The 143214-nt window shown below is 47.5% G+C and overlaps 3 protein-coding genes and 4 long non-coding RNA genes across 9 annotated transcripts; 2 read left to right on the top strand and 5 right to left on the bottom strand.

Moving 5' to 3' along the window:
- Positions 1 to 33969: 33969 nt before the first annotated feature.
- On the bottom strand, positions 33970 to 36709 carry LOC135399583 (THAP domain-containing protein 1-like). Its single transcript, XM_064631308.1, has 6 exons — positions 36387 to 36709; positions 36115 to 36307; positions 35687 to 35890; positions 35589 to 35627; positions 34223 to 34297; positions 33970 to 34086 (listed from the first exon to the last, which is right to left on the bottom strand). The coding sequence occupies exons 1-6, from the start codon at positions 36461 to 36463 to the stop codon at positions 33985 to 33987; spliced, it is 690 nt and encodes a 229-aa protein (XP_064487378.1). The 5' UTR covers positions 36464 to 36709; the 3' UTR covers positions 33970 to 33984.
- Positions 36710 to 42367: 5658 nt separating this feature from the next.
- LOC135399582 (uncharacterized) lies at positions 42368 to 43283 on the bottom strand. Its single transcript, XR_010424352.1, has 2 exons — positions 43172 to 43283; positions 42368 to 42554 (listed from the first exon to the last, which is right to left on the bottom strand). It is a non-coding gene; the product is annotated as an uncharacterized LOC135399582 (long non-coding RNA).
- Positions 43284 to 56682: 13399 nt separating this feature from the next.
- Positions 56683 to 57597, top strand: LOC135399581 (uncharacterized). The gene is made up of 2 exons (XR_010424351.1): positions 56683 to 56794; positions 57411 to 57597. It is a non-coding gene; the product is annotated as an uncharacterized LOC135399581 (long non-coding RNA).
- Positions 57598 to 65077: 7480 nt separating this feature from the next.
- Positions 65078 to 65905, bottom strand: LOC135399580 (uncharacterized). The gene is made up of 2 exons (XR_010424350.1): positions 65703 to 65905; positions 65078 to 65238 (listed from the first exon to the last, which is right to left on the bottom strand). It is a non-coding gene; the product is annotated as an uncharacterized LOC135399580 (long non-coding RNA).
- Positions 65906 to 79203: 13298 nt separating this feature from the next.
- Positions 79204 to 79947, top strand: LOC135399579 (uncharacterized). Its single transcript, XR_010424349.1, has 2 exons — positions 79204 to 79320; positions 79787 to 79947. It is a non-coding gene; the product is annotated as an uncharacterized LOC135399579 (long non-coding RNA).
- A 17649-nt stretch (positions 79948 to 97596) lies between these two features.
- LOC135399578 (uncharacterized) lies at positions 97597 to 99776 on the bottom strand. 3 transcript variants are annotated; one of them, XM_064631307.1, is made up of 7 exons: positions 99451 to 99776; positions 99282 to 99395; positions 99193 to 99225; positions 98758 to 98790; positions 98681 to 98704; positions 98600 to 98626; positions 97597 to 98548 (listed from the first exon to the last, which is right to left on the bottom strand). In XM_064631307.1, the coding sequence occupies exons 1-6, from the start codon at positions 99553 to 99555 to the stop codon at positions 98603 to 98605; spliced, it is 333 nt and encodes a 110-aa protein (XP_064487377.1). In that variant the 5' UTR covers positions 99556 to 99776; the 3' UTR covers positions 97597 to 98548; positions 98600 to 98602. The 3 variants fall into 3 exon arrangements, 2 of the variants coding, with proteins under 2 accessions (XP_064487377.1, XP_064487376.1); XR_010424347.1 differs by having other exon boundaries at positions 97597 to 98704; positions 99451 to 99483; positions 99540 to 99776; XM_064631306.1 differs by having other exon boundaries at positions 97597 to 98626.
- Positions 99777 to 111386: 11610 nt separating this feature from the next.
- On the bottom strand, positions 111387 to 112472 carry LOC135400492 (uncharacterized). The gene has a single exon (XM_064632324.1). It carries the CDS (start codon positions 112470 to 112472, stop codon positions 111387 to 111389), a length of 1086 nt encoding a protein of 361 aa, XP_064488394.1.
- Positions 112473 to 143214: the final 30742 nt, after the last annotated feature.

The raw sequence follows: 143214 nt of genomic DNA, 5'->3' as shown, positions 1-143214 counted from the left end.
CACCCATATCAGCAAGCAATCAGTCAGCTCAGGAGGCTTTGTTGTGTTCGCAGCGCGACGTGGACGAAATTGCTAAAAACCGGCACACCAGCCCTTTAAAGTGCACCCTGCCGGTAGTTGGGTCACTGCACCCATATCAGCAAGCAATCAGTCAGCTCAGGAGGCTTTGTTGTGTTCGCAGCGCGACGTGGACGAAATTGCTAAAAACCGGCACACCAGCCCTTTAAAGTGCACCCTGCCGGTAGTTGGGTCACTGCACCCATATCAGCAAGCAATCAGTCAGCTCAGGAGGCTTTGTTGTGTTCGCAGCGCGACGTGGACGAAATTGCTAAAAACCGGCACACCAGCCCTTTAAAGTGCACCCTGCCGGTAGTTGGGTCACTGCAACCATATCAGCAAGCAATCAGTCAGCTCAGGAGGCTTTGTTGTGTTCGCAGCGCGACGTGGACGAAATTGCTAAAAACCGGCACACCAGCCCTTTAAAGTGCACCCTGCCGGTAGTTGGGTCACTGCAACCATATCAGCAAGCAATCAGTCAGCTCAGGAGGCTTTGTTGTGTTCGCAGCGCGACGTGGACGAAATTGCTAAAAACCGGCACACCAGCCCTTTAAAGTGCACCCTGCCGGTAGTTGGGTCACTGCACCCATATCAGCAAGCAATCAGTCAGCTCAGGAGGCTTTGTTGTGTTCGCAGCGCGACGTGGACGAAATTGCTAAAAACCGGCACACCAGCCCTTTAAAGTGCACCCTGCCGGTAGTTGGGTCACTGCACCCATATCAGCAAGCAATCAGTCAGCTCAGGAGGCTTTGTTGTGTTCGCAGCGCGACGTGGACGAAATTGCTAAAAACCGGCACACCAGCCCTTTAAAGTGCACCCTGCCGGTAGTTGGGTCACTGCACCCATATCAGCAAGCAATCAGTCAGCTCAGGAGGCTTTGTTGTGTTCGCAGCGCGACGTGGACGAAATTGCTAAAAACCGGCACACCAGCCCTTTAAAGTGCACCCTGCCGGTAGTTGGGTCACTGCACCCATATCAGCAAGCAATCAGTCAGCTCAGGAGGCTTTGTTGTGTTCGCAGCGCGACGTGGACGAAATTGCTAAAAACCGGCACACCAGCCCTTTAAAGTGCACCCTGCCGGTAGTTGGGTCACTGCACCCATATCAGCAAGCAATCAGTCAGCTCAGGAGGCTTTGTTGTGTTCGCAGCGCGACGTGGACGAAATTGCTAAAAACCGGCACACCAGCCCTTTAAAGTGCACCCTGCCGGTAGTTGGGTCACTGCACCCATATCAGCAAGCAATCAGTCAGCTCAGGAGGCTTTGTTGTGTTCGCAGCGCGACGTGGACGAAATTGCTAAAAACCGGCACACCAGCCCTTTAAAGTGCACCCTGCCGGTAGTTGGGTCACTGCACCCATATCAGCAAGCAATCAGTCAGCTCAGGAGGCTTTGTTGTGTTCGCAGCGCGACGTGGACGAAATTGCTAAAAACCGGCACACCAGCCCTTTAAAGTGCACCCTGCCGGTAGTTGGGTCACTGCACCCATATCAGCAAGCAATCAGTCAGCTCAGGAGGCTTTGTTGTGTTCGCAGCGCGACGTGGACGAAATTGCTAAAAACCGGCACACCAGCCCTTTAAAGTGCACCCTGCCGGTAGTTGGGTCACTGCAACCATATCAGCAAGCAATCAGTCAGCTCAGGAGGCTTTGTTGTGTTCGCAGCGCGACGTGGACGAAATTGCTAAAAACCGGCACACCAGCCCTTTAAAGTGCACCCTGCCGGTAGTTGGGTCACTGCAACCATATCAGCAAGCAATCAGTCAGCTCAGGAGGCTTTGTTGTGTTCGCAGCGCGACGTGGACGAAATTGCTAAAAACCGGCACACCAGCCCTTTAAAGTGCACCCTGCCGGTAGTTGGGTCACTGCACCCATATCAGCAAGCAATCAGTCAGCTCAGGAGGCTTTGTTGTGTTCGCAGCGCGACGTGGACGAAATTGCTAAAAACCGGCACACCAGCCCTTTAAAGTGCACCCTGCCGGTAGTTGGGTCACTGCACCCATATCAGCAAGCAATCAGTCAGCTCAGGAGGCTTTGTTGTGTTCGCAGCGCGACGTGGACGAAATTGCTAAAAACCGGCACACCAGCCCTTTAAAGTGCACCCTGCCGGTAGTTGGGTCACTGCACCCATATCAGCAAGCAATCAGTCAGCTCAGGAGGCTTTGTTGTGTTCGCAGCGCGACGTGGACGAAATTGCTAAAAACCGGCACACCAGCCCTTTAAAGTGCACCCTGCCGGTAGTTGGGTCACTGCACCCATATCAGCAAGCAATCAGTCAGCTCAGGAGGCTTTGTTGTGTTCGCAGCGCGACGTGGACGAAATTGCTAAAAACCGGCACACCAGCCCTTTAAAGTGCACCCTGCCGGTAGTTGGGTCACTGCAACCATATCAGCAAGCAATCAGTCAGCTCAGGAGGCTTTGTTGTGTTCGCAGCGCGACGTGGACGAAATTGCTAAAAACCGGCACACCAGCCCTTTAAAGTGCACCCTGCCGGTAGTTGGGTCACTGCAACCATATCAGCAAGCAATCAGTCAGCTCAGGAGGCTTTGTTGTGTTCGCAGCGCGACGTGGACGAAATTGCTAAAAACCGGCACACCAGCCCTTTAAAGTGCACCCTGCCGGTAGTTGGGTCACTGCAACCATATCAGCAAGCAATCAGTCAGCTCAGGAGGCTTTGTTGTGTTCGCAGCGCGACGTGGACGAAATTGCTAAAAACCGGCACACCAGCCCTTTAAAGTGCACCCTGCCGGTAGTTGGGTCACTGCAACCATATCAGCAAGCAATCAGTCAGCTCAGGAGGCTTTGTTGTGTTCGCAGCGCGACGTGGACGAAATTGCTAAAAACCGGCACACCAGCCCTTTAAAGTGCACCCTGCCGGTAGTTGGGTCACTGCAACCATATCAGCAAGCAATCAGTCAGCTCAGGAGGCTTTGTTGTGTTCGCAGCGCGACGTGGACGAAATTGCTAAAAACCGGCACACCAGCCCTTTAAAGTGCACCCTGCCGGTAGTTGGGTCACTGCAACCATATCAGCAAGCAATCAGTCAGCTCAGGAGGCTTTGTTGTGTTCGGAGCGCGACGTGGACGAAATTGCTAAAAACCGGCACACCAGCCCTTTAAAGTGCACCCTGCCGGTAGTTGGGTCACTGCACCCATATCAGCAAGCAATCAGTCAGCTCAGGAGGCTTTGTTGTGTTCGCAGCGCGACGTGGACGAAATTGCTAAAAACCGGCACACCAGCCCTTTAAAGTGCACCCTGCCGGTAGTTGGGTCACTGCAACCATATCAGCAAGCAATCAGTCAGCTCAGGAGGCTTTGTTGTGTTCGCAGCGCGACGTGGACGAAATTGCTAAAAACCGGCACACCAGCCCTTTAAAGTGCACCCTGCCGGTAGTTGGGTCACTGCAACCATATCAGCAAGCAATCAGTCAGCTCAGGAGGCTTTGTTGTGTTCGCAGCGCGACGTGGACGAAATTGCTAAAAACCGGCACACCAGCCCTTTAAAGTGCACCCTGCCGGTAGTTGGGTCACTGCAACCATATCAGCAAGCAATCAGTCAGCTCAGGAGGCTTTGTTGTGTTCGCAGCGCGACGTGGACGAAATTGCTAAAAACCGGCACACCAGCCCTTTAAAGTGCACCCTGCCGGTAGTTGGGTCACTGCAACCATATCAGCAAGCAATCAGTCAGCTCAGGAGGCTTTGTTGTGTTCGGAGCGCGACGTGGACGAAATTGCTAAAAACCGGCACACCAGCCCTTTAAAGTGCACCCTGCCGGTAGTTGGGTCACTGCACCCATATCAGCAAGCAATCAGTCAGCTCAGGAGGCTTTGTTGTGTTCGCAGCGCGACGTGGACGAAATTGCTAAAAACCGGCACACCAGCCCTTTAAAGTGCACCCTGCCGGTAGTTGGGTCACTGCACCCATATCAGCAAGCAATCAGTCAGCTCAGGAGGCTTTGTTGTGTTCGCAGCGCGACGTGGACGAAATTGCTAAAAACCGGCACACCAGCCCTTTAAAGTGCACCCTGCCGGTAGTTGGGTCACTGCAACCATATCAGCAAGCAATCAGTCAGCTCAGGAGGCTTTGTTGTGTTCGCAGCGCGACGTGGACGAAATTGCTAAAAACCGGCACACCAGCCCTTTAAAGTGCACCCTGCCGGTAGTTGGGTCACTGCAACCATATCAGCAAGCAATCAGTCAGCTCAGGAGGCTTTGTTGTGTTCGCAGCGCGACGTGGACGAAATTGCTAAAAACCGGCACACCAGCCCTTTAAAGTGCACCCTGCCGGTAGTTGGGTCACTGCACCCATATCAGCAAGCAATCAGTCAGCTCAGGAGGCTTTGTTGTGTTCGCAGCGCGACGTGGACGAAATTGCTAAAAACCGGCACACCAGCCCTTTAAAGTGCACCCTGCCGGTAGTTGGGTCACTGCACCCATATCAGCAAGCAATCAGTCAGCTCAGGAGGCTTTGTTGTGTTCGCAGCGCGACGTGGACGAAATTGCTAAAAACCGGCACACCAGCCCTTTAAAGTGCACCCTGCCGGTAGTTGGGTCACTGCACCCATATCAGCAAGCAATCAGTCAGCTCAGGAGGCTTTGTTGTGTTCGCAGCGCGACGTGGACGAAATTGCTAAAAACCGGCACACCAGCCCTTTAAAGTGCACCCTGCCGGTAGTTGGGTCACTGCACCCATATCAGCAAGCAATCAGTCAGCTCAGGAGGCTTTGTTGTGTTCGCAGCGCGACGTGGACGAAATTGCTAAAAACCGGCACACCAGCCCTTTAAAGTGCACCCTGCCGGTAGTTGGGTCACTGCACCCATATCAGCAAGCAATCAGTCAGCTCAGGAGGCTTTGTTGTGTTCGCAGCGCGACGTGGACGAAATTGCTAAAAACCGGCACACCAGCCCTTTAAAGTGCACCCTGCCGGTAGTTGGGTCACTGCACCCATATCAGCAAGCAATCAGTCAGCTCAGGAGGCTTTGTTGTGTTCGCAGCGCGACGTGGACGAAATTGCTAAAAACCGGCACACCAGCCCTTTAAAGTGCACCCTGCCGGTAGTTGGGTCACTGCACCCATATCAGCAAGCAATCAGTCAGCTCAGGAGGCTTTGTTGTGTTCGCAGCGCGACATGGACGAAATTGCTAAAAACCGGCACACCAGCCCTTTAAAGTGCACCCTGCCGGTAGTTGGGTCACTGCACCCATATCAGCAAGCAATCAGTCAGCTCAGGAGGCTTTGTTGTGTTCGCAGCGCGACGTGGACGAAATTGCTAAAAACCGGCACACCAGCCCTTTAAAGTGCACCCTGCCGGTAGTTGGGTCACTGCACCCATATCAGCAAGCAATCAGTCAGCTCAGGAGGCTTTGTTGTGTTCGCAGCGCGACGTGGACGAAATTGCTAAAAACCGGCACACCAGCCCTTTAAAGTGCACCCTGCCGGTAGTTGGGTCACTGCACCCATATCAGCAAGCAATCAGTCAGCTCAGGAGGCTTTGTTGTGTTCGCAGCGCGACGTGGACGAAATTGCTAAAAACCGGCACACCAGCCCTTTAAAGTGCACCCTGCCGGTAGTTGGGTCACTGCACCCATATCAGCAAGCAATCAGTCAGCTCAGGAGGCTTTGTTGTGTTCGCAGCGCGACGTGGACGAAATTGCTAAAAACCGGCACACCAGCCCTTTAAAGTGCACCCTGCCGGTAGTTGGGTCACTGCACCCATATCAGCAAGCAATCAGTCAGCTCAGGAGGCTTTGTTGTGTTCGCAGCGCGACGTGGACGAAATTGCTAAAAACCGGCACACCAGCCCTTTAAAGTGCACCCTGCCGGTAGTTGGGTCACTGCAACCATATCAGCAAGCAATCAGTCAGCTCAGGAGGCTTTGTTGTGTTCGCAGCGCGACGTGGACGAAATTGCTAAAAACCGGCACACCAGCCCTTTAAAGTGCACCCTGCCGGTAGTTGGGTCACTGCAACCATATCAGCAAGCAATCAGTCAGCTCAGGAGGCTTTGTTGTGTTCGCAGCGCGACGTGGACGAAATTGCTAAAAACCGGCACACCAGCCCTTTAAAGTGCACCCTGCCGGTAGTTGGGTCACTGCACCCATATCAGCAAGCAATCAGTCAGCTCAGGAGGCTTTGTTGTGTTCGCAGCGCGACGTGGACGAAATTGCTAAAAACCGGCACACCAGCCCTTTAAAGTGCACCCTGCCGGTAGTTGGGTCACTGCACCCATATCAGCAAGCAATCAGTCAGCTCAGGAGGCTTTGTTGTGTTCGCAGCGCGACGTGGACGAAATTGCTAAAAACCGGCACACCAGCCCTTTAAAGTGCACCCTGCCGGTAGTTGGGTCACTGCACCCATATCAGCAAGCAATCAGTCAGCTCAGGAGGCTTTGTTGTGTTCGCAGCGCGACGTAGACGAAATTGCTAAAAACCGGCACACCAGCCCTTTAAAGTGCACCCTGCCGGTAGTTGGGTCACTGCACCCATATCAGCAAGCAATCAGTCAGCTCAGGAGGCTTTGTTGTGTTCGCAGCGCGACGTGGACGAAATTGCTAAAAACCGGCACACCAGCCCTTTAAAGTGCACCCTGCCGGTAGTTGGGTCACTGCACCCATATCAGCAAGCAATCAGTCAGCTCAGGAGGCTTTGTTGTGTTCGCAGCGCGACGTGGACGAAATTGCTAAAAACCGGCACACCAGCCCTTTAAAGTGCACACAGCCTGTAGTTGTGTCGCTGGAACCATACCATCAATGCCTTCATAATTTGCGCACGTCTTTTATGCGTCATTTGACCTCATTTCTGAATGCCCTCATGCTGACCTCACACCACTCTGGCCTCACCAGTGACTTCACTCACACAGACCTGGCGCCCCTCAGACCTCATGAGTGCACTCACGGGAGACCTTATGAGGGTAAGACCCTCATGGGTGAGGGATTGCGTTTGTGAGTGCCGTGGGGGTGAGGGCGAGTGAGGGCATGTGCCTGTGAGGGCCGTGAGGGTGAGGGCGAGTGAGGGCATGTGCTCGTGAGGGCGAGTGAGGTTTCACCAAAATGCCCACCTATGCTTGTTGCATGCTGATACTGTAACGGGATGTCCTCATGCCCTAACAAAAAGCGTCCGGACATGATCTTGGGAGGCTCAGAAGTACGCACGTGCAGCGGCAAGAATTTACGACCAACGGCTTGCCTCCAGGCGTCACCTCAAACCACAAGACCATATCCTCAATATTTCCCCATCCGGCAAATTTCAGTACCTTCGACAAACTGTACAGCAGGGCCCCACCTGCGCGGACCGAGCAGGGGGCTTAATCGCTTCATAGTCGTTACGGTCGTGACAAGCTAACGAGTGGCGGGAAATTTCAAAAGGCGGGCGGGAAATTTCAAAAGGTGGGCACGTGATAAAACACGTGCACGCTCTTCGCGCGATACGTGAAGGCTGTGGTACATGTCACGCGCAATGTGTCACGTGCCCACCTTTTTGAATTTCCCGCCACTCGTTAGCTTGTAACGACCGTAACGACGATGAAGCGATTAAGCCCCCAGATCTCTTCTGCTGCACCAACTAGCATGCGAGTGTCCACTCCATGGCAGGAGCACTAGGTCTGCCGCCATCTACCACATGGCTCAGATTGGAAGAGGTCGGTCACCATCCGTACCTTCCGCACATGTATCAGGGACCATGAAAGAAGGGCAGAGTTCGCTAATTTTGCGATTGCAACAATGGAGACCGAGGAAGACTTTAAAAGGGATTAATTGGACTGACGATGCACGGTTCCAGCGTGATTGCACAGTGAATATACCGAACCGGCACTATACTAGTCTCTTCACAACCTTCCTAGCTGCAGCCTTTCAAGCACCAGTGGAAGTGGGCGTTTAACGTTATGATTAGGGTTTCTGGTCTTCGGCAATATTTTTTTTCGAAATTCGGCGAAAAAGATGCGTTTTTTCGGACACCTGGAAACGGTGGATTTCGGCGAAAATTTTCCCGGCAATGCTTTACACGGCGGAAACAGGCGACAAAGTGAATTTGGAATATTATCGTCCAACGAAAGAATACAACACCAAATGCAGACTAAAGCTTGAACTTATTATACGAAATCATCATGTACACGTTAACTGACTCACATGACATTGCACTGACATTGCATGCGCCGGTTTGTGTGAAAAATACTCAGACCTCAGAGTGCTCGCTCCATTTTTGCGCTGGAGACGGTCAGTGATAGGAGGTCTGGGGCGGCTGAAGCCAGGACATCTTATTCGTGAAAGTTTATGTGACTACGTTATGAACTGTATACATTATATAAGATGTTTGTTAACACCGCTCATTTTATCATTATTTTCTATTGTATGGCCACCAGTTCCATCTGTACGTGGATGGATAAATACAAGTTGCAATTCATAACCACACCAAGTTGCAAAAATATCACTTCCTTCGCCCTAAAAACGAAGACTCAGACTCAGATTGGGCCAGGTCCGGGCCGGGTAGAAATTTTTCGGGCACGGGCCAGGTACCGGCCATGTATTGACCGAAGGGCAGAACTGGGCTGAAAATATACGGCCTGCGTGCAGTGCTCTATAATCCCGAATAGTATTTGCCGGTTATAACATCCTCATCGAATCAATCGAGGCATTTATGAAAGTCACGGCACCAACGACATATCAGTAAACGTTGACAACAATACGCTTATAAGCGTTCACGACAGTAAAATGTTATCCACAACTTACTTGGGTACTCCTTCTTTTATTTTTGTTGATGCTACATTGGCGATGAATACGACAGCATAGCATATATAGACACACCTCATCTTGCTTCTATTAATCAACAAAATTCCTTGTGATAGGTAGACGCTGCGAATTGTGCTCCTTTTTAAAAGGCAGTTCTCTTTTTTATCAGGGTTACAGCCGACATGGCACGGAAGCCTTGATATTTTCACGTAACCCCAATTAAACCGAACTTCCCCGAAAACGTGGTGATTTTTATCGCCTTAAGTTGAGGAGCTACAGCCACACCTGAGGCATCATCCGCATCAATCATCCGCACGCCCGTGCGACCTTTTCACTCCTATTACACCGGATGGAAATACATCACGTGCTCCACGCAGTAGTTGTCAAAATGAATAGTTCACTAACGCCAGCTCAGTAACGGATGACATCCTGGGGTCTTCCCAACGTAAAATCTATCTCGATAACTAACTGTGTCTGAGAATGCTCGACTCCTGAACTTCTGCCTACGGCGTTTCCTTTCATTGTTAGAGCGTTCCTTCGTAGGTTACGGAGCAAAGGTGATGACTGTCAACTGTAGACTGTCATCTGACTGACTGTCATCTGTAGACTATGAACTGTCAAGTTCTTCCGCTAAGGTTGATCGACTTGATTATTTTAACACTACTCCAGAAATACCACTCAATTGTTATGCCAATAACCAACAAGCCAATAACGGCTTATTCCAAGAGTAGGGGACGTTGCCTTGTATCTGAAGTATATGCCATTTACCAAAGTGACTAATGTGTTAAACGATGATATTGAAATTCTGCTACTGCAATGACATACAGTTTTCGTGTCCATGTTGTCTATCGACTTCACTCCGGTAACAAATCTTACTTCTTTTAGCTTTTCAAAAACATGTTGAACCATTCTAGAGAGAAGAAAATACCCATTCTTATCGAGGGATTCTATAATGTCATTAACTTCCCAACACGTGAAACCCATCACTTTTGAAGAAGGGGCCAGCCAAACGGAGTGTCGGCTTCTTATACCACAAATCAAAAGGAAGAGGGAAAAGAGGGAAAAAAAGGAAGTGAGAGGCGAGAGAAGGACGAGAGAGAAAAAACGAATAAGAAAACACAGACACACACACACACACACACAAATGAGAGTAATACCCCTGTCAGACGGCATGCTCGAAGGACTTCGGGGAATTGTCATTTGCAAAACAAATGACCTCTGACAGCCGTACCAGACGGCAGCTCAAAGGACCTTTCTAAGAAATGACCATCAACGCGAAAGGAAGGCCCCAACGACATTTGAGGAGCAGAAAGGAGCAATCTGGACAACAGTGTTATGCCATTGTACCCTCGCTACCTTCGCAGCTGAATGCAGGAAAACCTATAAAATGCGGATAATGGAGTGAAACTGTGTAAACGTATTTAGATCCTATTTAGAGAAGTGCATATGGCTTCTGCATCTTGATTTGTGGCGCACAGACCAACTTCAAATTTCCACAGCAGACAGGGAAAACGAAACCGAAAAAGGGAGCCGGTGAGGGCAGTCAGTTGAGGAGCACTCCTTTCCTGCCTGTCGGGCAGGCGCCCCCGAACAAAGGTCATTTGAGAGGCCGAAGGTCATTTCTCGCAATTGACATTTGAAATGCTGTCTGACTAGGGCATAAGGCGCATACCAGCTTTAAGGATGCAAGAATCATTTGTCCACTATTCGCGGCAGGCGACGCGTCACCTTCCCCATCCTCTACTTCGAGCTTTATGACGACGCACCAGCTCTGCTCTGAGTAACGCTGTTCTGGCTCAGAGTTGTCTTATGCTATGTTCACACTACATCATCGAAAGTCGCGAACGCGGGGAATTCATTCACCGCTTTTACGGCATTCGCGACCCTCTCGTTCACACTGTGTTCCGAACGCCCGGAATGCCGGCACTACTGGCACCACCGTATACTCCGCTATAAAAACTGATCCGTTTCATTCTTCGAACTGTACTCAAGCTCCACACTGTCGTATACGTATAATGTCGTCGTGATACATCAGAATAACAATTGCCAAATACGTATTTATTGCGTTTTATACAGCAACCTGGAAAGCGATGCCCGCTTCGAGCAGCCGACGACGACGTGCATCTACACATGTCTCAACACAGTAGACAAACTTCCTTCGATGAACGATGACAGATGAAAGTCACTGAAAAGGTTAGCCGGCTGTAGGACTCGAACCCAGCCTCAGAACATCAGCTGTTCCAGCCTCAGAACATTAGTTATTTCATGTTGATGATGATGATGATGATGATTGGGAGTTTAACGGCGCATTGACAATAAAGATCATAATGCGCCAGAAACTGAGGTATGATTGAGACAGTGGTGATGTTATGGTTATTTAAGAGTAAACACGTTGACTAATAAAAGATGAGTGTATACGTGTAAAACATTACTCTGCGACTACAAAAGGCTAATAACGCCAACATCTCTCAGGACATCAAAGACGCTTGTAAAAGGGATGAGAACCTCTTCACCAAGCAATAGTTATTTCATACAGTACACTTCCTTCCTCGTCTTCTTTGGGCAGCTGCTATGATGCGGTCTTCATATCTATGTTTCCGCTCATCTTGCGTTTGCTATCGCACAACATTTAGCTGTACCTTAGAGTCTTTATTAGAATTTCGTAGACCAGGTTACCCATCCGCCGTGTTTGTTGTCCACGCCGCTGTTCTCCCGTCCCAGCATTCTCGCTCGCAGAGCACGCTCACTGGTCTTTCCCGGCACTCCCGTCAAAAGTAGAAGCAGTCTCTACTCTCGCGCTGCGGGTTTCGGCACCTTCGCGGCGGATTGCTAGGTGAACGTGACAAGTTCGCCGGCATCTCCGTCGTTCGCGACATTCGCGGCGCTCACTGACGCAAGCAAGACACGTAGCTAGGACAACAGCGTCTCTTCGTACGTCTTTTCTTTGTCTCGGGGTTCCCCATGTACAACCAGCTTGCCTACATCTCATCTCTCCTGGTTATTAAGGACATGATCCCTTAAAGGAGCTCTGAAAGCCATCTCAAAAATTTTCCGTTCCGAACGCGTTGTGGAAGCAGGTAACTTAACTTGATGATTAACACGAAAATTTTCTCTGTGCGCGATGTTTTTCGTAGAAAAAAAGACACTTGAACATCGCCGCGCGTGTTCCCACTCGACTCGCTCCTCCGGGTCAAACGAGGAGGAGAAAGAAAAAAACGTCATTGATGACGTAATAAAAGTTGAAAGCGGCGACCGCGCTTCTATCCGGGTCAGTGCTGACTGGTTTTCTTTTCTTTCTTTCCGTTTTCTTTCACCCTGCTTTCTCTTTGTCAAGGGATGAATAAGGGAGGACTTCGATATTCATGGTCGTGAAACCCCCGTTCTCGAAATTCATGTTCTGGAAACAAGGAAAAGCGGAAATGCTGCTTCGTAAGATGTTATGCCGCGATTAAGAACATAACATCACTATTTAACCACTCAAATTCAGGTATTTTCTATATGTGTTCAAGTCGCCTTAGCGAACGAAAGACATATTTAGAAGCCATTTGGCTTAGCAGGGCGGCATGTTGGTTGGTTAGTTGTGTGCTTGCAATATTATGGGTGGGTTAGTCACAGTTTGCCGTTGGCAGTTTTCCGCGCGCAACATGTGCATTTTGTAGTCAGCTAAAATTTACGCTTGTCACGTGTTGTTTCAGTGCACGCTGATATGTCGTCGGACGCAAACTTAACCGGCGTTGTCGGTCACTATATGGTGGATAAAACTGATGCACTATATGGTGACAAAACAAATGGCGCCGAGCGCGGATGAACTCAAACTTGCGTGTCTGCGTCGTCCATATTTGTAGTCTGCATCGGCCAATTCTCGTTTAGCTCGATGGTTGGTAAGTTGACCATAAATTGTGGTGGTCTTATGACACTGCTTGGCTATGTTGGTGTGTAACTCAGGCAATGAATGTTCAACTCCTGATGCCACGATGTGCCGGCGACGGCATATTGCGATAGATTTCACTGGATTGTATCTGACAACGTATGGGCAAGAACACTCCTCCAGCTGAATAAGGAATTAACTGAATGGCTAACAAAGTTGCTAGGCAAAGTGACGGGCACTAGTGATCATAGCGAATTAGTGATGTAGCGTATATTGATATAATGACATAGCGGACGGAATTAGTGGTCATAGCCATGCAGCGATCATTTCGAGGCGTGAAGTGAAGCAGCGCTTAGTGCCGCACTGTGTTTATACGTATTGCCACCAACAACACAACAAGAAACAGTCACCACGATAACGAACAGCATACAAAACACAGACACGGACAGAACAGCGTTCAACTGGCACCTGAAGTTTATTTTCATAATCCACCTACTCCGGAAGGTCGCTTTAGGGAAAGCAAGGTCAAGCGGGGAGAGGTTGACCGATTTTTGGTTGACTTCGCTCGGGGACTTCAATGAGGAAGCCTCCACAATCTCACGGTCTAACCTTGAACAGTGTCTGTAGACCAGTCTTCGTTTACTGTATCTGATACACCAAAGAAAAAGCAAAAGAAACCTCTTCCACCGTTGCAGCGGGGTTCCGAGTGAAAAATAGCAGACGACGTTCTTCGAAACCAATCAGGGGATCCACCTTTCTGACGTCAAAATGACGCAAGCGGCTCGACGGCTCGTTCCGGGTATTGCCACCGTTGCGCACGGTCGCGATTTTCAAAATCGAATTCTGCGATATTTATGCACCTGTTGATGGTATTACTTCGCATGGTGCATTTTAATATGCTTATTGACCACTTGGTTAAAAAAAATGCTAGTGATTAAAGTGCTTTCCTAGCTCCTTTAAGGCGGTGCATCACCACCGACGCTCTATGGGAATCCCCATACATTTTTCAACTCCCGTAGCGCCGCGAAAATTTGGTTGATCTCCGTTGATGATGATGATGATGATTAAGGTTTTTTTGGCGCATTAGCGACGAGGGCCATAGGGTTGATCTCCGTGCAACTGCTTTTAAATGGAAGAGGATGCTTAGATCTAGTGCCTGGTCGAAGCAGATTTTGCGTTTTAGACTCAGAAATTTTTATATCGTCGTCGAAAGGTTTGAAAAAGCTATATTTCGAGATTCCGCTCGCTTACAAAATGGAGCCGCCCAAAACCGAAAATCTGGCTCGATCACGCACTAGAAAAACATATCAAGAACCAATACCAACAAAAATATTTCATCTATGTTAAGCCGCCAACTCAACACACGAGTTTTTGTCAGGTATGGTCATCCGTGGAGTACGCCGCTTCAGAATGGGCAGCGCAGTGCTGCCATCTCTCATCGAGTGTGTTGTCACAAGCAACAACAATTTGACTGCTGGAAATGATATACCGCTGCACGTGGCCGGAAGACGACGAGGCCGACGTTGACCATGACGCGGGAGCACGGGCAGCGTAGCCCTGCCCCAAATTTTGTTTATTGTTTGTTCAACGATGCTCATTTTCTCGGGGGAACAGTAGATGAAACTTATTTGTCTTGGAATTCCCGGTCGCAGCCACAGAAATGTGGAAGGATCATGCTTGTAAAAAAAATAGTGGCGCTGGATAGGTTATACAGTGAAATCTTTTCTTTCACACTAGATGCCGGAAACCTGTCAGCGCTTTTAGCACTCATCCAGTAGGATGTCAACGGGAAGGGGGGTCTGTTGTTTCATGGAACAGCTTTACAATAGTTATTTAAACCGCACTGGGTACCCCCCCCCCCTTCCCATGACGTGGTTAGGAGCGCGGATCAAGTGCGGTCCCCTAGACTCTAAGCATTTGGAATTTCGGGCGGCGGATGGAGCTGGTTGGGGCAGATTTCAGACACGTCCATATCGTTTAGTGTACAATAAGGTACAGCGGACAATTTGATGGGCAAGTGTGCACATATGCTTCGGTTAAGAAAAGTTATTCAGGATCGAAGTTGAATCAGAATGGAAGTTGAAATGGAATCGGAGCACTTGGGACCCAGGTCGAAGTACAGTAAATAAATGGATAGAAATGTTGGCTCCCTCAGATTGGAAATGAATCTCAGCGTTACGACATCATGAGCGTCAGTATTGTGGGCTTTAGTTACATGTCAGTATTGTGAGCTTTAGTTACATGTCAACGTTTTGGCCTTCACTTACATGTCAATATTGTGGGCTTTAGTTACGTCTGTCTTCACTAATGCATCTGTTCAGTAGCTTCAATGAGCTCGGAATCTATCACCAATTCAGTTGTGCACTTGCGGACATGGAAGTCGTTTCTGAACGCAGAAAAGGACTGCGCAGTGAACTAACACTGCAGTGCAAAATGTGCACAGTAAAGGGTGTGGCTGACACTGAAGGTTCCACCAAGCATCAGACAAGGTCATATGGACGTGAACACCGCTGTAGTTTTGGGAGTCCTCTCTAGTGGAACGGCATATTGAGCCGATGCTCAGTTATGTGCCGCACTAAACATGCCGTGTATGGTGACCGGAACATTCGCGAAATATCAGGACCAACTGGCGGACGGTAGCAAGCGTACAAGACAGAGTCACGTACCGGAACTGAGGAAATGCGGTCTGTGGAAGTGCGCGCATGTCCCAGATCCACGGTCAACTCCACGTATAACCAACCGGCAGTACTGCCTCTTCGTTGTAGGTACTGGACGACGCCTTTCGGAACGAGAAAAGGGTGGTGTATCTTGCGCGAATTTATAACGACTACCTCCTGCCAGAGCCTGTTGACCCTCGCTATCCTCGAAGCATGCGAATTACAGTTCCCGATTACAGAAGGAAGTACGCTAAGCCAGAAGAATTGTAATCAGTGTGCCGTGTGCCTTTTGCTAATCGAGACAAGGTCATGCGATGTCGGCAGCCTCGATGAGGACGAGAAAGAAAGCTAGAGTGGATTTCTGGAACTTCCTGCGCGGACAGGCAAGATGACACTCACAATGACAGTTTGTTATGAAATGCTCTCACTCCGAGATCCACGAGGTGAAGGTCACTTCCAGACGAATGGGACATCAGAGACCCAGTTCACGGCATGCTGATCTGTACTTGGGCGAAGTCTGGGGCCGTGGTTAGTGACGACCAGGATGAGCACAACAGACCCGAATTATATACTCGACCAAACTGGAAACCTCCATTCGCACTTTACGTTCCAAGCAGCTGTATGATCCACGCACACACATTTTTCTCCTCTACCCAGGTTTTCTTCCCTTTGCTTCTTCTCTTTTGTCTTTCTCCTCCTCCTCCACTTGTGTCCGAGGATATGGGAAACGCTATGCAGCCTCTTTGCAGTTTTATTTCATTTCCGTTGACTGTGCAAGTAAATGAAGCGTTTTGCACCACCACAACGTGGTCTGAAATTTGTAAGCCCAGGGTGAGAGGAAAGAAAGAAAACTGGCTGCGGTTTCGTTTCGCAATTTCCGCGTAATGTCGGTAGGCTATAACATGTCGACACCAACTTGTTTCAACCGCGTCGTATCCAACCTAGGTTTTTTGTGTTACGAGAGATTTCGTTTACTATATGCGCAAGCATTGCAGAAATCACACGAAACGACTGGTGACTAACCCTTTGCCCGACAACAACACAGCAAGGAACAGCAACAGATCAACGAAGAAGTTCAGGAGACAGCTGGACAGCCTATGCGCATTCTAAAGCCGCGCCGTCTGGCAGAGCGCGATATGCGTGTTTACAGTATTGGACTTGGCACGGGTGAGCACGAGCGGTCATTTGTTTGCACAAGATTTCGCTTGACCCGTCGCGCGCCAAGAGAAAACAAAAGAAAAAAAAAACACAAAAAGAAGACGTTACATCAGCGGTACTGCATTTCCAAGCAAGCGCCAAAATGTTGTGAAGCGGTGACTGCGCGAACCATTTCGCTCGCTGTGCCATCCCTCGACTGTAGACGACGAAGTGCCGGTTATGATGCGCCGCCTTAAAGGGACAGTCCGAGAAAACCGGAAGTTGATTTTTTCCAACTGCCACGGAGGCTTACATGCTGGGTAGAAAGTTTCAGCTCACAAAGTGGCTCATCACTTTTTCGAGATATCGAATAAAAAATACTCCTCTGAAGCATCCGGTTTCGTTTTTCTCCCTCGCATACTCCTTGCCCCAAGGATCCTCTATGTACGTCAGCCGTCACGTGAGCATGACGTCCCCAATGGACAAAGTGGAGCGGAGGACTGCGCCGTTGCTGGGAATGCAGAGAGGTGTTTTTGTCTATGAGTGTACTGAACAGAAGGCTACGTGATACCTGTGTCTACATTGGCGCTACTCTGCATTTTAGTCTACATAACGCGTGATTGCTACTCAAAAACATCATAATGGACAAATGTTAGCACGCAACAATCAACTATCGCGCAAACAGGCATGCGCAAGTCACGTGCGGCATTGCTCTTATGCACGTCACGCGAGAGCTCGCTGCAGCCTTTACTCAGGACCAAGTGCGGCATAGAAAAAAGTCGATTATAAATCGTGCGATACGATTTCTTCTGAAATATTTTGCGCGGTTGTTGTGAGGAGTATTAGAAATCATAAGGCGGTGTTTCCCAGACCTATGTTTTCGACCGGACTGAGCCGTACTGGTCTCCACCACGCACGAGGGCATAATCGAGGCGCCCGGTTCACAGCTGACGTGGCGTCACACTGCACGCTCTCGTTCGTTTAATTATCGCGATGCCGGTTCAGAAGGGGAGGTTTAGAAGGATTACAAGGTTTAGCAGATTGGAAAGTCATAAAGATTTTCAGTCAAATAACAGTTCCGTTATTTGGATTGGATTATTCAGCAGATTGGAAAGTCGACCCAGCCCATCAGATCCAGCCCGTCAAACCCAATGGTCAAACCCGAGACCAGCCCAGGCCTGCAAAATGGAAGCTTTAACCGGCCCGGCCCGGCCCGTGGTCCGGGCTCGGGTTAGCCCGAGCAGTGCTCTACGTCAGACTTGCTGACGTGGAGCAGGTAAAAGGCAGACGTAGAGCAGGTAGAGCAGGTGCGAGGTAAAAACTAATTTTGTTTTGTTTTCGGGTTAGCCCGAGCAGTGCTCTACGTCAGACTTGCTGACGTAGAGCAGGTAAAAGGCAGACGTAGAGCAGGTAGAGCAGGTGCGAGGTAAAAACTAATTTTGTTTTGTTTTCGGGTTAGCCCGAGCAGTGCTCTACGTCAGACTTGCTGACGTAGAGCAGGTAAAAGGCAGACGTAGAGCAGGTAGAGCAGGTGCGAGGTAAAAACTAATTTTGTTTTGTTTTCGGGTTAGCCCGAGCAGTGCTCTACGTCAGACTTGCTGACGTAGAGCAGGTAAAAGGCAGACGTAGAGCAGGTAGAGCAGGTGCGAGGTAAAAACTAATTTTGTTTTGTTTTCGGGTTAGCCCGAGCAGTGCTCTACGTCAGACTTGCTGACGTAGGGCAGGTAAAAGGCAGACGTAGAGCAGGTAGAGCAGGTGCGAGGTAAAAACTAATTTTGTTTTGTTTTCGGGTTAGCCCGAGCAGTGCTCTACGTCAGACCCTCCTCCCTCTTTCTCCTCGCCCTCCCTCCTGAGGAGACATGGCGGATCGTCGTAAAACGTCTTAATCGTGTAGCAATAAAATGTAATTTTTATACGTTTCACGCGACATTCGACATTCGTTCTTGTTTCATTTGATCCATTATTTTCTGTCCTTCCTGGGAAAATCATTTATTTTTTTGGTGTTCATTCCTGTTTGTCAAATTGTTAAGAAGACCAAAGCCCGATTACGGACCAACATCCTTGGAATCAACAGAGTAGCCAGAAAAATATTTCGGGAGAGCTTCTATGGGGACTTCACACGGGAGAGGAGGATTTCCCCTCGTTTCCACCTCCCAAATACACTAGCAGAGGTACCATTTGGGGGGGGGGTTGAACCCCCTAGAAGACCCCTCTGGCTACGCCAGTACTTGGAATGCTTCGGTTCTTCAAAGAAAAAAACAAAAAACTCAGCAAGTCTTTATTCTCATCTCCAAAAACCACACAGTCTCTCTTCCCCGCAGCTTGACCAAGGGAGCTTCTTCCGCTCAGAAGATGACCATTAGCCTTTCACGTTCTTCTTCTTTGTCTCTATCGTATACTATATTCGCAAGCTTTTGTTTCTCGTGTTTGCGGATCTCAATGTTTGTATTTTCTTAAAGGGGCACTAAAATGTAAAAACAAGTTCACTTCAAATTACGTTACACGCTATGTTAATTTCGTACTTGTTCTAATTCAAAACTTTGATTCCGTTACGAAGCTACAATCAAAATTATACCGGACTCTTTTGTGCTTCGGCGCTAAGCAGTGAACGACGCTTCAGCTCGTGCATTGGTGTTTTTAGTCCGCGCGTGCCACGCTATGTAACAGTCCACTGATCTCTAAGCGCATTCTTTTCACTTGCACTGGACTGCACTACTTTGGACTCCACGCAAGACGGGTTTTCGGGAGCTGCACTTTCCAGCTGAAACAAACTTTATTAGTAATGCCTTTCTTTTCAACAGGAAAGTGCAGCACGCAAATAACCCAGTTCAGATCTGGTGCAGGAGGTACAAGCGAAAAGAATGCACCTTCTATGTATAAAGGCTGGATCGCGCATAGGAGAGGGGCTCGTGGGAGAGAGGTGCGGCAACCGGCCGCCACGTTGGAGGGCCCACTGGCGCCGGCTGCTCCCATAGGAAACAATGGGAAGCGATTTGATTTGGAGTATTTATTGCGCTTTAAACGCTCCTCATTGCTGATTAGCACGCATCTTTCTTAGGAATCAGTGTGCTGATGTATGCCAAACGTGCTTCAGTCGTGTTCCTCTAGTTTTTAATGGTAATTGCCTTCTTTTTCTTCTCCGCTGCATGTTGATGATGACTGGAAGTTTAATGGCGCATTGACAACAAAACTCCGCTGCATGTATTCCGAATAGGGGGTCGTAACTGTCGTGCACGGGGCGCGTACGCACGAAGGTGAATTTGGTGAATATCAACCTATAAAGTTAATTATTTTTACTCAGAAAGGTTTCACACTGTCTGTTATTGTAAGGTACCTCCGATTTCATATTTTTTATTTGTTTTCGTTTGTTGTTCGGTTTTCGTGTGATGTTCCGCGGTTCTCGTTCGTTATTATGTGATTTGGTATTGCACGGTTCTCGTTTGACTTTTTCCGTTGTCGTATTATGTTCTACGAGTGTCTGTGTGTGTGTGTGCTACAATAAGACCTCGATCCTTATTCTGAAGGGGCTCGTTATTTTATTCACCACATCGCCACCAGCAATGAGGTGGAGTATAGACCTTGGCAATGAAACTCCCCATTCCTCATCTTAAAATAACGTTATTGTCACGAGTGCTTTGCAGTTGTTCAACTGTCAGCGTATTTCCTTACAGAAACTCGAAGCGCTGTGCACGAAGAGTATGCACATGCATGACTTATCACACACGCTGTAGGAGAGACTGCACATACGAGGTTAACACAGCAGTTTATTTGCTTCCACCGTACCTCACAGATTAAAGGAACAGTGGAACAAATTGGCATATTGGCGTAGGTTCTGCATCCGGTTCTTCGGCACAGCTGAGTGACTGTGAAGGGAACCTTCAAGCACAAACGCATTGTTTATAGAAAATACATGGTCTTGAGATCTGTAGGAGCAGACACACATACTTTCTTAGTACGCAATGGCACCAGCGAAGTGCAAACAAGCACGCGATACGAATAAACAGATTTTTCTTCAATAAAGAGCTTACCTGTGAAAAATTATCCCTCTTTCTCTGTCCGCGTGAAGTGTACTCAAAGCTACAACAAACTGGCACGACATGCCCTTTAATTTAAAAGAAATTTTTAAAAATACGGGCAGCACCGCTTGAACTAAATGCAGACGACAGGATGCAATGGGCCCACCAATATGGCGGCCGGTGACCACGCTGTGGAGCACCCTATGCGCGATCCAGCCTATACTATAGAGATCAGTGAAACGGTCCCGGGCGGTGAAAAACGTAGTTCGCGCTGCGAAGCGGACTGGTATCGCAGTCCGAAGAACGTGAAGATCAATGTTGTCAGTGGAACATTCGCGAGAACTGTTGTGGGCTACAATTCAGTGAATCGCTATTTTAAAAATGCTGCAGTACGCATCATGCCGCGCATATACGGAACACTACGATCGTACCCATTCCAATCCACGTACTCATGAGTCATGATAGGTATGCGCTCGTTTCTCCTGTTCTCTCATTGGATGCCACCAACCTTTGCCTAATGGGGATCCCACTCGTCGCCGCCAGGGGCGGCTCTGTTTTCACTGCGTTTTTCTTCTAAACGGTAGCGTTGTGTGAACTAATTTTGTTTGAACTGTATTAATTGAAACACGGACTTTCATTTGAGAGCAAGTTGTTTCTGCCATTTTAGTGCCCCATTAACAGTTCTCACGACTCTTTTTACTGCTGGTGCGAGAAGGGACATTTTGGGGGAAAACGTATCGATGTGTGCAAGGGCTTATTTATTGGTTCGACTTCCTGTAAATAATCTTGTTTTTTGCCGGTCTTCACTGCTGTCCTTATTCGTCCGCAAATCAAATGCAATTTTTGCTAGCCCTTGAACATATTCCAGAATCACTTGCAGTGTGCATATCATTGCCTATCTTTGGGATGTTCAGAAGATATTCTCATCAGAGCAGCATGCAGGGTTTTCATATCTACAGCAACTCCTAAAAATGTTCAAAACATATGTCACCAATAATCGTCATCATTATGCATCAGCATTGTACTGTACGCAGTCATACCTCGACAAGCCAACAGTGCCCCCATCTATCTGCTGTCGTCATCACAGGGCACTCACCTCTTCAGTAATGCCCCACTATAAAGATCTAATGCAGTACGCAAAGATCTCGTCACGTCAGCACTTCGACGACAATCGCTAAGGAACAGGACAACAGCGCCTCCAAAATACGCGTATATACCTACATGTTCCTTCGATTCGATGTTCCTTCGCGGGCCACCACTTACCGAACGCCCGCATGTATAGTAACAAGCATGGAGGCTAGCGTCGTCAGCGCCACGCTGCCATACACACAGAAAAATGACCGTTCTTCGAGAGTTCTACGTATGCAAAAATCTTTATCTGAACCTTTCCTGGCTTCGAGAACGAAAGAATGGCTTAGGATTCCCTGTCGTCCAACTTTGGAAAAACATTTTAAAAACGAAAAAAGAAGGAAGAGTCGAAGAACTTTATAAAGTTCATTCTCGAAAGGTTCTTTTTCTGTGTGTAGCAGGGGGCGTTCTGGCGTCGCGTTGCTATGGAAATCCACACGGCTGCTGACAAATAAGCAGCCTCGGTCAAATTTCGCGGGCAAAATATCGTCCGGTAACAGTGTCCGTGACCAAGCTTGGCCGCGCACGGAAGCTCACGCTTCGGGATAGGGAGAATACATTGGAACACAGAATATTCAAAGACTGGTGTGACAAAGTGGGGAGGAAGAGATAAGGGATGACGTTTCGAGCGAATGCTCTTCTTCATATGTGTGGGACAGAATGAGGAATCGTCGGGTGACGTATGGTACATGCAGCCCAGCCCGCAAGGGGGCTAACAAGTGAACGTTCATATGTTCATACCACGCAGTTAAAAAAAAAAAGTAATTGTGTTCAAGGGATTATCCATACCTCTTCAACACGGGGAAATTTAGAACTCGTGATTCGATTTTAGTAGTCTCTTGCTAAGTACATGTTCCCTTATTCCCAATTTCTGAAATATGCTGTATTGCGGGACTTTCAATCCAGATTGCACTCCGTGCATTTTGGTTCACACCGTATCGTGTCACAGTACGAGTCCTCTAACGTGAGGGAGACAAGCGCAACTTCGTATCTGCCACTGATCCACAGTGCACTGCAACTGCACAGTGCCACTGATCTCTATACTAGATAGAGATCAGTGGACTAATCCGACAGACGATGAAGATAACGTTTGGTACGGATGTAACATATGTGCGTAACTTTTCCTTGACACCAAACTATCAACCCTCTCTTATCGCTCTAACCGATCTTGCGCACCCACTGTGGTGACCTATATATGTCGCCTAAGGCTGTTCACCTGTAGTGAACACCAGATGTGGAATGAGGCTAGATTGGTTTGCCCCCTGTATGCATATCGAACGTATTCTAACAGAACTCCATCTGCTTGTTTGAAGTGCGGGACAGCGAAACAGACCGCACATAAGACTCAGGGCTGAATAATCACGAAGGCCGACAACACGAAAGTAAGTTGCTTCAATAGAGAGTTTTAGGAAACCGTCGATAACGTGTCTTGCGTCGAACCGTATCAACCGGAACCAATCATTGGACAAGATTCTGAGTCACACACGACTGCGATTGGCTCCGATAGGCACGATAACCTTACCAACGGTGTGCTAAAACTGCCCAATAACTCGTCTATCACTCAATTGGCGTCCGTGAAGTGGTCGTTGCTAACAGTCGGCTACAGAAGTTCACGTTTTACTCAATATACGTATCATACTCGGTCAAGGCATCACGAAGTACACGCTTCACACGGTAATGTCACTATCAACGTAACAAATTGCAAAACATGATCTCTAAATAGGAGTGTTAAGTGTTGCCATTTTTTGTTCCTTCAGATTGAAGGCTACGGTATCACCTCCGAAAACATTCCCGTTAACTAAGGGTACCGCCTCCAACAAAAATTTGTCGCTTCAGATAGTTTAGTGTCGTTGTAGGCTTTGAGTTCGTCCCTGTGACTGACGTTGGAATAGGACGTGCGAATATGAATCATGCAAACTGGTGTCCGTGTGACGATCACAAGTGTAATGTTCCACACGGGAGACCACTTGCCTCCGGCCTCGAACACTATAACTTAACTTTATTGTTTTTCTTCGCAACCTCTTCCTCTTCGGCTTCTGCCTACTACAACAAGTAATAATAAAATTCACTTACAAATATATGTATGTGTTATGCAGGAAGTCAGGTACATATTCACTATCATACAAAATCAGAAATGCAAGTGTTCGCCCCAACGGTACGTTGTCACTTACGCACAGTCAGGACACACGAAAACGTAACTTCAAAGCGCAACATCGCACTACGGGCACAATGTTTGTTCAAATATGAACAACACTCGCAGGTGTATTCTTTAAGATGTTAGCGCCGCGAAGGAACTGTGGCTATGAGCGGAGTACAACGCGGACAGATGGAGAGAGGACAGCAGGAACGAGTGAAGGACGGGGGGTTTAGTATGCGTTCAGAGCCGACTTCAAGGGGAACTGTGCCGCCATTCGTCTGGAAAACCTGCCGGAAAACCTCAGACAGCACAGCCGGTGCCCGGATTCGAACCCCCGTCACCTCCGGGTCTTGGCGTGGAAGGAGTAAAAGGTCATTGGAGTATAGACACGTAAGGTGTGTCAGCCTATAGTGTGGCGACACGCTGAACGTGACGCAGGGTAGGAATGCGGATAATTTCTACTACCCCGAGGTTCTTTCGAAGTGCGCCGCTAATCTCCGACACAAGGTGTTGGAAGTAATGTTTACCTCCCCCCCCCATTGCTAGCGTCCTCTGCCGGGATTGATACGCGATAACAAATATGTCGGGAGAAGTATGAAACATGTATCATGTATGACATATGTCACATGCCCTGCGACACGCATTCGCACAAAAACTACGAGCGCATGCCGTAATACAGGAGCGCAAGAGGGCTTGAAATCTGAGAGAGTCAGAAAACCTGCTCTCCTCGGCTGCCAGTCTGCAACGTCATGTGCCTCGCAAATATTGAGGCGAGCGACTTCTTTTTTTCTTTCCGCAGTCGCTGCCTCGACTGGTGGTGGTGATGGTGACAGGGCTCGCCGTTGTCGGCCTCACAGATGTGGTCAACGTCACGACTGACACCCTGGGGAATGCGTCCTGGGCCGACTTCTAAGGGAACTGTGGCGACATATGTCTGAAAGCGTTTGAGGAAAACCCAGGAAAAACCCCAGACAGCACAGCCGGCACTGGGATTCGAACCCGGGTACCTCCCAGTCTCGACGTGACATGGCCAGCACGCTAACCAGTGAGCCACGGGAGCTGGTCCTCGACGGGTCGCTCTCGCTATAGTAGATGATTCGTGGTGGCCAATGAAGAGTCTTGTGCAATCTGACGTCACGAGACGCGAGGCGCCGCTGTGCGAGGACGTCGCCGCTGCGTGCTCTCTTGCAAAGCAATTTTCTCAGTAAATTCGAACTTCCCAAAGGAAATATTTTGCGTGAAGGTTCCTGAGGGTAGTATGCTCGTACGATGGTGTAAAGAAATATATGTTCCAAGTCCTTTCCATGCTCCTAGTTCAGTACGTCAACACGTTATCGACTGAGCTACCGATGCACGATACCGTGGAACGTCAAACAGCGGGCATTCGAGAGAGATATATATTTGCACGGCGCATGACTTCGCAAGCAGCAGGTGAGCAGCTGTGGTGAGCCGTAACGGTACGAGAGTGTAGTCTTGCAATTAAGCAAGGAACCGACTTACTTTATCAAAGCTAACTACAATTCCAACCAACATGACTTTTTCATATATAGCCGTAGCACAGCTGGGATGACAATACGTGACGTTGATGGTGCTCTTCGCCAGTTAGCTGCAGCAGGCAACGCGAAAGCTTAATTGCACGAATCGTGACTGCACAGGTGGAATCGGCAATTTCTTTCCACACTGGCAAACCATCCCACAGGAAAAAAAAAAAAAAAAAAAAAGGAAAACTGCAATCAAGTGACCTACGTCGATTGAGCAGACGCTCCCGCCACCATCCCCAGCATACATTCCCGTATGCTCCGTTTGAGAGGGAGGGGTGTTTTGAAAGAACGCTGATATCACTTACGTCAGCGGTGTAGACCGCCTGAACCCCTACCGTCATGAAGTGGCGGCCCCCGTGTCTGTTTCGGAATGGTTAATTTACGATCATTTAAACTATGGGGCCGTTTTCTGGAAATCAAGGGTGGTTTCTGACACAGTTCGATATGAGCTTCCAGAATATGGTTACAGTTTCAAAAAAAAATTAGGGTACCCACGAAGCTGACCTTTAAGGTAGAGCTATAGCAACACGACTACACTTCTCGAGGCGCTGGCATTGGTGAATTTCCCGCTAATTTGCTGAACACTCTTAAAGAGAGCTTCACCACATAACACCCTGAATGGCGTCCATTGCACAGAATGATACCCATTGAACTCCTGATTTCTGAAAAGCACAGAGCGTACGCCTTTCTGTGACACTTAACATAACCTCAGAAGTGTCAAAAAAGGCGCACGCGCTTCCTGTTTTCGACGAATCATAGACTCGAGTCAGACTCGAGATCTGGGAGTCGACTCCAGCGAAGCCGTAGCCGCCTGGCGGCGACTTAGAAAAGCTGCGAGTGCCGGTTCGAGATAGCGTCGGGGCAGGGAAGCAGTACACCGGTACACGTTTTTCTTGCTTACAGACAGAATGCCGGCAACGGAGAATGTACGGAATCGAAAACAGGAATGTCCCAAGCAGCAAAATGCACTGAAAGTCGAGTGCAATAGGGGTGGACGGGTAGATGAAAGGCCTTGAACAGATTCATGAAACTAGAGAACATTGATAAGACACATACCGTCCACCCCTAATGCACTCGACTTCCAGTACATTGTGCTGCTTGGGGTTGCAGTACGAATTTCTTCTCAGCATGTTGGAAGTACGCCACGCTTTCTTTTCATCATTTCCTAATCAAGAAGAACGGAACGAAATTCTCGTATGTGTTTACCCATCGCACGAATTTCGTGACCGACTGTGTCACCGCGGTTTCATCTTAATATGAACCTTCGGAATACAGAACAAGGAACCGGCATTTCTTTGTCTTGCGGACATGTATGCATTTTCAAACCTCATGCAAAGTAAACAATATCACTGTACTAATGCAGCGTAGACAAGCATCCACTGTGTGTGTTCTCTGCGAGAAAACGCTTCTGTCTGGTGTCGCGCACGTATCAACGAATGACTCGCAAAGATAAAAGTATCGACTAAGTTGTACGTGAATACCAAGAGCAGTGCAGAAAAAGTATTCGCTGCGAGATCGACCTATAGGGGGCGATACTGTCACCATTCTAGTGTGGATAACACGTGGGCCGATGTTCGGATTTGATGGTTCTTTTCCGTAATTCTTATGTATATTCACCGGAAGATTACTTGTGCCGCGATGGTACGATACTATTCGGTTCCCCCTACGGCACTGAACGCGGAATAAACGTGTAGAAGCAGACGACGCGTCCACACTGCGATAGTTCTCCGTTCTCCGCAGCGCGCCGACACCGTTCGATCTCGGAGCGAATACTTCACTGTGCGAGAGCATGTTTGCAGCACTCCGATTTTCCACGCGCAGCATATGGCATGTTAAATAATTGCACGTGTATGGTGTCAAGTGAAGACAAGTGGCAGATATACGTGGCGTGTCTGCCACGGGTTTTCAAAATGTATCGTTCACTTTGACATACAGTCACAGAGTTCTGCAAACGTCACGTCATATGAGCACGTTTTGTCATCACCAAACGGTACAAAGACGAGTTCTCTTGAGTTCTTGCAAATGCCCATCTGTACGTTAACTCGTTCATCACATTTTTTTTTTAATGATTACTTGTGCCTCCAAAGTTCGGACAAAAACTAATCTAATTCCTAGAGACACTGCACTTCCGACGGAGCTGTTGTTTATTTTCAGCATTCAAATACTACGGGACGATCGGAGGAGAAACTCAAAAATGGCATTACCTTGCAGACTACTAATCCACATTCCAAAACACATGCTAAGTCACTCTTCGTAAAGGAGCATGGAAATCATTTGGAACATATATTTTTTCACCGCTTGATATGAACATACTACCTTCATAAGCTGTCACACAAAATGGGTGTGTTCGTTTATTAAACTCGCGCGACCCGCGAGTCGGAGTCGTGACGTATGAGAACCCATCGTACGTCATCGACTCTAGCGACCCACCTCGAAAGGAGAGTCGCTGCGAGTCGACTCTTGAGCACCTCTAGTGTTGAATCCTCGAATTTTAGAACGGGAGTTAGTGTCACGTGGGCGACGTCATGAGAGCCGCGCCGCGGCATTTTCGCCCACCACGAGTCTACTCTCTCGGCTCTCGAGTTGTTCGAGTCGAATAAACGAACGCAACCAATATTTCCTTCGAAAAGCGCGAATTTCCTCAGAAAAATAGTTTGCAAGAATGCGCTCCGCGGCGACAGTCTCCCCCAAGCCGAGTCTGACGTGTGGTGACGTCAGGCGGCCGACCACTTCATTGGCTGCCGGAAGCGTCCGCTCCCCGCCAGAATCGTCTGCTAGCTCCGGAATCGTGGCGACTTACCGACTGAGACGGTGTTGCTATTCATTTGCGTTTGACATTCACTTGCGTTCTTACATGATTTGTCTCGTACGTTTTGCATAAAACAAGACTGCGGGCAGTGTAAAAGGTGTGGCTAGGCCTCTGTGTTGCCGTGACGGCGGCCCGGGTTGAGGTAGATCGTACGCGGTTGTGGTTTCTGTTCCGATTGTGCTGAGGTGTCGTTAATTAGTGAACAGTATTGTGCCTGTGTGTGCAGCATATATATGATCCGACTAAATACATTCCTGTCAGTTGGAGATTTATTCCATGTGCCATTGTTGTATGCTGCGTATGACCATTCAAAAAAGAAAATGCTTATTTGGCCATGTGTTTTGGGGTTCCCCACAGATCGCTAGCAGATGAACTCTACTGACTTTATTTTGGTATCCATGTTGTTGTGCTTGTGGAGACGTTGCGCTCCTGGTATCAGTAACATATGGTAAGCGCAATGTTACACAGCTATGCATTCATCGGTCCGCTCTTTCGCCTCAGAGATGCCAGTGTCAATGCGGTTCAGAGCCCATAGTGTTAACCACAACACGGAGAAGTCATGATGGTCGACGACCTCTTCAAGTGAAAACACTGGTCACTGCGCCGCGTCTTCATGACTATGCATTTGTAACCACGAAGAGAAGCACTATATTTCAATCCGAATGTTCGTTCACACTTAGCAGAATCACTTACCAGCCTCCGGTACATTCGTGTGGCGAAATCGAAGCTGGCGGAGCTTAGGCTCCAACTCCATAAAACGTTTCGTCAAGAAGAGCAGACGTGTCGCCTAAAGAGTGTTCAGTTCACCACTTGTCCTTTCCGCGACGCCCGATGAACAACAACGCTTCCTGCTGGGTCGGCTTGTCGGCGCTGCGACGCCGGAGAAACCGCAAAAGAGAAAGAAAAAGACGGCGCGGTCATATGACGTCAGCGGCTGGCAGCCGAGAGAGGGGGCATTTCTGCCGCGAGATTCAAAGCTCCCTCGCGCTCCAGGATTGCGCGCTACGCTCAAACTTTTTGTGCGAATATGTATCACAGGGCTCAGAATCGTAATTTCTACTTCTCCCGTCATATTTTATTCCGATCATTTCCATGCTCCTTTAAGTAACTAATCCCTCTTTGCCTTTTCAGATTCTAAAATGCCTCATTCGTTCGCTCGACTCACGTTTGTAAACAAACTCCAACGACTGAAACTTTTTTGCTTACTTCTCTGAGCTGAACTGATACAGTATGAGATGATCAGAAGACAAAATTAATTCCTTTGTCATGAAGCACGTCAATTTATGCATATGAAAAACTGAAACTAACATAATTCGGTCGACACCGCATTCCCTACGCCTGCTTTGCTCCATGGAGGTAAGAAACTAAGGAGATGCCCTGAGCGCCTCTCCCAATGCAAGCGAGTCACAGGGCGGCCCTTCAATGCAATCGCCCATACACGAGAGCGTGCCAGTAGGCGCCATCTTGTCGTGTTCACACGTGACCATAAACATGGCGGCGCCCACGAACCGCGACCTGGGTCGATGTAAACATTGTAACGCCGTTCGTTTGTTTTTGTCCGTTTCATTTTATAAGATCATCCAGCCTTGGTTATTACTGTCGCGTTGTAGTAGAAAAGTAGGTCTCAAAGTGTAATACAATTAGAAGACAGTGGGATGTCTGAAAAACGAAATAATGCTGTAGGAGAGCTTGTTACTTGTGCCACTTTACTTGTTGGGTAAAACTGTAATTCCTCCATTCACCTCACATTATTTATAAGGCACAATCACTGATAATACATTTGAAGAATTACCGTAGTACCTGAAATGCAGCCTGCGCGCATTGTTTCACGCTAGGTCTGCTGATTTCTGTCACCTCATACTGTGCCTGTAAAGCTGATTTCTCAACAGACTGCTTTGTTTTGCTTGCAAAAGCCGGGCTGAGTATACAACCAAAGGAAGGAGGCAGTGTGACTTCTGCATTTTTGCAACTGACAAAACGTTCTAAGCAATAAATTGCATTCTCACTGTGCTCGAAAATTTTTACCTCCACACCGAAATCTCACTTTCATGCGCACACACAATCATTCCTCAAGCAGCCTGCCAGCGTTTGTTCCAGTCTATCAGCTGCAGTACTTGCGTTTCTCCTGTAATTATAGCTGTAAGGCTGCTCTCTCCTGTCGTGCTAAGAAATCCTTTTAGCTGACACTGCTTCAGGACTGGGGCAACGTCTGGGTATAGTATTGGAATATGAATGCAGATGACAGTATTATGGCCCAATTAGTACACATTTATCATTGGGAACAACAACTTATTAGGGCAAATATAATAACAAATCACAGTGGCATGTACTTTGGCTCCTAAGGCAACTATTGTCCTTTGAACTGGGTAAGCTTAGTGTACATTTGCCGGCATCTAATCTTGTGCAACTCTTCTGTACGTAGTCTGCAAGCGTGATGAATGCGTATGCTTAAGTATTTGTGAGCAATAGATCGTATTAGATGAAAGTAGTGATTTTCAAGTGACGTCTGTTCGAGCATGTGGTCATTACGTATGGAGCTGAACACACCCCTGTCCATCATAGACTCCAGCACTTGTAAGATTAACCTTTGCAGAAGTGTTGCCGATGATATGCCCTCCTGGAAAAGAGCTGCACGCAGCAGCTTCTCAGATTTCCTGCAAATGGTGATCACATCATCAGATGGATAGGGAAGTCTGTGAAAGTAATCCTTTTGTTGTATTAGTGAATGGTAGAGGGAAGGTGTACGGACTGTCAGGTGGGAGATGCAGATGTCACATTTCAGATACTCGCATAGGTAGCACACTATACGTCCTGCAATGTACACTATCACTCTTTCACCAAAAGTTGATGGCTCCGTTGGGTCTGAGAAGTAGTTATGCTCACGTAGATCCTCCTGTAGAGTCACTTCTTCTGCAGGTATGCTTCTTCCTCTTGATGTCCAGTTAATTATGTCTTCCGACAGGGGCTGTCTAGCGCTGCTGACGTGCAGTATGGAGACATTTTCGAGTGGTAAACAATTTCCTTTTTGAGAGGCTTCCACTTCGGTGTTAATGATCAATCTTTTGTATGCTGCTGCAAACTGCCTTGCAGTAGGATTATTGTTGTATCCTCCATGCGAACGTACTAAACCAAAGAACAGTTCCAGATGATCTTGACTGACGCGATGTGTTGGGAAGTATGTCACAAGGTTCTTAGAGTGGAGAAAGTCATAGAGCTCGATGGCACTCTTGCAGCATGTGATGAAACCAAGAAACCCAGTTTTCCGGTTAGTCTGCACAAGAAGTGGCCCAGAGTTGCTCCTCCGTAGACTGCAAATGTATGTTGTGGCTATTTGAAACATTGTGCGTGCCCTTTCGATGTTTTCCGGACAGAGCGGCCTCTTCCATGACTTCTGGTGCATATTGACGGAGTTCAACACATCGAACACATTATTGATAACTCTCAGGAACCTCTCAGTTGCCTCCGAGTCCTCAAACCCTGATACACCTAGATCACGACACTCATGTATGGCATCTGCAATGCTCATGCTTAAAAGCTCTGCAGCAAGATTGACTTTCATGGGCTGCCGCTGCCACTGAACATGGGCCCTCCTTAGTTTATTTGCGGCATGGAGCCCCTCTTTCTGTTGAAGTGAGTGGAGTGCCTCTATGTAGTCCCATGATATTTCCTTGCCATCTTCATCAATGAAGGACTTGAAGTGAGAAAATGCATTTCGTATTAACTTCAGCATGTGGCAAGCGTCAAGAAATACGCTTATGGGCTCGGCTGTGTCAGGATGGGGAAAGCTGGTCCGTAGATTTTCAAACTGCAGCGAGCATCCTAAGTTATGCAACATTGACAAGTTTGCTGCAGCACCGTCGCAGGTAACAGATACAACCTTCACTCCAACATTGTGTACAAGAGACAAGCCTTGAAGGACAAGGTTACTTCTTTGCTCGCCAGTTATTCCATCTACAAGGAAGTATCCTATCGGCAGCTTCCACTGCTCATGTAACGAAACAAGTAGGATGACAAATGCCTCCTTTGCTACAGCACAAGAATCCTCCGAGGTTGGCCCAACGGTTGCGAAGCCATAAGTCCTTTTCCCATCCCACTCGACATGCCTCCTAATCGCCATCTCATCAACCATAAGACTGCATACAGTTGACAGTGCTTTCTGGTTGTTGTCCGTAACACGCATCTGCAGGGCTAACAGCGCTTCTTTTGAGTACCCTGGCTCACCTTCGACTGACTGGTACCACTTCCGTATCGTACGTGGGTGGGGTAGACACGTGTCAAAGACCTGCCTTACATAGTTATATGCACGTGGCGAATAGAAATGTAAGGTAAGTGCAAACGCTCGTAACTCTGGGCTGTACTTATGAGGCAAGCTTGTCCCCTTACTTTTTGCTGACTGCCTCATCAGCAAGTCCTTGTTTGCACCGGCAATGTTTTCGAGGCAGCTTGCGTGTTCTTGAAGTAAAATGTTCTGAGATGTGAGATGGGATATCACATGCTGTAGCTTTGCAACTTTCTGTTTGATGCGTCTTTGTGCCTGCTGCAAGGCCTTGATTCGTTTTTTGCTGAGGGTATGCAGGTTGCCTATACGTTTGACTTCCTTTTTGAGGAAGGCCTTTACTGGCGTGTCTTCAGAGGATGTCGCCTGAGACAACAGGTACCAATAACCTCATTAATACTCAGCTGTGAACAATTTAGATAGTACGTGGCAGCCACATGCAAGGCCATGCAGTCATGCACAGGTTGTGCTTCTGGTCAGATACATGTAGGAGCTGCTTGCTCAGAGTTCCTTTACAACACAGCATGATTGCCTGTCTGGTACAGGACCTACTCATATGGTGGCTATTCGAAGAAAGTATGAAGGTCTACAGTTACTGTCCTAACATTATGTTTACTAAAATTTAAAAAAAACATCTGATGCAGCAGTTAGCCTGCCTATAGTGAGCTGCCAGCTCTCAGCGTATCACTCGTACAGATAAACAGACCTTGGATGTCTCGAATTTAACTGTTTACTATGAGCACTCTTGACGTATTTACCTAGCACTGAATGGAAGCAATCGCACCCTTATATCTTTGTGAATTAGGACCTAGTATCACGAGACACAGTAGCACAACACTGCTCCTTTTTTGACACACTGTGCATATACTCACTAGAGGAGAGATCCACATTGCAGTGGTCACAGTAGATGACAAAAAGTCAGCCATGCAGATCACAGAAGTTTCTCCACGCCATTGCGCTTGATCAAATCCATCTTTATTGATTCAAACAGTACAATTCATTGTGACAAGTATTGGGGTTAGTAATAATCAGCAGCATGCATACCAAGCTGGGAATTCCCTCCATGATATAGAGCACTCTCTGAGCTTTGTAACTATAACTATTAGGCTACAAGTGTTGCCAGCATCGCTGCAGCAGAGACAGATCAGTTTTGTCAGAAAGACTGTCCCTCTTAGTTCACTCAGACTACCCTCATACCCATTGCTAACACCAATAAGTGCTGGCAACAGATAATTTGAGAAATGTTTCCTCGGGCCAGTAACTATACAACAGGCTGCAACTAACGGCACTGCACTGTACTGTACTGAAATGTAGCCGTGAAAGGGGCAATAATATGTTTAAACTGTATGCTCAAGTCTAACTGGTTTTCCCTTATGCACCTGTACTGTATGAAATAAGGTATTTGAAAGCCTGCTCCTGGAACATATACTTGAATGGTGCAGTCAGCACCTACAGTGGAATCTTAACGTATTAGTTATGAACATGCAATTCTTTTCCACGTCGAGTATAATTCTTACCAAAGGTTCACATCTGCTGGTGCTTGGTGTTGAGCCACTGGGGGTTGTGTCCTGGAAAGACGTGGAAATAGCAGTACAAATGTAATACATAGGATGTTCAGTATGATCATAACCCCTGTGCGTTAGTTATGTACATCCTAGTCTTTCCACTGAGAGCACAATCCTTACCATGGGGTCAGGCCTGCTAGTGTTCGGAGTCAAGCTTGTGAACAGACAAGCGGAAGAGCCCTGAAAAGAAATTAAATTAAGTACACAACCGCGGTGTAAAGTCCCAATACTCAGAGGCAAAGAGGAAGGCTACATTTGATTTGCAGTGGAGAGAGAATGAGAGAAGCCCCTAGTGTCAATACTTCCGAAGGCTTACCGTGCGCGACTGTTCAAATCGCCCTGGTGTGTCGGAACTGATACTGCTGGAAGCCTTGGCTGGTGTGGGGCTGGACTGGAAGGAGAGTGCACGCAAGAACCATTATCATTAAAACACTGTTTCATTCAGGGCCCCTTGATAATCAGAACAAAACGAAAACTTCCAAATAAAGATTCAAAAGTCCTGCAGCACTTGTAGATGGAGTTTGGTGCTGTGTCGTGGAAAGCTTGGGCGGATCCAGGATTATTCGCGGCTGGGATCCAGTATGGACAAATGCCAGGCGCATGCTGGGATTGGTCCATTGAACACCATGTTAAAGCCAAGATATGAGGGAGTAGCGGACAACCTCGGTTTACACCGTGCGGGAGTAGTCTTCGAAGCAGTGACCCAGTGTGCGAAATTTTAATGGAAAATGCGATTGATGGGCATTAAAGTGAACAGTGTTTTTTTCATGCGTAGGGCATGTTTAAATCTGTACAAGATCTGTTTGGGGTACCTGTGAGGAAGTGGGTTTTATGTGGTTTTATGGTCGTTGGAAATGCTTTTCAAATATAGTTGCCCGAACTAAATCCTACTGTGTTCTCATGATTTTTGCTCTTCTGTGTGATCGTCATGCCATAGATATATTGCAGGGTGCTGGTATACAGGGTGCATCATTAAGAACTGATCAGAGTGCATCACAGTGAGACTGATAAACGGAAACCGGAGGCTACCTTTGTGGTACTTGGGTTACAAACAGGTGTCACATCAAAAGTAGCACCTGGTTGTAACTCATGTGCAACATAGATACTCTCTGGTTTAGGATTATTGCTCTCTTCATGAAGAGCTCTGATCAGTTTTTAATGTCGCACACTATATACATGTGACATGCAAGCCAGGCACCGAATGTGTAAGTGCATGACAGGCACAATGCATCTGTGGTTCATTTGTTTGTGCTGCTGAGGCTTCACATTGAAGTTGTGGTAGGTGGCTTAGTAGTGAAGCCTGAGCTGTTGATTCCCTACACACGATTATGAGTAAGAGCATAACACCTTGGGTCTAACTTCTGTACAGCCTGAAAAACCGAACCATGACACACTTGGAGAAGAGAAAGGGAGGCCAGTGTTTGGGCAACCACTGCCACAGAGCAAGTGGCTCAATTCTGAGTAAGACCTAATGGTCAACTGGGGATGACAATGAATAGGAAGCTTGCTAACCAACTCAAGGACTAGCATGCGATACAGTTCATCTTTCACTCCACTAAGTAAGCAAGACTGACAAATTGATGTATCGTATAAAACAAATAAAAACATGAAGGCAGCACAAACCCATAAAGATTTACTCGTGAAACAAACTGTGCGGTTAATGCTAAAAAAATGATACCTACCACAGCAGACGCAAGAGGTGTGCTTGTAGTTCTGTCTACCTGTAACGGCATACTATTGTTCGGCATCACATTTGAAAGGCTTTCAAATATGTGCTCACATGGATTCGCTCTGGTGTCTTTGGTTCGAGCAGGCCCACATCCATTGGCTCTTGAGTGTCAGATCCAGACGCCATGCTCACTTCAATCTCCTCCTGTGTGTCAGGCTCAGGCAGGCTCACGTTGCTCGTGCCGGGTTCAGGCGTGCACACGCCTATTGGTTCTTGCCCGCTAGGTTCCCGTCTGGCTGGCAAGTCATGCTCCTCCTGACGTGACAACGAACGAGTTGTATTTACCAGACTTTTAAACACCAAAGACACAAAAGAACTGGTGAACGTATTTTGTGGTCAAAGGGCCTGACCTCGAGCAAATACTTGGCAAATTTGACCGCTAACATGTCCCTTGCATTAATTCCCTTTGTACCCAAGCTCTGGGCCCATAGTGTGGCTATATGCAATTGATTATCGACCATAATTATGGCGAAACGTACCTGGTGAACTTGAACCGACGGATGTGCGACAGGAACGGAACCCTCCCGCAGGCGCACGCGTGTTAGCGACGTTCTGTCGAAGTCCTCGTTCCTGAAGTGTTTTGAGCACACTCGGCTGTACTTCGTTGGCACCCAATCCGGTCTCCCGATCGCATTCACCCATTGCAATCGTAAGGACTCGTCTCGGGGAAAGCTAAAACGTACCGCCGAGAACAAACAAAGACAACATAATGAGACGAATCGAAACCGAGAGCACAGGGATATATACTTACTGGTGGTACGTTATGCCAGATTCTTTACTTGCAAACTCTGAACGATTAGCGCAACCGGAATAACAACACACTACCATGGCCTGTCACAGAAGTGGCATGTGTGGCAAGCAAACGCAATTCAATAGCCAAACACGCGAAGTCAAAGCGGACGTCGAAAGCGGCGAAGCAGATGACACGGATCAGCTGAGACGGAGAAACAAAACATAATAAAGAAAACAAGCCAAGCCGAGATGTGATTGGGCGATAGTTCCGTGACGTTGAACACGACAAGATGGCGATTTTGCGGAAAGCGACCGCTTGGGGGTAGTTACAAAAATGGCGGCTTTCTGGCCCCCCTGTGAAGCGAGTGTGCTGTGACCCGCGCATGGCATTGTGGTTAGTTGCCCACACACGTGACCCATAAACGTCACGGCAAGACGTCATAAAACATGGCGTCCTCCATGTCCGCGGCGTACCTTACCTGAATACAGACACGAGCTGCGGCCGAATAACTTGTTTTCGCTTTCATAACATCTTTGGAGTTAGAAGTTATCAGACCCGTTGAAACACAAGATAGATCATCTCAGTGTGGAAGCAATGGATCACTAAATCGCTAGAAGACGTACGTACGTCATCGTGACATTGCCTGGCTTCTCTTCTGTTTTGCTCAACTTTTGATGTGATTTATCACGCGGCGAATGTTGAAACACCTCATAACCTTCAAAGTATTGTGCGAATGGACTTCTTGAAGGTAAGAGGTTTCCTGAAGATGAGGTTTGCTAAACTTCCAAGTCTCCGCGCAGACCGCCATAACTCCGAAACATGTGGGGATCACGTGACTGGGCAACTAGATGGGCGTGGTATTGCCAGGAGCGACCGCTAGAGGGGTCCCACGGCCCTCCGATCTTATAGCCCTCTCCTTAGTTTCTTACCTCCATGCTTTGCTCAGGAGACCTGCAGTCGTCCGCCATCTTGGAATTTCGGGGCGCCACCTATAGTTCACCGGAGTCGCGAATAGGTATCGCTATATGAGACAGCACGTGACTTTGGTGAACGAAAACCACCCAAAGGTTGTTTCGCTTCTGTAGAACGGTCTTTCGCGTATTAAGATAACAGCAAGATTTTTTATTTTTATGTTTTTTTTTGTTTGTTTCTCTTTTAGATAGGGAATATTCTCTGGTAAAGTTTTAGTAGATTCGCAAAACTTCTAAGGAACAGGGCAATCAGTTTCTCGTGTTTTCGTGACCGTTAGTGGTGACACTTTCACATCTACAGGTTTTCCCGTCCAATTGAAGTACCATCAAAATTAATTCGCGTGCCACCCGATTTAATCCAGGTGCTTAGAGGACTTAGAAGGCTCCCATTTAGGGCTACCCGGATTAATTTGGATGATACCTGATTATTTCAAAGGGGACGATGCAAATTAATTTAGATGGCGCTTTGATTTAAATGGGCGGGAGAACCTGTAGTAAAACTCCCTAATATGTTGTTCTTTCCGCTATCAACTGTGGTGAAGGAATGGTCTAAGATGATGATGATGATTGGGAGTTTAGTGGCGCAACGACAACAAAGATCATAAGAATGGTCTAAGAGTTATGGCTTAGCGTGGCTCAGTGGTTACCGTGCTGGCCATATCACGTCGAGACTGGGAGGTACCCGGGTTCGAATCCCGGCGCCGGCTGTGCTGACTGGGGGTTTTCCTCAGAGGCCTTCCGACATATCTGGGCAGAGTTCCCTTAGATGTCGGCCCAGGACGCACATTCCATTCCTCCAGGGCGTTACCCAAGCAGCACAAGGTACGGAAAGTCGAGTGCAATAGGGGTGGACGGGTAGGTGGAAGGCCTTGAACAGGCTCGTGCAACTAAAGAACGTTGATAAGACACATACCGTCCACCCCATTGCACTCGACTTTCAGTACACTGTGCTGCTTGGGTAGTCGTGAGCACGATGCAAGGTAAAATAAGAGGTGATGACACTCTCTCGTCTCGCCATGCGAAGGCAGCGTCGAGATAGTGTTCGTCTCCTGAGCCCCCTAATCTGATCGCCATCTCTCGGCGCGGAGTAGGACTGACACTGCCAAAGGTGACCTTCTTCTCTCCCGGCGTTGCAAGCGAGGGTCTTCGACTCCTGGCCTCGGCAGCTATTTTGCACACCGTGAGATGGGGATCAGGCGAAGGGCCTTGAAGGCGAACATTATCTAGACGCTCCGCTGGCGTAGGTGTCAACACCCCTGTTTATCTTACACCGTGGTCGTGACGTTGCCCACCTAGCCCTTTCACCGCCACATAGTGTTGGCGTAATGGTGCACCACTATTTCTGTTTACAAGGAGAAAGAAAACTGCGCACTGAAAAAACAAACAAACAGAAACAAAGCTTTCAAACACAAAATTCGTGTTTTTCCTTGACCTAACACAAAATCCGCATTTGTCTGTGTACTTGAACGAGAAACTGAGTCCTGGGATTGCTGAGTGCTCATTCACTTCTCAACGAACGAGTCTCTCGAAATATCATTTTATGTCACGTCCTTTTATACAGGTACGAATACGAATACCATCCGTCTCACGATTACAGTCTTAAAACCACATACCACGGTGAAAAGGAACCATTGCACAGAATGGTGTCGTTATCACTCCTGATTTGTGGAAAAGTCGTCGTCGGATGCCGTTACCTTGATAGCAATGCAAAAGGAACGGACGTCGTCCGTTCCGTCGTTCGTGATTCAACAACAACAACAACTTTATTGCGAGGTGATGAATGGAGAGTCTCGTCACCAGGGGCGACACTCTACCCGTTCGTGATTTACGCGCAAAGGAAGCCGCCAATTTACGCTTCCTTTCATCTCTCTTTCTCAAGAGGCGTGGGTGCCTCCCATTGGTCCCCGCAAACGATTCAAGGCGATGATTGGGCAAGTAGTTGGCGTAGACCAACGCGAAGAATCTGCGCCTCTTGAAAAGGAGAGAAAAGTCACCAGCTCCGGTGGCGCAGCGGTAACGCGTGCGCTTGGAGACTGGGAGGTCCGCGGTTCGAATCCGCGGGCCGGCTGTGCCGTCTGGGGTTTTTCCTGGGTTTCCCTCAGATGTGTAATAGGCGTATGCCGGCACAGTTCCCCTGAAGTCGGCCCATGGACGCAGCTATCCTCCCCCCGAGCGGATTCCGCTCGGTCTTCCACTTCACCCTTTCCTCTTCTCCTCTCCACCACCTTTCCCTTCCCGAGAAACATGCCGCCTAATCAGGCAGGCAGACCTCTCGGTTCCTCCCAACGACACTCCTCCCTCCTCCTCCTCCTCGAGAGAAAAGTGAAAGCTTAAATTGCGGATTCCTTAATTTGCGCTGATATCGCGAAGGATAAATCATTTTTGTATTGCTCTGAAGGTAACGCCATCTTTCAATCTGCGAGGAGGAATAATGTTTACACTTCCATGCTCCTTTAACGGTCAATAGAAGCGTCATTCAGTCTGACTGTCAGTAAACTGCCCGAAATCATTGAAGGTGCAAATGAAACAGCCTGTGCGATGAGGTTGCGCGGTGATTCATTGCGTCCTTTATGTTCCAGAGGGCAAGATGGACGTTGAGTTGCCTTACGCTCCAAAATCTGCGATATTCCTTGTGGCATTTGGAATAGCTACCCTGACTTTCACAAATCCACCGCCCGACTCGTACTACGACAGATGGATCATTCTACCCCGGTACGACTACATTATCGGTGAGTTTAGTACATTATCGTCTGCACGGACATGGGCACCGGACGTCGCATTTAGTATTGACTATACGAGTACGTCCGTAAATGTTTCTCTCCGCGGAATGAAAGATGCCGTTACCTTGACATCGACACAGAGGGAACGGGATTCATCCGTTGCGTCGATCGTTGTTGATTTATGAGCGAAAGAAATCACTTTTCCTCTCCCTCACGTTCTCAAGAAAAGCGACAATGTGGAGCGGGCTCCCATTGGTCTCCTCAAACGATTTGTCCAATCGTAGCGGGAGATCGTGTCAGGAGACCAATCCGAGGCCAGCCCGCGTTGTCGGGCTTCTTGAGAACGAGAGGGAGAGGGACAGCGTAAATTGCGATTTCTTTAAGTCATAAATCACGAACCACGCAGTGAATGAATCCAGTTCCGTTTGTTCTTAAGGTAACGACATCTTCCACTCCGCGTTGAGAAATTTTCGCACTTTGGTGCTCCTTTAAAGGAACTGTGTCTTCGTTGACCCACTTTACTATACATTATAAATGCGGGTATCTGCATTATTCGTGACCAGTCTCGGGAAGTAACTTATAGTTACAAGAGCATCGTTAAAGTAGGTATTTCTCCATTTAAATCCATCTCCCTTTTCGTTCAGCAATCATTCTAGAATTCATCCGATGTACAGGGTGCAGGGTGTCGAACCGAAACGTTTTTCGTTCCGGTTCTATCACAAACGGTCCGGTACCGGTTCTGCTCCGGAGCAAAAAAATAGCGGTTCATACCGGTTTTAACTGGTTCCGCTTCTGATGTGCATATTCAGTCCCAGAAAAAAAAAATGTTGCAAAATGTAAACCCGTTTATTCCGCATACATGGTATTCAATATTAATAGACAGCTGAGATGTTGGTAGCTCCTGGTTCCCGTAGGTGACTGTCAGTTCAAATAGGCTTTCTCCTTTCTTGAAGCGCATAATACAGACGGACTTGTTTGTCGTAATGTCATACGTAAAGTACTTTCTTGCTAGATTGGTGCGATTGCGTCCGATCCGAATATCTGCTTCCTAGCCAGCATGCACCAGCGCAAGTACGACGCAAATCGAGGAACACCTTCACTCACAAATGCGCTCGACGGCTCCGTTTTCTTTTCTTCGTGTCCTGTCCACAAAAGAGGCGCCATTTCGCACGCGCTTGCCGTCGCGGGTACGTAAATGTGTTCAACTTCGCTGCTATCAAACAAAGGACGCGTTGCCCGACATTACCGAAAGAAAAGCCGTTACGCAGCCTCCTTGGGTCACTGTTTAGTTGAGTGTGTTTCCTCTTAAGGGGAACGTAGCCAGAGCGAAGAGTTTGGGCGGATGAAATTAAAACGAACACTACGGCACATTGGTAGAGAGTTACAACCGGTCACATGTACCTCTGAGTCTATGTGCGCGAACGATAAAAACGTTACAAAGGGAGCCTAAGGGTCATAGTATACCGACATACATTCCTCCGTAACCGTAACCCTCGTAAAGTATCCATGACGTGACTTCAGAACACGCGACGTCAGTTTCATTCGTCTATTCGTAGTCCAAACCGGCGAAGTTTTTTCTTGGACGGAATGCCGTTAAATAAATTCTTCGGTTTCCCTCCTGAGCGAAAAAAAGGTATACGGTTTCGATTCCGTTCCGGTTCGCACCACAATAGCGTTTTTTTTTTTTTTTCGGTTCGCTCGGACACCCTGATAGGGTTTGTGCAGAAAAAAGTAATCCATATTTATGCACGTAGCGCGTTCCCTGCTTACCGTACCAAGTTCCGGTGGCACACGACGACGCATTTATGCCATAAAACTTTCTGCGTACCAAAAACGTTAGCCACGCGAACTTTCGGTACATTTCCAATGGAACATCGCGGTGTGGGAACAGGTATGTTGCCCTACCGCTAGGGGTGCCACTTGTGCGAAAAACCGAAATGAAATTTAGCTCTTCTAGCGGTAGCTAGAAGAGCTAAATACTAGCTAAAAGACAGAAAATATTTTGGATGGCTTATTTTTGGTGGCTCCTTTAATGCGTTTTGTAACCTGATTCTAGAATAAGAATATTTAAATTGTTGTCTACGTTAGTAGTAAGTACTGACCACGTTTATCCGGAAACGCACATCTGGCCTGGACGCCATTAATTAGCAATTAGAGCTAATTGGGACCCCCCACATTAATCAGCACCCTCCAGGGAGCCATCACACTAATTGGGGAACGTCTATCTTGCGTCCAGACCAAGATGTGCGTTTCCGGATAATCGTGGTCATAAAAAATAAAAAAATAGGCAGAAAATAAAATAAAAAGATAGAAATAGAGTGGAGAGAAACAATTTATTCGAAAATCAACGATGCCGCGGCGAAGAAGCCGCTCCGCAACACCCGAGTGACCAGCGTCCGCCATGTTGGTAGTTTGCACCCAGCAGTTGCAGAGATCGACGACAGGTGGCCACTTAGTTGCAAGGCATCACACCAGATGGCGCCACCATCATAGCTCTAGACGACAAAGACAGAACAAGATACTAGCGGCGGGTAAAAATGACAGCACTGCTAAGCAAGTCTAGGCATGCGAGAGAAAAGGTCTAACCGCTACTGCTAAACAGAAAACAGTACACATCGCGGGAAAAAGGCTTACGGGGGGACGATCGCTTAGGCCTAACCCCAACACTACGCAGCTAACACAAGGCGGGAACCACACATCGCTAAACATGCGAGAAAAGGCTTAACACGAGCGCGGTCACCGCTAAACACGGCAAACATACGAGGAAAGAGGCTTACGGGGGGGCGATCGCTTAGGCCTAACCCCAACACTACGGACTAACACAAGGCGGGAACCACACATCGCTAAACATGCGAGAAAAGGCTTAACACGAGCGCGGTCACCGCTAAACACGGCAAACATACGAGGAAAGAGGCTTACGGGGACGATCGCTTAGGTCTAACCTCAACACTACGCAGCTAACACAAGGCGGGAACCACACATCGCTAAACATGCGTCAACAGGCTTGGACACCACAAAACAAGTCTAAACATGCGAGAAAAGGCTTAACACGAGCGCGGTCACCGCTAAACACGGCAAACATACGAGAAAAGGAGCGCGTCAAATCACTCACCTTTTCCCCCGCGGCAACTTCCAGGCAGAAACTGAGCGAGCGCGGAGAACATACGTCTGCTCTCTACGAGATCCAGCCAGCAACTGAGCGAGCGCGCGGAGCGCACGTCCGTCTTCCGCGACGGTCCGAGAGAAACTGAGAGAGGCGACGCGCAGCGGCCGCTATGGATGCGCGCGCGCCCTCTGCTCCACCCGTCCGCGCATGCGCGCGCGCGCGCTGCTAGCTCCCTCTGCGCCGGCCGCGGGTGTTTTCGGTTTCGGCTCTCTGCTGCGCGCGCGCGCGCTCCTAGCGGCGACGGGTGGCTTTCCAGTTTCGCTTTCATTCTCCGTTCTTTGCGCGCGCGCGCGTTTATCTCTATAAAGGCAGCGCGCACCGCGCTCGCGTCATCACTACGTGAAGATGTTCAGCTACCACTCTTTACAAAATTGTTCCCGTACCCACGCTTCTTGGGAAGAAGTGGAGAAGGAATGTTTCAACGGCGAAAGTCCCCGCAACGAGCTCGTCATCACTGCTTTTCGCTACGTGATAGACATGGTAGGCTTTGGCAATATAGGAGAGATCTCGCCGGGGCCGCTGCAGGAGATGGTGCGTCGAATTTACGCCCGTTACAAGAACGTCTGCATAACGGTTCCTGACGGACCCCTGGGACTGATGAGCGAATTTGTGAGCTTGGCCAACGCAGAATTCAACTACATCGCTGCAGACATCGTGGACCTTCTCGCTCGTGCCATCGCTCATATTAAGCACGCCCTGCGGAAGCAGCGACATTTGCAAGCAGTCTACATCGTCAACTTTGTCACTGATTTATTGAAATACCGATTGGTTATTGACATGCAATGCATTAAACAGACCGAATAACTTTGACGAGACTCTGCGTGTTCTTTCACTGAAACATCTTTATTGAATACATACAAAGGACTTGGTCGATAGATGCCTGCACCCTCCCTGACTTGCCTCAAGAGAAAGGATATGGGGTATCTTCATCGCAGCGTCGTCATTGCGCGGGTCACTGCGTCAGCACGATGACGGAATGGTCATTCTTTTCGTACACCCATTCCGCTACCACACTGCCACGATGTCCCGTGCTGCTCCTGTCTGCGAGAGAGAGAGAGAGAGAGGGATGTCTCGACTAGAACTTTTATTCTCGATTACATGCGCGTGCAGCTCTTTGTTCCGCGGTTACTCGATGCCTGACGTCGATGGTCTCGGGCTCTCTTCCGGGTTTTCCGGTGCTGCACAAAGAGGGAGTACTATCGTAATCCTATACGCGTCAAAACACTAGGAAAGCTTACCGTATTCGCAGCTCCCATAAGGGAAGGAGTGTACGGCATCCACGAGATAGCGTTTGTCGTCGTAGGGGACCAAGCTCTTCTTGAGTCTCGAAATGGTGTACATCGTTTGCTTTATACTCTGGATGGTGCACTGCTTCTGAGAGACCGCCTTTTCATTGAACAGAGAATCTCGGTACACTTCGTGCAATAAATGTTTCCTCACCACGCCTTTCTTAACTCCTTTGGCTCTCGCGATCTGTTTGTGTGTCCCAGCCAAGAGAATGCTGTACATTTTCGCTCGGATGGCTACGACTTCCTGAATAACTCCACCCCCCGTCTCGTCTTTGAAGTACCCCATCTGATTCGCGTGCTCGTCGTTGAAAAGTGGGTGGTCCGGCGGATAGGAAGACAGATCTAACTCACTCTCAATCTTCATCAGCTGCTCTTCCAGGCTTTCACACGTGAGAGAAAAAATTACGCTGTCCGTGTCGCTATAGATCAATTGCACTGGACATGTCAAGCGAGAAAAGAGCGACTCGTAGATGAAGCTGTACATTCGGACTTTGGATATTTCAAGAATGGCAAAGCCCACGTAAAGGGGGTGCGTGCATTTGATGCGGCGTTGTTTCATCTCGTACAAGATGCACTTATCACTCAGAATGTGAAAATGCTGACTGTCGACGGAGCTAGCTTTTCGGAGCGTGCTTTCTTTGTCGTAGGCTAGGGCATACTTTTTCATCCGTCTCACATTTTGTATCGACTTACCGAACGTGCTGTTCGACATGGTTTTGTACAGAAGTCGCTCGAATTTCGTGCTCGCGGCATTCCTCAACGCGACGTTTCTCTGCACGAAGGTTCGCAAAAAGTTGTCTTGGCGGAACGAGAGGATGCTGTGAACACGTTTTATTTTCATGCCCAACCTCACGTACAGAGCGAGCAGTGCATAATGAACGACGTAGCGTTCTTTGTCGTAGCACATCAGCAAGAGTTTCGTTGTGGAAGGGGCGTTCAGCGCCAACGCATCTTTCAGGTGGCGTTGGTAGGGGGAGAGTTCGTTCTCGTCCACGCACCTGTGTTCGGGTGCCAGGGGAAAATCCCTGGTGAGCGCGTGCAGTTCTTCGGGATACAGACAAGTCTACCACGTACACGTAACCCACTTCCGAATCGTGAGGAATGTTGAGAAAATCGATCTCGCTCCACCTCGAAGGATCGACCCACTCAAAACCACCTGTCGGGAGATGGAAAGTCATCGCGTACGGGTACAAACTATTCACGTCGAGGTACTGGATAAAAGTCTTTTCTTGCTGGGGATCGTAATCGTCGCACCCCTCGTGATTAGCCCGACAGTATCTGTGGAAGCTGTTACAAATGCCTCCCCTGATTCCCTTCTCGATCGTTTCGTACATCTCGCGATCGCTCATGAGCTCGAGTTTGACTTTGGTGAGCTTCAGAGCGCTGCCCCACGCGTAGCTGGCGAGGGACACGGTGCGTAGGATATCCATCCCATCCGTCTCTAGCGCGATCTTCCTGAAATACAGCACGACGTCGCAGAGCTGACAGGCGTCGAGCGTGACGTAGAGACGCGTGTAACCGCCGAGGTTCTTACATTCGAACAATTCGAAAATCTCGAGGGCGTACTGATAGTCCTCGTCCGTGATCTCTTGGTCGTTCAGGTCGCTTTTGAAAGCTTCCTTTGGCGGTAGTGCGGGCAAATTGTACGCTTCGAAACTGTCGACGAAGGTGTACGGGTAAATGCCCTTCCTGAGGAGGCGTCGGAAACGGTCACCAAACATTTGACGGGTACAATGAAACGCGCTTTCACCACCGCTGGCGAGCAGGGTTTCCACCAGGTTCGACAAGGAGAGGTTGAAAAACTGCGTGGTATCGCGGAAATGGAGATCGCCAATGTTGAACCCTCTTATCTTTTCCGAGCTCGAAGCTAAGATCCACGGCTCGCCCAGATTTAGAACGTGCATGTGGCGGAGAAGGGAGCTCAAATCGTACTGCAGGTTGTGCACGCACACGACGAGTTCTTTGGTATTACGACACGTAAGGTTACACGTATCACACAGCGTCGCGACAAAATTCGAAGAACCGGACTCTACGAAGCGGGTGTGGTCGTGATGCGATACCTTCCGCGTATGTCGGTTAAATTCGATTCCACAAAATTCGCAGTGTGTAGCGCTCGCGTGCCGAAAGTGGTCTTCCATACTCATGACCAACGGCGCGGGACAACTGTTCAACCTATCGATTTGATCACTAAATCGCTTGAGCGAGAGCAAGCATTTCTCTGCCGCGTTGGGTCCCAAATAGCCATCTACGTCCATTATTTTCCCATCACAACTTCTCACTAGCACAATGCTGTACGAGCTCATCCTGTGCACACTCGAGGCGTCCTTCACGAGCGCGTCTTTTTCCAAAACGCTCTCCGTGTCCAACACCGCGAAATAGGGGTAGGGATGCATGTACTGTATCTTGTTGAAGGAGACACACTCCCCCGCTTTTGGCATTTCGAGAATCACTTCGTTTACGTCTCGACACAGACGTTCGTGTTGCTGCAATGCCTCTCTCGTTCCGTAACCGGACGTGCATTTCTCGCAATAAAAGTAGTCACTTCGTCCCATGAAAGTGCTAAATTTTCGGATCCATAGAAATGCTCCCTAACCTCGAGCAGGTGGACTTTATCCTTATAGAGCGTGCAGGGAACCCGTCCGGTAGATATCGAACTCGTCTGCTCGTCGAACACGTAGATGTAGACGGAGATTTTGTTTTTTCTCTCCCACAGGGTAATGTCTTCGTAAGTGACTGGGAAGCAGGGCGGCCAGTACGTTACGCGCGTCTCCGGATGGGAAGGATTCATGTACTTGTGGTATCTTACATGCAGGTTTGGTTTGCTCCTCAAAGGATGTAAGAGTGCCAGCACGCTATACTTGAAACACTCGTTTTCGTGATTCGGCGGAAGTTTGACGTTTGTGAGAGTCTTTGTTTTTCTCTTTAGCAGCTCGGGAAGCTCGATCGTGCATCCAATCCGCTTCGGTTTTAAGCGCGTTAGTTTTAAGTCGACACATTGGACGTCGTTCGAGGTGAAACCAGACCCTTCTCTCGCATAGTTTTCAACGCGTTGCGAGGACTCTGCGATGGCAGCATTTATCGCGCCTTCGATTTCTTGGCGGTTATGAACGACTCTCATGTGAAGGTTCACGTGAAGGAGATGCGAAGTCAACCCGTCGGCTCCGTCCTTAACCATGAGCGCCTTCGAGCACAGACAAAATTTGAAAGGCATGGGATAAGCTTCGAGGACGCGCGTGATTACTGGAGCTATGCTCGGTAGATAGAGTCGCAAATCGTCGACGTTGTCGTCGTGCGGGGAACAGAGAAGCGTGTACCTAGTAGCCGTTCCGTCAAATGCCTCGTCTGTGACAAAAAAAGGAAGGAATCGTCTCTCCGTGACGGAGGGATGATTCTCTACGACGTGTTCTCTCAATTCAACGATTCTACGACCCTGGACAGGCTCAGCTTCGTTTCGAAATTCTGGGCTTGCATCTGGTGATTCATCTCGAACCCTACCAGACAGAGGAATGAAATCTGCATACGACTGATCCCCTTCCCACATGAGCAATTCGTCTGCATTGTCATGTCCTAGGGTCGTCGTCCGTTTCAGGTATTACGAAAGGCGGACTACTGACTCTGTCGTCGTCGTCATCTGAAAGGACGACTGGGCTATTACCGAGATTCTCTATTCTAGCTTCGTGCTCTCTTTCTACGGCCACGAGCATGGCATCGATGGGGTCGTACTGACATACGAGACAGCGCGGCACTGCGGTCAAACAAAATCAGTACGAGATTCCTCTCACGAAACAATGCTCACTTTTCCCTTCAGTTGAGGAACGCTTGAGATTGATGATGATGAGAGAGGATGGGATGAGTCCCTGTGGTCAGTGTCATGCGGTGACAGCGGCTATTGGTTCCTGAAAAACAATGCTATACATAGAATACACTCTCACAGCAGAGACGGTCGACTTACATTTTGGTCCACGAAACGCCTCGTGTCGTGGATGGGTGCCCCTCGTGGGCTTCTGTGTCAATCGTCGTAGAACCAGCGCACCTTTTATAGTCGCTACACCGCTCTCCTCCTCCTCGCATTGCGACGGTGTCGTCTGTACTTTGACCACCCCGCCTTCCGTCTTTCGCGCCTTTTTGCGATGTCGCATATGACAATAATACCATCGACGTTGAATAAAACATTACACTAATTTCTAGCTAACACTCTGGAACGACTTGTACATGACGACAAGAAGACCCAGAGTGGGATTCGAACCCAGGATCCTTCTACACTGGGCGCGACACACTAACCACCAATCTAATTTGTACTGCGTGACGTTTTTCGTATTGCGGGGTTCGTGTCTACACACGTCACAACATGTTCAAACACGTGCAAACATGTTCAGACACGTTCAATGACGTCATAAAGAGGGAGAGGAACGAGTGTGTCCAGGGGCGACTTCGCCGCCCATGTTCAAACATGTTCAAACACGTCTTAACATGTTTAAACACGTTCAATGACGTCATAGAGAGTGAGAGGCAAAGCTTTACTATAAATGTCGAAGCGAATGGTCGATCGTCATTCCATCATGATCAGCTTGGTAGATCCTCGTAAGTAATACCCATGACGTCATCATCATCATCATCGTCGAAATGTTTGAAGAGTTTCGTTTCCAGTGTACAACACTTTTGCTGCGCGTGAAGTCGGTTTTTTCCCGCCTCACATATTTCGGGAGATTGGCAGGGCCCGCTTCTTCTGCACCAATTGCGGTGGATTGTGGTCCAAAGGTACGCTTCCTCGTTTTTTTTTTTAATACGTTCTATAATCGTTCACATTTTTTTCCAGAGCAAAAGCATTGGACGGACCGATTGATTCGCCCGTTTCTCGGCTGTCGGACGGTACCGTTCGACGTACGTTGCGAAGGACTTCGACTATTGAAGGAAGATGGAGAAGATGGACCATCAGTGTCACTCTGTGACTGAAGAAGATTGTACGTGTGTATGTGTTTGAGATATAAAAACACGCGTTTCTCACACTCCTTTCGTTGCAGATTACGAATGGCTACTGACGGGAGATCTACCTCTGGTCCTAACCTTCAAGCCTCCTCCGAAGACCTTCTTTTTGCGAATCGGCGATCAACTGACTACCTGTCGCTGCGGTGGACTCTGGTCGAGAAACCCCAGCCATTGGTTAGACTCGAGCCTTCGTCCGTATTTGGGCTGCCTTCCCGGCTACGAAACCAAAGCTGGAGCCTAATTCATGTGTAACGAGAAATAAAAAGGTTGTCTACTCTCATTCCGTCTCAGTCATTGACGCCCGAGCAGAGGTTTGCCACCTTTGTGCAAACGCGAATGTATCGGGACTTGCTGCGATTACGCGATTATATTCACGGCGATAGCTGCGAGGGAGACTTTCGCTCGATTCTCAAGACGATACCCTTACGTCTGTTCACCGTCAGTGGGAAGATTGCAAAGAAAATGAAGCGTTTCGTAGATTACAAGCTCGAGCTGCTGGAGAAGTATAGACGAGGAGAGACAGTCGACCCGTGTCTCATCAACGCGGGTTTCAACCGTCCTATCGTCCGTCGCTACTGGCTTCTCCACACATCCCTCGACGTCACGGTGCAGACCGGCGACGACGAGCGTCGGGTCAGCACGTTGGAAGATCGTCTCGCAAGGGTCTTGTGTATGTCGTGAAAAATAAATAGTCTATTTTTTACGAAACGAGTTCGCTCACGAGGAGACGTTTTATTGTTTCGTCATTCTCTTCGAGGTTACAGGAAAACATGGATACACAACTTTTCAAGCTGTAGCGTTTCGACATGCGCGTGGCTACGTAGATACAAAAAAGCCCGCAGTAAGGCGAAAAGGGTGATTGAATACACTTGTCGTTATACTCGTCCACTACAGGTAAAGTCCTTCGAAGGTTTGCTTCGATGGGGGGAAGTCCGTAGCTGTCGAAAAACACGGCAGACCCGTCGTAGTTTTTCAGGTAGAGCACCCAGTGCTGCCCGCGCCTTCTTCGCTCTTCCGTATTGATGATTAAATAACCGGGCTTGCGTAAAACGAAGGCTTCGTCGGAAGCGCAAATGCCTCTCAGCATGGAGGAAGCGAGGGGGTTCAGGGACACGAGTTCCAAGATGTCGCTCTCGTACATCTTTTCTTATGGGAAGGTGACCGTACGGTCCTTGTCGACGTACATGAGCTTGGGACACTCGGAAATCAAGAGGACGGTGACCGCGTGTGGAAGGGCTTTAGCGAAGCGTAATTGCAGGCGAACGTTTCCTTTTCGCCACTCGTTCAAATGCGAAGGAGAAGAACACTTGTCCACGTCCAAGTTAAAGTAGAGAAGGAACCCGTTCGTTTTAAATCGCTCGTAGCTATACTTGAAATGTTTCTCTCCCAGTTCTTGCAAGAAGTTAAAGTAGGGAATTTTGACGAGGTCGTTCTGAAAGTCGTACTCGGCTCGCACTTGCTGGCCGTCCACGGAGAGCATCGAATGAGACAGGTCGTAATGACGGAATTTGTAGGGGTTCGATTGGATGTCGCCGAGAAAGTCGGACGTGGCGAGCAGGGCGACGCATAATTTGGAAGGTACCCTTTCGGGGTAAACGTTTTCAAAGTGAGCGTCCAAGCTCCCGGCACTCAAGCTCCGCACCTTGGTTTCCAATCCGCGTAACACGTAGATGGCCGGCGTGGTCTGAAGCCGCCGCTCGTATTCCAAAAATAGGGAAGGTGCCAGCGTCACCTTTTTCAAGTGTAACGTCATTTCTTTAATGTCCACCTCGTAATTGTACGTTTTCTTGTCTTTGGGGACCGATACGAGTTTAAATTCGTCGTTGTTTAACAGGAAAACGACGCGAATTTCGACGGCAGGTACCATCAGGCGCGGCTGTTGAAACAGGTCGGTATTGATCTGACCGACCAGGTTAAAGTATTTTCCACCCTTCGTCGCTTCGTAACGTTGTTTCGGACCGCGAGAGGAGACGTCGTAATCGTCCTTTAAATGTTCGTCATCCTCGACATAAAGTCCAGCCGCGTGCACTGTTTCTTGAGCCGCGGGCGTGGAATGAAGCACGACGTCCAAAATACTCCTGTAGGCGTACAACTCGTTGGAACTGACGAGTTTGTTGTTCGCATAAACGGTGACTGTCTTAAACATGCCGCTCAACAGGTGGTTTATTGGGAAAACGACATCTTTCTCGTCCATTTCTTCCCCGTCGTCGCGAACAATGCGCACGGTCAAAGACACGAAACTGCCGTAGAGATCCAAGTGTGCCCTTTGCAAATTTTGAATACAAAACTCGATCACGGAATTATTTACTCCATTGACCGGATAAAAAAGTTGGTACGAAGTATCTTCCACGCCGTATTGAATGGAAGGGGGTTCGAATATCATCACGTCACTCGTTAGACAGATCGGCGTCTGTATTTTTCCTTTCGTTGACGTCATGACGGAGCGCGCGCAGCGGATGTGTGACCTTCACGGCGTACCAAAGATATCTGCAGGTGCGTCGTGTGTCGGCGCCTTTGGTTGTCGTTTGCGGCGTTTCTTTCCATTGTTGTTGTTTCCAGAGCCCTCCATGGAATCCAGCACGTCTCTCCCCGTTGCTATGGCCGTCTTTTTTACTGCGCGCGATATTCCTTCGCCATCGGCCAAATTCCGCGCCAAGCGCTTCAACGTTCTCTTGGCGATCGGTTTTATTTGCTGCCAGATGGGAACGATAAACTTGGATATGTTGCTCAACACACCGCCCCCTCGTTGGAAAAGGGGTCCCGTGTACACGGGAATTATTTTGGGGGAATTACGGTACATATTTGAAATGCAACGTTAGATTGGTTCTGCCTTTGGACCGCAACGGCAAACGTCTTCCCGTTTTGTCCGCGAGAACGATCGTCACTGAAGGAATTTCGAATTGAGACAGGTTAAAATACTGGATGTTATCTAACGTGTAGGTGACGACGTGCTTGTCTTTCTCGTAATAAAAGGGTAGTATTTTTAATATCGGTTTTTTCCCGCTCCCCACGTACGTGGGTTCCACGATATCCGTGTACACGATTATGTTGTGAAACGGGGGTTCCAGGAGTACCTCGACGGAGCTCGTGGCATCCTCATCCCCCGTGAACACGGTACGCGATTCGAAGCCCAAAAGCACGGCCAGGTACTCGGAAAGTCTTAGGGTGGAGGTGCCCTCGGAAAGCCGAATTTTACATTTCTGTTCGGTTCCGTCGAAGCTGAAGAGCGCGCGTTCGCCTACGCGCTGATTAATCGCATTTAGAAGTGCTTGCGGCGTCGCATAATAGCCGGGAGGCAGATGTACTTGCAAAGATCGAGGAATTTTCGTCTTGATCGTGAAAGAAAATTGACGCGCTACGGGGAGAGAGACGCGTAGCGTTTCTTCTTCGTGTCCCTCGACGGGTGTGAGATGTAGCAGCTTGACAAAGGGTTCCGGCACGTGCAACCCTTTCGGCGTTTTCAGAGAGTAGACATTATCCGCGAATTCTAGCGAGGCGTCCAGCTTGTGCGTCTGGAAATACTTGTTGAGTGTGTTCCGTAGGGACGTGGTTTCCGAATTCAGAGTGACGTCGCCGAAAGCGACGGCGGGTGCGGCGTGCTCCAATAAGATGGAGGTGGCTTCGCGTTCGCTCAATTTGGGGGGTTTCACCGCACGACCTGCTTCGCGGGACGCTAGCGAGGCGTCGAGCGCTTGCGCGAGCCGAGGGTCCAATTCCACGGCTTTCACGTCCACGGGTAAGACGAAGTCGTATCGCGATTTATTGTACGCGAAAGAAACGTCGAATTCCGAAAGGGCTTTTCCCAAATCCCTCTCGAGATCCGAGGTGACACGAAAAGTTCTGCCGGCTTCCACCGTGTCCTCGAAAGAAACCTCGATTTTCGCATCTTGCCTTTCGTACCCGATATTTAAAAAATCATTACTTATGCTGAGATCCATCAGACCGACTTTATACCGATTCGAGAGCTGAAGCGGACTATCGAAAGCTACCGTGAAGGCGTTGAGTTTATTCGAGGGAAACTTATCCATGCTGGCGTTCGAGAGCAGGTGGACGTAGATGTCTGACATCATTTCCCAATCTTGACCACGTCGCTGCTCGGAACCCAACTGTCGTGTTCTTTGTCGTAACCGAACCAGCGAACCAAGGAGAAGCTCTGACCGTTCAGTTGCTTCTTTCTCAGCACTTTCGTTACTGGCCAAGGCTGATTGGCGTCTCGGGTTACGACGAGTACCTCCTCCGGGTAGAAAGATCCGTCCACTTCCTTACCCCGGTAATCTTCCAGGTGTACGACGGGAGGAGAGGTGTCTCTCAGACGGGAGACGGTGAAAATCTGAGGCGACCAACTCCCTTCCGAGCTCTTATGAAAACCTTTTCTGTGAAGTAGGACCCTCACTTTATCCCCCAGTTTGAGCTTCTTTTTCACGGAGGGTACGACGGGCTTCCCATTTATCTTATTGAACAGCTCCAATTCGTTTTCGGGCGTGACTTCGGACGGGCTGATGCCCAAAGTCCTGTGTTTGGTGGTGTTGTAGTCGCGCACGATCTTGGGAAGCGCGGAAACGAAGTGGTATTTTCCCGTTACTCTAAAATAACGGAATATTCTGTCGCGTAAAGTGCGTATGACGCGCTCTGCCTGCGACGCTTTGATTACTGGAGAGAAGGTAGAATACATCTGTACCTTCTTTCGTGAGAGATACTCCTTGACGGTCTTGTTGTAGAATTCCCCGCCTCTGTCGCAAAAGATGCGTGTAGGTACGTTACCTCCCCGAAAAAGTCTTATCATGGCCCTTTTCATTTCGGCGGGGCGCTTCGTCTTTAGCGGGAGGGTACGCAGAAAGCGGGAGAGGGAATCGATTGCCACGAGAATGTAGCGGTAGCCACCGTTGAATCTCTTGTATTTTGAAAAATCGGCGAGGTCCATTTGCCACACGTCGTTGATCTTGAGCGCGATGATGCGTCTCCTATTAAACTTTCTTCTGACCGGATGGTGAAGCGTGTAGGCATCCAGCTTTCTGAGAATGGCGAGAGCCTTCTTTTTGCTCAAGTGATGCGCTTTTCTATAGCGTTCCACCCCCCCCAAACCACCCTCTGGTTTCTCATATCCCTCCATAAGTCGTCCACGCAATGGAGGCCTGCTGCTGCTGCTGCTGCTGTTGAGGCTCGCGAGATTTGGGTAGAGAAATCAGACGCAATAGTTTCGAGACTTTGGGGAACCAGGAGGGTTTCTTTCCCGTCTTACGTTGCAACAAATAATTGACGAGTTCGTAAACGGAGGAGTGTCTGATGGGCTTGCCCGACACGGAGACACAACCCTCGCGATCCCAGGAAAGAACCTTCTTTAATTCCGAGACGACCCTTTCCGCTTCCTCTTCGTCCACCTCTGGAGAGAGGAGCGAATAGTCAAAGTCATTTGTAGCGTCGGACGCCTTGTTTTTATTGTCGTAGGGGTCAAATCCGTACTGCTTGAGTATGCGATACAGTGCTTGCAGTATGAGTTTCACTTTGACGTCGTCACTTTCCTTCGAGGAAAGAATGTTTCCGATGGAGGAGGTCACTTCAATTCTCTTGGCCATTGGCGAAAAGGTTCAACACGGCGGAAAGCAGGAGAGGAACCACCGACGAAAGAACGCCCTGTCCTCGCTGCTGAGACAGATAGCGCTTCAAACGTTACGGATTCTTGTGAATCTTTTTGTAGGCGAGCCGTCGTAAAAAGCGTTTGTGCTTCTTCAAACGCGCGAACGTATCTGGAGCTAGAGCCACCTTTCCGTTCAATACATTGAGGCAAATTTCGGAGAGGTGTTTCATGTCGGACGAGGACGAACGTCTCAAGACGTCGCGGCGGCGTGGAGGGGGTAGAGTGGAGAGTACTTTGAGTAAAGTGAGGTGAGGGCGGAGATTCATTTCGGAGCGTAGATATATTGACGTTCTCCCGGAAAGATATTGCTACGCAACCTGTGATCCTCGTGCGTGTAGTTGTGAAGATCCACGAGTAAATATGCGTGGGGCGACGACATCGCTTGTTTATATGCGTCCAGAAAATACTCCAATCTTTTTCTGCCAAATAGCTGTTGGCCGAAATGTTCCATCTGGTGCACGCTGCGCACGGTGCGCCACAGGACGACGTAACTGGCGTTGTAGGATATTGTTCTAAAATGGCTACTGTCGAAAAAGATGTTTTGAACGAGTAAGAAGATCGACGCGTTGGCGTGGTGAGAACCCCGAATGAAAAGATCGGTCACCTCCTTCAAGGAACCGGCGTCGGTCATGTGATCGTCGACGACGATCAGCGTAGCGCGCGACGTGTCCCACTCTCGCGGTAGCTCCTTGGTAAATTTTACGGAGTCCCCGAATTCGTCCTGCATGCTCGGCGAAGCATATTTCTGCACGTAGAATATTTGTGACGGAGGCTTGTCTACCACGTCGTTCAGGTTCCTCAACACGTTAGCAACGAACGTAGATTTGCCGCACATGGAGGGGCCGCTTAAGATACAGCGAAAGGGATGACGGAAACGAAAAGGTTCGGGGGAAGACATGTTACGTGCGTACACGTTGCACGAAGAGAAAGAAGAGACTGAGACTCGAAGAGAAATGCATCGCTTTTTATTTACACATCCTCGTCGTCGTCCTCTACATCGGAACTGCGTTCCCAATACAGATTGTCCAGGCTAAAGTTGGACTTCTTTTTCGCCAGTCTGTCCGCCGCTAAGATGCGGTCGAGCGTCTTCATCTTGTCCTGACACATTTCTTGACGCGCTTGCAACCATTCCAGACGGTGGACTTGAAAGGCTTCCTCCACGATGCCGCGTATAAATTCGCGAAGTTCTTCGTTTTTTGTCTTTTCCTTGCGACGACGAGAAACGCAGGAGAATAAACCACACATGGCGTTTTCCACGTATCGGTCAGAATGATGACGCGAGCGCGGTGCGCGCTGCCTTTATAGAGATAAACGCGCGCGTGCGCAAAGAACGGAGAATGAAAGCGAAACTGAAAAGCCACCCGTCGCCGCTAGGAGCGCGCGCGCGCGCAGCAGAGAGCCGAAACCGAAAACACCCGCGGCCGGCGCAGAGGGAGCTAGCAGCGCGCGCGCGCGCATGCGCGGACGGGTGGAGCAGAGGGCGCGCGCGCATCCATAGCGGCCGCTGCGCGTCGCCTCTCTCAGTTTCTCTCGGACCGTCGCGGAAGACGGACGTGCGCTCCGCGCGCTCGCTCAGTTGCTGGCTGGATCTCGTAGAGAGCAGACGTATGTTCTCCGCGCTCGCTCAGTTTCTGCCTGGAAGTTGCCGCGGGGGAAAAGGTGAGTGATTTGACGCGCTCCTTTTCTCGTATGTTTGCCGTGTTTAGCGGTGACCGCGCTCGTGTTAAGCCTTTTCTCGCATGTTGAGACTTGTTTTGCAGTGTCCAAGCCTGTTGACGCATGTTTAGCGATGTGTGGTTCCCGCCTTGTGTTAGCTGCGTAGTGTTGAGGTTAGACCTAAGCGATCGTCCCCGTAAGCCTCTTTCCTCGTATGTTTGCCGTGTTTAGCGGTGACCGCGCTCGTGTTAAGCCTTTTCTCGCATGTTTAGCGATGTGTGGTTCCCGCCTTGTGTTAGTCCGTAGTGTTGGGGTTAGGCCTAAGCGATCGGCCCCCCGTAAGCCTCTTTCCTCGTATGTTTGCCGTGTTTAGCGGTGACCGCGCTCGTGTTAAGCCTTTTCTCGCATGTTTAGCGATGTGTGGTTCCCGCCTTGTGTTAGCTGCGTAGTGTTGGGGTTAGGCCTAAGCGATCGTCCCCCGTAAGCCTTTTTCCCGCGATGTGTACTGTTTTCTGTTTAGCAGTAGCGGTTAGACCTTTTCTCTCGCATGCCTAGACTTGCTTAGCAGTGCTGTCATTTTTACCCGCCGCTAGTATCTTGTTCTGTCTTTGTCGTCTAGAGCTATGATGGTGGCGCCATCTGGTGTGATGCCTTGCAACTAAGTGGCCACCTGTCGTCGATCTCTGCAACTGCTGGGTGCAAACTACCAACATGGCGGACGCTGGTCACTCGGGTGTTGCGGAGCGGCTTCTTCGCCGCGGCATCGTTGATTTTCGAATAAATTGTTTCTCTCCACTCTATTTCTATCTTTTTATTTTATTTTCTGCCTATTTTTTTATTTTTTATGACCACGATTATCCGGAAACGCACATCTTGGTCTGGACGCAAGATAGACGTTCCCCAATTAGTGTGATGGCTCCCTGGAGGGTGCTGATTAATGTGGGGGGTCCCAATTAGCTCTAATTGCTAATTAATGGCGTCCAGGCCAGATGTGCGTTTCCGGATAAACGTGGTCAGTACTTACTACTTACGTTATGGTCTGGCAGGTTGAAATGAACGGAAATGGGCGCTTAGGATGGGCGCTGGCGGAAATGGGCGCTGGCGGAAAAAACGCTTAGTTTGAATATCGAACTTATGTCCGTAGAACATTTCCCGCATGGAGTTTGAGGACTCCCCAATGTATTGTACATTGCACTTGCTGCATAATACTAGATAACAAATATTGGAAGAATTATAATGGAGCGGTTGGCAGATGTCGAATGAGAATTCAAAGCTAGTACTACGGGTGGATGTAGATGGGAGAATGAAACTCGAAGTTTGACACGGTGTGTTGCCAGATGGGTAGCAACCAGACTGTTGCTGTGTTAAGCGGCAAGATGTGAGAATGTTGCGTAGATTATTAGATCTACGGAATACAACCAGTCGAGGAGTCGGGAATATTTATTTTAATTTGTCGTCCCCGTGTAGGATGTTAAGGTGCCGTTGAGCGTTTTTTTGAAATTTTGTTATTTAGCATTTGATAGTATCTAATATGAGGTGGAGAAGATGAAATTTTCTATTAGTGTATATGTGTTTAAGCCATCCGTCGCCATGCGAGCCCAGAGATTTCCTCTCCCGCTTTCGCCATATACACCGTGTTAGCCATTTCTGGCGCTTTTTAAAGCAATTCCCTTGACTTGACCTTGACTGGTATTCCTTATACGTCCTATGGGTAACCTGTGGTTTCGTTTCCCGTTCCAGAGCGTACGTCTCCCCCCCCCCCCCCCCTCTCTATTCTTTTTATTTTTTCTTCATTTTCTCTTTTGCTACACCCACCTCTCTGTTTCGACGTGACCACTTCGTTTCCTACATAGAGTTGTCAGCTCCTACGATATGCAGACTACTGCACGAAAGCTTGTGCGTTAATAAAGAGTAGTTTCAGTGTTTTTCAACATTTGTGATGCGCGCAGAGTTAAGTTTGCGTGGCTAACTTTTTGTTGCGCACAGTTTGGTTACTACGATTTTTTTTTATTCATCGCACAAACGCGGCGTCGTGGCCCACCGGAAGTTCGTATAATAAGCATCCGTGAATGCGGTACCTGCATTAATGTGGGGGTTACTTTTTCTGCACACACCTATATCTAGCAGTATTCAGGTACCTGATAGGGTTTAGGGTTTAGCAGTAACATTTGTATGCCTGTGTGGCTAGGCACCCAGCATAAAATAACTGAGTATCCCCTCTTTTGTGCCATACTGACTCAGGACTGTGCACGCTGTATCAAAAAATTATTTGGTTTGCATGTGCTACAGATAGCATTTACAGAACTTAAAGAATCTGTATATATAACAGCAGACATGATGCCGCCTTGAAGAATGTGCGTAAGTGCAAGTATGATAGCATAGATCTCTGCGGTAAAGATAGACCCATACCAAGTCGCCTGGACTGAAGCGTACGTCTCGACGGCGCAAATTGTATCTTCTTTCATCGACGCGTTGCTGTTGACCAATGCGTAGTCTGGCCAGCTGGCGGGCTTCTTCTGCTCGCTGTGTGAAGTCCAGAGCGTCTAGGTAGAAAACAGCGCAGAGACGGGACACGAAGAAGAAACAAGTGCACACACAGGGCGCTGACTAGCAACTGAAGCTTTATTCCCCAAAGGGGGCCAAAACCGAAGTGGAGAGAACAGGAAAGGAGGGCATTCAAGAACAATCTTGAAGGTAACTTATTTCTTTGTTCAATAGGTCCACTGATGGCTTGCTGACACATTTTTCACCTCTATTATGAATTTGTGCTCCTTCGTAAATTTCCCTGGCGAGCCTGTCGGAGTAGCTCCTAAGTACACGTGTGTCTTCCAAACGAGGTCGGCATCCGCAATCGCGACAGTGCATTGCTATAGGTTGCTGCCTGTGTGGGTTTACAAGGAGGACGAGTGTTCGCGCAGCCTGTCATTCAGACACCGTCCTGTCTTACAGACGTGTACTCAGGAGCTACTCCGACAGGCTCGCCAGGGAAATTTACGAAGGAGCACAAATTCATAATAGAGGTGAAAAATGTGTCAGCAAGCCATCAGTGGACCTATTGAACAAAGAGATTAGTTATCTTCTAGAGTGTTCCTGATTGTCCTCCTTTCCTTCTCTCCTTTTCGGTTTTGCCCACTTTGGGGAATAAAGTTTCAGTTGCTAGTCAGCGCTGTGTGTGTGCACTTGTTTCTTCTTCGTGTCCCGTCTCTGTGCTGTTTTCTACCTAGTTATGTACCAACTTGCCCAAATCTCCGCCTTAATCCAGGGCGTCGTTTTCCTCATCAATGGGTTCGTGGGGCAGCATCGTGTCCTGCATAGTCGATGCGTCATGGCCGTGTGCATGGCAGAACGGTGTGAAACCCGTTGTTTCCTGGACAGCCGTGTCCCAGAGGTGGGCAAATGCCCTAACGATCTTTGCCCTCACTTCAATTTTCGTCACAGATGCTTTTCGTCACCTCACCTCATTTTTTGGGGTGGTCATGTACTTCGTTCTTCACCTCCACCTCAACCTCATTTTAAAATTATTTTTCTCGCCTCACCTCTCCTCAATTTGTTTCTGAAAAATTTTCCTCACCTCACCTCACCTCAACATTTTCCAGAACACTTTTTCCTCACCTCACCTCATTTTTTTTCTGAAAAATTTTCCTCGCCTCACCTCACCCCAACCTTCTTTCTGAAGTATTTTCCTCACGTCACCTCACCTCAACCTTCTTTCTAAAATATATTCATCTTTGTTATAATTTTTGCCTCGTCGAGCTCACCTTAACCAGTTCCTGTAAAACGTTTTCACTTCACAATTGCTCTTTCAATTAGGAGTGGCGTTGCTCATAGCCATAGTTGCTTCGTGGTGCTAACACGGAATCAAAAAGGTTCTAGGAGTGGGTAGGTGTATGCGTTTCAGTTGGCTTTTTACTGCTTCGTTGTTTGATTCCTGACAACAAGTTACAAGTACCCACAGCTAAGATTCATTGCCTTGCTTGGTTCGTCCTTCTTGCAACAAGTATCCACTACACGTACGATCAGTAAAAATTGGACAAAGGGTACATTGGTAGAGAAGTTGCACAAACCGAGCAAGTTTGAGTTGTTTTTCATACTGACAAGGCAGGAATGGCTTTTATCGAGTATCTCTCAAGCGAGAATGATAACGGAGCTGCGGAAGTCGTTTTCGGGATGCTATGCAGCTATACTTCGAATTACTTGTACATTTTGCATTTTTGTCGGTTATGACTTTATAGTATCGATCAATATTATTTAAATAGACGTATTCATTTGTAGCCGGAATTCGGGGACCTTTTCTTCATGACCCTTGTTCTGAAGCAATCAGGTAGACGTGCTGTACGGATTACTAGTGACTTATGTGTTGACTTACTAATTAAATTACTTTATGTAGACACAAACCTCTTGTGCCTTTTCACCTAACTTCATTGCCGTACTAAAAGCTAAATATTTCAACTTGTGGCAATACGGAATATATGCCATTATTTGCGCTTATTGCACTTAAAGCGCGTGTTGTTGCCTCCATTTCTTACATCAGTCTCTGATAAGGCCATTGGTTGTCATGTACTATCGTTCCATATAATACGTGAAAGCCATCTGCTTACAGACTGACTAGTTTGGCTTTGTTGAAATCTAAACACTCAAAGCACACGGAACTATACTGAGTTGTTCATGTGTCTCACATCATGTATGTGACTCAACTGACTAGTTTGATTGTGTTGAAATCTGAGCTAAATACATATAAAGCACACATAAGCTGTATTCACTTGTACGTGTGTCTGATCTGACACGTCTATCATGTATCTGACTCAACTGAAAGTCGGGAACTAACGCGTACAGCGAACACATTTTAATGTAGAGAGCCTATGCTCACAGTAACATTCCTGCTACATTGGTAATAGAAAAAGCTGGCTCTCGGTGCCCTTTTAAGAGATCGCGCAATTGAAAATAGCCGCTCCACATTTCCTCAACCTCCCTCTCAAAAATTTTTCGTCGCCTCACCTCACCTCAATCTAAATTTCGGAAATTTTTCCTCACCTCACCTCAACCTCCTTCTCGAAAATTTTCCTCACCTCACCTCACCTCAACCTCCCTCCCAAAACACTTTCCTCACCTCACCTCAATCTCTCTTTTGAGAATTTTTCCTCACCTCACCTCAATTTCCCTTTTAGAAATTTTTCCTCACCTCACCTCACCTCAATGTGCGTGAGGTGAGGGTGAGGGCACCCTCACCCTCATTTGCCCTCATGAGGATGCCCACCTCTGCCGTGTTATAGGGAAACGTGACGTAAGGCAGTATTTCGTCCCATGTCTTGTGCTCGACGTCGACGTACATCGAAATCATGTCGGCAAGGGTTTTGTTCAGGCGTTCGGTGAGCTCGTTCGTCTGCGGATGGTACGCCGTTGTTCTCCGGTGGGCGGTGTGGCTGAGTCGAAGGTGATGATGATGATGTTTGGGTTATTTTTGGCACAAAAGCAACTGAGTCGAAGGATTTCTTGTGTTAGCCTGCTTGTAAATGCAGTTCCCCTATCGGTGATTAAAGCCGTCGGAGCTCCGTGCCGTAGTACGATGTTCTCGATGAAGAACTTCGCCACTTCTGTTGCTGTGCCCTGTGGAAGTGCCTTAGTCTCGGCATAACGTGTCAGGTAGTCGGTGGCGACGATTATCCAACGATTTCCGGAAGACGAACGTGGGAAGGGCCAGATCCATCCCAATCTGCTCGAACGGCGCCGACGGCGGTGCGATTGGCTGAAGGTACCCAGAAGGTCGTACCGGCGGCGTTTTTCGTCGTTGGCATTCCCGGCACGTTCTTACGTAGTGGTGGACGGTCTTGGCCAGTTTTGACCAGTCGTACTTTTCCCTTATACGGGCCAGTGTCCGGCTGTATCCCAAATGACCTGATGACGGTTCGTCCTGGCAGGATTCAAGAATCTCGAGGCGCATGTCTCCAGGGACAACGAGAAGCCACGTAGCGCCTTGTGGTGCGTGGTTTTCTTTGTAGAGGACACCATTACGTAGGGTAAAACTTGGGAGTGATCTTCTGAAGATGGAAGGAACATTGTCAGCGCAGCCCTGCAGATAGTCGACGAGTGTCTTCAATTCGGGGCGTTGACTGCTTGGTAGATATGGTAGTCGCGCTCATTGGACCGAGGAAGGCGTCGTCGTCCTCGAGACCACTGTCCTGTCGCTGGAGTGGTGCTCGGGACAGGCAGTCGGCGTCGTTGTGTTTTCTTCCTGACTTGTAAGTGATGGTTACGTCATACTCCTGTAATCAGAGGCTCCATCTCGCTAGGCGTCCTGAGGGGTCCCTTAAACCAGCCAGCCAGCACAGAGAATGGTGGTCTGTTACCACCTTGAACGGCCGTCCGTACAGGTAGGGACGCAACTTTGTGATGTCCCATATGAGTGCAAGGCACTCTTTTTCGGTCGTCGAATAATTATCTGCCTTGGTTAGCGTTCTACTTGCGTAAGCGATGACACGTTCGACGCCGTCGTGAAGTTGAACGAGCACCTCTCCTAGACCATCGTTGCTTGCGTCGGTGTGTATTTCTGTTTCGGCGTTTGGATCGAAGTAGGCAAGCACGGGTGCGGTCTGTGGACGCGTCTTCAATTCATCAAACGCCTGTTGCTGGGCTTCACTCCAGGTAAACGTGGATCCGTCCTTCGTGAGGGCATTCAGGGGTGACACAATTCTTGAAAAGTTCGGAATGAACCGTCAGTAGTAGGCGCAAAGGCCAAGAAAGCTTCGAACGTCTTTCACGTTAGAAGGAACAGGGTAATTTGCGATGGCCACCGTTTTCTCGGGGTCGGGGCGTACGCCGTCGCTGCTCACGAGATGGCCGAGAAATCTGAGTTCCTCGTAGCCGAAACGACACTTCTGAGGCTTCAACGTCAGCCCTGCAGTTCTGATAGCCTCGAGGACTTGCTTGAGCCGTTCAACATGTTCTTCGAAAGTTCTTGCGAAGACGACAACATCGTCGAGGTACACCATCCCAGGCGAAAATCTAGACTGGTCCCAGAATGGTTCCAGTTGAATCTGGACTGGTTCCAGTTGGATGCTTGATGGTCCCAGCTGGATTCCCAAGTGGGGTGGCTGGTTCCACTTTGGTGACATCAGTGGTACCACTCTGGTCTGAGATGGTTCCAGAAGTTCCAGCTGGAGCCTCACAGGTACCATTTTGTTCCCAGAATGGTCGCTGAGACTCCAAGTTGGGCAGCTTCCCAGCTTCCCCCTATGAGATTTCACCCTGTCCACACTTAACATGTTTTTTTTTATCTATTACTCTGATCTATTTTAGCACAGGCATGATCTCTTTTTATTGCTGTTTATCCAGGTGCGCGCGTCTGCGAATGCTGTATCCCTGTAACTCCAATTCGTGCACATTCTCATCTGAGGTGAATATCATAACATATTCAGTACCAGGGAAATGTAAAAAAATACATCTCAACAACAACAAAAATTAAGCTAAATACAAAGACAACAACAACAAAAAAAAGAAAAGGTCATTGCAGAGGCTGATGCAATGTGAAGACGCCACGGCAATTCAAACTAGAGGAAGAGTAGAGGACGAGAGTGGCAGGTGGCAGTTGGAACTTGGACGCGTCGCAGCAAGTTGGTTTTGTCTTCAGTAGCCGTCGCAAGCATGGTGTATCTCCTGTGCAGTATTTACGTGTGTTTCAGCGCGCTTTGTAAGACAATGCGATGACAATGGTTCCTGTGCAACACATTGTCGATTTCCCGAAAGAGTTTTGACGCCAAGAAGACGTAAACGGCGTAGGGGCAAGAACGCACTGTGAAACGCCAATCGGACTGCACATTCACGAATGTTTGCAGGTATGAGTGATGACTGTGATGTTTTGAATACTATTGATTACATGTTTCATTTTAGAAACTTCGGAGGAACTTGAAGAGAAACAGGATAAGAAGATTCCGAACGTACGGTGAAAAGGAATGGGGTGTATGTCGCGACCTGCATGTAAAACAGGAGTGTCGTGTCATCTTCTCTAAGAAAATTTATGATGTGAGGTGGCCAACGAACGAAAGCTCCCTGTGGTCCGTGAGAGTAGTATGGGATCAGCTCAAGTATCCGGAAACTCACATCTTGGTCTGGACGCCATTAATTAGCAATTAGAGCTAATTGGGACCCCCCACATTAATCAGGACCCACCAGGGAGTCATTACACTAATTGGGGATCATCTAGGACGTGTCCAGACCACTGTGTGAGTTTCCGGCTACTTGAGCTGATAAAAAATAAAAAAATAGGTAGAAAATAAAATAAAAAGATAGAAATAGAGTGGAGAGAAACAATTTATTCGAAAATCAACGATGCCGCGGCGAAGAAACGGCTCCGGGGTGACCAGTGCTTGTTGACGTCGGGTAGTTGCAGAGATCGACGACAGGTGGCCACTTAGTTGCAAGGCATCACACCAGATGGCGCCACCATCATAGCTCTAGAGGAGAGAGACAGAGAACAAGATACTAGCGGCAGGTAAAAATGACAGCACTGCTAAACAAGTCTAGGCATGCGAGAGAAAAGGTCTAACCGCTACTGCTAAACAGAAAACAGTACACATCGGGGGAAAAGGCTTACGGGGGGACGATCGCTTAGGCCTAACCACAACACTACGCAGCTAACACAAGGCGGGAACCACACATCGCTAAACATGCGAGAAAAGGCTTAACACGAGCGCGGTCACCGCTAAACACGGCAAACATACGAGAAAAGGAGCGCGCTTGGGCATAACCTCAACACTACGCAGCTAACACAAGGCGGGAACCACACATCGCTAAACATGCGTCAACAGGCTTGGACACCGCAAAACAAGTCTAAACATGCGAGAAAAGGCTTAACACGAGCGCGGTCACCGCTAAACACGGCAAACATACGAGAAAAGGAGCGCGTCAAATCACTCACCTTTTCCCCCGCGGCAACTTCCAGGCAGAAACTGAGCGAGCGCGGAGAACAACACGTCTGCTCTCTACGAGATCCAGCCAGCAACTGAGCGAGCGCGCGGAGCGCACGTCCGTCTTCCGCGACGGTCCGAGAGAAACTGAGAGAGGCGACGCGCGCGCGCCCTCTGCTCCACCCGTCCGCGCATGCGCGCGCGCGCGCTCCTAGCGCCCCCTGCGCCGGCCGCGGGTGTTTTCGGTTTCGGCTCTCTGCTGCGCGCGCGCTCCTAGCGGCGACGGGTGGCTTTTCGGTTTCGCTTTCATTCTCCGTTCTTTGCGCGCGCGCGTTTATCTCTATAAAGGCAGCGCGCACCGCGCTCGCGTCATCATTCTGACCGATACGTGGAAAACGCCATGTGTGGTTTATTCTCCTGCGCTTCTCGTCGTCGCAAGGAAAAGACAAAAAACGAAGAACTTCGCGAATTTATACGCGGCATCGTGGAGGAAGCCTTTCAAGTCCACCGTCTGGAATGGTTGCAAGCACGTCAAGAAATGTGTCAGGACAAGATGAAGACGCTCGACCGCATCTTAGCGACGGACAGACTGGCGAAAAAGAAGTCCAACTTTAGCCTGGACAATCTGTATTGGGAACGCAGTTCCGATGTAGAGGACGACGACGAGGATGTGTAAATAAAAGCGATGCATTTCTCTTCGAGTCTCAGTCTCTTCTTTCTCTTCGTGAAACGTGTACGCACGTAACATGTCTTTCCCCGAACCTTTTCGTTTCCGTCATCCCTTTCGCTGCATCTTAAGCGGCCCCTCCATGTGCGGCAAATCTACGTTCGTTGCTAACGTGCTGAGGAACCTGAACGACGTGGTGGACAAGCCTCCGTCACAAATATTCTACGTGCAGAAATATGCTTCGCCGAGCATGCAGGACGAATTCGGGGACTCCGTAAAATTTACCAAGGAGCTACCGCGAGAGTGGGACACGTCGCGCGCTACGCTGATCGTCGTCGACGATCACATGACCGACGCCGGTTCCTTGAAGGAGGTGACCGATCTTTTCATTCGGGGTTCTCACCACGCCAACGCGTCGATCTTCTTACTCGTTCAAAACATCTTTTTCGACAGTAGCCATTTTAGAACAATATCCTACAACGCCAGTTACGTCGTCCTGTGGCGCACCGTGCGCAGCGTGCACCAGATGGAACATTTCGGCCAACAGCTATTTGGCAGAAAAAGATTGGAGTATTTTCTGGACGCATATAAACAAGCGATGTCGTCGCCCCACGCATATTTACTCGTGGATCTTCACAACTATACGCACGAGGATCACAGGTTGCGTAGCAATATCTTTCCGGGAGAACGTCAATATATCTACGCTCCGAAATGAATCTCCGCCCTCACCTCACTTTACTCAAAGTACTCTCCACTCTACCCCCTCCACGCCGCCGCGACGTCTTGAGACGTTCGTCCTCGTCCGACATGAAACACCTCTCCGAAATTTGTCTCAATGTATTGAACGGAAAGGTGGCTCTAGCTCCAGATACGTTCGCGCGTTTGAAGAAGCACAAACGCTTTTTACGACGGCTCGCCTACAAAAAGATTCACAAGAATCCGCAACGTTTGAAGCGCTATCTGTCTCAGCAGCGAGGACAGGGCGTGCTTTCGTCGGTGGTTCCTCTCCTGCTTTCCGCCGTGTTGAACCTTTTCGCCAATGGCCAAGAGAATTGAAGTGACCACCACCTCCTCCATCGGAAACATTCTTTCTTCGAAGGAGAGTGACGACGTCAAAGTGAAACTCATACTGCAAGCACTGTATCGCATACTCAAGCAGTACGGATTTGACCCCTACGACAATAAAAACAAGGCGTCCGACGCTACAAATGACTTTGACTATTCGCTCCTCTCTCCAGAGGTGGACGAAGAGGAAGCGGAAAGGGTCGTCTCGGAATTAAAGAAGGTTCTTTCCTGGGATCGCGAGGGTTGTGTCTCCGTGTCGGGCAAGCCCATCAGACACTCCTCCGTTTACGAACTCGTCAATTATTTGTTGCAACGTAAGACGGGAAAGAAACCTTCCTGGTTCCCCAAAGTCTCGAAACTATTGCGTCTGATTTCTCTACCCAAATCTCGCGAGCCTCAACAGCAGCAGCAGCAGCAGCAGGCCTCCATTGCGTGGACGACTTATGGAGGGATATGAGAAACCAGAGGGTGGTTTGGGGGGTGTGGAACGCTATAGAAAAGCGCATCACTTGAGCAAAAAGAAGGCTCTCGCCATTCTCAGAAAGCTGGATGCCTACACGCTTCACCATCCGGTCAGAAGAAAGTTTAATAGGAGACGCATCATCGCGCTCAAGATCAACGACGTGTGGCAAATGGACCTCGCCGATTTTTCAAAATACAAGAGATTCAACGGTGGCTACCGCTACATTCTCGTGGCAATCGATTCCCTCTCCCGCTTTCTGCGCACCCTCCCGCTAAAGACGAAGCGCCCCGCCGAAATGAAAAGGGCCATGATAAGACTTTTTCGGGGAGGTAACGTACCTACACGCATCTTTTGCGACAGAGGCGGGGAATTCTACAACAAGACCGTCAAGGAGTATCTCTCACGAAAGAAGGTACAGATGTATTCTACCTTCTCTCCAGTAATCAAAGCGTCGCAGGCAGAGCGCGTCATACGGACTTTACGCGACAGAATATTCCGTTATTTTAGAGTAACGGGAAAATACCACTTCGTTTCCGCGCTTCCCAAGATCGTGCGCGACTACAACACCACCAAACACAGGACTTTGGGCATCAGCCCGTCCGAAGTCACGCCCGAAAACGAATTGGAGCTGTTCAATAAGATAAATGGGAAGCCCGTCGTACCCTCCGTGAAAAAGAAGCTCAAACTGGGGGATAAAGTGAGGGTCCTACTTCACAGAAAAGGTTTTCATAAGAGCTCGGAAGGGAGTTGGTCGCCTCAGATTTTCACCGTCTCCCGCCTGAGAGACACCTCTCCTCCCGTCGTACACCTGGAAGATTACCGGGGTAAGGAAGTGGACGGATCTTTCTACCCGGAGGAGGTACTCGTCGTAACCCGAGACGCCAATCAGCCTTGGCCAGTAACGAAAGTGCTGAGGAAGAAGCAGGTGAACGGTCAGAGCTTCTCCTTGGTTCGCTGGTTCGGTTACGACAAAGAACACGACAGTTGGGTTCCGAGCAGCGACGTGGTCAAGATTGGGAAATGATGTCGGACATCTACGTCCACCTGCTCTCGAACGCCAGCATGGATAAGTTTCCCTCGAATAAACTCAACGCCTTCACGGTAGCTTTCGATAGCCCGCTTCAGCTCTCGAATCGGTATAAAGTCGGTCTGATGGATCTCAGCATAAGTAACGATTTTTTAAATATCGGGTACGAAAGGCAAGATGCGAAAATCGAGGTTTCTTTCGAGGATACGGTGGAAGCCGGCAGAACTTTTCGTGTCACCTCGGATCTCGAGAGGGATTTGGGAAAAGCCCTTTCGGAATTCGACGTTTCTTTCGCGTACAATAAATCGCGATACGACTTCGTCTTACCCGTGGACGTGAAAGCCGTGGAATTGGACCCTCGGCTCGCGCAAGCGCTCGACGCCTCGCTAGCGTCCCGCGAAGCAGGTCGTGCGGTGAAACCCCCCAAATTGAGCGAACGCGAAGCCACCTCCATCTTATTGGAGCACGCCGCAGCCGCCGTCGCTTTCGGCGACGTCACTCTGAATTCGGAAACCACGTCCCTACGGAACACACTCAACAAGTATTTCCAGACGCACAAGCTGGACGCCTCGCTAGAATTCGCGGATAACGTGTACTCTCTGAAAACACCGAAAGGGTTGCACGTACCGGAACCCTTTGTCAAGCTGCTACATCTCACACCCGTCGAGGGACACGAAGAAACGCTACGCGTCTCTCTCCCCGTAGCGCGTCAATTTTCTTTCACGATCAAGACGAAAATTCCTCGATCTTTGCAAGTACATCTGCCTCCCGGCTATTATGCGACGCCGCAAGCACTTCTAAATGCGATTAATCAGCGCGTAGGCGAACGCGCGCGCTTCAGCTTCGACGGAACCGAACAGAAATGTAAAATTCGGCTTTCCGAGGGCACCTCCACCCTAAGACTTTCCGAGTACCTGGCCGTGCTTTTGGGCTTCGAATCGCGTACCGTGTTCACGGGGGATGAGGATGCCACGAGCTCCGTCGAGGTACTCCTGGAACCCCCGTTTCACAACATAATCGTGTACACGGATATCGTGGAACCCACGTACGTGGGGAGCGGGAAAAAACCGATATTAAAAATACTACCCTTTTATTACGAGAAAGACAAGCACGTCGTCACCTACACGTTAGATAACATCCAGTATTTTAACCTGTCTCAATTCGAAATTCCTTCAGTGACGATCGTTCTCGCGGACGAAACGGGAAGACGTTTGCCGTTGCGGTCCAAAGGCAGAACCAATCTAACGTTGCATTTCAAATATGTACCGTAATTCCCCCAAAATAATTCCCGTGTACACGGGACCCCTTTTCCAACGAGGGGGCGGTGTGTTGAGCAACATATCCAAGTTTATCGTTCCCATCTGGCAGCAAATAAAACCGATCGCCAAGAGAACGTTGAAGCGCTTGGCGCGGAATTTGGCCGATGGCGAAGGAATATCGCGCGCAGTAAAAAAGACGGCCATAGCAACGGGGAGAGACGTGCTGGATTCCATGGAGGGCTCTGGAAACAACAACAATGGAAAGAAACGCCGCAAACGACAACAAAAGGCGCCGACACACGACGCACCTGCAGATATCTTTGGTACGCCGTGAAGGTCACACATCCGCTGCGCGCGCTCCGTCATGACGTCAACGAAAGGAAAAATACAGACGCCGATCTGTCTAACGAGTGACGTGATGATATTCGAACCCCCTTCCATTCAATACGGCGTGGAAGATACTTCGTACCAACTTTTTTATCCGGTCAACGGAGTAAATAATTCCGTGATCGAGTTTTGTATTCAAAATTTGCAAAGGGCACACTTGGATCTCTACGGCAGTTTCGTGTCTTTGACCGTGCGCATTGTTCGCGACGACGGGGAAGAAATGGACGAGAAAGATGTCGTTTTCCCAATAAACCACCTGTTGAGCGGCATGTTTAAGACGGTCACCGTTTATGCGAACAACAAGCTCGTCAGTTCCAACGAGTTGTACGCCTACAGGAGTATTTTGGACGTCGTGCTTCATTCCACGCCCGCGGCTCAAGAAACAGTGCACGCGGCTGGACTTTATGTCGAGGACGACGAACATTTAAAGGACGATTACGACGTCTCGTCTCGCGGTCCGAAACAACGTTACGAAGCGACGAAGGGTGGAAAATACTTTAACCTGGTCGGTCAGATCAATACCGACCTGTTTCAACAGCCGCGCCTGATGGTACCTGCCGTCGAAATTCGTGTCGTTTTCCTGTTAAACAACGACGAATTTAAACTCGTATCGGTCCCCAAAGACAAGAAAACGTACAATTACGAGGTGGACATTAAAGAAATGACGTTACACTTGAAAAAGGTGACGCTGGCACCTTCCCTATTTTTGGAATACGAGCGGCGGCTTCAGACCACGCCGGCCATCTACGTGTTACGCGGATTGGAAACCAAGGTGCGGAGCTTGAGTGCCGGGAGCTTGGACGCTCACTTTGAAAACGTTTACCCCGAAAGGGTACCTTCCAAATTATGCGTCGCCCTGCTCGCCACGTCCGACTTTCTCGGCGACATCCAATCGAACCCCTACAAATTCCGTCATTACGACCTGTCTCATTCGATGCTCTCCGTGGACGGCCAGCAAGTGCGAGCCGAGTACGACTTTCAGAACGACCTCGTCAAAATTCCCTACTTTAACTTCTTGCAAGAACTGGGAGAGAAACATTTCAAGTATAGCTACGAGCGATTTAAAACGAACGGGTTCCTCCTCTACTTCAACCTGGACGTGGACAAGTGTTCTTCTCCTTCGCATTTGAACGAGTGGCGAAAAGGAAACGTTCGCCTGCAATTACGCTTCGCTAAAGCCCTTCCACACGCGGTCACCGTCCTCTTGATTTCCGAGTGTCCCAAGCTCATGTACGTCGACAAGGACCGTACGGTCACCTTCCCATAAGAAAAGATGTACGAGAGCGACATCTTGGAACTCGTGTCCCTGAACCCCCTCGCTTCCTCCATGCTGAGAGGCATTTGCGCTTCCAACGAAGCCTTCGTTTTACGCAAACCCGGTTATTTAATCATCAATACGGAAGAGCGAAGAAGACGCGGGCAGCACTGGGTGCTCTACCTGAAAAACTACGACGGGTCTTCCGTGTTTTTCGACAGCTACGGACTTCCCCCCATCGAAGCAAACCTTCGAAGGACTTTACCTGTAGTGGACGAGTATAACGACAAGTGTATTCAATCACCCTTTTCGCCTTACTGCGGGCTTTTTTGTATCTACGTAGCCACGCGCATGTCGAAACGCTACAGCTTGAAAAGTTGTGTATCCATGTTTTCCTGTAACCTCGAAGAGAATGACGAAACAATAAAACGTCTCCTCGTGAGCGAACTCGTTTCGTAAAAAATAGACTATTTATTTTCACGACATACACAAGACCCTTGCGAGACGATCTTCCAACGTGCTGACCCGACGCTCACCGCCGTCGTCGCCGGTCTGCACCGTGACGTCGAGGGATGTGTGGAGAAGCCAGTAGCGACGGACGATAGGCCGGTTGAAACCCGCGTTGATGAGACACGGGTCGACTGCCTCTCCTCGTCTATACTTTTCCAACAGCTCGAGCTTGTAATCTACGAAACGCTTCATTTTCTTTGCAATCTTCCCACTGACGGTGAACAGACGTAAGGGTATCGTCTTGAGAATCGAGCGAAAGTCTCCCTCGCAGCTATCGCCGTGAATATAATCGCGTAATCGCATCAAGTCCCGATACATTCGCGTTTGCACAAAGGTGGCAAACCTCTGCTCGGGCGTCATCATGACTGAGACGGAATGAGAGTAGACAACCTTTTTTTATTTCTCGTTACACATGAATTAGGCTCCAGCTTTGGTTTCGTAGCCGGGAAGGCAGCCCAAATACGGACGAAGGCTCGAGTCTAACCAATGGCTGGGGTTTCTCGACCAGAGTCCACCGCAGCGACAGGTAGTCAGTTGATCGCCGATTCGCAAAAAGAAGGTCTTTGGAGGAGGCTTGAAGGTTAGGACCAGGGGTAGATCTCCCGTCAGTAGCCATTCGTAATCTGCAACGAAAGGAGTGTGAGAAACGCGTGTTTTTTTAACTCAAACACACACGTACAATCTTCTTCAGTCACAGAGTGACACTGATGGTCCATCTTCTCCATCTTCCTTCAATAGTCGAAGTCCTTCGCAACGTACGTCGAACGGTACCGTCCGACAGCCGAGAAACGGGCGAATCAATCGGTCCGTCCAATGCTTTTGCTCTGAAAAAATGTGAACGATTATAGAACGTATTAAAAAATAACGAGGAAGCGTACCTTTGGACCACAATCCACCACAATTGGTGCAGAAGAAGCGGGCGCTGCCAATCTCCCGAAATATGTGAGGCGGGAAAAAACCGACTTCACGCGCAGCAAAAGTGTTGTACACTGGAAACGAAACTCTTCAAACATTTCGACGATGATGATGACGTCATGGGTATTACTTACGAGGATCTACCAAGCTGATCATGATGGAATGACGATCGACCATTCGCTTCGACATTTATAGTAAAGCTTTGCCTCTCACTCTCTATGACGTCATTGAACGTGTTTGAACATGTTAAGACGTGTTTGAACATGTTCGGACACGGGCGGCGAAGTCGCCCCTGGACACACTCGTTCCTCTCTCTTCCTCTTTATGACGTCATTGAACGTGTCTGAACATGTTTGGACGTGTTTAGACACAGGCGTCGAAGTCGTCCCTGGACACACTACTTCCCTCTCTCTCTCTATGACGTCATTGAACGTGTTTGAACATGTTTGACGTGTTTGAACATGTTGTGACGTGTGTAGACACGAACCCCGCAATACGAAAAACGTCACGCAGTACGAATTAGATTGGTGGTTAGTGTGTCGCGCCCAGTGTAGAAGGATCCTGGGTTCGAATCCCACTCTGGGTCTTCTCGTCGTCATGTACAAGTCGTCCCAGAGTGTTAGCTTGAAATTAGTGTAATGTTTTATTCAACGCCGATGACATCATTGTCATATGCGACATCGCAAAAAGGCGCGAAAGACGGAAGGCGGGGTGGTCAAAGTACAGACGACACCGTCGCAATGCGAGGAGGAGGAGAGCGGTGTAGCGACTATAAAAGGTGCGCTGGTTCTACGACGATTGATCGACAGCCCACGAGGGGCATTCATCCACGACGTGAGTCGTTTCGTGGACCAAAATGTAAGTTGACCGTCTCTGCTGTGAGAGTGTATTCTATGCATGACATTGTTTTTCAGGAACCAATAGCCGCTGTCACCGCATGACACTGAACACAGGGTCTCATCCCATCCTCTCTCATCATCATCATCAATCTCAAGCGTTCCTCAACTGAAGGGAAAAGTGAGCATTGTTTCGTGAGAGGAAATCTCGTACTGATTTTGTTTGACCGCAGTGCCGCGCTGTCTCGTATGTCAGTACGACCCCATCGATGCCATGCTCGTGGCCGTAGAAAGAGAGCACGAAGCTAGAATAGAGAATCTCGGTAATAGCCCAGTCGTCCTTTCAGATGACGACGACGACGACAGAGTCAGTAGTCCGCCTTTCGTAATACCTGAAACGGACGACGACGAACCCCTAGATGGACATGACAATGCAGACGAATTGCTCATGTGGGAAGGGGATCAGTCGTATGCAGATTTCATTCCTCTGTCTGGTAGGGTTCGAGATGAATCACCAGATGCAAGCCCAGAATTTCGAAACGAAGCTGAGCCTGTCCAGGGTCGTAGAATCGTTGAATTGAGAGAACACGTCGTAGAGAATCATCCCTCCGTCACGGAGAGACGATTCCTTCCTTTCTTTGTCACAGATGAGGCATTTGACGGAACGGCTACTAGGTACACGCTTCTCTGTTCCCCGCACGACGACAACGTCGACGATTTGCGACTCTATCTACCGAGCATAGCTCCAGTAATCACGCGCGTCCTCGAAGCTTATCCCATGCCTTTCAAATTTTGTCTGTGCTCGAAAGCGCTCATGGTTAAGGACGGAGCCGACGGGTTGACTTCTCATCTCCTTCACGTGAACCTTCACATGAGAGTGGTTCATAACCGTCAAGAAATCGAAGACGCGATAAATGCTGCTATCGCAGAATCCTCGCAACGCGTAGAAAACTATGCGAGAGAAGGGTCTGGTTTCACCTCGAACGACGTCCAATGTGTCGACTTAAAACTAACGCGTTTGAAACCGAAGCGGATTGGGTGCACGATCGAGCTTCCCGAAATGTTGAAGAAAAAAACAAAGACTCTCACAAACGTCAAACTTCCACCGAATCACGAAAACGAGTGTTTCAAGTATAGCGTGCTGGCACTCTTGCATCCGTTGAGGAGTAAACCAAACCTTCATTTTAGATACCACAAATACATGAATCCTTCGAATCCGGAGACGCGTGTAACATACTGGCCACCCTGCTTCCCAGTCACTTACGAAGACATTGCCCTGTGGGAGAGAAAAAACAAAATCTCCGTGTACATCTACGTGTTCGACGAGCAGACGAGTTCGATATCTACCGGACGGGTTCCCTGCACGCTCTATCAGGACAAAGTCCACCTGCTCGAGGTTAGGGAGCATTTCTATGGGATCCGAAAATTTAGCACTTTCATGGGGCGAGGTGACTATTTTTATTGCGAGAAATGCACGAGCGGTTATAGGACGAGAGGAGCGTTGGAGCAGCACGAACGTTTGTGTCGAGACGTAAACGAAGTAATTCTCGAAATGCCAAAAGCGGGGGAGAGCGTTTCCTTCACCAAGATACAGTACATGCATCCCTATCCCTATTTTGCGGTGTTGGACACGGAAAGCATACTGGAAAAGGACGCGCTCGTTAAGGACGCCTCGAGTGTGCACAGGATGAGCTCGTATAGCATTGTGCTAGTGAGAAGTTGTGATGGGAAAATAATGGACGTAGATGGCTATTTGGGACCCAACGCGGCAGAAAAATGCTTGCTCTCGCTCAAGCGATTTAGCGATCAAATCGATAGGCTGAACCGTCTTCCCTCACCGTTGGTCATGAGTATGGAAGACCACTTTCGGCACGCGAGCGCTACGCACTGCGAATTTTGTGGAATCGAATTTAACCGACATACGCGGAAGGTGTCGCATCACGACCACACCCGTTTCGTAGACCCCGGTTCCTCGAATTTTGTCGCGACGCTGTGTGATACGTGTAACCTTACGTGTCGAAACACTAAAGAACTCGTCGTGTGCGTGCACAACCTGCAGTACGATTTGAGCTCCCTTCTCCGCCATATGCACGTTCTAAATATGGGAGAACCGTGGATCTTAGCGTCTACCACAGAAAAAATACGAGGCTTCAATATTGGCGAGCTCCATTTCCGCGATACCACGCAGTTTTTCAACCTCTCGTTGTCTAACCTGGTAGAAACGCTCCTCTCCAGCGGTGGCGAGAGTGCGTTTCATTGCACCCGTCAAATGTTTGGTGACCGTTTCCGACGGCTTCTCAAGAAGGGAATTTACCCGTACACCTTCGTCGACAGTTTCGAAGTGTACAATTTGCCCGCACTACCGCCAAAGGAAGCTTTCAAAAGTGACCTGAACGATGAAGAGATCACGGACGAGGACTATCAGTACGCCCTCGAGATTTTCGAATTGTTCAAATGCAAGGACCTAGGAGATTACACGCGTCTCTACGTCACGCTCGACACCTGTCAGCTGTGCGACATCGTGCTGTATTTCAGAAAGATTGCGCTAGAGACGGATGGGATAGATATCTTACGCACCGTGTCCCTCGCCAGTTACGCGTGGAGTAGCGCTTTGAAGCTCACCAATGTCAAACTCGAGCTCATAAGCGACCAAGAGATGTACGAAACGATCGAGAAGGGAATCAGGGGAGGCATTTGTAACAGCTTCCACAGATACTGTCGGGCTAATCACGAGGGGTGCGACGATTACGATCCCCAGCAAGAAAAGACTTTTATCCAGTACCTCGACGTGAACAGTTTGTACCCCTACGCGATGACTTTTCATCTCCCAACAGGGGGCTTTGAGTGGGTCGATCCTTCGAGGTGGAGCGAGATCGATTTTCTCAACATTCCTCACGATTCGCAAGTGGGTTACGTCTACGTAGTAGACTTGTCGTATCCCGAAGAACTGCACGCACTCACCAGGGATTTTCCCCTGGCACCCGAACACAGGTGCGTGGACGAGAACGAACTCTCCCCCTACCAACGCCACCTGAAAGATGCGTTGTCGCTGAACGCCCCTCCCACCAAGAAACTCTTGCTGACGTGCTACGACAAAGAACGTTACGTCGTTCATTATGCATTGCTCGCTCTGTACGTGAGGTTGGGCATGAAAATAAAACGTGTTCACAGCATCCTCTCGTTCCGCCAAGACAACTTTTTGCGAACCTTCGTGCAGGGAAACGTCGCGTTGAGGAATGCCGCGACCACGAAATTCGAGCGACTTCTGTACAAAACCATGTCGAATAGTACGTTCGGTAAGACGATACAAAATGTGAGACGGATGAAAAGGTATGCCCTAGCCTACGACAAAGAAAGCGCGCTCAGAAAAGCTAGCTCCGTCGACTGTCAGCATTTTCTCATTCTGAGTGACAAGTGCATCTTGTACGAGATGAAGCAGCGCCGCATCAAATGCACGCACCCCCTTTACGTGGGCTTCGCCATTCTAGAAATATCCAAAGTCCGAATGTACAGCTTCATCTACGAGTCGCTCTTTTCTCGCTTGTCATGTCCAGTGCAATTGATCTATAGCGACACGGACAGCATAATTTTTTCTCTCACGTGTGAAAGCCTGGAAGAGCAGCTGGTGAAGATTGAGAGTGAGTTAGATCTGTCTTCCTATCCGCCAGACCACCCGCTTTTCAACGACGAGCACGCGAACCAGATGGGGTTCTTCAAAGACGAGACGGGGGGTGGAGTTATTCAGGAAGTCGTAGCCATCCGAGCGAAAATGTACAGCATTCTCTTGGCTGGGACACACAAACAGATCGCGAGAGCGAAAGGAGTTAAGAAGGACGTGGTGAGGAAACATTTATTGCACGAAGTGTACCGAGATTCTCTGTTCAATGAAACGGCGGTCTCTCAGAAGCAGTGCACCATCCAGAGTATAAAGCAAACGATGTACACCATTTCGAGACTCAAGAAGAGCTTGGTCCCCTACGACGACAAGCGCTATCTCGTGGATGCCGTACACTCCTTCCCTTATGGGAGCTGCGAATACGGTAAGCTTTGTTATGTTTTGACGCGTATAGGATTACGATAGTGCTCTCTCTCTTTGTGCAGCAACGGAAAACCCGGAAGAGAGCCCGAGAGCGTCGACGTCGTCAGGCATCGAGTAACCGCGGAACAAAGAGCTGCACGCGCATGTAATCGAGAATAAAAGTTCTAGTCGAGACATGCTTCTCTCTCTCTCTCTCTCGCAGACAGGAGAAGTACGGGTCATCGTGGCAGTGTGGTAGCGGAATGGGTGTACGAAAAGAATTACCATTCCGTCATCGTGCTGGTGCAGTGACCCGCGCAATGACGACGCTGCGATGAAGATACCCCATATCCTTTCTCTTGAGGCAAGTCAGGGAGGGTGCAGGCATCTATCGACCAAGTCCTTTGTATGTATTCAATAAAGATGTTTCAGTGAAAGAGCACACAGAGTCTCGTCAAAGTTATTCGGACTGTTTAATGCGTTGCATGTCAATAACCAAGCGGTATTTCAATAAATCAGTGACGAAGTTGGCGATGTAGACTGCTTGCAAATGTCGCTGCTTCCGTAGAGCGTGCTTAATATGAGCGATGGCACGAGCGAGAAGGTCCACGATGTCTGCAGCGATGTAGTTGAATTCTGCGTTGGACAAGCTCACAAATTCGCTCATTAGTCCCAGGGGTCCGTCCGGAACCGTTATGCAGACGTTCTTGTAACGGGCGTAAATTCGACGCACCATCTCCTGCAGCGGCCCCGGCGAGATCTCTCCTATATTGCCAAAGCCTACCATGTCTATCACGTAGCGAAAAGCAGTGATGACGAGCTCGTTGCGGGGACTTTCGCCGTTGAAACATTCCTTCTCCACTTCTTCCCAAGAAGCGTGGGTGCGGGAACAATTTTGTAAAGAGTGGTAGCTGAACATCTTCACGTAGTGATGACGCGAGCGCGGTGCGCGCTGCCTTTATACAGATAAACGCGCGCACAAAGAAACGAGAGTAAAACCGGAACCGAAAAGCCACCCGTCGCCGCTAGCAGCGCGCGCGCGCATGCGCGGACGGGTGGAGCAGAGGGCGCGCGCGCGTCGCCTCTCTCAGTTTCTCTCGGACCGTCGCGGAAGACGGACGTGCGCTCCGCGCGCTCGCTCAGTTGCTGGCTGGATCTCGTAGAGAGCAGACGTGTTGTTCTCCGCGCTCGCTCAGTTTCTGCCTGGAAGTTGCCGCGGGGGAAAAGGTGAGTGATTTGACGCGCTCCTTTTCTCGTATGTTTGCCGTGTTTAGCGGTGACCGCGCTCGTGCTAAGCCTTTTCTCGCATGTTTAGACTTGTTTTGCGGTGTCCAAGCCTGTTGACGCATGTTTAGCGATGTGTGGTTCCCGCCTTGTGTTAGCTGCGTAGTGTTGAGGTTATGCCCAAGCGCGCTCCTTTTCTCGTATGTTTGCCGTGTTTAGCGGTGACCGCGCTCGTGTTAAGCCTTTTCTCGCATGTTTAGCGATGTGTGGTTCCCGCCTTGTGTTAGCTGCGTAGTGTTGTGGTTAGGCCTAAGCGATCGTCCCCCCGTAAGCCTTTTCCCCCCCGATGTGTACTGTTTTCTGTTTAGCAGTAGCGGTTAGACCTTTTCTCTCGCATGCCTAGACTTGTTTAGCAGTGCTGTCATTTTTACCTGCCGCTAGTATCTTGTTCTCTGTCTCTCTCCTCTAGAGCTATGATGGTGGCGCCATCTGGTGTGATGCCTTGCAACTAAGTGGCCACCTGTCGTCGATCTCTGCAACTACCCGACGTCAACAAGCACTGGTCACCCCGGAGCGGCTTCTTCGCCGCGGCATCGTTGATTTTCGAATAAATTGTTTCTCTCCACTCTATTTCTATCTTTTTATTTTATTTTCTACCTATTTTTTTATTTTTTATCAGCTCAAGTATCCGGAAACTCGCACAGTGGTCTGGACACGTCCTAGATGATCCCCAATTAGTGTAATGACTCCCTGGTGGGTCCTGATTAATGTGGGGGGTCCCAATTAGCTCTAATTGCTAATTAATGGCGTCCAGACAAAGATGTGAGTTTCCGGATACTTGAGCTGATCCCATACTACTCGTGAGTGCATCGCACAGGCAGGCATATGCTTTGTCTAGACACAGAGAGTGATCAGACTTATACTACGTGGTATGTACATGTAGAGATGTATTGATTATTTCTTTCTGCTCAGTGTATGCTTCTAGCAGAATAAACGGTAATTACTTGAGCAATATGTGCATTTCTACGCATTATTTTCGGTCATGCATTCAGTGGTCGCAGGTGCTAAGTGGCCGGATCCCGGACCACTTAGCAGAGGGGACCACTGGATCAATTCCCCTGGTTCCACTTCAAGTGGGACCATCGTGAAGCTGGTTCCACTTTCAACTGGTCCCAGTCACTAAGTGGTCCCACACTCAAAGTGGGTCCTGTCCAGTAAACCACTTTGAAGTGGTCCCACTCCAGATTTTTGCCTGGGCAGGCAGGTTTGCCACTTCAACCCGGCGATAACTGTATCCATAACTCGCTGGAACGTCGCTGGTGCTGTGCAAAGGCCGAAAGTCATAACATTGAATTTGAAAAGTCCATCCGGAGTGACGAAGGCAGTCTTCTCACGGTCACGTTCGTCGACTTCGATTTGCCAGTACCCTGTCTTCAGGTCCATGGAAGAGAAAAAAATTGCATTTTGAAGGCGATCGAGCGTGTCGTCGATGCGCGGTAACGGGTAAACGTCCTTCTTCGTTATCTCATTGAGTTTCCGGTAGTCGACGCAGAACACTGAGTGTTCCGTCCTTCATCTTCACTAGTACCACCGGCGATGCCCACGGACTGGTCGACGGCTGGATAATGTCATCTCTTAGCATCTCTTCTACTTGCTTTCGAATCGTTTCTCGCTCTTTGCAGGATACCCGGTACGGCATGCGGTGAATTAGACGGGCGTTTTCGTCGACGATGATGCGGTGCTTCGTAATGTGCGTTTGTCTTACTTTCGACGATGCAGCGAAACAGTCACTGAAATCGTTGAGCATCTGGAGAAGGGTTTGCTTTTGAGTTGTATTGAGTTGAGGGTTTACGTCGAAATGTCCGGCCTCGTGTTCCGCGGTGACCGCGATGCGAGAAGCGTCCGTCAGGCAAACATGCGTGGTGGTGGATTGGTCTACGATAACGGCTATCTTCGTGCCGTTTGCGAGGTGTTGTGGCTCCGGGTGAAAATTTGTGACCAGGAGTTCGACTGTTCCGTTTCTTACGGGCACAATTCCTCGTGCTATCCCAATTCCTCGTTCGAGGAGAAGTTGCGTGTTGCCTTCAGCCAACAAACAGCCAGTTGGTGCTCTGTCGAACGTAGCGGTCACAAGGACTGACGACAAGGGAGGCAGGTTGACGTGCTGACTCGTCACGGCGGTTACGTCCGTGTTTGCGGGCTTCCCCGGGGTTATTCGTGCCCACCACTTGTCTTCCGCAGTTTTCGGCGTTTTGGAAGAGATAACTCCATTTGTGAAGTCAATGACTGCCTCACTTTCGACTGAGTACTACATCCCGTGGGGAGTTCGGCAAAACGGCGAAGCTGACGACGTACTGGATGTCATGCACTTGTATGACTGCAGTGCATCGGCCAGTCGGTGTTACGACGTGTCCACCAGCAGTCCTGATGTCAGACTCATCCCACTGCGTTTGCACCTTGCGAAGCTTCTTAGCCAACGTACCACTTATAACGGAGTCGTCGGCTCCGGTATCGATTAACGCAATCATCTCATGGCCGTCGATGAGTATTTTCAGGTTATTGGTAATCTTCAGTAGTATATAGTCAGCTCAACTGGCCCACAACTCACACAGTGGCCTGGACGCCATTAATGAGCAATTAGAGCAATCTGGGACCACCCACAGTAATTAGGATCATTCATGGAGTCATTACACTAATTGGGGAGCATCTAAGACGTGTCCAAACCACTGTGTGAGTTGTGGGCTAGTTGAGCTGATAAAAAATAAAAAAATAGGTAGAAAATAAAATAAAAAGATAGAGATAGAGTGGAGAGAAGGAGTTTAGTTGAAGATCAACGATGCCATCTTGGAGAAAGCGGTCCTGAACGGTCGCTGACCATCGCCGGGCGACGGAGCACAGAGGCAGGTTGCAAAGCATCGCAGCTATGGCTACCAGTTCCGAACGTCCTGTGACGTCAGCTGTGACGTCATCATGGCATGTCTGGGCAAGTTAAGACAGCTCTGGACATGCGAGGAGAAAAACACTCGTAATACAGAGGCTGGGAAAGCAAGGGTATGCTAACCATCAATAGCTAACAAGAAAAAGAATTAGTTACACAACAAATGCGCCCACCATGACAGGAGCGCAGAACGATGTGACTGCTCCATCCGACAGCCAGGCAGAGAACTGACTCAAAATGGTTTTTTTCTCCTGTATAAAGCCCCGCAGCTGCACCCCCTAGCGGTTGCTTTCTCAACTAATCTCACGACAAAATTATTAAGAATCACGCCAGCGCTACTCCCGTTCCCAAGGCAGAAGATAGAAAATGGCGGGGATGCCTGGACAACAGCAACCAGCACCCGACGTGCACCGGCATGAAAATCGCAAACAAAGCGGGGACAAAGTTGGCGAAAGAATTAGTTACACAACAAATCAACCCACCACAACAGGAGCGCAGACCGATGCGACTGCTCCATCCGCGAGGCAGGCAGAAACTGAGCGAGCACGGGGACTGCGGAGCAACCGACTGCACGTCTGCTCTCCGCGACAGCCAGTGAGCAACTGACTGGGGCGACACGCCGCGTCCGCTACGCATGCGTTCTTAGCGCCCTCTGCGGCGACCACCTGCGAGGAGGTGGAGGAGGAGTGTCGTTGGGAGGAACCCGAGAGGTCTGCCTGCCTGATTAGGCGGCATGTTTCTCGGGAAGGGAAAGGTGGTGGAGAGGAGGAGAGGAAAGGGTGAAGTGGAAGACCGAGCGGAATCCGCTCGGGGGGAGGATAGCTGCGTCCATGGGCCGACTTCAGGGGAACTGTGCCGGCATACGCCTATTACACATCTGAGGGAAACCCAGGAAAAACCCCAGACGGCACAGCCGGCCCGCGGATTCGAACCGCGGACCTCCCAGTCTCCAAGCGCACGCGTTACCGCTGCGCCTCCGGAGCTGGTACCACCTGCGAGAGGCTAAGAGAGAAGAGCATTCCTGCGCCCTCTTCTTCTGTTGCTCATTGATCGTGACGTCATCCCATTGTCCCAAGGCTACACCATTTTTTTCCACTAATGCTCCTTTGGAAAAGCTCAATCTGCAATGAAGCCGCGGTATCATCACCTCGTCATCATGCACCTGCATGGCTCAAGGACGCGTACGCTCTAGACAGGGGACCTATTATTTGTTGAATCACTATCAACAAAATACAGAAGCCGACACTGAAGATTTTTGTTTAAGTTTAATTTGTACAAGCTTTCGCGTGGAGGTCCACGCTTCCTCAGGTACAAAGTGAAGTGGTGACACACATAAGTATATATAGTATAGACATATACACTGCTGTACAAAGAAAGGGAAGAGGAAAGGAGATATGGTGCCACATGTCTGTGTGCAATGAATAGCTGGGCAGACGGATAGGTGACCTCTAACCGTTTAAGAACAGTAAAAGGTGTTGTTGTGAACAAAAAGGCTCGCCAACCCAGTTTCGCGGAAGGGGGGTCAGGAGTATGGGAAACGAGTGGCCCAGAATGGACAAAAGGGAAGGTTACGGATTATCTAACGGAGTACCAGACGATGACTGAAAGTGGGGATTCAAGAATTGTGCACAAATAAATATAGATATATAGCTACTAAATTTACATAAGCGGATATAACGAGCCAGGACTAAGATTCAGACCATTTGGTGTGAGACACTTGAATTACGAAATTAAGTAGGACTCTCTATTCTTACGTTTAATGTCGGTGCAGAACCCAGATTCTAGCAATATAATTTTCAAATCAGTTTCAAAATCGTGATTAGGTTGATTGAAGTGAATGGCGACAGGAGTTTGGCGGGCATTTAGGATATCAAATTCTGCTGTTGAACACTTCCTTAATTCTCACCCTTCCGATATTCTTCCCATGCCCGCTATCATCCCCCTTTTAGAACTAGTTCTTAGCTGTAATAACTTCGTATTCAACGATCAACACTTCGTCCAAATTCATGGCGCTGCCATGGGCTCCCGGGTTTCACCTAATTATGCCAATTTATTCATGGGTCGTTTTGAAAACTCAGCCCTCAATTCTTTCCCCCTTAAGCCACTTATATATCTCAGGTTCATCGACGACATTTTTGTCCTCTGATCTGGTGATGAGGCATCTCTGCAGTCATTTTTTGATCACTTCAATTCTCTGCATAGCAAAATTAAATTTACCTGTAACTATTCAAGGTCATCCATCAACTTCCTTGATGTGACAGTGTCATGTAAATCTGGTAGGCTGACCACTGAACTATACAAGAAACCAACGGACAAGCGCCAGTATCTCCACTATGAAAGCTATCATCCCAATCACCAGAAAAGGAGTATTCCATATGGTCAGTTCTTGCGCCTGAAACGAATCTACTCAGATCAGACTGATTTTGTAAAACATGCTCAGCAAATGGTATCTGATTTCGAAAAAAGAAATTACCCATTTGAACTCATCCATGACTCGTTTGCCAAATCATCTAGCCTATCCAGGGAGTCCTTATTCACCCCGAAACGCAAAGAGGACTTAAGTAATGTAGTTTTATCCACCACATATCATAAATCACTTGTCAATACCAATTCCATTCTTAGACGCCACCTCAATATATTACATGCTGACGAGCAATTAAAGGAAATTTTTCCCACTCCCCCATTAGTAGCATTCCGTAGATCGAAAAATTTGCGCCACATCCTCACGTCATCATGCATGATGAAGCGCTCGCCGGGTTGTTATCCCTGTGGTAGTACACGGTGCCAGACCTGTAAATTTATCGCGCCGTCCACCATTGCCCGTAGCACTTTGGGTGACTTCTGTTTGAAAATTCGTCATTCACTCCACTGTAATTCACCCAATATTTGTTACTTGATATTCTGCGGCAAGTGCAATTCACAATACATCGGTGAAACCTCCAACACAATGAGAAAAATATTTTATGGCCACAAATTTGATATCCTAAATGCCCGCCAAACTCCTGTCGCCATTCACTTCAATCAACCTAATCACGATTTTGAAACTGATTTGAAAATTATATTGCTAGAATCTGGGTTCCGCACCGACATTAAACGTAAGAATAGAGAGTCCTAATTAATTTCGCAATTCAAGTGTTTCACACCAAATGGTCTGAATCTTAGTCCTGGCTCGTTATATCCGCTTATGTAAATTTAGTAGCTATATATCTATATTTATTTGTGCACAATTCTTGAATCCCCACTTTCAGTCATCGTCTGGTACTCCGTTAGATAATCCGTAACCTTCCCTTTTGTCCATTCTGGGTCACTCGTTTCCCATACTCCTGACCCCCCTTCCGCGAAACTGGGTTGGCGAGCCTTTTTGTTCACAACAACACCTTTTACTGTTCTTAAACGGTTAGAGGTCACCTATCCGTCTGCCCAGCTATTCATTGCACACAGACATGTGGCACCATATCTCCTTTCCTCTTCCCTTTCTTTGTACAGCAGTGTATATGTCTATACTATATATACTTATGTGTGTCACCACTTCACTTTGTACCTGAGGAAGCGTGGACCTCCACGCGAAAGCTTGTACAAATTAAACTTAAACAAAAATCTTCAGTGTCGGCTTCTGTATTTTGTTTATGTGATCTACAGGACTTGACTCCCCTCTTCGTATACGCATTTGAATCACTATCCCAAGATTATTTCCTTTATTCTTCTATAACGGTTTTATAGGAAACTATTGCAGAAGAGCACCATGTATGAAAGCTGATCGTAGGAATTCCAAAGTCTTACTAAATGAGACCTGCAAAAGAACAAAATATCCTAACATGTAACTGCATCAATGGCTAGTAAGAGGACTAGGCACGCAACAAATCAACACAGAGTACGGGTAACAAGGAGCGCAGAACGATGCGTCTACTCCATCCGACAGCGAGGCACGGAATTGAATCGTAATGCTTTTTCTCCTCTATAAAGTCATGCATCTGTCCCTCTTGCGGTTGATTTCTGAACTAATTTAACCATAAAATTGTTAAGAATAGCGCTATTCCCATTCAGGGCAGCACTATCGACATCGTCAAGACAAGAATGTTCCTTGTCAAAAAAAGAAAAAAATACAAAGCATCAACAAAGGAAAGCATGCATGTCGGGGCATGTCAGGACACATCAGGACAAATCGTACGACTGGTGGGCAACAGAGGAAAACAAACACAGAGACACTTGAACAGAGTGGAAAAGACACTCACCATCATTTTTCACGTTCACAGCATTCCCTCATTGTAAATCCGTTCGTCACAAAATCCACCTGCATCGTCGAACACCATTCACCAGTGACGAACCAGACATCTGCACCCCATCAGAGGCAGACAGAACCCCACCGAAGCTACGCTCTTCCACTGACGGCCAACACAATTGCCAGGAGCAGAATTAGCGTGTCCACACACGTCAGTGTCCAAGAGAGAAGTGAATCCTTGCGCCCCCTGCAGGCCGTTCTCATTGGTCGTGACGTCATCCTATTGTCTCAGGGCTACACTGTTATTTTCCACTAATGCTCCTCTAGACAAAGTCAACCTGAAACAATAGTGTTGCGGTATGACGTCATCATGCAGGTGCGTGGCTCAAGGACGCGAACGCTCTAGACAGGGGACCTGTTATTTATTGAATCACTATCCCAAGATTATTTCCTTTGTTCTACTATAATGATTGCATAGGGAACTATTGCAGAAGAGCACCATACATGAGAGGAGATTGTAGGAATTAAGCATTTCATTCCCAAAGTCTTACTGTACAGGAAAAATAGAATAATGGTTCAGCAAGACATGTCCATCCCATCCGAGAGCCAGGCAGCTAACTGAATAATGATGCTTTGTTCCTCCTGAATAAAGTCACACACCTTTCCCCTCGCGGTTACTCTCTGAACTAAACGAATCGCAACAGTATTAAGAATAGCACTATTCCCATTCAGAGCAGCACTATCGACATCGTCAAGAATGTCTCTTTTCAAAAAGGAAAAACTACATGTAGAAGGAAAGCATGTCAGAACAAGCCCAGGCATGTCAGCGCATGTTTGTGAGACAACAAGGTGGAAAAAAGCGAAAAGAAACACTTGAACAAAGAAGAAAACCAGTATCAAACTATTTCTAAGCACACGCACTCCTCTTATTCAAAAACAGTGCTCATCATAAATCCGTCCAGGGCAATACACACCATTTTTCTATTGCTACACTTTTTTCCAGTAACGGTCAACGCATTGCTACAGACTGCGTGACGCCATCACATCCTGTTTGAAGAAGACAGCGGCAAAGACTCCTATTAATTATGGAATTGCAAGAGTATTTCCTTTGTCCGATTCTTAATGACGTACATTTTTACAATAAAATTAAACAAAAAAAAGCACCATGCATATTAGCAATTTTCACCCCCAAAGGCTCATCATGGGCATTAGAATCACATCACCAGTAAACTACCACTGCTCTTTTAAAATAATAAGTGAGACCACTCAACATCATCACCAGGCTCATGTAATACATGACCCTTTCTATGCTCATACATTCGTTGTCTGGGAAGAACATGGGAAGAGTCCCTGCAAACGGAGAGGGAAGCACACGCCACGGAGTTTGAAGGTGTACAGTCCCAAATGGAAACCGTGAGGGTGAGCGCTCAGCAACAATACAAGTGGGAAATCCAAAAGATGCAGGAAAGGATAGACGAGCTCCAAGAAAAACTGGAAGAAATGCAGAAGAGGGAGGGGGCACACGTAGCGAATGATAGTACCTCACAGCCCACACGTAACACAGTGGAAAGTGACCTCGATTAAGAGAGGACGGATAACGCCAGTCGTGAAAACAGCTCACGCAAAGAAGACAACTCACTGGTCAATGACAAGACAGGGAATGCAAGCAGTACAATGAGGGGCAAGAAACAACGGAGAAGCGACGAACCAGCAACAGAGCACCTAGATGCCGGGGCGCGCCATGATACCCCAGACAGGCAGAATGGAAGGACCGCTGTATTGATAGGCGACTCAAGCATGCGTCGTATAACAGACACCGTCCAAGAAAAGACGCAATATGATGAACACGTGAAGCTCCTTGTGAGAAGTGGAGCGAAGATTGAGGAAGTCCTAAAACAAGCAGAAATACAACTGAACAAAGTGAGTGGAAATGAAGTGTTAATCGTCGTACAAGCCGGAACCAATGACATTCTCGAGGGAACCCCAGTGGAGGCAATCCTGGAATACCCGTGTTCATGGATCATTTGGGTACAAAAGGAACATCCCAGGGCAACGGTGGAAATTTGCACGTTGCCCGGTATCTACTCAAAGGGACCTGAAGCACAATCTGCTGCAGCAGCCTTGAACAGAGGACTGTATGCCCTGCGGAATGAGATAGGCAACTCAATCAGAATCTTCAGGACCGCATGGCGACGACAGGACGTGGCACCCGATGGACTACACTACAACGAGGAGACTGCCATGAGATTGGGTATCAACCTGGGCAACAAAGCAGCCCTGTTTTAGACCTTCCCACGATGTACATGCCACTGCCACCACGGCACCAGAGAGCACAGCAACCAGCAAGACACGCGCAGAGCCGTGGACACGACAACAGGGATCTAGTGGGCGTCTTAGTCAATGCCCTAATGAAGTACAAGGGACCGCCCGCCGGACGTACAACTTCCAAGGAACCCAACGCTGCAACACACAAGAGGAAGAGAGGACAGCATAGACGCAGAAGGGCAAACAGAAAAATCACCATGGCTTTCCTGAATTTGCAAGGGGGACGAAGGGTTCATAAGTGGATGGAAATAGCAGACATCATGGAAACAGGGGCTATTGACATATACGGTGTTGCAGAATCGCACTTAAGAAATGAAGAAACGCCCCCTCAACTCGAGGGTATAATCTGGGAGGGAAACAACCGCAAAGATGGTGAACGACAGTGGGGGAGGCCTTGGAATCCTGATAAACAAAACAATGAAATGGTACAGAATAAAGGAGGAGTGCAAAGAACATATGTGGATCCAAGGCAGGATCGGAAAGCTACCTGTAAGCCTGGCAGTTGTCTACCTCAGGACAGGACGTGACCTCAACACACATGACCACAATGAAAGCGTCCTAAAGTGCTTGCACGAAGGTATGATGCACCTAAAACAAAATGGTGAGGTGGTAATAATGGGAGACTTCAATGCCCACCTAGAAGAGCTGGATGGATTTACAGACAAACAAGGATCAGCAATGCAAGACTTCGTGGAAAAACACAACCTTGTCATTGGAAACCTAATGGACAAGTGTACGGGGAAACATAGATGGAGTGTCAAAGATAGACGGACATCTATTGACTACTGCCTACTCACACAGAAAATATCAAAGAAAGTAAACGCAATACACATAGATGAAGAGGGACGATGGGGCATGGGAAGTGACCATAATAGAATGACTATAAGTTTACGGGGTAAAACCCCTGACAAGATTTTGAGACTGGACAAGAGACTGCCTCGGCTGGAAGAGGAGGAGGAAATAGCAAAGCAGCTGGAAGATTTAGACTCTACCCCCTCAACATATGAAGACTGGACAACCCTTATCAACACCAAACTTGAAGAAAAAATGAAAGTACAAGCACTTAGCAATAAGAGACCAAAAAGGTGGTGGGACGGGGAGGTCACGGACAGCATACAGGAGAGGAAGCATGCGTTAGCCAAACATAGGAGAGCAGTGGCAAAACAGGAGCCACTAGAGTCAATAAAGAACCTATAGGAGGAATATAGACAATGCAAACAGCGAACCGCCAGTATGATACAGAAGAAGATCAAACAAGTAGACACAAAATTTATCCAATCTCTAAAGTCGGCGGGAAGGAAAGCCCCAACTAAATTTTGGCGATATGTGAAATCGCTAGCTGGCAAACCAGAACGACGACCCCCTCAGCAGACATCATGCCCGACGACAGGAATCAGGAAACTTCAACAATGGTTGAGTCAGCCAATGACGGAGCCAGGAGTCGGGGCATCAAAAGATAATGCATGCGACGGAATAACCTGCGCAAGTGACACACCTGCAGAAGACATCACACCAGAGGAGCTACAAAGAGCACTGCACAGGTTAGACGCTTCCAGCAGCCCAGGCCCTGATAACATATCGCCAAGAATTCTTAAAGGACTGGGCCCGAAGGCAAGAGAGTGGCTGAGAGGGGCGCTAAATCAAGCGATTAGAACAAAACAACTGCCAAAACCTTGGCTGGAAGGCCAGATTACAATGATATACAAAGGGAATGGACCACAAGTGGACTTCAACAATTACCGACCCATAACGGTGACATCAGCAGCGTACAGACTACTGGCGAGGATCATAGCGGAAAGATTAGAGCACCTACAAGTGTTTGGAGAAATGCAAAACGGCTTCAGGAAGGAAAGACGACTAGAGGACAATCTCTATGTCTTATGCCAGATACTGGACATAAAAAGGAAGCAGAAGAAGCCAATATACCTGGGATTCCTCGATATCAAAAAGCCTACGATTCGGTGTGACGGGAAGAACTCTGGAAAGTATTGCAGGAATACAACATTGAGGAAAACACAATCGGGATTATCAGAGCCATGTACACCGGTGCAGTATAGTAAGGGCAAAATGGAAAGGTAGAACCACGGAGCCCATACCAGTCACCAGAGGAGTAAAGCAAGGATGCCCGCTGTCTCCCATGCTCTTTAACATGTATATAGCAAGGATAGCCTATAGCAAAACTGGAAGAAATACTCATCAAGTCACAATTAGGCATACAACTGGAATACTGGGAGCAAGGCACACAACACAAGATAACGATCCCAGACCTACTATATGCCGATGACCTTCTGATACTGGCGGAGGACGTGGGAGTTTTGCAGGACATGCTGAACCTATGCGGGGAATTTGCTACAAAAAGGGGTCTGTCCTTCAACACTAAAAAATCGGCAATTTTGAGCTTCAATAACCTGGAACCACCTCCGACTTTCACCATCCAAGGAAACGCAATACCCCATCTCGACTCCTACAAATACCTGGGTATAATAATTGAGAGCACTCAACCAGGACTTCAAGCGCAAGAACGGAAACTGAGGGTAAAAGCACAGAAGGCGCTGGGTTACTTAAATAGAGTGGCACAGTGGAGCTTTAGCTATTTGACCGTGGTTAGAGAGCTATGGAAGTCAGTGGTAGTTCCTGGAATCACATATGCTAATGGGGTAATATGCCTGGGAAGCGCAACAAGAGAGTTTCTCGAGAGAAAGCAAAGGCAAGTGGAAAGAATGGCCCTCAGGGGAAGTCGATCTACTCCGAATGAAGCCGTCACGGGAGACCTAGGAATCTCGTCCTTCGAAGCAAGAGAGGCCCTGAGCAAGATAACATATGAAAGATATGGAATATAGATATGGAAGACTACAGGTGGCCAAAGATAATAGATAAAACCATCCACCTCATGGGATTAACAACGAATTGTAAATCAAGAACAAAAAAGCTCTCAGACAAATATGGAATACCGACAATGCTCATCAACGGAAACTCGGCTAATCCCTCATACGCGTAAATACGAAAACGAATCACGGAAAAGAAAACTGAAGAGTGGCAAAGGAAAATGGAGCAAAAACCATCATTGGAACTATACCGAACTGCAAAATCATCCATAAGAAACGAGGCACATCTCTATGACAACACACTGGAGAGCGGACTATTATTCGACGCGAGATCGGGAATGCTCCGAACCAGGGTACTGAGAAGTAAATACGAAGACATAGAGGAACGATGTCAGCTCTGCAAGGATGAAGCACCGGAAAATATTAGGCATGTAATTCTCGAATGTGAGGGGTTGGGAACTCGACGATTGTGCTCGCTCGAAAATGCACTGGGATTCACCGCAGACGACGACGACAAACCGGAAACGGAAGTCAAGGAAACGATAAGAAGTTGGTTTCAAAAGACACGACGCTCTACCGGACAAGAGAATGTGACAACAGGGACAGACTGAGTGGAAGAAACAGTGTATTCTTTGTAGTTCTGTGAACTTTTTATTTCTTACTGCATGTCCGCTCCGCCGGAGCTGGACCCTTACAACCCCGTTACAAAGAGGCCCCGTTACAAAGAGGCCCGCCAGGGGTGCCAAACCATCCATCCATCCAGAGCCGTATATTAAAAGGGAGTCTGGCCATTGGGAGGAGTCACAAAAAGAGGCTCGACCTGTCAATCACAGTCTCGCTCCTCTGATTGGTTTGCTTTTTACCAAGGGGGTCGCCATGACACCATACTGCCACCCAAAATGGCGTCGAAAGGAAACATAGTGAAGCGGGGATTTCGTGACAATTTTTTTTCACAGACTACTCTGATTTTACACTGCAAATGCACATTGTCATATACGTTTCTCGGAAATCAGTTTCAACTTACGCTCATCCGTCGATATCTAATCGAAAATAATACGTTTTGTCGCCGATGTTAGGCCTAGTGAACACGGCGATCGCGGCGATCACAACGAAATCATAACAAAAACGGCACTGTGCTGTACAATCTTATATTTAATTGCTGGATTTCATGGATATAAACATTCTTGCCTTTTATATTCCAACTGTTCATGTAGATTTGTTCAAAAATCATTCCGACGACAGAATGTGTCCCAGCAGGTGGTCCTGCCGGCAACGGTGCAACGACGGAAGCAGACGACAACTCCCGACGTGCCTTACGCTCCCCAGGTGGCGCTCATCAAATTTGCACCAAAAATCCACTAGTTCTGCGGGTTGCGAGAAGTATCCATTTCAATCCCATCCAATCCACTTGCCACCCAAAATGGCGCTGCCCATGTTGGATAGGGGGACAAATAGTGAGGATAGGTTGATTGATAGCGCCCCATATTTCAAGACTTCATTGGTCAGAAAGCTGAAAAAGTGGGTGGACCTTCAGGTATAGGCATGACCCATTAATGGCCAGAGTCCCTTTTAATATACGGCTCTGCATCCATCCATCCAGTGCCGTGTATGCCAAAGGGAGTCTGGCCATTAGGAGGAGCCTAAAAAATAGGCTCGACCTGTCAATCAAATTGAGCGTTTTTCATTGGCTGCTGTTTTCTATGCGGGCCGCCCTGATACCAAAATTTTCCCGAAAATAGCGGCGTAGCTTGCTTGGAACGGCGAAACGAGGATTTCATGACCAATTTGTTTCACAAATTACGTCAATTTTGTTCCGCAAGTGTACATTCTGTTGCAATTATCTTGCAACTCACCTTTAAATTACGCTCCAGTGTCGATGTTTACCTGAAAATAACACATTTCGTCGTCCTTGTTAGGCCTAGTAACGACAGCAACCACAGGCAAATAGCAAGAAAAACGCTACGGATTGCAAAAAATTTGCATTTTATGACATACTTTTATTCATGTACACACCTTTGCCAATCTTGATTTAATCATGCTATGCTTTATAGTTAAAATACGTATAATACCAGCAGTCTGTTCCAACTAGCGGTTCTACCGGCCAATCAGTTCTGCTAGCATACGCTTCTGCTTCTTCTGTCCTTCTGCTATTCTGCGTCTTCCCGACATGCCCCTCTCCATCCAGATGGCGCTGTTAAAAGTGGACGCAAAATCCATTATATTGCTTGGTCGTCAGGGAATATCCTATTCAATCCAATCCAGTTTCCCGAAAATGTCGGCACCCAGTGAATATAGATACTTTATAGCTTGGATAGCCTGGGTTTAATAGCGAACTGTATTGTGCCTCATGATTGGCCAGAGAGCTCAAAAAGTGGGCGGAGCTCCAGGTATAGGCAGGTCCCATTAATGGCCAGACTCCCTTTGGCATACACGGCACTGCATCCATCCAGTGCCGTGTATGCCAAAGGGAGTCTGGCCATTAGGAGGAGCCTAAAAAATAGGCTCGACCTGTCAATCAAATTGAGCGTTTTTTATTGGATGCTGTTTTCTATGCGGGCCGCCATGACACCAAATTTTTCCCGAAAATGGCGGCGTAGCTTGCAACGGCGAAGCGAGGATTTCATGACAATTTTTTTTCACAAATCACGTAAATTTTATTCCGTAAGTGTACACTGTGTTGCAATTATCTTGCAAATCAGCTTTAAATTACGCTCCAGTGTCGATGTTTACCTGAAAATAATGTTTCGTCGTCCTTGTTAGGCCTAGTAACGACAGCGATCACAGGCAAATAGTAAGAAAAACGCTACGGATGGCCAAAAATTTGCATTTTATGACATACTTTTATCCATATATACACCTTTGCCCGTTCTTGATTCAATCTTGTTATATTTCATAGTTAAAATACGCATAATACCGGCAGTCTGTTCCAAGTAGCGCTTCTGCCGGCAAATCAGTTCTGCTAGCGTCTCCCCGACATGCCCCTCTCCATCCAGATGGCGCCGTTAAAAGTGGACGCAAAATCCATTATGTTGCTAGGTCGTCAGGGAATGTCTTATTCAATCTAATCCAATCCAGTCTCCCGAAAATGTCGGCACCCGGTGGATACAGGTAATATATAGCTTGGATAGCCTTGGATTAATAGCAAACTGTATTTTGGCTCGTGACTGGCCAGAGAGCTCAAAAAGTGGGTGGAGCTCAAGGTATAGGCAGGTCCCATTAATGGCCAGACTCCCTTTGCCATACACGGCACTGCATCCATCCATCCAGGCAATGAGGTTGTTGACCGCGCTGCTGCTGCGGCAGTTTCAAAAGACGTCAGTCCTTTGGAGATGCCCATGCAAGATATATTAGGTCAGCATTTAGGAAATCACTGTACACAAAATGGCAGAGTTTCTGGAACACTCAGACACAAAACAAGTTACACTTGATTAAACATCACATCCAAAGTTATGGAGACCGCCACGAAAATCGTCTCTTGAGTGTTCTGAGAACAAGGTTGCGGATAGGCCACACCATCCTCACGCACAAATTTTTACTCTGTGGAGAAGAGCCGCCACTGTGTGAAAACTGTGGTGAACTCCTCTCTGTCATCCACATTCTTATCACCTGCCCACACCACGAAATAATTGATAATTAGGGTTTATTGGCGCAAAAGCTACCAAGGCTACACCACGAAATCCATCGTCAACATCATTTCACAGAGTTTTATACGTATTTTTAGCCTCTTCATCCAGCGCTCTTGCTTGGCGATGAGGCTATTATTCCTTTCAGTAGAATTTTTCATTTTTTTAAGAGACATTGGAATCGTAAGTCTTGTGTAGAGTTAGTCTTGCATTTTAGATGTTACTTCTCCCTTTTTTGAAGTATTGCACCTACTTTTTGCTAGTCTAATTTTAATCACAGTGCTGGCGCATTATGACCTGTGTTGTCAATGCGCCATTAAAACTAGAGTCACTAAATAAGCTACGCTTATTTAGTGACTCTAATTAAACCTCCAATCATCATCATCCTGGTATAAGGAATTCAGAAATTGAAGGTGCCGATGAGGACAGTGAATATGAAGCGTCTTCTTGTTCAGAAGAAGCAGAAGACGAGGAAGAAGAGTGCACTGACACAAACGGAAGCGAAAAGGAAGCGGGCCGTTTGTTCTGGAAACACAGCACAAGGTAATATTCCCGGCTTGACTTCGTGGATTGAGCATCGCTATTTACAAGATCGTATTGCGTTTGTGGGATATCATGACCGTGCCCTGTTGTGCCGTTTCCTCAGCTTCACGCCTGCGAATCCTGGGAACAGCCTTTGGTAATGTTAGAGGCCATGAGGAGCTGCAAGGAGAGCCATTCGACTGCCGAGTGTGGCTTCGAGGATATGGCCTTCTTCACAAACAAGAGGGCAATCAAGATAACAGGAAGAAGCTGTGGGACCACAGCCACTGAACTAAGGAAGATGTTCGGCGTGAGCATGGCCATATCATGTCTTGGGGTGAGGCACACCGAAATTTTCTGGGTGACTGAATAACCTCATAGAATTTTTCGTATTTCTCCCAGTACCCAAGGACAAGGATGGCATGGGCAGCGAAGACGGGCATGGGAGTTCCGATTGTTGTGTCCGCAATGACAAGGGACCGATACCACTCCCTACGAAATGCCGTGAAACTCGTGGACAATGACGACGTACCTACTGACGAAAAACGAGAAGATACATTTTGGAAGGTTCCGCCGTTGTTGAACGCTGTCCAGCAGGAATGCCTTCACACACCTCGCGCAGCATACGTTTCAATTGACGAGCAAATGGTGCCGTTCCATGGGAAGGTGAAAATGCGCCAGTATGTCAGGGGGAAGCCGAACCCCGTTGGGCTCAAAAGCTTTGTTTTGGCCACACCCGATGGCATTCCACTAGATTTCACGATGTACGTGGGAAAAGGTTGTACTATCAAAGGCGCCGTTGTTTGTGAAACTTGGATATTGGAGGAAAAGTTGTACTAAAGCTCTGTGAATTTCTGCATGCAGGAACCTGAATTTTCATGGACCGTTATTTTACATCAGTAGCGCTTTTAGGTGAATTGCTGCAACACGGGCATCAGTGGCTGTGGAACACTGACGCGCTCAAGGGTCCCGGTGGCCAACAAGCTCAGATCCGAAAGCCAGCTCAAGAAAGCGGGCAGAGGTACAAGTGAACAAGTAGTTCGCAGCGATGGTGCAGTGTCACTCGTCCAATGGTATGGCAGTCGACAGGTTCTAGTTGCATCTACCATGTTCGGAAAGGAGCCGGTTACAACATGCCGCAGATGGTGTAAAAAACAACAAAAAACAGTACATTACTGTTGAAAGACCTGGCGCAGTCACGAATTATAATGCACTCATGAGAGGCGTCGACCAACTAGACAGATGCATCAGTATGTACCGATGTAGGACCAGAACCAACAAGTGGACATGTTTGACTTCGCGTGTGCAGCAGCGTGGCTGAGGTACCGTCGTTCCATGCAGTCGAAAGGGACTATTTGGACTTCCGCATGCGTGTTGCTGAAGGGTTGATCTACCTTCAGGACACTGTCGAAACCAGTGACAGCAGCACGGAGGAAGACACACCTGGAAGCCTAAAGCCGTTCCTACCTTTGCCTCCACCCAAGAAGCGAAGCTGTGGTGCACTTCACTTGCCAGAAATGGGCACAACACAAAAAGCACAAAGCCGCTGCAGGCTTCCAGGCACTCACAGCAGTGCGTTGCAAAGAATGTGAAATATTCCTTTGCTTCAACGGGAGTCGCAATTGTTACAAGGAGGTCCACACCCGGAAATAATACCAAACGAACTTACCGAAATTACCTGTTATGTCAGAAGTAGTAATATTACGTTGGGAGTGAGGCTGCATGAGAAACTACGGCACCCCTGCCCCTGTGCGTGTGCGTGTGCGGAGGGTCGTCCGCGCGCTTATAACATGCGTAGACATGCAAAGAAGGGTCCTACACAAAAAGTACAAGTGAAAATATATTTATTAATGTCAATTGTAATGCCAATCAAACTGAAATTTATTTATTAAAGCCAATTGTGCTGGGAATCGTGCCAATCAGGTGAAGGAGAAAAGCCCAGCCGAAAAACCTTCACGACCTGCAACAGAAGAAACACAAGACAGTACATGTAAAGGCATGTATGTATGTAGTTAAAGGTTTTTTGGCGCAAGGGCTACTTAGGCCAAAGAGCGCCAAGTCACTGATGAAAAAATTCATGGATTCATGTGTAATGAGTGATTTGTTTAAAATCTGAAGACATTAAAATGTATGCATATATGTAAAACTTATCTTTAAAGGTGTCTTGTGAAAAGTAAAATACCAATGATGACTAAAATACTTATATACTCTGTAAGATCTTGATACAATCTAAAAATCTTAAAACATTCACGTGAGGTACTATAGGCTCATTGCCAAGCAAAAGCGAGGGATGAAATGGTATGCAATACCGATAGAATGGTGAAAAGTGGGTCAAACGATATTGCTCATATTTTGGACATGCTATTAAAATGTGAATTACTGTTAGAGGCTCCTGACAGTATTGGCACTGTTAGGTGTGTGTGCCCTATTCTTAGTCTGGAAAGTGTGACTTCAAAGAAGCGATTTTGGTGATAGGAACTCTCCCACCCTTTAATTACTGGTTTTACCAAATGCAACTTGTTACTAAGTTCACATGTAAAGGAAACATACATTTATTCACTTGTTAATATTTCATTCAATGTATTAATTATTCTACTTCTTATTAGTTCCATCATTTCAGACCCTGAAAGAAAACATACAATTAACATTGTCACATTGCTTACCACATGATAACTCACGTTGGACACAATACTGACATGAAAAACGCGGTTATTATTATATGAAACCACACTTGTATTTCAATAATACGTACAATGCAGTGGCGACGGACTCCAGTAATCTGTAAGTGAATCTAAATTAATATCAACTTATACATTTCAATAATACATACAGTTCACTGGATCCAACGTTGGGTAATCTGAAAAGATAGTCACATTATCAACATCCGTACTCGTTTTATAATAATACATACATTGCGGTGGCGGACTCCAATGATCTGAAAGAGAATGTAATTTATTATTGTAATCGTGTCCTATAAGTTTTACTCACGATCGGGGGTTGGCCGTGGTACAGGCGTGTAAGCTGAAAAAGATATCAATTAATAATACACAACACACACACAACAACACAACACACTCAACTACACAACAACTATACACGCAGGGGCGGATCCATGGGTGGGGGGGGGGGCCCTGGGGGCACGCTCCGTTTTCCGCACACGCCGCACGGTGGTGTTCCTCTACAGCTTGCTAAGCTTCGCAACATATAGATCATAAATAAAGTTCTGGTGTGAAATGAAAGCGCAGCAGCTCGCCGTCTTACATGGCGACCCCCCCCCCCCCCCCCACCCGTCTTCTCTCTTTTTTTTAGTGGGGGCCCCCACCGAGGATCTTCCCTGGATCCGCCCCTGTATACACGTCTATATTCCAATAATACATACATAACGAGGGTGGCGACTCTGGAGCTGAAACAAGAAATCCTTACCATTTTCAAAAAATGTTGGGCTTGAGCTAAATACTGAAAAAGACAATAGTCATGAGAAAAAAGAACTACAATGCAAATCAAGAACTTACTGCTCTCGTCGGACACTGGCGTGTAAGCAGAAAAGATATTATCGAACAATAATAACTAAACCTGCACAACTGTATTCCAATAATACACACAGTTTGGTGGCGGCGACTCTGGAGCTGAAACAAGATATAAAATTTAAACGTCTTTTTCATATCCATTATAATTCCTTACCATTTTCAGAATATATCGGGCTTGAGCTAAATACTGAAAAAGACAACAGTCATGAGAAAAAAGAACTACGCTGCAAATCAAAAACTGACCGCTTTCGTTGGACATTTTTTTGGAACATGTGTCAGTCAAGTGAGGAAGAAACTTTTAAACGTGCGCATCCTCATTATCATACAACCTCCTCTCCACTCTTCCATTTATTACCTTTCGAGCGAGCCCACCTCCTCATTTTCACATTCGTTCCCCGGACCAGGAGCTCACTCCCAAAATAATTATGCAGAAGCTCTTTCGTCGCTGTTTCGGAAAGAAATGTGAAGAGGAGGAGGAGGAAGTTGTTGATGATGATGATGATGATGATTGGGAGTTTAATGGCGCATTGACAACAAAGATCATAATGCGCCATAAACTGAGGTATGATTGAGACAGTGGTGATGTTATGATTATTTAAGAGTAAACACGATGACTAATAAAAGATGAGTGTATACGTGTAAGACTACAGAAGGCTAATAACGCCAACGTCTCTCAGGAAATCAAAGACGCTTCTAAAAGGGACGAGAGCCTCGTCACCAAGCAATAGGGCTGGGTGAAGAGGTAAGAAGTATTTATAAAATTCTTTGAAGTGATATTTGCGATGGATTTCATGATGTGTGCATGTGATGAGTATGTGTACAACAGACAGGAGCTGACCACAGTGCGCACATTCAGGTGGCTCCTCTCCCCGAAGTAAGAACCCGTGTGTAAGGTAAGTGTGACCTATACGCAACCTCGCTCGTAAAGTGCACAACAGGCGGTTTTCCAGCCGGTCTCCTGTATCCTGAATTTGAGGTTTAATTAAGTGGAGCTTGTTATTTGTTTGTGTGTTCCAAAATGCTTGCCACATTCTGTGCAGTGATTGCTTGAGTGTCAATCTCATATCTTGCACGGACATATCAAAAGGTGTGATGTCATTTTGGAGAGCAGCTGCAGCTGCTTGATCTGCCAACTCATTTCCTTTGATGCCTACATGGCTGGGCACCCAGCATAGGATGAGAGAGTAGCCCTTTGTTCTTATCGAACTGGCTAAGGATCTTGCTCGCTGCACAAGGAAGTTTTTTGTTATGTGCTGATTACAGATTGCATTAATGGAGCTCAAGGAGTCTGTATATACAACCGAAGACTTTATGGAATCTTGAAGGATGTAGTTGAGCGCCAAGATGATGGCGTAAACCTCGGCAGTGAAAATCGATGCAGAGGTTTTTATACGATGAGACCTTGTGTGCGTGCCACAAATCATGGCACAACTCACACCTGCACTAGACTTGGACCCGTCTGTGTAAATCTCAGTATGGTTATCAAAACTGTCTTTCAGGTGTGCAAACTCTTCTTGAAGTACTGATGAAGCAGTGTCTCGTTTCTTGTATTTTGCCAAGGAAGTGTCATATCTTGGAGGTGGTTCCCAGGGTGGGATCTTCCTGCTACACTCTACAACTTGTAGGTCACAGGATGAGAAACCATGACAATCAAACTCTGATGCAATTCGTAAAGAGAATGGAGGGACAACAGAGGGCTTGTTAATAAACAGCTGTTTAAAACGTGTGTGCTTGACGCAAGTTGAGGCAGGATTTTGGGGTAGGCTACGTATTCTAAGTGCGTACGACGTACCGAGGTAAGAACGCCGTCTTTGCAAGGAGCATTCCTTCGATTCAACATACAGACTCTGTACTGGGGACGTTCGGAAGGCGCCAAGCACAAGCCTGAGCCCCTGGTGATGGACAGGGTCCAGGGCTTTCAACACCGACTCGCGAGCAGAGCCGTAGACAAATGACCCATAATCAAGTTTTGAGCGAATACATGCAGTATACACTTTGTGCAGTGTTTCCTGGTCTGCACCCCAAGATCTGTGAGAAATGATTTTTAGAATGTTTAGTGACTTGACACACTTTATCTTTAGGTTTTGGACATGAGCCTTGAAGGTCAGCTTTGAGTCAAAAGTGATGCCAAGAAATTTGGCTTCTGGTTGAACAAGGATATCTTGTCGGTTAAGCTGGAGTGTAGGTTGTGAAAACAGTCCTCTAATCCTAGAGAAATGGACACACACAGTTTTCTCAGCTGAAAATTTAAATCCATTTGATGAAGACCACTTGGCCATATTGTTGATGGCCACCTGCATCTGTCGTTCGCATATTGACAGGTTCGTGGAGCAACAAGATATTTGAATGTCATCCACGTACAAGGAGAAAGATATGGAGGGTGGGATGACATTGGTCACTGAGTTGATTTTCACAATAAATAAGACAACACTGAGAACGGATCCCTGCGGGACACCATTCTCTTGTACGAAGGGGCGGGATAGAGTGGTTCCCAGTCGCACTCTGAAGGATCTGTGCTGGAGGAAGTTTGAAATGCATTTAAGGAGTCTGCCCTTCACGCCAAAAGAGTAAAGATCCTGCAGAATACCGTGTCGCCACGCGGTGTCATACGCTTTCTCTAAATCAAAGAAAACGGATAAGCAATGTTGTCTTCTGACGAAGGCTTCACGGATAGTGGTTTCTAGCCGAACAAGGTGATCCATAGTGGAGCACCCCGTTCGAAAACCACATTGAAATTCAGAAAGGCAATTATTTTCTTCCAGATGATGAACCAGCCGGTTATTGACCATTCGTTCAAACGTCTTCCCAATACAACTCGTAAGGGCGATAGGTCTGTAACTGGCTGGATTGGATGCTTCCTTTTTTGGCTTGAGAAGGGGAATGACAGTCGCAGTCTTCCATAATAATGGTAGTGTTCCCTCTGCCCAAATGCGGTTAAAGAAAAGGAGCAACATTTTTTTAGAGTCATCAGACAGGTGGCACAGCATGGAGTAGGTTACTCTGTCTGGGCCCGGGGCAGTGGCTTTAGCAGCGAATAGAGATCGCTGAAGCTCCACCATCGTGAACGGCTGATTGTATACGTACTCATCGCCACCACTCATTGGAATTTTTCGTTTCTCAGCGTTTGTTTTTACTCTAAGAAATTCGGGACTGTAATGGGATGAATCAGAGATGCGTTCAAAATGTTGTCCGAGCGCATCCGCCTGTTCTTGTAGGCTTCCGCACACCTGCCCATTGACTTCTAAAAGAGGGATTGTATAACTGCGGTGTTCTCCTCTGATTTTGCCAAGTCTGTCCCACACCACTTTGGATGGGGTACTGTGAGATAGGGAAGACACGAAGTTGTGCCAAGATGACCGCTTTGCTTGTTTCCGCGTCCATCTGGCCTTGGCTCTCGCCTTTTTAAACAAAAGAAGATTTTGTGATGTGGGGTACCTCCGAAATGTACCCCACGCACGATTTTGAAGTTTACGAGTTTCCTTGCACTCGCTGTTCCACCATGGCTTCGGTCGTTTCGGTAGACGACCGGAAGTCTGGGGGATGGATTGTGTTGCTGCATCGAGGATGACGTTGGTAATTACATTGTTGGCCTCTTCAATCGTCATCCTCTCCACAGGGATTAACGACAGGTCACATTTTTTGGAGAAAGCATTCCAGTCGGCATGTTGGAACTTCCATCTAGGGGGGCATGCTGTTAGACTATTGACTGCACACATATATTTCAGGACCACTGGAAAGTGATCACTACCAAGTGGGTTTTCTTCCACGCTCCATTCTAAATCTTGATATAGAGATGGACTGCAAAGAGATAAATCTAAGACCGAGAAAGACTGACTTGAACAGTGGACGTACGTCTTTGCTCATGTATTTAAAAGACAGATGGAGGTTGATAACAAGACCCTTTCCAACATTTTCCCTCGGCTGTCGCTTCTTGCACTGCCCCAAAGCAGATTGTGGGCATTAAAGTCGCCTAAGAGTATAAATGGAGTTGGAAGTTGGCTGATTAAGTGTTCTATATCCCTCTGTGCAAAACTTCCTGATGGTGGCAAATAGACCGAGCAGATGGTGACAATTCTGTCCAGACACATCTGCACGGCTACGGCTTCCAAATCTGTAACCAAGTGGACCTCTTTGGACGGAACAGTTCCTCGTGTGACGATAGCCACACCGCCAGATGCGCGAGTGGCGTCTATTCGATCTCTTCGAAATAGATTGTGTCTACGAATTGGATTTGGTGTGTGTGTGTTTAAATATGTTTCTTGGAGGCAGAAACATGCTGCATTGTACTTGTCGAAGAGATCGTTAATGTCGTCTAAGTTAGAAAGTAAACCACGGCAGTTCCACTGGAGAAAGTGGTTCATAACGGTCACACTAAAAAGGAGGAAAAGAAAGCGCAGCACTTGGTGAAACCGACTAGGAAAGACTTGTACCATTTAGGGGGGTTGGACCCTTCGCGGGGGTTGTTTCTGTTGTTCATTCCCTTTGAAACCCCTTCCTCGTCCTTTTTCTCGTTTTTCCTTCCCTTGTGAAGGAATGCTGGGAAGGCTCGACGATGACTTCTGCGACATGCAGTCGTCATCGTCGACCTCCATACTTTGGGTGCCTTTTTGGGAAGGGGCTTTTACGACCCCGTCCCAAACTGACGGTGTGCCATCGACCTTAGAGGAGGCCGTGGACACCTCTTCCTGACCAGTTGGCACATTGGTCAGGGAGGAGGAACGCGACACTTGCGCATCCTCATGTTTTTTGGGGGGAGTGTGGGGTGGAGGCCCCAGAGTCTGGGTCCCCACGGATACACTGAGCGGTGCCACTCCCCTTTGCACCGACTCAGCGAAACTTTTTCCTTTTTTTCGGAAGTCCAACTGTGCTCTAGCTGCCTTGTAGCTCACATTTTGTTCTGTTTTTATTTTCAAGATTTCCTTTTCGTCCTGGAATTTTGGGCAACTTCTTGAGTAGGCCGGGTGATTGCCGTGGCAGTTAGAACAACAAAAACTGTTTTTGCAAGACTCTGGTGTGTGTTCCTTCCCGTCGCCAGCACACTTTGGGCAGACTAGGTGCCCACGACACACTTGCGAATGGTGCCCAAAACACTGGCACTTGAAACATCTGCGTGGGTTGGGTATGTAGTGGCGCACAGGGCAGTTTACATAGCCTGCTTTCAACTCGGAGGGAAGACTGTGAAGTTCGAATGAAAGAACAAGATGTCTGGTGGGGATCTCTTTGTTGTCCCTACGAATAACAATCCGCTTTGCGCTCACGACACCCTGATCTCTCAAACCCTCTTCGATCTCCGATTCGGAGCACAAAAGTAGCTCATCACAGGAGATTACCCCCTTTACTGTATTCAAAGTGCGGTGTGCTGTCACTGAGATCGGGATCTCACCAACCAGCCTCATCGACAACAAACCCGAACTCTGCTGACTGGTCTCAACCTCGATCTGGATCTCTCCACTTCTCAACTTTTTGGCCTTGTATGTTTTTCCAATCACGTGTTCAAGAGATTTAGCGACGATGAAGGGAGATACCTTATCAAGTGACTTTGTTTCATCATCAGACTTCATTATCAGGATTTTCGGGTACCATGGTTCTTTGTTTTTCTCAAAGAGATGCATGGCTTGAACCTCGTTGCGGCCCCTCTTTCGAGGCCGATCATGTCTTAAGGGAGGGAATTGATTGGAATCCATGAAAGATGGTTGTACATTCGGTGCAGATGGTGTGCCAGCCACCATCGACCCCAACAAGGGAACATGCTACGCATGCTAGCACTTGCCACTGCACGATACCCAAGTGCAGTTTCTAGGAGATAGAAAGAACTGCCCAAGGTTGACCCTAGCCGCCAAAGAAGGTGAAGGGAAGAAATGGAGAGCGAGAAGGAGAGAAAAGGGAAGGTGATGAAAAGAGAGATGGCAACTAGCTGAATAATCCTGGCCGGGCCTTCCAGGACCACCCGACTATGGGAAGCAGGGGCCAAAGCGGTGTGTTGCTTTCCCGGAGGGGCCCCGAAGGGTCCAAAACAACCTCCGGGTCCACTCAACCGCCAGGATCCCCCTTTCCCCAGACACGGGAAAGCCACGCACAGCTATACGTGGGGGTCTCCCTCCTGCGGCGACCCAACCGTGAGTGCAGGAGGGGGCTACTGCGGCTGCTGCCGGGCGATGGGGGCGCCAAGTTCCCGACGCCGGGGGAGGAAGTTGAGTCTCCCGAAGACAGGAAATGGCGTCTGAAACAAGAAATTCATGAAGCTGATGATGATGATTGGAGTTTTAATGGCGCATTGACAACAAAGATCATAATGCGCCATAAACTGAGGTATGATTGAGACAGTGGTAATGTTATGGTTATTTAAGAGTAAACACGATGACTAATAAAAGATGAGTGTGTACGTGTAAAACATTACTCTGCGACTACAAAACTCTAATGACGCCAACGCCTCTCAGGAAATCAAAGACGCTTGTAAAAGGGACGAGAGCCTCTTCACCAAGCAATAGGGCTGGGTGAAGAGGTAAGAAGTATTTATAAAATACATTGAAATGATGCTTGCGATATATTTCATGATGTGTGCATGTGATGAGTATGTGTACAACAGACAGGAGCTGACCACAGTGCGCACACTGAGGTGGCTCCTCTCCCCGAAGTTGATTGATTGATTGATTGATTATGTGTCTCCCCGAAGTAAGAACCCATGTGTAAGGTACGTATGGCCTATACGTAACCTTGCTCGTAAAGTGCACAACAGGCGGTTTTCCAGCCGGTCTCCTGTGTCATGAATGTGAGGTTTAACCAAGTGGAGTTTGTTATTTGTTTGCGTGTTCCAAAAGGCTTGCCACAATCTGTGCAGTGATTTCTTGAGTGCCGATCTCATGTCTTGCACGGACATCTCAAAAGGCATGATGTCATTTTGGAGAGCAGCTGCAGCTGCTTGATCTGCTAACTCATTGCCTTTGATGCCTACAGGCTGGGCACCCAGCATAGGATGAGGGAGTACCCCTTTGTTCTTATGAAACTGGCTAAAGATCTTGCTCGCTGCACAAGAAAGTTCTTTGTTGTGTGCTGACTACAAATTGGGTTAATGGAACTTAAGGAGTCTGTATATATAACAGAGGACTTTATAAAATCTTGAAGGATGTAGTTGAGAGCCAAGATAATGGCGTAAACCTCGGCAGTAAAAATTAATGCAAATGTTTTTATACGATGATACCTTGTGTGCGCGCCACAAATCATGGCACAAGTCACTCCTGCACTAGACTTGGACCCATCTGTGTAAATCTCAGTATGGTTATCAAAGCTGTCTTTCAAGTGTGCAAACTCTTGTTGAAGTACTGATGAGGCACTGTCTTGTTTCTTGTATTTTGCCAAAGAGATGTCAGACCTTGGAGGTGGTTCCCAGGGTAGGAGCTTTCTGCTCCATTCTACAACTTGTAGGTCACAGGGCGAGAAACCGTGGCAATCAAACTCTGATGCAATTCGGAAAGAGAATGGAGGGACGACAGAGGGCTTGTTAATGAACAGCTGTTTAAAGCATGTGTGCTTGACGCAAGTCGAGGCTGGATTTTGGGGTAGACCATGTATTCTAAGCACGTACGACGTACCGAGGTAAGAACGCCGTCTTTTCAAGGATTGATTGATTGATTGATTATGTGTTTAATGGCACAAAGGCAACAAAGGCCATAGAGCGCCAAAACCATGGTGAGTGTGTCGGAGATGATTATGGGAAAGCTGATGTGAGAGAGTGAGTGTGGTAGTTAAAACCTATCTACAGGTATGAGCGATGAGCGATGAGATTGACCAGGATAAGAGAGAGAGGGGGATGACGATAACAAGCGAGCATGGCAGTTAAAAGCTATCTATAAGTGTGACATTGAGATATTTACATGAGGAGTTTGGTGATATTGGATAAAAGCGGAGCAATGCTTATCATCTACATCTGACTAAGAAACCCACACGTGGTCAAAAATTTGATTACGTTATCAAACGGCACAAGAGGGGTGTCACCCAGTAGAAGGGCTGGGTGGAGTGGGACATGGTATCTGTAGAATGCGGTGAAATACTGTTGGCGTTGGTGTTCGAAGTGAGGGCAGGATGCCAGTACGTGCAAGACAGTCAAGCTGCCACCGCAGTGCGCACAAGCAGGCGGATCCTGACCTCTGAGTAGTGAGTGAGTGATTGAGGTTTTTCTGGCGCATGAGCGACTACGGCTATTATGCGCCAAGACAATGATAAAATGTTATCTATTTAAAAAGGGGAATAATTCAGTTAAAATGTAGTCTAAAGGTACTTGATGCAACCAACATCATTTAAAAAATTGTATACACAATTAAAAGTAACCAGGGGCTCATCACCCAGCAAAAGTGCGGGATGGAAGGGAATGTTATATTTATAAAAGACGGGAAAGTGGCGGCGACGGTGAGCTTCGTGCAGTGGGCACATTACCAGAATATGCAGAACAGAAAGCGGTTCCCTGCAAAGCACACACTGGGGTGGATCCTCCTCCCGTAAAAGGAATCCGTGTGTCATGTAGGTGTGGCCAATACGCAACCGAGCCGACAGAATTTCGTGAAGCCGGTTGCTGAAAGCATGTGTGGGCTTGCCTATGTCATGTTTGATTAGATGGAGTTTATTAGTGTTCTGTGTGTTCCATTGTTTTTGCCATTTCTCATTAATCGTCTTTCGTATGACTGAGCGCAAGTCTTCAGCTGCCACTTCTGTTAATGCGAGGTCGCCGGACAGTGCCTCGACAGCGGCCTTGTCGGCTTGCTCGTTGCCACGTATACCTACGTGACTTGGCACCCAGCAGAGTGTTAGAGAGAAACCTTTGTTTGTAATTTGACTGAATAAATGCTGAGCCTGTTGCACAAACGGGTTCTTTTGTTTCCGTAAGCTACATATAGCTTGTAGACAGCTCAGGGAATCAATGTACACGACTGACGTATCAGTGTGAGACTGCAACACATGATTAAAAGCAAGGATCACAGCATATACCTCTGCACTGAAAATGGAAAAATTGTTTGGCAGACGGCGAGACACAACAGATGTGCCTGTGACCATTGCACAGGAAACCTTTGAGCCCGCTTTCGAGCCATCCGTGTAAAGGGCGACATGATCTCCAAAACTGTCCTTTAATGATGAGAACTCCTGCTGGAGCACAGCTGTAGAAGTTTCTTGTTTTTTATATTTTAATAACGATGTGTTGTGTGTTGGTGGTGGTTGCCATGGGGGAGGCTTCCCACCACTTGCTACTAGAGTCACCCTACCCTGGTCAGGGAAGCCGTAAGCTTCCATTTCCAGGGACAGTCGCATACTAAAAGGAGGGATGACAGAAGGTCTGTTCAGAAACAGCTGCTGGAAACGGGTTTCTGTGGCACAGGCTAGGGCAGGGTGCTGCGGGTAAGATCTCACCTTCATTGCATATGTAGAGGCAAGGTAAAATCTCCGTTTTTCCAGCGACCATTCATTGCACTCTGCATACAAGCTTTCAACTGGAGATGTTCGAAAAGCTCCCAACATCAGACGGAGACCCTGGTGGTGAACTGGGTCTAAAATCGCCAGGGCAGACCTCCGTGCAGAGCCATAAACCAAAGACCCATAGTCAAGCTTTGAGCGAATGACGGAAATATAAATACGACGCAGGACTTCCCGGTCTGCACCCCAAGACCTGTGCGACAAGATCTTGAGTATATTTAAGGCCTTCATTGACTTGACTTTGAGATTTTTTATGTGAGACACGAAATTGAGCTTTTGGTCAAAGATGACACCGAGGAATTTGTGTTCAGGCATGACAGTAATATCCTGGCCATTCATTCTGAGTGTGGGCTCAGGAAAGACACCCCTCACTCTTGAGAATGGAACACAAACAGTTTTCTCAGGAGAAAACTTGAAACCGTTTTTAGTGGACCAGTCTGAAAGTTTGTTTATGGTGAGCTGGAGCTGTCTCTCACACCTGGAAACGCTTGTGGAAGAACAGGATATTTGAATGTCATCCACATATAAGGAGTACGTGACAGACGGTGGAATTGCATGGACGACAGAGTTCATCTTTACAATAAAGAGTGTTACGCTTAGAACAGACCCCTGCGGGACTCCATTCTCTTGTGTGAACAGGCGGGACTGTACAGTTCCCAGCTGCACCCTAAATGTTCTCCCCTGAAGAAAGTTTGCAACGCAACGGAAGAGCCGACCACGTATCCCAAAAGAGTGTAGGTCACGAAGGATGCCATACCGCCAGGCGGTATCGTACGCCTTTTCGAGGTCGAAAAAGATGGATACACAATGCTGCCGTCTGACAAAGGCCTCCCTAATAACAGTCTCCAAACGCAATAGCTGGTCTGTTGTTGAGCATGCAGTTCTAAAGCCACACTGATATCGGTCTAGGCATTCATTTTCTTCAAGGTAGTACATAAGCCTGCAGTTCACCATACGTTCAAAAGTTTTTCCTAAGCAACTGGTAAGGGCAATAGGCCTGTAACTGCTTGGACTGGAAGGACTTTTCCCTGGTTTTAGCAGTGGAATGATGATCGCCTCCTTCCAGCGGGACGGGAGGCAGCCCTCATTCCAGAGAGAGTTAAAGAAGCATAGAAGAGTTTCTAGCGATGAAGGTGTTAAATGCTGCAGCATAGAGTACGTGATGCGATCTGGCCCTGGAGCTGTCTGTTTTGAAACGCTCAGTGCTCTTAAAAGTTCTGTTATGGTAAAAGGCCTATTGTAAGCGTAGTTGTCACCAGTACCACATGACAGGGTGCACTTCTCGGCAGAATCCTTGATCTTCAAGAACTCCCGTGTGTAATGAGCAGAAGAGGAAACGTTTTGGAAATGTTCACCTAAGGTGTCAGCCTGGTCTTCGATGCTCTGACACGTGCTTCCATTTATTTGCAGAAGTGGAACAGAGAAGCTCCTGTAGTCACCTCTGATTTTTTTCAGTCTGTCCCATACAAACTTGGATGGAGTGCTACTATTTAAGGTGGATACGAAATTTTCCCAAGATTGCCGTTTCGCTTGTTGCCGTGTCCACCTTGCTTTCGCACGGGCTCTTTTAAAAGCGAGTAAGTTTGCTGGGGTTGGGTATCGTCTAAACTTACCCCATGCACGGTTCTGCTCCCGTCTGGTGTTCGCACAATCACTCGTCCACCAGGGCTTGCAGCGTCTAGGAAGATGACCTGAAGATTGCGGAATGGATTTAGTGGCTGCGTCAATAATAATGTCTGTAATAATGTCATTTGCTTCATTAATGCCGAGTCCATGAAGTGATTCTGCTGACAGAATGGCTTCTTGTTTAAAGGAGCCCCAATCGGCAAATTGTGTTTTCCAACGGGGTGGTCGGGTAGTGAGGGTAGCTGCCAGTTGATTGAGTTTTAATACAAGAGGGAAGTGGTCGCTACTGTAAGGACTGTCGGCAACTGTCCATGAAATGTCTTGGAATAGAGATGGACTACATAGTGAAATGTCAATAGCTGAGAAAGTCTGTGAAGCCGAATTGACATGTGTTGCACTCCCTGTGTTGAGAAGGCAGATTGGCAAAGATGTTAGCATTTTCTCTAACATCCTACCTCGTGTGTCAACTTTTGAGCAACCCCACAGAGGATGGTGTGCATTAAAATCTCCAAGCAGAAGAAAAGGCTGTGGCAGCTGTCTGAGAAGGTCTTGAAGTTGCTTTTCTTCAACCTTAGCTGATGGCGGCAGGTACAGAGAACACACCGTCATCACACGGTCAGTGCAAATCTGCACTGCAACAGCCTCAAGATTTGTAGAAAGTTGGACATCTCTCGTGGGGAGTGCTCTCGCCGTGAGGATGGCCACACCTCCAGAAGCACGTGCAGCATTCGTTCGGTCTTTTCTGTATACGTTCCACCGTCGGAGGTGGCATGGATTTTCAAAGTTCAGATTAGTTTCTTGAAGACAGAAACAGACAGCACTGTGTCTGTCTGATATATCATCGATGTCATCAAGATTCCCCAGAAGACCACGACAGTTCCACTGAACGATACTCTTGCAACTGGAACTCATTAGGAGTAAGCAGAAGAAGGGGGTCAGCAAGGACTGAAACGCAACCTGAAAACGTGAAGACCCTGCGAAATGTTGGAACATGAATGTGGAGAATCAAGGAGCTTGTATCCTTGGTGGAGGGGCCTTTTGCTGTTCTTTGCCTTTCAGACCCCGTCCTCTGCCGGTGTTTTTCTTTCTCTGCTCTTTGCCCAAGGACGAAGTAGTACTTGGAAGACTCGATGACGACTTCTGCGATAAGCAGTCGTCATCATCGACATCCATGTCTTGACTTGTACTTTGGGACGGGCCCTTGGCAATCCCGTCCCAAACGGAGGGAGATGCAACAACCTCCTTTGAGGTTGTGGCGGCCTCTCCCTGGCTGATTGGCTGTGTGGCCACTGGAGGAAGCACCTCTGTGACCTTCTCTTGGAGTTGGGGAGTGTGGTGTGGAGGCCCGGTGGTCTGGGTCTCCACTGAAACTCTGAGTGGTGCCACTCCCCTGCGCACCACATCAGAGAAAGTTCCTTTCTTCTGGAACTGCAACTGGGCTCTCGCCGCTCGGTACGTGACGTTTTGTTCAATCTTTATTTTGAGAACCTGTTTCTCCTCCTGCCAGAAAGGACAGGATCTCGAGTACGCGGGGTGGCTACCTTCACAGTTGGTGCAACGGATATCATTTGAGCATGTCTCTGACGAGTGGTCTTTGCCAGCACACCTTGCACAGACAGCCTGTCCACGGCACACCTGCGAACCGTGGCCAAACTTCTGGCACTTGTAGCATCGTCTTGGATTGGGGATATATGCCCTCACATGACAGTTTAGATAGCCAGCTTTGATTGTTGATGGAAGACTGTGGAGCTTGAAAGATAGGACTACATGTTTCGTGGGAACCTCTTTCCCATCTCTGCGCATCACGATTCGTTTTGCCGAGACTACACCCTCGTCAGCCAGCCCTTCCTCGAGTTCGGAGTCTGAGCACTCAAGTAGTTCACTCTCAGATATCACACCTCTTACGATGTTCAAAGTGCGGTGAGAGCTTACGGTTACAGCTGTTTCTCCGATGTGTGTGAGGGAATACAGTGCACTACTTTGTTTTCGGTTATCCACTTGGACTTGAATGTCACCACTGCTCAGCTTCTTGGCGCTGTAGTTCTTGCCAACTACACTTTCCAATGCTTTAGCAACTGCAAATGGTGACATTTTCGAAAGTGGTTTTGTTTCGTCTTCGGAGTGTACTACGAGAAACTTTGCATACCATAGTTCAGGTTCGGGTCTGTATAGGAAAGTATTCTTATGCTCGGTGCGGGACCTTTTCAGGCTCCGATCATTGGGTGATAAAGAATTAGAAGCCATACATATAATGGAACTATTCGGTGCAAAAGTCCTGCCGCCCACCACGGAGCCCAACCAGGGGACCGCGCTTAGCGCCGTAGCAGGTACGTTCACACTATACCCACGTGCAGCTTCTGGAGGGTGAAAGACTGCCCAAGGTTGACCCTTGCCGCCAAAGTAGGTGAAAAGAGAAAGGGAGCAAAGGGGGGAGAAGATAAAGAGAAAGCAATGAAAGGAGAGATGGCGACTACCTGAATAGTCCTGGCCGGGCCTTCCAGGACCACCCGTCTATGGGAAGCAGGGGCCAAAGCGGTGTGTTGCTTTCCCGGAGGGGCCCCGAAGGGTCCTAAACAACCTCCAGGTCCACTCAACCGCCAGGATCCCCCTTTCCCCAGACACGGGAAAGCCACGCACAGCGATACGTGGGGGTCTCCCTCCTGCGGCGACCCAACCGTGAGTGCAGGAGGGGGCTACTGCGGCTGCTGCCGGGCGATGGGGGCGCCAAGTTCCCGACGCCGGGGGAGGAAGTTGAGTCTCCCGAAGACAGGAAATGGCGTCTGAAACAAGAAATTCATGAAGCTGATGATGATGATTGGAGTTTTAATGGCGCATTGACAACAAAGATCATAATGCGCCATAAACTGAGGTATGATTGAGACAGTGGTAATGTTATGGTTATTTAAGAGTAAACACGATGACTAATAAAAGATGAGTGTGTACGTGTAAAACATTACTCTGCGACTACAAAACTCTAATGACGCCAACGCCTCTCAGGAAATCAAAGACGCTTGTAAAAGGGACGAGAGCCTCTTCACCAAGCAATAGGGCTGGGTGAAGAGGTAAGAAGTATTTATAAAATACATTGAAATGATGCTTGCGATATATTTCATGATGTGTGCATGTGATGAGTATGTGTACAACAGACAGGAGCTGACCACAGTGCGCACACTGAGGTGGCTCCTCTCCCCGAAGTTGATTGATTGATTGATTGATTATGTGTCTCCCCGAAGTAAGAACCCATGTGTAAGGTACGTATGGCCTATACGTAACCTTGCTCGTAAAGTGCACAACAGGCGGTTTTCCAGCCGGTCTCCTGTGTCATGAATGTGAGGTTTAACCAAGTGGAGTTTGTTATTTGTTTGCGTGTTCCAAAAGGCTTGCCACAATCTGTGCAGTGATTTCTTGAGTGCCGATCTCATGTCTTGCACGGACATCTCAAAAGGCATGATGTCATTTTGGAGAGCAGCTGCAGCTGCTTGATCTGCTAACTCATTGCCTTTGATGCCTACAGGCTGGGCACCCAGCATAGGATGAGGGAGTACCCCTTTGTTCTTATGAAACTGGCTAAAGATCTTGCTCGCTGCACAAGAAAGTTCTTTGTTGTGTGCTGACTACAAATTGGGTTAATGGAACTTAAGGAGTCTGTATATATAACAGAGGACTTTATAAAATCTTGAAGGATGTAGTTGAGAGCCAAGATAATGGCGTAAACCTCGGCAGTAAAAATTAATGCAAATGTTTTTATACGATGATACCTTGTGTGCGCGCCACAAATCATGGCACAAGTCACTCCTGCACTAGACTTGGACCCATCTGTGTAAATCTCAGTATGGTTATCAAAGCTGTCTTTCAAGTGTGCAAACTCTTGTTGAAGTACTGATGAGGCACTGTCTTGTTTCTTGTATTTTGCCAAAGAGATGTCAGACCTTGGAGGTGGTTCCCAGGGTAGGAGCTTTCTGCTCCATTCTACAACTTGTAGGTCACAGGGCGAGAAACCGTGGCAATCAAACTCTGATGCAATTCGGAAAGAGAATGGAGGGACGACAGAGGGCTTGTTAATGAACAGCTGTTTAAAGCATGTGTGCTTGACGCAAGTCGAGGCTGGATTTTGGGGTAGACCATGTATTCTAAGCACGTACGACGTACCGAGGTAAGAACGCCGTCTTTTCAAGGATTGATTGATTGATTGATTATGTGTTTAATGGCACAAAGGCAACAAAGGCCATAGAGCGCCAAAACCATGGTGAGTGTGTCGGAGATGATTATGGGAAAGCTGATGTGAGAGAGTGAGTGTGGTAGTTAAAACCTATCTACAGGTATGAGCGATGAGCGATGAGATTGACCAGGATAAGAGAGAGAGGGGGATGACGATAACAAGCGAGCATGGCAGTTAAAAGCTATCTATAAGTGTGACATTGAGATATTTACATGAGGAGTTTGGTGATATTGGATAAAAGCGGAGCAATGCTTATCATCTACATCTGACTAAGAAACCCACACGTGGTCAAAAATTTGATTACGTTATCAAACGGCACAAGAGGGGTGTCACCCAGTAGAAGGGCTGGGTGGAGTGGGACATGGTATCTGTAGAATGCGGTGAAATACTGTTGGCGTTGGTGTTCGAAGTGAGGGCAGGATGCCAGTACGTGCAAGACAGTCAAGCTGCCACCGCAGTGCGCACAAGCAGGCGGATCCTGACCTCTGAGTAGGTGGTGATGCGTGAGCCATGTGTGCCCAATCCTCAATCTCGCGTAAAGAACCTCGGATGATCTGTTGATGTGTTCAGTCCGATGCGGGGGGGAAACGTGTGGCTGTGTGAGGTGTAGCTTGTTATTTTCTTCCATGTCCCACTCCTGCTGCCACTGTGTGTAGACAGCTCTCTTTAACACTGGCAGGATGTCTTGGTAGGGTAGTCCTAGAGCTGACTCCTCTTGTGCCAACGCTCGCCTAGCCTCACGGTCGGCTCGTTCATTCCCTGGGATCCCAGTGTGGCTGGGGACCCAGCAGAGACAGATTGAAAAGCCTCGGGAACAAAGTTGGGTCGCAAGCGCTGGTACTCGCTTGACGAGGTGATTCTTGCTGTCATAGCATGAAAGCAGCACACGCACAGAGCTTAGCGAATCGGAATAAATTACTGAATTTTGAAGGTCGTTTTGTTGAATGTGCCGCAGAGCCAGGAGAATCGTGTAAAGCTCTGCGGTGGAAACTGTGGCGTTCGTGTTCAGGCGTGCTGTCATAATAGAATCACCTTCAAGGGCAACGGCCGCCACACCATTGCTTACTTTGGTCCCATCAGTGTAGATTGCATGGTGGTTCCCGAAGTTACAGTGAATCTCCAGGAATTCCTGGAGAATGACAGTGTGTGCAGTGGATTGTTTGTCAAACTGTGTCATTTTTAAATTGGATTGTATGAGATGTCTCTGCCAAGGAGCAGCATCGAGGACTGCCTGCTGCAGGGGAACGCCAAAGGGACTGAATCCCAGACGGGAACTTGCCGCCTGCACGCGAAGCGGAAACGAGGGTACAACAGAGGGCTTTGCAAGGAAGAGTCGCTCCAGAGCGGGGTTCACACTACAGTCTACAACTGGGTTATCGCACTGGCATCTGTACTTTAGCGCAGCCTTCACATGTTCAAATTGTCTCCGTCTCTCGAGTGACCATTCATTGCCCTCAACATACAAACTCTTCACAGGGGACGTCCGGAAGGCACCGGTGGCGAGTCGGATGCCTTCGTGGTGGATGGGGTCCAACACCTTCAATGCCGAAGGCCGCGCCGAGCCATACACGACACTCCCGTACTCAATTACTGATCGCACAACCGAGTCATAGACCCGCAACAGTGTGACTGTGTCGGCTCCCCACGATCGATGGGATAAAACTTTGAGTATGTTGGAGGATTTCAGGCACTTCTGTTTTATATAGTTTATGTGTGGCACAAAAGACAGCTTCTTGTCAAACACCACCCCCAGAAATTTTTGCTCATCAGAAACTGGTAGTGTGTTGCCACCGAGCAGCAGCGAGGGCTCAGCAAATGTGCCTCGCCTCCTAGTAAAGACAACACACGCTGTCTTTTGCACGGAAAACCTGAAGCCGTTTTCATCAGCCCACTTAGAAAGACGGTTGATCGGGAGCTGCACCTGCCTCTCAGCTGTTGAAAGACTTGATGCCGAGTAGGAAACCTGGACATCGTCTACGTAAAGGGAGTACTGGACGCCAGGTGGGATGGCTCTCGCTATCGAGTTCATTTTCACAACGAATAGCGTAACGCTGAGCACAGACCCCTGTGGAACCCCATTCTCTTGTACAAAGACGTTCGATAAAGTGGAGCCCAGACGGACACGAAACTTTCTATCCCTGAGGAAATTCTCAATGCACCTGTACATGCACCCTGTGATACCACATGCGTGTAGATCTTGCAGAATCCCGAAGCGCCATGTGGTATCGTACGCCTTTTCGAGATAAAAAAACACGGACACGCAGAACTGCCCGCGAACAAAAGCCTCTCTGATTTTTTATTCTAGGTGGAGTAGGTTGTGCTGGGTGCTCCGGCCGGAACGAAAACCACTTTGGTGTTTCTCAAAGATGCCTGTCTCTTCCAAAACATATACGAGCCTTGCATTTACCATGCGCTCGAAAGTTTTCCCAAGGCAGCTGGTTAATGCGATGGGGCGATAACTAATAGCAGCAGACGGGTCTTTCCCTGGCTTGAGAACCGGAACCACTTCGGCTAGCTTCCAGGACAACGGAAGAGTTCCTTCTCTCCACACACGGTTAAAATAGTGGAGTAAGATTTGTTGCGACTGGGGTGTTAAATGCCGCAACATGTCATAGTGTATGCCGTCAGGGCCAGGTGCAGTGTTCTTTCTTGCCTGTAAGGCTCTCTGAAGTTCATGTGCGTTGAAGGGCGAAACAGAAGAAGAGGTATTCCAGGACCTTGGTGCATCCTTCCGTGAAAGGGTTGGGAAGATGCAGGAGGGCTTTGCTCAGTACTTCAAGGACAATTACCGTATTTTCACGCGTATTAGCCGCACCGCAGATAAGCCGCAGGACTCGTTTTTAGATAAATTTTGAAAACGTTTTTGCAGATAAGCCACACTCGCAGATAAGCCACGGGTAATACGACGCGACTGCTTTGTGCGCTAAACCAGCGATGCACAAACAAAATCAATAGAGACGCTCAACGCTCATCGACGCCGTACTCCCTTCCAACTGCCCTGCTCCGGTACTGGTCTGCGACGTCGACGACTTTTAGTTTGAAGCTGCTGTCGTAGCTGTGCCTCCGCGTTGGAGCCAAGCGCTCTCCTCTAACTGCCATGCCCGTGTACACGAATGCTGCTGCTCTGGTCAAATGAGAACTGACGCTTAGCTGACCACGTTTTATCCCGATGTCAGGTGGTCCACATTCCGGTGTCGGCATAATGTATAACAAAGGAGGTCAGTTCTAGTGTTCTACTAAGATCGGATTGTGCCCTTGTTGCGTGTTTTTCGTGGGTTGAGGAGTTAGTGGTGTTCCAGGAGACATCAATCACTGTCACCCCTTTTGTTAAAGCTGCGTGGGGGAATGTATTCGGAAGGTCAGTCCACTCGAATGTGGACCCGCCCCTGTTCGGTAATGTTCGTGCACTGGCAGGGCGGTCCTGCTCCGAAAAACATGAGGCACTGTCCGCCCTTTCGTTTAATCCGGGGTATGGGGAAAATACCAGGGAAAAATAGCCATCAGATAAGCCGCACCCGCGGATAAGCCGCAGAGCGTCCGCGGAAAAAAAAAAAAAAAAATCGCGCATAAGCCGCGGCTAATACGCGTGAAAATACGGTACCTTTGCAGAATAGACACATGGGCGATGTGCAGAAGGAAGTTTCCCCATTCAGACACAGATACTAACAATGTAACTGGGAGCTTCCACAATCATCTCAAGATCCATGTTCTTGGAAGAAATAACAAAAAACGTGTAGATGAGCTGCTCAGTGCGCTTCTTGCAATAGAAAGGCACAACTACATGCGGCTAAGGCAATATGACCTACTCAAGATGCCACCCCTCCGAGTGACAGAAAAGGTGAAATCAAGACGCGTCACGAGAGGGGGATGAACATCCCAGATGAAGACGTCATCCAAGTACAGAGCACTGTGTGGACAGTGAAGTCACAGTCAAACACAGCCGAGTACCACGTGAAGGAGCTAAGCAGTTGTTGCACAGATGATTCATGCCACCAAAGATGTAGAGATGCAGAATGCAGCAACCTCTGCCAGCACCTGTACAGGTGCAGCTGCAAAGACAGAAACAAGCTGTGCAAACACATTCATAAGGTGCGCAGCACACTAATCACACTGGTCCAAAACGATGAAGAAAGTCTGTCACGTGCCAATGCTACGAAACAAACCCCTGATCTTGGTGCTCAAGACACCCATGGACGAAGTCCTGGACGTCCACAGCAAGTGAAACAGATTTAAAAAATGCTCGCATATCTTTAAGATTATGTAGAGCAACCACCGATTAAGCCTGCATTGGGATACATTCTTCAGACGTGCCGAAAACTTGTTGCTCACTGCAGTGCTATCATGCATGATGATAGTATGAAGGCTGCCCCCAGTATGGAGCACGAGCCACATGCACACGCTGCAAAGATGAAGACACAAAAGATTTTGAGGAAAATGGAAAGGACACGAAAGAAAAGAAGAACTGGTAAAAAGCACGGGCTCTTGATGAATGTCAAAAGAAAAGCAAGTGGCAAAGTGGAAGGTTATAGACATGAGCAAGGCATAGTCGAAGATGACAGAACTCACCAAGAAAGCCAGGACGACACAATGGTGGCCGCAGAACAAGGTATGCAGTTCAGAAAAAGCCCCTGCTGCAGCTGGGGTAGGGTGAAAGAACCTTCAAACATAAAAGAAGTCAGCCTTCCTGAGGCATTCAACAAAGTGGGACCAGTTGCTGCTGAGAAAGAGAGAGGAATAACAGCTGAAAAATGTGCGGGAGCAGAAGGCCTGGAGCATCCAAGCTTTTGGTATGACGATGAGGAAACAGAGCAAGACCTGAGAGGGTTCAGCTTAGACGTAAGATACTCAGCAAAGTCTAGTAATGTTGTCCTTGAGTTTGGGAAGCCTGCAAGTATTTATATAACGCTCGCAGCACTCAAGTCGTTGGATGTGAATGTCAGCCAGGAGGATGCTGAGATTATAAGACAACACACTCCCCACTTTGAGGTAGGAGAGGTAATGGATGTGATCGTAGAGGCATACCTCACGAAACTGAGCCACACACACAGGCATGTAGCCAGTACGTACAGCTATTTGGTCCCACTACTGCTATGCGACATGGATGCAGTTCTTGTCAGGCACAAACTTCTCACCTGTGACACACCAAAAGGGAAGACCGTTATATTTTTTCCCCATGTAAATAAGCATAGAAAGTGGATGCTCTTCGCAGCTTTTCTTGACATCCGTGTTATAGAGTCTTTCGACTTTTATGGATGTAGTGAGCAACCTGATGCTAAAGAGTACATGCAAGATGTCTTTGCCTGCCTGGTCAGCTTTCTCTGTGTGCTATGTGGAGTAGAGGATGCAGGGGACTGGATGTGGACATTTGAATCAAAGGAATATTACCTCAATAGAGAACAATGGTGGAGCAACAAAGATGAACGAAGTGGTGGTGTGGTACTCTGCTGGTTAGCACACCACATTTCAGTCATGAAGTCACCGTCAGATGTATGCAGTACAGACGACTTCCGTAAAGTGATATACTTCACTATAGTTGATGGCTGCCTGCAGCGCAGCACTAGAGATGACGACTCGTGCCTAAAATGCAATGGGAGCAAGAAATTAAGAGACTGGGTGCAATGTGGAGCATGCAAGCAATGGTACCACTGTGCATGCGCTGGGATGAATTATATGAAGTCAAAAAGGCAAGTATTGCATTCCAGTGCCCAGTGGAAAGAGAACAGGTGGCACTAACACAAATCATGCCCATCAGCCCTCACACCAAAGACATCAGGACCCGTCCACCACTACATATGTCCAGCCAAGCGGAATACTGGAATGCCACAATGTGCAGAGGTAAAGTTAGTAACGGAAAGAAAAGGCAAGAAGAGGTCAAGACTTCAGATGCAGAGAGCAGAAAAACTTATGACACTGTGGAGACAAAATCACAGGACCGTTCTGGGTCCACTAGGAGAAATGACAATGCCTCTAAAAGTGGTGCACCTCATGTAGTACCCAAGGAAACAACATTGGTCACTTCTGTTGGGACTCCTTCGCCATTCACAGTCAGCATGGAGCACTGCAGAAACATAGAAGATGTAATCCTCAAGGTAGGATTAAACCACCTAACACTGGTAATGATAAAGGCACTAGAGCATGACTTAAAACAAAGCGAATACGAAATGATCAGGGCTGTCAGGCCAACGTTTATGCCGGGATGGCTATTTGATGAAATAATAGACGCATTTATGGAGAATGTATTCCAAAAATATAGCCACATTGGAGGCTGTACGTGTAAACTGGGAACAAAAATCATTGTTTCTTGCCCCAGTCAACCTTGGAGGCAATCACTGGGCACTGGTTGCTTGCTTCCTTGACAAGGGAGAAATACTCTGCTTAGACCCACAAAGGAAGCAAGCAACACATGTGCTGCAGAGATATGCCAACCTACTGAGGCTGCATTTGACCAAAGCTACGGCTCAACATGACTTCAAAATAAGGTGCGACACAGAGCACAGACTTCAAAGTGACTTTTCCGCCTGTGGCGTACTAATATGCTGGTACGCCGAAAGGCTCGCGAAAGGCGAGAGCCTGACAGGTCAGTGTGACGTCCGAGCTATGAGAAGACACATCTACGATACCATACGCGGCAACTGCCTTAGCAGGAGAAGTCCAGAAGAAAATGCAAAGACATGTCTCTTATGCAAGGATACCACGGCAGAAGGGACATCTGTTACGGCACAAGATGTGACCAGCAGTGGCACATTGAATGCATTTCCGCAAGCGGAGAAGCAGTTGATCCTTTTGTGTGTCCCGCATTGCCGCAAAGTGTCGTGTAAGTGCCAGAACAATATCGCTACAGACATACGTGCTGCAAAATTCCATGTTGTGTTGAACAGTGTTCCAGAATATTAACTCTGGTGCTATTTTTGCAAATTACCTTTATGATTTTAAAGTGACTTTCACCGTGAAACATCATGATTTCAGTGTCATGGGCTGTGCCATATCTAAAAAATGACCAATGTGCAGTATATCTGGTTCTTTTTACACCTGTATGTTTTGAATGTGTGTGATACGCTGCATAGTACGTGTTCATTACAGTAGGAGGCGTATATCTCTCTATATAGACTACCACAATACAGGGCTAACTACATGCCATCATTGCCCTATATGGTCATGAAATAACATGTAATGATGATGATGATGATGATTGGGATTTTTTTGGCGCAGCGACAAAAATAACATGTAATGTTGAGATGTGAATGTTGTATATGTATGTGTAATATATGTAAAGGGGAACAAAGAACTTTGTAGATAGCCTATTTTCATTTTTTTCTTGCTTTATTTTAGGCTGTACTGGGCATGTAGGCAGCAAGCACTGTACAAGAGTTTTCCATTTATTGTGCCTCGAGATGACTGCGTATTTTTACTTCAGTAGCATGTACATGACAAAGGCCTTTTAGACTTCTGCTACGAATGTTAGAATGCATACAAGATAAATATTGAGTATTGCTTACATTTCACAATACTTATTCATTCTTTCATCGTTACTTATTCCCACTTTTGGAAATCTTGTAATATCGTTAGACAGTACTGCTATATTGTACAATATTTAGATGGTGTTCTCTAGATGGACTGCTGTGGAAAAGTGCAGTACTTGAGGTAATGCCACATCATGGTATTAAAACACTTGTGTAGCAAGGGAAGCATGCTGCTCGAGAGCCATTACGCTGTCTGTATTTGCTTCTACTGTGGCATGTGTACAGTTGTCATGGTAAACTATTGTGGCATGCAACTAGTGCTTTATTTATGTGTTTCTTCTCAAGTATGTACTCCACATTTCATTTGTGCTTTCATATTGATGTCATATTCCATGCTGAGGCCCCTATCACATTGCAGTGGAATAAAATCAGGGTCCACCTGTATGAATGTTGAGGAATTCCCGTGTCTTTCTAAGCAGCTTGAGCAGTGCTTCTGCCATGAAGTGTGCATGCCCCTAAAGCCACAAAAGCTACTCAGGAAAGGGCTGGGGAACTTACTAAACAATTGTACAAGTGGGCTCGGCAATTTAGCGTACCAATGCAAACCAAGCCTGTAATATTTATTTGCATGCAAGGGGGTCACTACAAGATAACACACAGGGCAGAAATTATACAGCTCTAAGTTCGCAGGGAAGCTAACTTTTCTATACAGTTTTAGTATGATAGATGTCGTATTAAGAAAGGAAGGAAACTTCTGCAGCAAGATTGATTGATTGATTATGTGTTTAATGGCACAAAGGCAACAAAGGCCATAGAGCGCCAAAACTATGCTGAGTGTGTCGGAGACGATTATGGGAAAGATGATGTGAGAGAGCAGGCATCAAGTGGCTCAAAGCATCCAGATGGAATGAGGACAGGATTGCGTTCAAACCTCTGAGAGGGGACCTCAAGTGAAAAAATAAAGTGGAATCTCAAGGGGGATACAGTGGAACCACTTGAACAACAAAGCGGGTCAGAGTGGGAGAAAGAGAGAGAGATTATGGTTTTAATGGCACAAAGGCAACAAAGGCCATAGAGCGCCAAAACTACGGTGAGTGTGTGAGAGATGCTTATGGGAGAGATGATGTGAGAGTGTGTGGTAGTTAAAAGCTATCTACAGGTATGAGCGATGAGATGGACCAGGATAAGAAAGAGAGGAGGGTGAACAGGCTAACGTGCTTGGCGGACGATAACAAGTGAGTATCTACAAGTGGTCAGAGTGGAACCACTTGGTTAGCAAAATGGTTTGAAATGGAACCATTATCTTGCCAAAGTGGAGGTCATAGTGGGTTGGTCAGAGCCACTGTGGGCTAAGCTGGAACCTCTTGATCAGCAAAGTGGTTCGAAATAGAACCACCTCCTTGCCAAACTGTGTCCACTGCGAAGTCAGCGTCGGTTTGGCCATAGCCTTGTGGGTTAAACTGGAACCACTTTGAAAGTCAGAGTGGGTTAGACAGGGTCCACTTGGGGTATCACATGAGGATGATGATGATGATGATGATTAGAGTTTTTATGGCGCAGCGACTACAAAGGTCATAATGCGCCAAACACGGTTATAAACACAGATGAATCAAGTTATCAGAACAAGGTGACTGAAATTCAACCTAAAAATATACTGATGTAGTTAAAAGAAGTGTGTGTAAAGTTTTCTTGCGGAAAGTAACTAAAAAGTTATAGGCTCCCAAGCAGGCCTATGTCCCTAAAAGAGTTCTCAACATTATCAAAAGAAATGACAGGCTCATCACCCAACAAGAGTGCTGGGTGAAGAGGCGTACAATGCTTGTAGCATTCTGTGAAGTAGCGCTGGCGATGAGGTTCGTGTTGTGGGCACGTGATGAGAATGTGAAGGATGGAGAGTTGCTCGTTACAATTGGTGCACCACTGTGGCTCCTCTCCTCGAACTAGGTGGCCGTGCGACAAATATGTGTGCCCAATTCTGAGCCTGTGTCTCGGCACCTCCTGGAGACGTTGTTGAATTGCATGTACTTTATGCCCTACGTGTGGGTTTATGAGATGAAGCTTGTTCAGAGCTTGTTCATCCCAGAACTGCTGCCATTTTGCGTTAATGGTCTTCTTTAATGTACGTCTGAAGTCATGGAAAGGGATGTCAAATGGGCTAATTTCTGATGAAAGAGCTGTTGCTGTGGCTCGGTCTGCAAGTTCATTTCCTGGGATACCCACATGACTGGGCACCCAGCAAAATGTTAAGTTATAACCTCTGTTTATTATCCTACTGGCCAAAGAACGTGCTCTATGGACTAGAAGGTTCTTAGCCCGCTGCAGACTACTCATAGCATGCAGAGAGCTAAGATGATGATGATGATGATTCGGGTTTTCCTGGCGCATAAGCGACGAAGGCCATAATGCGCCAAGACAATGGTAATAAAAGTACAAGTTAAAAGTATAGTGATTTAGTTAAAACAAGACTTTACAGTTACAGTACCAAATGACATAAAAATCAAATAATAAAACTACAATGCAGTTAAAATGCCAATGTCTTTAAAGAAGTTAAAAACCCGTTCAAATGGTAAAAGAGCCTCATCCCCCAGCAAAAGGGAGGGATGTAGAGGTGTATGGTAGGTGTACAGCTCGTGAAAATGGTGAAGTCTGTGTGTATCGTATGATGGACATGTAATCAGCATGTGAAGGATGTATGTATGTATGTATGTATGTATGTAGTTAGAGGTTTTCTGGCGCAAGGGCTACTTAGGCCAAAGAGCGCCAAGTCACTGATAAGAAAAATTCATGGATTATGTAATGAGTGATTTGTTTAAAATCAGGAAGACATTAAAATGTATGCATATATGTAAAACTTCTAGAGGTGTCTTGTGAAGAGTAAAATACCAATGATGACTAAAATACTTATATATTTCGTAAGATCTTGATACAATCTAAAAACCTTAAAACATTCACGTGGGGTACTATAGGCTCATTGCCAAGCAAAAGTGAGGGATGTAATGGTATGCAATACCGATAGAATCGTGAAAAGTGGGTAAAACGATACTGTTCATACGCTGGGCATGCTATTAAAACGTGAATAACTGTTAAAGGCTCCTGACAGTATTGGCACTCTGGCTGCGGTTGTCCAAGAAGTAGGTGCTGGTGTGTTAGGTGTGTGTGCCCTATTCTTAGTCTGGAAAGTGTGACTTCAAAGAAGCGATTTCGGTGATAGGAACTCTCCCACTCTTTAATTACTGGTTTTACCAAATGCAACTTGTTATTAAGTTCTGTATCCCATGTCAGCTGCCACTGTGATACGAGAGCCCTTTTTAGAGCTGGTCTGTAGTCCTGAAAGGGAATTTGCATAGTTTGCGGAGGAGACAGTGATGCAGTCTTTGCTGCAGCATCAGCTAGCTCATTTCCAGCAATCCCCACGTGGCTGGGGACCCAGCAAAAGTGTATGTCATGCCCTTTTGCAGAGAGTCTGTGAAGGCGTAAAATTAGATTATGAAAGAGAGCATTTTTAGTTTGCTCTTTTGTTTTCATTGCCATCATTAGACTCCTTGAATCTGTGTAAATTACGGTTTTCTTTTTGTTTTCGCTCGATATTCTATCGAGTGCTAAAAAGACCCCATATAACTCGGCCGTATAGACACTTGCTCTTGGGTTAAGGCTAAGGTGCTGCACATCACCCACTTCATTGACGGCTGCAGCTGCTACCGCGTTTGATGATTTAGAGCCATCCGTGTAAAATGCAGCGAAGTCCCTATAGCTGTGTTTTATTCTCAAGAACTCCTGTTTTATAACAATGGAAGGGGTAGATTTCTTATTGTACTTTTCTAACTTGAAATTGCATAGAATTTCTTTTTTCCTCCATGGCGCAATCTCATTTTGAGGACGAATTATATGTTCTTTTATAAGCTCAACTCCACACTCTTGCGCAAACTGCTTTCCACGAATTGGAAAACTTGGAATGCACCTTGGCTTGTTTTCAAATAGTCTATTCATGTGATCATCTTCCAAAATACCTTGACAAGGGTGGTCTTGAAGTGAGAAAGCTTTTGCCATATAAGACAAGGTTAAGAATTTCCTCCTAAACATTAGAGACGGTTCAACTGCGTCGACATACAAACTCTGTATTGGGGATGTACGGTATGCACCAGTTGCAAGTCTTAAGGCTGAGTGATGAACAGGGTCAAGAGATTTCAGTGTGGACGATCGGGCAGATCCATAGACTATGCATCCGTAATCTATCTTTGAACGTATCAGTGATCTGTACACACGTAAAAGACACGTTCTGTCTGCACCCCATGTTTTGTGTGAAAGAACTTTCAGGATATTTGATGCCTTCCGTGCACGCAACTTTAGTTTCTGAATATGAATCCCGAATGTGAGTTTTGCATCAAATGTTAAACCAAGGAACTTATACTCTGTTTTCAGTGGAATAGTTTCCCCGCTAAGGAGCAAGTTGGGTTGTGGAGGCAGGCCACGCTTGCGATGAAAACAGACGCAAGCAGATTTCTCAGAAGAAAACCGAAAACCATTCTCATCGGCCCATTTGGTAAGGCGATTAATAGCTACCTGCATTTGGCGTTCACATATAGCAAGGTTGCACGAGCGGAAGCTTATTTGTAGATCATCTACATATAATGAGTATTGGATTGTAGGAGGGATGACGCCAACAACTGAATTGATTTTCAGGACAAAAAGCGTAACGCTCAAGACACTGCCCTGAGGGACTCCGTTTTCCTGTACAAACAGGTCTGATAATGTATTTCCGAGGCGCACACGGAAAGTTCGGTTAGAAAGAAAGTCTTGAATGCAATGGTACATATTTCCTCCGATTCCGCAATTTATGAGGTCTTGTAAAATTCCATACCTCCATGTGGTGTCATAAGCCTTCATTAGGTCGAAAAACACAGATAAGCAATACTGATTCTTAATATGAGCCTCCCTTATCTGCGTTTCCAGACGAACCAGCTGATCAAGTGTGGATCGGCCACGACGAAACCCACACTGAAAGCGGTCTAGCATTTCATTACTTTCGAGAATATATACCAATCTGTTATTAACAAGCCGTTCGAATGTTTTACAAAGACAGCTCGTCAAAGTAATGGGCCGATAACTTTCTGCACAGCTCGGGTCTTTGCCGGGTTTGAGAATCGGAATCACAGTTGCTACTTTCCAATCCTTAGGGATTTTGCCCTCCACCCAAATCCTATTGAAGAATGACAACAGAGCCTGCAGTGAAGGAGGTGGTAGCTTTTGTATCATCTTATAATGGATACTGTCAGGTCCTACAGCTGTTGCTTTGCAGCTCGACAATACTGCCTCAAGCTCCCACATCGTAAAGTCACAGTCATATTCTTCTTTTGTCTTTGGGCTTGAAAGCCTATTTCGTTCAGCCTTTTCTTTGTGCTTTAAGAATCTACTTGTGTACCCAGCAGAACTGGACACTTTGAAAAAGTGTTCACCTAATAGATCTGCCTGATCCTTAAGGGACGTGCTATTTGGATTACTCGTAGAAAGAAGAGGAATTGTAAAAGCCCTATGCTCTCCGTCCATTTTTCTGATTTTTTCCCAAACAGCTTTTGCTGGTGTTTGGCTGTTTATGCCACTAACGAACCCTTGCCATGATTTTCGCCTGGCTTGTTTTCTAGTGTAACGGGCCTTGGCTTTTGACCTTTTAAACGCAATCAGATTTTCTGTTGTTGGAGCGCGCTTGAAAGAGTTCCAGGCTTTGTTCTGCGCCTGACGTGTTTTGCGGCACTCTTCGTTCCACCATGGTTTGGGATTTTTACGTAGTCGTCCACTGGACCGAGGGATCGCTTTTGATGCTGCATCTATTATGGTGTGTGTAATCGCTTCATTTTCATCATCTACTGATAGGTGCATCAGATGTTCATGATCGATTGTTGCCAGTTCTCTGTATGTGTCCCAATTTGCGTGTTCCAGTTTCCATCGAGGTGGACGCACCTCCAGCGTTGGTGCTAACGATCGTGTTTCTATAAGAATAGGAAAGTGGTCACTCCCATACGGATTCTGAATTGCGGACCAGGTATAGTCCAACGACATTCCTGAGGAAGCTAAAGACAAGTCAATGCATGAAAATGTTTTATGTGTACTGTTATAATATGTAGGGTCACCATTGTTCAAGATGGTGATGTTCGTGGTGTCTAATACTTCCTCAATTAATTTGCCATGTGCATCTCTCCTTTCACTGCCCCAGAGAGGGTGGTGTGCATTTAGGTCTCCCAGAATAAAGAATGGCTCTGGCAACTGATTGATAAGGTCAAGAAAATCGCCTAGTGTGGGATTGCTGCTTGGAGGTATGTAAAGAGAGACTACAGTTGTCAGATTTTTCAGTTGTGCCCTAACAGCCACTGCTTCCAACGATGTATTTAGAGGTATCTCTTTTATGATTACACCAGAGTTAGCCACAATTGCAACACCCCCTCCGGTGCTACCTATGCGGTCCTTACGGTAGACTGTGTGATGTTTAAACAGTTTTGTGTGTGTGTTCAACATGGTTTCTTGCAGACAGAAGATATATGGCCTATGTATATCCAGTAGGGCACAAATATCATCATAGTTTTGAGCAGCGCCACGGCAGTTCCATTGCAATATAGAGATGCCCATTATACAGGTAACTAAAGGGACCAACAAATTAAGGGTTACTACCTGAAGCATAACTTACGTTTAAGGTGGCAGCACCCTTTGGGGGACCGGCCTTCGCTGCTCATTGGAAGGGGCGTTAGGCTTAGAGCCTCTACCTCTCCCTTTATCTCTTCTTTCTCTTTTTTCTTTTCCAGGCAAGCTGGATATACTCGATGACGACTTCTGCGACATGCAGTCATCATCATCGACGTCCATACTTTGAGATATCTGGGAAGGAACCTTTAAGTTCCCGTCCCAAACAGACTGTGCGCCATCGACCTTGGACGAGGTCGTGGCTCCTTCGTTGTGGCCAGTCTCTCGATTAGCCACTGGCAACGTGGGAGGCACTTGCGTGTCTCCCACATCCTGCTGGGGGGTGTGGAGTGGAGTCTCAGTTACCTGAAAACAGGTCTGAGTCTCCACAGACCTCCTCGGTGGTGCCACCCCCCTGCGCACCACGTCGGAAAAACTACCTTTCTTTGCAAAGTCAAGCTGTGCTTTTGCAGCTTTATATGTAAGGTTCTGCTCTGTCTTGATTTTAATTATCTGCTTCTCATCTTTCCAACGGGGACATGACCTGGAGTACACCGGATGGTTTCCCTCACAGTTTGCACAATGGAATTCGTTGTTACAGTTATCTGGTGCGTGGTCCTTCCCTGCACACTTTGGGCAAACAGGATGGCCACGGCAGACTTGTGAACTGTGCCCAAAGCGCTGACACTTAAAGCAGCGCCTTGGGTTTGGGACGTATGCTCTTACATTACAATTAAGGTAGCCGGCTTTGATACTTGAGGGCAGTGAGTGAAGTTTGAATGATAGTATGATATGTTTAGTCGGGATCTCTTTGCCGTCTCTGCGGATGAATATTCGTTTTGCTGTGACGACTCCTTGTTCGTTCATACCTTCTTCAATTTCAGATTCAGAACAAGAAAGCAGTTCATCCTCTGAAATTACGCCCTTTACAATGTTCAGTGTACGATGTGTACTGACTGATACAAGTGTGTCCCCTATCTCTGTCAGTGACTGAAGTGCTATGCTTTGCTGCTTCGTATGTACTTCTACTTGGATGGAACCAGAGTTCAGTTTTTTTGCTTGATAGGATTTGCCTATGACCTGTTCAAGAACTTTTGCCACGAGAAATGGTGATACTTTTGCCAGTGAGGTGTTTTCGTCACTTGGCTGAATAATCAAGAACTTGGGGAACCAGGGTTCTGGCGATAGGTCAGTGATGCTCAGTGTCTGTCTCTCGGTGCGACTCCTTTTGAGGAGCCGATCAGGTTTTTTTTGTTTTGATGTATCCATACAAAGAGTGTTCAGATTCAGTGCAGTCGGTGTGTCGCCCACCATCGAGCCCAACCAAGGGAACGTGCCCCGCACGCTAACACGTACCTCTGCACTATACCCTAGTGCAGGTTTCAAAAGAGTGAAAAGACTGCACAAGGTTGGCCCTCGCCGCCAAAGAAGGTGAAAGGGAAAGATGAGAAGGGAGGATAGAAAAGTAGTAAGCAATGAGCGTGGGAGATGGCGACTAAACTGAATAATCCTGGCCGGGCCTTCCAGGACCACCCGTCTATGGGAAGCAGAGGCCAAAGCGGTGTGTTGCTTCACCGGAGGGGCCCCGAAGGGTCCTAACCAACCTCCGTGTCCACTCAACCGCCAGGATCCCCCTTTCCCCAGACACGGGAAAGCCACGCACAGCTATACGTGGGGGTCTCCCTCCTGCGGCGACCCAACCGTGAGTGCAGGAGGGGGCTACTGCGGCTGCTGCCGGGCGATGGGGGCGCCAATTTCCCGACGCCGGGCAGCATGTGAAGGACAGATTTCGTCTCATTGCATTGCATGCAATGCGGAGCCTCTTCATTGCGGAGGAGGTGGCTGTGGGTCAAATGCGTGTGCCCAATCCTCAGCCTGGCAGAAACAACTTCATGAAGACGACTGTTAAAAATTTCTGTCCGTTTTACAATGGTGGGCTTAACTAGATGAAGTTTGTTGCTGCGCAGCGTATTCCAGTGCTGTTGCCATTTGTTATTTATGACCCTCATAAGTGTAGGTCGGAGATCTTGAAAGGGTACATCAAAACGACTGACCTCAGATGAAAGAGCAGCTGTAGCAGCTGCATCAGCGAGTTCATTCCCGGCTATACCCACATGACTGGGTACCCAGCAGAATGTCAAAGATAGGCCCTTTTTTATTACCTTAGCAGCAAGGCACTGTGCCTTCTGCACAAGGAGGTTTTTGGAGATCACTATGTTGCCTATTGCTTGAAAAGAGCTCAGAGAATCTGTGTAAATGACTGACGACTTGGTGTGACTTTCTAAGATGTAGTTCAGTGCGAGGATTATTCCGTATACTTCGGCATTAAAAACTGAGAGCGTGTGAGGTAGACGAAATGACTGTGTGCGTCCATCGGTTACCATTGCGCATGAGACTGAGGTGCGTGTTTTGGAACCGTCAGTGTAAAAAGCTCTGTGTTGCCCAAGACTCTCTTTAAGGGACTCAAACTCCTGCTGGAGCACAACAGGTGGTGTGTCATGTTTCTTGAACATAGACAGGGAACGATTAAAACATGGAGGAGATTGCCAGGGCGGGACCCGTGGGCTAGCCTGTACTACGGTGAAATCATTATGTGGGAAATTGTAATCCTCACATCCCTGAAGAACACGCATGCTAAATGGGGGAATAACGCTGGGCTTATTAAGAAAGAGCTGCTTGAAGCGTGTGCCTTCAACAGAGGAAATGGCTGGGTTATTGGGATACCCTTTTACCCTCGAAGAATATAAAACAGATAAGTAAAACCTTCTTCTTTCGAGCGACCATTCATTGCTCTCAACATAGAGGCTTTCCACTGGCGACGTGCGGAAAGCACCAGTTATCAGACGCAGTCCCTGGTGATGTACTGGGTCTAATATCTTCAGGACAGATTTCCGAGCAGACCCAAAAACAACACATCCATAGTCCAGTCTAGACAGCACTGTGGACACATAGATCCTATGTAGAGTGTCACGATCGGCCCCCCAAGATTTGTGGGACAGCACTTTCAAAAGGTTTAGGGACTTAATGCATTTAGTTTTAAGGTTCTTGATGTGTGATAAGAATGTCAGTTTGCTGTCAAGGATGACCCCAAGAAATTTGTGTTCGCTTTTAATAGTGAGGTTCTGTCCGTTCAGCTTAAGAGTAGGTGGAGAAAACAGTCCTCTGACCCTCGAGAAGTGAACGCATACCGTTTTCTCATGTGAGAACTTGAATCCATTCTCATGGGACCATTTTGTAAGCTTATTTAAAGTTAGTTGCACCTGTCGCTCACATGTTGCTAGATTCGTGGAAGAGAAGGAAACCTGAATGTCATCCACGTATAATGAATAAGACATGGTAGGTGGGATTATGCTAGTTACTGAATTGATTTTCACCAGAAACAGAGTGACGCTAAGGACGCATCCCTGCGGCACCCCGTTTTCTTGGATGAAAGGACGGGATAGTGTTGTTCCAAGCCGTACTCGAAATGTCCTGTTTTGGAGGAAGTTTGTTATACACCTAAGAAGGCGTCCCCTGATTCCAAAAGAGTACATGTCTTGTATGATACCATACCGCCAAGCGGTGTCATACGCCTTTTCAAGATCGAAGAACACCGACAGGCAGTGCTGTCTACGGACGAAAGCTTCACGGATCATTGTTTCGGCTCGTACGAGGTGGTCAGTTGTGGAACAACCCGCGCGAAAACCACACTGCAGATGAGAAAGACATTTGTTCTCCTCTAGGAAATGGACCAGCCGAGCATTGACCATACGCTCAAACGTTTTGCCGATGCAGCTGGTGAGAGCGATGGGTCGATAACTGGCCGGGCTTGAAGATTCCTTTCCTGGTTTTAACAAAGGAATTACAGTAGAAATTTTCCACGCTGAGGGTAATACACACTGGACCCAAACCTGGTTAAAAAATTGGAGTAAAACATCTTTGGATGCCTCAGACAGATGGCTCAGCATAGAGTACATCACCCTGTCTGGGCCTGGTGAAGTTGCCTTTGTGTGCTGTAAGGAGCGATTAAGTTCTACTTTGGTGAAAGGCTGATTATACATCAGACTGTCTCCACAATGCATTGAAATTTTCTTCTTCTCTGCACTACGCTTAATTTTATGGAACTCATTGGTGTAGTTAGAGGAAGAAGAAACGCTTTCAAAATGCTCACCGAGAGCATCGGCTTGTTCCTGTAAGCCTTGACATGGCTGACCATTAACTACTAAAAGAGGGGTAGCACGGCTCATGTTTACACCTCTGATCTTATGAAGTCGATCCCAAATAAGTTTAGAAGGTGAGTGGGAAGATAGGGAGGACACAAAACTGCGCCAAGAGGACCGCTTTGCTTGCTTGCGCGTCCACCTGGCCTTGGCTCTCGCCTTTTTAAAGAGAAGAAGGTTTTCACTCGTTGGGTATCTTCGAAATCTACCCCACGCACGATTTTGGGCTTTTCGTGTTTCTCCACACTCCTTGTTCCACCAAGGTTTCGGTCGCTTTGGCAAACGACCGGAAGTTACGGGAATACATTGTGTTGCTGCGTCTAGGATGACATTAGTAATGACACGGTTTGCTTCGTCAGTCGTCATCCTAGTAACAGGGATTAAAGAGAGGTTGCATTTATCAGAAAAAGTGTTCCAATCGGCTTCTTGAAGTTTCCACCTAGGGGGGCACGTTGTCAAGATATCTACTTGAGGCATATACTTCAATACTACTGGAAAGTGATCACTTCCCAATGGATTTTCTTGCACTGCCCATTCTAAATCATTGAAAAGAGATGGACTACAGAGAGACAGATCTAATGCCGAGAAAGACTGTGTAGCGGAGTGTACATACGTAGGTGCCCCTGTATTCAAAAGACAGATGGATGATGAGAGCAAAAATTTCTCTAACATCTTGCCCCGACAATCAGTCCTTGTACTACCCCAGAGGGGATTGTGCGCATTAAAATCGCCTAAGAGAATGAAAGGGGTTGGTAGTTGGCTGCATAAATCTTGTATGTCCTTTTCTGTAATGATTGCTGTTGGTGGCAGATAAATGGAGCAAATGGTGAGTATTCTGTCGAGGCACACCTGCACCGCGACAGCCTCCAAATCTGTAGCGAGATTAACTGCCTTGGCTGGAATAGATGCTCGTGTGACAATCGCCACACCACCGGATGCGCGAGTTGTATCATTTCGATCCTTTCGAAATATGTTGTGTCTGCGTAAAGGAGTTGGGGCGCTTCTATTCAAGTAAGTTTCTTGGAGACAAATGCATGCTGCATTGTAACTATCGAAAAGATCATGAACATCATCCAGGTTTGAAAACAAGCCGCGGCAATTCCACTGGAGGAAGTGGCTCATAATAGTGGCTACTCCAAAGAGAATGAGAAGGGAGCGCAGCACTTGGTTACGCCGACTAAGAAAAACTTGTTCCATTTAGGGAGGTTGGACCCTTCGCAGGGGTTGCTTCTGCGATTCGCCTGTCTTTGAACCTCTTCCTCTGCCTTTTTCCCTTTTTTCTTTACCTTGTATATCAGGGAGGCTTGATGATGACTTTTGCGACATTCTGTCGTCATCATCTACCTCCATGCTTTGCAAGCCCTTTTGGGAGGTGGGTTTTACGCCCCCGTCCCAAATCGACTGTACGCCATCGACCTTTGAGCAGGCCGTGGCGGCTTCTTTGTGGCCAGTTGGACGGCTGGCCTCCGTTATAGCAGGGGACACCTGAGTGTCTCCAGCTTTCTGTTGGGGAGTGTCGAGTGGAGGCTCAGGACCCGGAAAACAGGTCTGCGTCTCCACAGACTTCCTCAGTGGTGCCACTCCCCTGCGCACCACGTCGGAAAAGCTACCTTTTTTGTGAAAGTCGAGCTGTGCTCTCGCTGCTTTGTAAGATATGTTCTGTTCTGTCTTGATTTTCAGTATCTGTTTTTCCTCTTTCCAACGCGGACAGGCCCGAGAATATACTGGGTGGGCACCGTCACAGTTCGCGCAATGGAAGTCATTAGTGCATGACTCAGGAGCGTGTTCTTTTCCTGCACATTTGGGACACACCAGGTGTCCTCGACACACTTGAGAGCTGTGGCCAAAACGCTGGCACTTGAAACAACGGCGAGGATTAGGGATAAATGGTCTTACATGACAGTTCACATAACCGGCTTTGATGCTTGAAGGAAGTGTATGCAGTTTGAAAGAAAGGACAATATGTTTTGTGGCAATTTCCTTGCCATCTCTTCGCATGACTATTCGTTTTGCGGAGACAACACCTTGGTCTTTCAACCCTTCTTCAACCTCTGATTCAGTGCACTCGATTAGCTCATCTTCTGAAATGACTCCTTTAACAGTGTTCAGTGTACGGTGTGCTGTAATGGTTACCGGTATCTCTCCAATATTCTTTAGCGACAAGAGTGCTGTACTTTGTTTCTTGTTGTTCACTTCGACCTGGATGTCCCCTGTACTCAATTTCTTTGCCTGAAAAGCCTTTCCTATCACCTGTTCAAGTGACTTTGCGACTGTAAATGGAGATACTTTAGACACAGGTTTTGTTTCATTATCCGAGTGGATAATCAGGAACTTGGCAAACCAAGGTTCTGGACAACTTATATCAAGAAAATTCAATGGTCTTTCCTCGGTGCGGCTCCGTTTTAGGTGCCGATCAGTTCTTTTGGAGTTGATATTATCCATAAAAAGATACAGGTATGTTCAGTGCAGCAGATGTGTCACCCACCATCGAGCCCAACTGAGGGAGTGTGCCCTGCACCCTAACACTTGTCTCTGCACTATACCCAAGTGCAGCTTCAATGAGAGATTGAAAGAACTGCCCAAGGTTGACCCTTGCCGCCAAAGAAGGTGAGTAAGGAAAGAGAGGGAGGAGGAGGAGATGAAAGGAGAAAGTAAGGAAAGGGGAGATGGCGACTAGCTGAATAGTCCTGGCCGGGCCTTCCAGGATCACCCGTCTATGGGAAGCAGGGGCCAAAGCGGTGTGTTGCTTTCCCGGAGGGGCCCCGAAGGGTCCTAAACAACCTCCGAGTCCACTCAACCGCCAGGATCCCCTTTTCCCCAGACACGGGAAAGCCACGCACAGCTATACGTGGGGGTCTCCCTCCTGCGGCGACCCAACCGTGAGTGCAGGAGGGGGCTACTGCGGCTGCTGCCGGGCGATGGGGGCGCCAAGTTCCCGACGCCGGCCCAGAGAGCTAAGAGAGTCTGTGTAAATAACTCCAGATTTAACATGCGTTTGCAATATAAAATTAAGCGCCAAGATGAGTGCATGTACTTCAGCAGTAAAAATGGATGCTGCAAGATTTATCTGACTATGATCTCGCAGAAGCTGCCGGAAGAGTACGAGGAGAAATTGGTTGCTTTTCAGTGCTATGTGCCCACTGCCATTTGGCTGGCCAGATCGGAAAAGCAGGTCACACCTAGTCTTTTCAGACTACCCATCAAATTACACAGTCGAAAAGAAAGGTGTGAAGCAGGTCGCCATTACTACGACGGGAAACGAGAAGAATTGCGTGGCAGCTATGCTGCGTTGTACTGCTGACGGCTTCAAGCTTCCACCGTACCCGATTTTTTGCCGAAAAACTTTGCCAAAGAACTAGTCGTTCCTGCCTGGTGTGATAGTGAGAGTGAACGATACAGGGTGGATGGACACAGATCTCATGATTGACGGACGTCGTGTGGCGGAAGCGACCGCGGGTGCTAACATGGGCCTCCACTCCATGCTGCCGCTACAGTCATTCCGCGCTTGCTACGTTTCAGGACACCTAAAAGAGAAGTTGCACGCGTGCAATACGGACCTCGTGATCATCCCGGTTGGGATGACTTCCTACTTTAAAAGCGATAAAACCCCCGTGCCGGGGACTTGTTCCCCCGGCACGGGGTTTTTATCGCTTTTAAAGTATGCTGCATCGAACAGCCGAATTTTTAACCATTTGGGATAACTTCGCAACTGTAACCACTCGACGTGTGTCTGAACAAGCCACTGAAGTACAATATCCAGCCAGCATATAACTCGCTGATCAATGGGGATCACGTCATGACACCAGGACACCTCCCACACCAACATACGTTGGTGTGCTTCCACATCATCCATGGTGTGCATCCATGGTGTGAGGGGTGTCGTCCATGAACTGCTGGAGCGAGGCTATCAAGGAGCACGTTGGTGTCCCTTGCCCAGAAATTGTGAAAGAGTAGAGCTTTCATGCGGGCGTTGACAAGATGGACTTCCTGCCATACCCGTACCCCACGCATACAAGAATGAAGAAGTGGACTGTGAGAGTGATTCCTCACTTAGTTTTGTTTGCTGTAGTGAACAGCTGGCATGAATACCTGAAGGCAGCAAGGGACCATTATTTGCCAGGAAAGAAGTCCCACGATTTGCTGGATTTTCAAAACAACGTGGCAATGGCACTGACTCTCTACAACAAGGCTGCCCCCAAGAAAAGAGGGTGGCCAAGTGCTGACCCAACACCAGTGTCAGTCCGAAGAAAAGTCCAGAAAGTGGAACAAAGGCCTGTTGACGCTGTCAGGTATGATGGATTGAACCAATGGTCAAGCCTTGCACAATACTGCAAAAATAAAGGATGCAAGTCAAGGTGATGATGATGATGATTGCAGTTTTTTTTGGCGCATGAGCAACTAGACTATAATGCGCCAAAACTGTGATGTGTGTGGAAAGGTAAAACTAACTGTTCAATTAAAACCGAATTATCTCAGAATTTGAGATGTAAACTACGGTAAAAGAGAAAGTCATTCACACTATAGGACATTTAAATAGCCGATATCTCTAAAAAAGTTGAAAATTCTCATGTAGGGTAAAAGCGGTTCATCCCCAAGCAATAAAGCAGGGTGAAAAGGCACATGATATTGGTAAAATTCTTTAAAATGGCGACGACGGTGATTTTCCTGTAATGGGCATGTAATGAGTAGGTGGAGTACAGTCAGCTGTACCCCACAACGCATGCATTCTGGTGGCTCTTCGCCACGCAACAAAAAACCGTGTGTCAGATGTGTATGACCAAGCCTTAAACGACTTAAAATGATACCCTGTAAGCGGTTTTCGACACTACAATAGGAGTATTCGATTGACTGCTTAATGAGCCTAAGCTTATTTTGATGCTGGGTGTCCCAGTGTTGCTGCCATGTGCTGTTTATTTTCATCCTCAAGACCCTGCGAAGGTCCTGAGATGCAAGTCAAGGACCCAGATCCACTGCAGAAAGTGTGAGGTCTTCCTGTGCCACTCTGGGACAAATGACTGTTTTTTTTATAAATTTCACGTGAAATAGGATATTGTGCTTTCAGATGGTGCCATTCCCACCAGTTGTAAATAAATGCTTTACAGCTGTTGTCAAACTAACTACTTCCATCCATGCTGTAGCATTTGGCATCCACTAAGTCACGACCTACACAAACGTGTACGCCTAGAAAAAAAAAAGGGTCAGTTCAATTTTGTTGAAATATCGCTCTAAATGAGTCCACCCAACAAGAAAACAATCTAAAAAATTTTTCCTTGATGCACCTTTTCTTGTGTCTCAAGGGGCTAATGTCCTCAGTGTTGGGTTTTCAACATGGTTGTTTCTGTGAGGCCGCAAGTATCGAGGCCCTCCCGTCCAGATGCCCACAGGTCCGGACGGCGACAAAGAGTTTGATTTTCACTCGCTGAACGGGGGCACGTTTAAGGTTGTGCCTGGCCAGTATTTCACCGGCTCGGCCGGTTACTTGCTCATTATGCTGGTTGAAAGATAATATGGACAGCCTTTTGCCGGTACTTGTAGTTCAAGCCCTTTCATAGGAGCTTTTCCATTACTTTTTCCGATACTTTTTCTCCTTCCTTCGACATTTCACGGCAGTTCGAATAAATCTGAGCGTAGATCACACTCACCAGTCAACAGATAAGAAAACTGGGCCGTGGACAGACGGTCGACAACCATGCTATTTTCTGTACCCACACCGGTCGGTCAACCCATGTCGGTGTTTCGTTTTTCTCTTTCTCCAGTTATCTGATTGATTGATTGATTGTGAGTTTAATGGCGCAGCGACAGCTGAGATCATAATGCGCCAAATACGATGATGATACATGAATGGGTTATGTTACGAGTATAGTGATTTCATTAAAAAGAGAGTTGTGTAACTATACTTCTGTGTAAATTCGAAGGTAAAACTGGTGAACCAAAACTTCACAACTGGTTGATTACATTCACCTCTCTAAAAAAATTAAAAACATTTTCAAAGGGAACGAGAGCCTCATCACCCAGCAAAAGTGATGGGTGAAGAGGCAAATAGTGGTCATAAAAGAAAGGGAAACACTGCTTACGATGTTCCTCAAACAAAGGGCAAGTGATGAGCAGGTGTAAAACGGAAAGGTCAGCTCCGCACCTTGTGCACACGGGTGCTTCCTCTCCCCGTAAAAGATGTCCATGAGTGAGACTTTCTCCAGTTATCTGGACGAGTGTAGCTCAGCTAGTAGCTCAGTAGAGGATGTAGCTGCAGCACCAAAGTGTTATTTGGCGGTTTGAAATGAACTGTCCTAAAGAGAGACGTTTCGTGACTCGCTCAATTAGAGAGACTTATAGTCTCTTCAAGAGTGCTCAACCTGAGATCAAAATGCGAATCACGAAGTTCTATTCTCTTCGTCCAAAATGGGTTCGCACATTGCCACGTCAGGAACTATGTATGTGTGTCTACTGTGCAAACTTTGACATGCTTGTAACGGCAATAAACAAGTGCATCACCACAACAGAAAAGTAGGGATTTCCTCTGTGAACCATCCACAAGTGCGTGTTTTTTTTACAAGAGTGCACTGACTGTGAAGGAGGAAAATATCTTACTCTACAAAAGCTACCAAGATGACGATGTGATTATGGCTATCTGGGACCATGGTGATCTGATTACTGAGACAATAAAAGCGTCGTCATTCTTAAAGGAAGCTAAGAAACTCAGTGTGGTCTTCATCAGGCACGTGCGAGTGTATAACATGCACAGGAATGCTATCTGGCTTAAGGAGTCATTTCTGGAACAACTGCACGTCGTTTTATGTTTCGACTTTGCCGAAAACTGGACCATTAATTTACCCACTCACATCCAGGCAGTGTAATGGAAAACAGATCCGATTTCAAAATTTGTGTGTCACAGCGACAGTACTTGATATGAACAGCTATATGCAACAATGAGTGACGATATGCCCTGCACTCCTAGCTTTGAGTAAGGTGATAGAAGCTCTGGAAGACACACTGCACTTGTTTTCGCATGTCATCTACGTTTCAGGTGGTGCAGCTGCACACTTTAGAAACAGGCTTCTGTTGCACGAAATGAAAGAGAACTGTCTTCTGTTGAAATGGCTATTTTCTGCCAGTGGACACGGTAAAAACGCACCTGTGATGAGGTTGGCGAGCGATGTCTGCAGCAATGTTGGACGTGTGGCAGATACATTGTGAAGAAGGCTGTTCACATACGGGGGGGGGGGGGGGAGCTCTTTGTATTGTTGGTGTCCGGCATATACCTCCTGTTGAAAACCAAAGTAACTGAAGAAGACGTGAACGAGAGCACTGAGAAGTTGACAAGGTTCGTTGTGATGATGCAGTGCCTCTACCATGAAAGGGAAATGAAGTCTAATGTGCATACCCTGCTTCATCTGCCTCGCAGTGTCCAGCTGCATGGCCCATTGTGGGGGAATATCGTGCTTTGCATTCGAGACAAATATGGGACAGCTCTTAAATCTTGTGTCATCCTCCAATGGTGTTCAGCTGCAGATATTTTCACGGGTCTTACAGAGAAATAACTTTTACCAGTCGAGAAGCTTGGCGTCTGAGAGCGTACAGCGCCTATGTGGCCCCAGCAGGCTGAGCCTCGATGTCACCATCAGGCCCCTTGGCAAGCCAAAGCCAGCTTCACAGGAAATTCATGACTGGGTAGACAGGTATTTTGAAGGAGCACGAGAAGTAGAGGAATATGACCGCATTTCCATTGGCGGACACACCATGCACTCCACTCAGTACAACAGACCCTCCAAAAGAGACTCAACAGGAGTTCAGCTACGAGATGAGAACCTCAGAGCTGAGAGTATTTTCGTTGTTTCTTCTGGAACCACAAAGTCCATGTACATTTCATCTTATGTGTATGACCACGACTGTTTTTGTGCTAAGGACCATGTGAAGAACATGTGTCCAGAGTGGTCAAGTTCCCCCCACTCTGGCACCCACACCAGACCACTCTGGGCCCAGACTGGTTAAGTTTCTACCACTTAGGTACCCATATGGTTCCAGTTTGACCATTTGGATACCATCTTGGAACCGCTCTGGAACCAGTCTAGATTTTCGCCTGGGTAGTCTAGTTTGCTAGAACCAAACAGCAATGCTTCCCTCTACACCGGTAAAAAATCTGTAAAAATGAACTATTTTCGAGTGTTGCAGAAGCTCTACGGATGCTTTTTCCTGCTGATATTTGCCTCTCACCCGTCATCATTCTGTGCACCAAAGCATGGGGCACCCCCGCTTCCCAGCGTGCTGATCCATTCCTTTATTTTTATCTTTGTTAAAACCTGGTAGAACATACAGAGCTATCGAGCAGTGGAACCAGTGATTTTATTTTGTTATGTGCATGGTTTTTGGAGGTTTTGGACTGGCAGTTTTATTGAGCCCGACATATTTTGAAAATGGTAAGGAATTGTAATGGATATGAAAAAGGTGTTTAAATTTTATTTCTTGTTTCAGCTCCAGAGTCGCCGCCACCAAACTGTGTGTATTATTGGAATACAGTTGTGCAGGTTTAGTTATTATTGTTTGATGCCATCTTTTCTGCTTGCACGCCGGTGTCCGACAAGAGCAGTTAGTTTTTGATTTGCAATGTAGTTCTTTTTTCTCAAGACTATTGTCTTTTTCAGTATTTAGCTCAATGGATTGGATTGAGGTTTTACTGGCGCATGAGCAACTAAGGCTATAATGCGCCAATACTGTGAGACACGATCTATTTACCAGATGAGAGTGTGTTTAGCACAAGCCCGACATTTTTTGAAAATGGTAAGGAATTGTAATGGATATGAAAAAGGTGTTTAAATTTTATTTCTTGTTTCAGCTCCAGAGTCGCCGCCACCAAACTGTGTGTATTATTGGAATACAGTTGTGCAGGTTTAGTTATTATTGTTTGATGCTATCTTTTCTGCTTGCACGCCGGTGTCCGACGAGAGCGGTTAGTTTTTGATTTGCAATGTAGTTCTTTTTTCTGAAGACTATTGTCTTTTTCAGTATTTAGCTCAATGGATTGGATTGAGGTTTTACTGGCGCATGAGCAACTAACGCTATAATGCGCCAATACTGTGAGACACGATCTATTTACCAGATGAGAGTGTGTTTAGCACAAGCCCGACATTTTGGAAATGGTAAGGAATTGTAATGGATATGAAAAAGGTGTTTAAATTTTATTTCTTGTTTCAGCTCCAGAGTCGCCTCCACCAAACTGTGTGTGTTATTGGAATACAGTTGTGCAGGTTTAGTTATTATTGTTTGATAATATCTTTTCTGCTTACACGCCGGTGTCCGACGAGAGCAGTTAGTTTTTGATTTGCAATGTAGTTCTCTTTTCTCAAGACTATTGTCTTTTTCAGTATTTAGCTCAATGGATTGGATTGAGGTTTTACTGGCGCATGAGCAACTAAGGCTATAATGTGCCAATACTGTGAGACATGATCTATTTACCAGATGAAAGCGTATTTAGCTCTAGCTCGATATATTTTGAAAATGGTAAGGAATTATAATGAATATGAAAAAGGTGTTTAAATTTTATTTCTTGTTTCAGCTCCAGAGTCGCCTCCACCAAACTGTGTGTATTACTGGAATACAGTTGTGCAGGTTTAGTTATTATTGTTTGATGCTATCTTTTCTGCTTGCACGCCGGTGTCCGACGAGAGCAGTTAGTTTTTGATTTGCAATGTAGTTCTCTTTTCTCAAGACTATTGTCTTTTTCAGTATTTAGCTCAATGGATTGGATTGAGGTTTTACTGGCCCATGAGCAACTAAGGCTATAATGCGCCAATACTGTGAGACATGATCTATTTACCAGTTGAAAGCGTATTTAGCTCTAGCCCGACATTTTTTCAAAATGGTAAGGAATTATAATGAATATGAAAAAGGTGTTTAAATTTTATTTCTTGTTTCAGCTCCAGAGTCGCCTCCACCAAACTGTGTGTATTACTGGAATACAGTTGTGCAGGTTTAGTTATTATTGTTTGATGCTATCTTTTCTGCTTGCACGCCGGTGTCCGACGAGAGCAGTTAGTTTTTGATTTGCAATGTAGTTCTCTTTTCTCAAGACTATTGTCTTTTTCAGTATTTAGCTCAATGGATTGGATTGAGGTTTTACTGGCCCATGAGCAACTAAGGCTATAATGCGCCAATACTGTGAGACATGATCTATTTACCAGTTGAAAGCGTATTTAGCTCTAGCCCGACATTTTTTCAAAATGGAAAGGAATTATAATGAATATGAAAAAGGTGTTTAAATTTTATTTCTTGTTTCAGCTCTAGAGTCGCCG

The sequence above is a fragment of the Ornithodoros turicata genome, chromosome 7, assembly GCF_037126465.1.
Source record: "Ornithodoros turicata isolate Travis chromosome 7, ASM3712646v1, whole genome shotgun sequence".
NCBI lineage: Eukaryota > Metazoa > Arthropoda > Arachnida > Ixodida > Argasidae > Ornithodoros > Ornithodoros turicata.
Note: the sequence above shows the minus strand (reverse complement) of the source record. Positions and strands in the feature narration are given on the sequence as shown.

Coding starts and splice junctions, on each gene's coding strand:
- LOC135399583 (XM_064631308.1), bottom strand. CDS start 36,463: ATGGTAGTGTGTTGTTATTCCGGTTGCGCTAATCGTTCAGAGTTTGCA. Junction 35,891..36,114: donor CGTCGGTTCAAGTTCACCAG/GTACGTTTCGCC, acceptor TTGTCACGTCAG/GAGGAGCATGACTTGCCAGC. Junction 34,298..35,588: donor CACCTCTTGCGTCTGCTGTG/GTAGGTATCATT, acceptor CTCTCCTTCCAG/TCCAGCCCCACACCAGCCAA.
- LOC135399578 (XM_064631306.1), bottom strand. CDS start 99,555: ATGTCCAACGAAAGCGGTCAGTTTTTGATTTGCAGCGTAGTTCTTTTT. Junction 98,791..99,192: donor CCCAACATTTTTTGAAAATG/GTAAGGATTTCT, acceptor TATCTTTTTCAG/CTTACACGCCTGTACCACGG. Junction 98,627..98,680: donor TTGGAGTCCGCCACCGCAAT/GTATGTATTATT, acceptor CTATCTTTTCAG/ATTACCCAACGTTGGATCCA.
- LOC135400492 (XM_064632324.1), bottom strand. CDS start 112,472: ATGTCACCATTTGCAGTTGCTAAAGCATTGGAAAGTGTAGTTGGCAAG.